General features: G+C 42.7%; 7 protein-coding genes across 12 annotated transcripts in view; 4 read left to right on the top strand and 3 right to left on the bottom strand.

Annotated features, from left to right (window-relative positions):
• The first annotated feature begins 12,710 nt into the window (after positions 1 to 12,710).
• nasp (nuclear autoantigenic sperm protein (histone-binding)) lies at positions 12,711 to 19,335 on the top strand. 2 transcript variants are annotated; one of them, XM_089008077.1, is made up of 12 exons: positions 12,711 to 13,019; positions 13,581 to 13,661; positions 13,748 to 13,851; positions 14,218 to 14,754; positions 14,820 to 14,887; positions 14,945 to 15,027; positions 15,309 to 15,382; positions 15,468 to 15,656; positions 17,660 to 17,823; positions 17,993 to 18,055; positions 18,196 to 18,291; positions 18,771 to 19,335. In XM_089008077.1, the coding sequence occupies exons 1-12, from the start codon at positions 12,727 to 12,729 to the stop codon at positions 18,882 to 18,884; spliced, it is 1,866 nt and encodes a 621-aa protein (XP_088864203.1). In that variant the 5' UTR covers positions 12,711 to 12,726; the 3' UTR covers positions 18,885 to 19,335. The 2 variants fall into 2 exon arrangements, with proteins under 2 accessions (XP_088864203.1, XP_088864202.1); XM_089008076.1 differs by having other exon boundaries at positions 14,817 to 14,887.
• A 790-nt stretch (positions 19,336 to 20,125) lies between these two features.
• scp2a (sterol carrier protein 2a) lies at positions 20,126 to 37,795 on the top strand. The gene is made up of 16 exons (XM_089009153.1): positions 20,126 to 20,261; positions 23,049 to 23,106; positions 23,197 to 23,268; positions 27,409 to 27,540; positions 28,285 to 28,349; positions 28,698 to 28,824; positions 28,906 to 28,969; positions 29,050 to 29,136; positions 29,221 to 29,371; positions 30,726 to 30,873; positions 31,026 to 31,133; positions 31,370 to 31,523; positions 31,915 to 32,011; positions 32,334 to 32,463; positions 33,230 to 33,309; positions 33,941 to 37,795. The coding sequence occupies exons 1-16, from the start codon at positions 20,172 to 20,174 to the stop codon at positions 34,034 to 34,036; spliced, it is 1,659 nt and encodes a 552-aa protein (XP_088865279.1). The 5' UTR covers positions 20,126 to 20,171; the 3' UTR covers positions 34,037 to 37,795.
• Positions 37,796 to 37,930: 135 nt separating this feature from the next.
• On the bottom strand, positions 37,931 to 70,308 carry LOC148891751 (excitatory amino acid transporter 5-like). Its single transcript, XM_089009152.1, has 11 exons — positions 70,141 to 70,308; positions 65,260 to 65,339; positions 61,465 to 61,680; positions 59,327 to 59,369; positions 58,346 to 58,577; positions 58,118 to 58,217; positions 54,387 to 54,620; positions 52,866 to 53,060; positions 51,110 to 51,244; positions 43,957 to 44,056; positions 37,931 to 43,882 (listed from the first exon to the last, which is right to left on the bottom strand). Exons 1-11 carry the CDS (start codon positions 70,279 to 70,281, stop codon positions 43,616 to 43,618), a joined length of 1,743 nt encoding a protein of 580 aa, XP_088865278.1. The 5' UTR covers positions 70,282 to 70,308; the 3' UTR covers positions 37,931 to 43,615.
• Positions 70,309 to 82,408: 12,100 nt separating this feature from the next.
• On the top strand, positions 82,409 to 83,950 carry shisal2a (shisa like 2A). 2 transcript variants are annotated; one of them, XM_089009115.1, is made up of 3 exons: positions 82,409 to 82,612; positions 83,094 to 83,230; positions 83,313 to 83,950. In XM_089009115.1, exons 1-3 carry the CDS (start codon positions 82,434 to 82,436, stop codon positions 83,492 to 83,494), a joined length of 498 nt encoding a protein of 165 aa, XP_088865241.1. In that variant the 5' UTR covers positions 82,409 to 82,433; the 3' UTR covers positions 83,495 to 83,950. The 2 variants fall into 2 exon arrangements, with proteins under 2 accessions (XP_088865241.1, XP_088865240.1); XM_089009114.1 differs by having other exon boundaries at positions 83,310 to 83,950.
• Positions 83,951 to 86,371: 2,421 nt separating this feature from the next.
• Positions 86,372 to 90,696, bottom strand: LOC148891749 (leucine-rich repeat-containing protein 19-like). 2 transcript variants are annotated; one of them, XM_089008290.1, is made up of 3 exons: positions 90,563 to 90,696; positions 87,130 to 87,313; positions 86,372 to 86,975 (listed from the first exon to the last, which is right to left on the bottom strand). In XM_089008290.1, the coding sequence occupies exons 2-3, from the start codon at positions 87,290 to 87,292 to the stop codon at positions 86,581 to 86,583; spliced, it is 558 nt and encodes a 185-aa protein (XP_088864416.1). In that variant the 5' UTR covers positions 87,293 to 87,313; positions 90,563 to 90,696; the 3' UTR covers positions 86,372 to 86,580. The 2 variants fall into 2 exon arrangements, with proteins under 2 accessions (XP_088864416.1, XP_088864417.1); XM_089008291.1 differs by having other exon boundaries at positions 87,130 to 87,301; positions 90,563 to 90,680.
• A 356-nt stretch (positions 90,697 to 91,052) lies between these two features.
• tmem125b (transmembrane protein 125b) lies at positions 91,053 to 93,157 on the bottom strand. Its single transcript, XM_089008562.1, has one exon. It carries the CDS (start codon positions 92,471 to 92,473, stop codon positions 91,790 to 91,792), a length of 684 nt encoding a protein of 227 aa, XP_088864688.1. The 5' UTR covers positions 92,474 to 93,157; the 3' UTR covers positions 91,053 to 91,789.
• Positions 93,158 to 108,537: 15,380 nt separating this feature from the next.
• Positions 108,538 to 116,614, top strand: part of LOC148891747 (low-density lipoprotein receptor-related protein 8-like) — a 75,093-nt gene continuing 67,016 nt past the window's right edge. For all 3 annotated transcript variants that reach the window (XM_089007641.1, XM_089007640.1, XM_089007639.1), the window contains exons 1-2: positions 108,538 to 108,737; positions 109,040 to 109,159. In XM_089007641.1, the coding sequence (XP_088863767.1) occupies positions 108,671 to 108,737; positions 109,040 to 109,159 (187 nt within the window). In that variant the 5' untranslated portion in view covers positions 108,538 to 108,670. The remainder of the gene's footprint in view (positions 108,738 to 109,039; positions 109,160 to 116,614) is intronic.

Here is a 116,614-nt window from a genome sequence, read left to right as displayed (position 1 = left end):
CATGCAATCTGCCTAAATAGATCCATTTATCATATTATATGTAACAGAATGGTAAGTATAGTTTTTCTTCATTCGAATGCTGCTGTGCCGATGAGCATTTTGAGTTTGGGAGCTTTTTACTGAGCATCTTCATCTTTGAGTTCATAGAGTGGCTTGTTCTTTAGCCACACAGGGACACAAGCCAGTGTCTTATTGTGCCGGTCCCAAGCCCGGATAAGTACAGAGGGTTGTGTCAGGAAGGGCATCCGACGTAAAAGCTTGGCCAAAACAAACCTCGAAAGTGTCAGTCACGTTTTGCGAGGTGGTGATGGCAGGTGCGGATCCCAAAAAGCAGGCAGGAGGGAGCAGGAGGTTGTTTGACAAATTGTATTAAATTAAAGGTCAGCAGGAACAAAATGTAAAACATCAAAATCAACTGAACAGAAAAAAATACAAAGTATCAAAAGAAGACCAAAAGTAAAAGTCCACCGAGGTTAAACAAACACATGCACCGCATACACAATGCATGCAACAAACATGCAGCAAACAATGAACCGACACCGGATGGTCGTGCCGGGTGTCCTTTTAAGTGTCAGTAATTAAAACGACCAGCACCTGCGAGGCTGCAGGCAGGGCCGACGTCGCTACCCGTTGGTCACCAACCAGATCATGACAGTACCCCTCCTTCAAGGGGCTGCTTCCAGAAGTCCCAACAGTCTCCCAAAAGGTCCACTCGCCAGGGAACAATGGTGGAGACGGCAACCGCTGCCTCTTTAGCATACGACGGGCGGCGGCCTGATGGGAACGGGACTCAGCCTGGGGTGGACGAAGACGCGGCACGCATCGTCGTGGGCGTGAGTGCGATCCCTCTCGCACGTTCACGCGACGGCGCATGGCTCAACGTGGACGTCGAACTGCCAGGCGCAGAATGGCACCCCGTACGGCCGTATGGGACCAGGTGTCGGCTGGACGCCGACGTGGGCGTGAACTGCCCAGCACCGGGGAAACGACACCAGTCCTGAGCCGCTCCGGGATCCAGCGGTGAGTGGGGTCTCAGACTGACGTTGACGCGGACGTTGCACGGCTTGTCGTGGATGAGACTCAATTCGTCATGCACGACGACAGCGTGGCTGGACGTGGGCGTGCACTGCCAGACACCCAGTGTCACCCTGGACAGCCACCTGGAAGGAGGTCTCGGTCAGACGTTTACGTGGACGTTACGGCTCGTCGAGTGACGCAATTCAAACTTGACGAGACTTGGGCTAACGTGGACGTAGCATTGCCAGGCACAGGGTGGAAATGAGACGGGTCTGATGTACCTGCGGGATCCGATGGTTGGTCGGTTTGTTCTGTCACGGTTTGCGAGGTGGTGATGGCGGGTGCGGATCTCAAAAAGCAGGCAGGAGGGAGCAGGAGGTTGTTTGACAAATTGTATTAAAATAAAGGTCAGCAGGAACAAAATGTAAAACGTCAAAATCAACTGAACAGAAAAAATACAAAGTATCAAAAGAAGACCAAAAGTAAAAGTCCGCCAAGGTTAAACAAACACATGCACCACATACACAATGCATGCAACAAACAATGAACCGACACCGGATGGTCGTGCCGGGTGTCCTTTTAAGTTCAGTGATTAAAACGACCAGCACCTGCGAGGCTGCAGGCAGGGCTGACGTCGCTACCCGTTGGTCGCCAATCTGATCGGGACGACCAGCACCTGTGCAGGTGCAGGCGGGGCCGACAGCGCCCCCCGTTGGTCGCCAACCAGATCATAAGAGAAAGATGGGGGACACTGATTCGCTGTGGCGACCCCTGAAGGGAAAAGTCAAAGAAAAGAAGAAGAGTACATTCAAAAATGTGAAGAGTGCAACACTGACATTCTGGTCATGAATACATTGGTAGGCCATATTCAGAATATTGGCATGAGAGCAAAAAAATATCGCTCAATAAGGATGTTATAACAATTTTCCTGGCATATTTCCATCCTGTTTCGCAGCATGCCCTATTATATTTCCAGTTACTTGACGGTGTGTGCTTTCTTGCACGACTCAGTACTTAACCGGCACTGAACATTCAGCAATTTTAAAACTCGTCTCAAAACTCACTTGGACGTATTGCTATTCAACTCAGCATGATTTCGACTTGATTTAGGTTTTACTCCTTGGTGCTTTCTACTATCTTTGTCACTGCTTTATTTCCTGTGTATGATAGCTGTCCATGTTAAGCACTTTGTTACAGCTTCAGCTGTTGTTAAAGTGCTATATAAATCAATATGTATTGTATTGTATTGTATTGTATTGTATTGTATTGTATTGTATTGTATTGTATTGTATTAACCCGTTCTGCATTTCTTCATTTATTCCTTGTAACATTTTTTCTAAAGAAAGAAATGTATTAGCTGATTTATATTAATCTTTAAAAAGTCCCACCGGCTATTTATCCATTTTCAATGCCTTACCCTCAAACTGTATTGTCGTAATTATTGTGTGATTTTTGCCAACAGCATCAGCTAAGCTTATACAGCTTCATGTTTTAGTTGTGAATTAACTTGCTACATTTAAAATTCCAAATCATTTACAAAATATTGACATTTTAGCAAAATTTCAAATTAAATATATAGCATATACCAAATGAAATGATTGACCAAATGAATGCCTGTCTCCACCGCCTTCTCATTTTCCTGCTGTCGTGAGTGATGTCCTCGAATGCTGTTTCCATGGGCACCGCATCAGGTGCTAGATAAGAGGGCACACATACAATAATAACCTCTTGTTCAGGTGCCCGTCGCATTGATCAAACGCTGTTGTCATCTGCTAGATCACAAAATGTGTATAATTGCTGCTTGCGGATATTTGAAGGCCATTCACAGCACATATTTTGATCCTGATGCATGCTAAAAATACATTAACATTTTAGTTGTTAGTGTTGTGCTAAAGACAGTTGATTAATCTCTAAAAATGCAGGTATCATTGAAATACTAAAAATATCCTCCAGAATTTTTGAGCAAATGGGCTTGTTTTTTCTAATGATGATACTAGTGCAGCGTGTTCTACCAGAGACAAATTCCTTGTGTGTTCTACATACTTGGCAATAAAGCTGATTCTGATTCTGACTGTTTTCTGGTTCAAAACACCTCTGCCAACACAGGCTTCGTGTGTGTGTGTGTGTGTGTGTGTGTGTGTGTGTGTGTGTGTGTGTGTGTGTGTGTGTGTGTGTGTGTGTGTGTGTGTGTGTGTGTGCGTGTGCGTGTGCGTGTGTGCGTGTGTGTGTGCGTGTGTGTGTGTGTGTGTGTGTGTGTGTGTGTGTGTGTGTGTGTGTGTGTGTGTGTGTGTGTGTGTGTGTGTGTGCGTGTGTGTGCGTGTGTGCGCATGTGCGCGCGTGTGTGTGTGTGGACAATGATGATGAACGGAGGGTTTTAGAGACGTTTGTGTGTTGGGTGAATTTGTGTAAGCGGTGACAACGCAAATTGAGTACGTTTCTCTCAATGATGAAACCATGGAAACGGTGGGACCATAAAATCATGCTCTTCATCACAGCAGGATGTGACAGAAGCAAGTGCTCCACACAGGCAGACACACATTCCTGTTTCAATATTTTGTGAGGTCTCGATAACTCCAGATAAGGAGTGAGGACCAACATTGCTGCTAAGTTTATAGATGAACTAGTGTTACATTTGAACACCAAATGTCACCCCATTTCCCACTTCAACTTCTTTAAAAACAAAGAACTGAAAATTGGACTTGAAACTGAAATAATAGCGGTAGTGAGGACTCTGAATGGGTACATTCAAAGTCACCACCCCTGTAGTCAATTTGGTTAAAATATCATTTTACTTTTTGTGGTATTAAGTTTTTCCTCATATTAACCACGCACACACACACATAAACACACACAGTGAGTAAAAACTGTGTGTATCCAAGCGAAATGAAAGTACACACACACAAAAAAATCATTTTGGGTGAATTTGTGAGGACCTCTCTGAAACTTTAAGATATGCATATAGAGACCCTCTAGAAGCCTTTAGAATGAAAAACTTGTGAGGACCGGCCAAAAGGTTGTCACTTGTCAAAAATGTCCTCACTAGGTATGGTATAAAATGTTAGTGATCCTCACAAGACTAGTCATACAAACACACACACACACACACACACACACACACACACACACACACACGCGCACGCACGCACGCACACACACACACACACACACACACACACACACACACACACACACACACACACACACACACACACACACACACACACACACACACACACACACACACAGCTGTCAATCCGAATGTGACAATATTGTACAAGTAGGATGTGTATTTGCCGGAGCAGCCTTGCACAAAATGACGATACAAAATAACTGTTTCATAACAAACGCGTACGACAATTTTTTCCAGCCTGACAGCATCTCACTCGCACAGCAATCGGAAGGGGGGGGGTTTACCGAGGCGTCGGTTGGGTGGGATCGCCGCAACGCGAACGCCGCGTCGGGCTCACGGTCAGCGCCGCTGCCTCTTTGAGACAGTTCGTTCTACTGCGCGGCGAGATGGCGAATTGGGCGACTCGGCATTGCAGACGGCCCTGGGTCGGGCCGCTCTTGGGTGATTTATCTGTTAGCAGGGAGAGCAATTTTTGGACAGCTCGCATGTGTGGGAAGCAGTGCGTATTTGGGTCAGCAGAAAGCATGTGCGTCGACACAGTAATAAAGATTGATAATACGAAATATAAAATGATTAAAATGACACTAAAAGTTATTACATTTATAAATGAATTGTCAACATTTTGGTGTATAATAATATTCAATGGAAAATGTTGCTTAAAAACAAGAGATTGACATCATATACTATCATGTCGTATAAGCCTTGCGTCAGCCATTTTGAATGCATTTCGATTTACGACCGTTTGCCTTGTCGGAACGGAACCCGGTCGTAAGTCGGATGTTACCTGTATTTGCAAACACACGCACATAAAATGAAAAGTGGGTTTAAAGAGTTTGATGTTTCTCTCTCATCATAAGTAGGTTCTCCCAGGCAAGTGACACACAGATGCATCCCAGAGCTTGATCGTGGTGTGGAGTCAAGCAAGTCGTGCTGTGAAACTCCGGCCGACGCTGCTGTGCGGGTCTCTCTCTGTCCTGCACTACTTATTGGCCTGCGTGGGAATGAGTCAGGCTGACTGAAAGACATCAAAGACATCAAAGGGTACAAAGGTGCACTTCAAAGTCGTACACACGTCAGCGCCGCGGTGCGCACGTGTGACGCCACCAGTTCATGTGTGACGGGTGTCACAACAGTGACTGTCTTCATCTCCACGATGCTGCCGTATTAATGAAGACGAGACGCGTGGATGTGTCTTTTTATTTCTTTTATTTCTGCAACACTGCAACACAGTATGGCAGAAGGGATGGGTGAAGTCGCATGGGTTTCGTCTTGTGATTAACCTGAATCTCCTCGAGATTGTTCTGGAAACTATGGGCGGGACATAGTGCCACACTGTGCGCCGTTGCGTCACTTCCTTCATAATTTAATAACCTAAGTGTACAACTCCGTTACATACACCCCCCTTAAATTATGCAGAAGTGAGGCAACATACACACGGAAGACAACAGAAAGACCAACAGGCAAAATAGACAAGGTTATCGGGCAAGGATGTACAAGGAAGTCAATCATAGGAATTCTTCTTTCAGAAGTGTGAAGGAATAGGGTGGTTCAAAACCCATCCTATCACAGACTAGTAGAAATGCCATTTACATTTCACAAAACAGCACATAACTACACCCGTTACTGAGAAGCCATAAAGATAATGGCGACAATTGGCACACAGCACAAGCCCAAAAAAAAAATAATCAAATGGTCATATTAAACCCACATTAATGTTGGCATCCCGACTCTCTGATAGGACATTTCACATATCAGCCTGTCAGGGGGTTTAACTGTCCTACCACATCTCGTGAAATTGATGGGGCCCTGTGTGTCTTGTGGTTGTGTGCAAATTACCGCCTCAAGTTCAGTCTCATCTGGGGGTGAGTCAGGGGTCGAGCGTGCTATGTCAAACACCGGGTCTGTGGAAAGTTCAGTCTGTGTGTGGATATCATGGCCTGCTGACAGACTTCTCTCACTGACATCCCCTCGACATGCATCGGCGGAATCATGCTCTGAAGAGAAGTGCTCATGTTCCTCTGTCTGAGCTGGAGACTGCATGACCCAGTTCTCAGTGCGCAGCTGAGTGTCCTCCTGATCATCAGGGACTGAGCTTTTGTCACTCCCACAATGTGCGTCCATCTCTGACCCCTCTGAACACGAACCAGGCTCCACCTGCCCCGAGAATGTCAAGAAGTCAACCGGGAGCAGTAAGTTCCTGTGTACGACCTTCTCTCTGCCTGTGGCATCATCTCGGATCCTGTACACATTGATCAACGGCTTCACAGACGCCACGTCATAAGGGGTTGACTCCCAACGATCCGCAACCTTCCGCTTGCCCTTCTCGCCTCGATTGGCTAGTAGCACCTTGTCACCAACAGCCAATGGCGACCCCTTGACTTTGCGGTTGTAGATCTGGGCGTGGCGGGTCTGTTCCTTGGCTGCATGCTGTTGAGCAATTTGCACGGCTTCAGAAAGGTCTCTCTTCAAGGTGCTCACAAACTCATTGTGACTGACAACATTGGCGTTCTCCAAGACATGATGGAACATGATGTCAATGGGCAAGCGAGGGACACGTCCAAACATCAAATAGAATGGCGCAAAGCCCGTCGTCTCATGTACTGTGCAGTTGTAGCAGAAAGTCAACATATTCAACATTTGTGGCCATTTGGACCTAGACTTTGGGGGAAGTGTTCTGATCATCCCTCCAAGGGTCCGGTTGAATCTTTCTGCGATGCCATTACCCATGGGATGATACGGTGTTGTGTGGGACTTATGCACCCCTGCCATCTCAAGAAGATCCTTGATGAGTCTACTCTCAAAGTTGGCTCCCTGATCCGAATGGATCCTTTTGGGGAACCCATAAATGCAGAAGAACTTGTCCCACAGGCAGCGGGCAACTTGCTTTGCTGATTGGTTCCTGCAGGGGAAGGCGAGAGCCAACTTTGAGAAGTGGTCGGTGACGACGAGGACATCGGTGGTTTTCTTGTCGCCGGACTCTGCTGTCCAAAAATCAATGCATACCAGTTCCATTGGAGCCGAAGTGCGGATGTTCTCCAGGGGTGCCCGGGCGTCTGGCTCGGGGGTCTTACCCAAGATGCACCTCTGGCACTGCCTTACATGTTTTGTAATGTCTTTCTCCATCCCTGTCCAAAAGAACCGTTCACTAGCCAAGGAGAGTGTCCGAGAACAGCCCTGATGACCAGCCGCGTCATGCACACCATGTAGGACTTGGTGTTTCAGAGACCCAGGTATGACGAACTGAAAGACTCTTCTGTTCATGTGGCGATCTTTCCTTACTCTGTAAAGAGTCCCGTCACGAACTTTCAGCTTCTTCCAGTGCCTCAGCAACAAAAGAACACAGCTCGTCTCAGCTGCTCTTTCATGTTTGGTAGGTCTCATATGTCGCTGCACATAGAACATGACTCGGCTGACTGTTGAATCTTGGTGCTGCAGGTCACGTAACTGACTATGGGGAATGACAATGGAAGGGTCTTCTTCAGGTAGCTGTAGTGACAATGGGGTTGCTCCAGGGAGTCGAGAGGTCCCGCCAGTCTGATGGACGTCTAAAACTGCAGACACCTCCTGCGCATCAATTGCACTTCCAGAAGACTGATCAGGAGCTTCTCCCTGGGAAACTTCTCCATCATGATCACCAGCCATGTGGACAGCCTGACAGTTGGTGGTGAAACGGAAAGCATCCTGTACAGTCTCATTCACGACCCCTTGGACTCCATTGAGTAGGTATTGGTAGGGTTCTTTCACCAGGCGATGGCTCACGCAAGACTGAACGAAGGGTTCTCGACTCAGTGCATCAGCCACTATGTTCTTGGGCCCTGGGACGTACTTCAAGTCAAAGTCATATGCTGCCAGCTTCGACACCCACCTCAGCTCGCAGGCATCTAGTTTGGGCTTCGTCAGGATATATGTCAAGGGGTTGTTGTCAGACCATGCAGTAAAATGTCTGCCTTTTAGCCAGTGGGAAAACTTGTCACATACGGCCCACTTTAAAGCAAGAAATTCGAGCCGATGTGCAGGGTAGTTCAATTGGGCTCGTGACAGCGTTTTACTCGCAAATGCCACTGGTCTCGCAACCTTGTCATCAGGCTGAAGCTGGGAGAGGACAGCTCCAATGCCGTCAAACGATGCATCGACTGCAAGGATGAAAGGTTTCTCAAAGTCAGGGTGGGCCAGCGTTACACTGTTTGACAGATCGTGCTTCAGAGTCTCGAAGGCAGTTTGACATTCAGTGGTCCAGTCCGCCGGTGTCAACTTCACATGACTTGATGCATCCGATGTGGGTTTCGACCTGCGTCTGGCCTTACCACTGGTTTTCTGGCCTGAAAGGAGCTTGAAAAGGGGCTTGGCCTTGATGGAGCAGTCCTCAATGAAGTGCTGATAATACAACACCATTCCCAAGAAAGATCTAATTTTCTTCTGCGAGGGAGTGAGGCCATCACTGTCCATTAGGTCTGGTACCTGTACACTGTTTATCGCTTCCACCTTTTCAGGGTCTGTCCGTACCCCTGACTCTGAGACAACATGGCCAAGGAACTTCACAGATCTCCGAAGAAAGTGACACTTCTTCGGAGCAAGCCTCAGATTATGGTTCTTCAAGCGGGAGAAAACCATCTCCAATCGCTCAAGCGCAATCTCTTCTGTCGGACCAAAGACCATGAGATCGTCAAGATAGCACAGGAGGCTGGTGAAGTTCTTGTCCCCGAAAATGGAAAGCATCATCCGCATGAATGTAGCCGGGCTGTTCGAAAGGCCTTGTGGCATCCGGTTATATTCATGTAGGCCAAATGGGGACGAGAAGGCGGTGTACTTCTTATGGTCCTCAAACAGGGGCACATTATAAAATCCCGAGGTGAGGTCCATGGTGGAGAAGAAGACATTTCCTCCAAGTGCGGCAAGAGCGTCAGCCTGATGGGGCAATGGGTGAGCATCGCGCTGTGTCCTCGCATTTAGCCATCTGAAATCCGTGCAGATGCGCAACTCCCCATTCTTCTTCCACACTAAGACCAATGGAGATGCATATTCACTCGTGGATTTCCGAATAATGCCTTTTTCTTCCATCTCATTGAGAGTCATTCTCAGCTTTTCATATTGACTTGGTGGCACTCTTCGATAAGGCAGGCGGAATGGTCTCTCATCCACGAGGTGTATCTTGTGCACAAATTCAGAGGCCTCTCCACAGTCCATCCTGTTCCGTGAAAATACTGCTTCATATCTCTCAATGAGTTGGAAAAGTCTGTCCCTCCACGTATCGGAGACAGCACATGCATCCAAGTCCAGATCATGTAGTCCAAGCTTGTCCAGTGCTATTTTGATGTCTTCTTTGGACCTTGGCCTTGCGGTGGCATTCTGAACAGATTGGGACATAATTTGGATCTTGTCAGGTTCAGACAAGTCTTCTGTCGCAATGCAGGGAAATACATCTGCCAGCTTTGTGTTTCTTCTCAACACCACTTTTTCAGTCGAGGGGTTGATGACCCTCACTGGGAGCCATCCATCGCCCCACATCGGTGTGATAATCCGGCCAACCAGAATCTTCCTGGATCTGCACCTTGCTTGAGTTGGTTCAACTATGACCGTGCTGCCAACTGACATTGGTGCGCAGGCGGGAAGCTTAGCCCAAACAAGATGTTCACTCTCTGGTTGCAACATCACACATTGCTGCAACTTCAGCGTGCCAACTTTGTCAGGAATCGTTCCACCCCTCCATTTCTCTGTGTTGGAAAGCAGTGAGAAAAAGTGGTGGGAGTCATCATCAATCGAACTACCGGGCTCTGACATGAGCCGCCAATAGTCTTTAGTCTTCCGCATCAGGTGAAGGATTTTCTTAATGGCATTGCTGCCAAGAATTATGTCGTCGGTTTGTCCAGGCACCACAAACATGGGCACAGCTAGCTTGCAATTGTACACGACTATTTCCAAATCACATATGGCCGAAGGCGTCACCTGATGACCACCACATCCTACAATGACAACGTCATCTGCAGAGTAACGTTTGATGTTAGGGTTGCACACTAACAATCGTGCCATAGCCGACTCACTCAATGTGCAACCAGTAGAGCCGCTGTCAATCATTGCGGTCAGGGAAATGCCTGCGACAGTGGCAGTGGTGTAGAACAAGCTATCTGACTTCAGGACCTTGTGTGTGCCTTGGAAGACAACAGTCTTCTCCGTGGGGACACTGGAAGTGAGGGACTCTAATATCGAATCAAGATCATCTGTCGAACTGTTGGGAGGGTCATGAACTTCATCCGCATCATACTCCCTTGGATGCGGAGACATTAGTTTCCCGACAGTAGAGATCTTGTGGGCTGCACTTGTGTGGGGCAGTTGCGTCTGGAGTGATCAGGTGAAAAGCATAGAAAACAAAGTCTTTTTTCGCGGCAGTGAATAAGCGCAGAATGGTCAGCGCTAGCACAGACAGCACATGGTAGCTTATTCAAACCGTCCACCATTGGAAGCCTTGACTTGCGTCTACCAGAGGCAGAGGGATTGTTAGCTCCTTGCAGCAAAACTCTTTCCAGCATGGAAATGACACGCTCAAGATTTGCGGAGTCGGGTGGCCTGACTGAGTGGGATATTTTATCGTTGTCCTGACATGCTGTATTCTGAAGCATTTCACTTTTATTTACATGAATGAGTTGACTGTTCGCCGCAGCTGGAGTGGCAGTCCTGGGACTCATTTCTGTCTGGTACTCATCCAGGATGGCTTGGACCTCAACTGCCGACCATTTATCCACTGTTTTTGACCTAAATGTCATGGAAAGATCTTTGGATGGACAATTTTTAATAAACATCCGTGTTACGTCGAGGGAAGAACAGTCGAAATCTCTGCCCTGTTCTTTGAGACGATTGGTGGCAACTTCAGCTGCGTTGTTAAGCCTCAACCAGTAGTCATATGGGGCCTCCTTATCCCTGGGCAGCGTGGTGTAAAAGTCTGCTAGAGGGAGAGGTGAACAAGGGGCAGTAGAAAAATGCTTGCGAAGAAGGCTATAGATGGCATTTGGGTTCTGGGTTACATCAACTCCACTGTTTCTTGTGCTAACCTTGACAACATCTTTAGCTCTACCGCTGATGTTCATGAGGATTTCCTCTGCCTGATGCTCAGGAGCTACTTTTGCTCTCCTTATGTAGTTCCTCATTAGGTCTTCCCACTCATCTACATTCATTTGATCAGTGTGGTCACCCTTGAAAGTCGGGGGTTCGCGAACTTTCCTGTGCGGTAGTATCAGAACTTGTGATGAGTCAAGACTTTGTGTTGTTGTGTCAATGGGCGTGTCATGTGGGAATGAGGTGTTATGCATGGGGACGTTATGTGTTGGGGTGAGATGTGCAACAATGCTGTCTGCCAGCTGCTGGCCAATGTGTCTAATTATGTCACTCATCTGACCAACTACGTCAGGTGACTGGGGTAAGGGATCTGTCACTGGTGTGTCAGGAGTCTGTGCGCTCGTCTGAGATGTACTACACTGGGTCTGGGAAGGAACTCTGTCCCCACTAACATAAGTGGCCTCAGCTAGAACCTGCCCATTCCCCTCTACTACATCACTCTGGATGGGACTCCACACCTGTAACATGGTCGGGATGCCTCTACCTCTACCAATACACTTATTAAAAGGTGTGCTAAATGTCCCTTGGAAGGAGCTCATTCTCAAACTTCACAAAAAAAAAAACTTACAGGAAAAAAAAAGAAGCACAACAATTGCAAAACAGCAGCTCAGACAATCAACACACAATTTAAAGAACGGGGTCGACACACCGTCCACCGAGTGATGGGATGAAGACACTGTGCAGCATCGCGGTCCCGGTCCGAAGTGGAGAGTCACTTGTGATCCGGGTCACGGCACCAATGTGACGGGTGTCACAACAGTGACTGTCTTCATCTCCACGATGCTGCCGTATTAATGAAGACGAGACGCGTGGATGTGTCTTTTTATTTCTTTTATTTCTGCAACACTGCAACACAGTATGGCAGAAGGGATGGGTGAAGTCGCATGGGTTTCGTCTTGTGATTAACCTGAATCTCCTCGAGATTGTTCTGGAAACTATGGGCGGGACATAGTGCCACACTGTGCGCCGTTGCGTCACTTCCTTCATAATTTAATAACCTAAGTGTACAACTCCGTTACACATGCAGTTATCTGAGGATGTTGATGTGGGGAAAAGAAATCTTAACACTTCACAAGATAATCATTCAGGAGTCAGGACAGTCTTATGCAATAATTGGGCCTTTGCTATTTTTAAAGAGCAGCTTTATACTGTAATTTCAATGTTACTTTGTCAAATTATGCTCAGTGTTTCTTAATTTACATTTTAGGGCACATAGACCCCTGCTAAGTTTACATTTATGTGATACAAAAAATATAAAACTATTTAAGATTGAAAATAATTTAAAGGAACACATTTTTCAAAGGGGGTCTCGTGTTTCTGATACTAAGTAGGCCAACAGAAAACCCCACGGCGGATTGAACAATTCACCACTGATGTCATAATGTAACGTCAAAAAAAGGAGTTGAGCTGTGCCTTTAAGAATTCTTCCGCGCCGAATCCGGAAGTGGGCTGCAAAGAATAACTGGCGCTAAATGCGAACACAGGAACAAGGCCGCGCTAAAATACGTGGTCACGCAAGCCAGCGTCATCCTGCAGCTTTTAAAGCGCGTGTCCTCAAAGTCTCCGTTCGGTCGCGCGCTCGCAGCAGTTGCCCATCACCTCCTAATTTTGTTCTTCGTCACCATATTGTTTTTGCTTGGTTTTGTCCGTGCGTTTCAGACAACATGGAAGAGGCCAACAAGCTAATCGGTGCGGGTAAGAGACATCTTGTGATGGGCAAAGTGGTGGAGGCGGTGAACACGCTCCAAGAGGCCTGCGGACTATTGTGAGTTTCGTGGACGAGGGGTGTTTATTAATGTTCTTATTTCTGAAGTTTGCCTAAACTGATAACTGCATAAAAACTCACCCAAAGTTTAGCCACATAGTCATTAAAGTTTAGTGGTGTTGAGTTTCTGCACGACATTTCTGGATGAACCGAAAATACATCGTAGCATAGAAAAGTGAACTCTGCTTGACTTCGGAACCTTCGAATGCACGTCCAACGATTGAATGTTAGTACTTTTTGCACAACCCGGCGTTTATTTACAACGCATGGCAGAACTACATGCCTGGACACGTTTAACAGTTGTATCAATGCAAGTCAAGTGTCCAGTGTGTTGCTGATAGTAATTCGAATAGCTACAACACGACTGAGTTATTTAATTTTCTTATTTTAATTCCTATTTGCTTCCTATAAATAACTACGGTCGGTTAACCAAAACCTCAACGACTACAATTCCAGACCATCTTTCCAAAAGTAACTAGGTTAGGCTGCAGCTTTGTGACCATATTGAGAGCAAGTGCAATAAGAAATGGATGACTTGACAATGAGGTGTTTTGCTTTCAGAGCCAAAGCATATGGAGACACTGCAGATGAGTGTGCAGAGGCATTCTTTTGGTATGGCAAAGCACTCTTGGATTTGGCAAGGTATGAACTCTAATCTTTTAGGCTTTTGAGTTTCATATTGAACTATTTAAACAAAGGAAAAGCTGAATGTCACTGTTGTGTTGCAGGATGGAGAACTCAGTCCTTGGTAATGCTTTGGAAGGAGTCCCAGAAGGGGACGAAGATGCAAAACCCCAAGAATCTAATGTGGAGGGCACAGAAAATGATGATGGTATCTAAATATTTTCAAAAGTCAAATGCAGTACAGAACTCACAAAAATTCAGGGGGATTTTTATTTTGGGGTGAGGATCTGTGGAGAGACCCAAAATGGCACCCCCCCCCCCCCCCCCCCAAAAAAAAAAAAAAAAAAAAAAAAAAAAACACAAAAAAACAAAACACCCACTCGAACATTTACAGGTCAACTTAAATTTTGGTCACTTATCATTTTGCTCCATACAAAGCATACAAATCACAAATAATTTGACATTTTCATTGAACAGTTTGTGGAAGGTCAAAATAAGTTCACCAGTAATCACTAGTCTGTTTTAGGTTGATTCTGAAAATATTCTTTAACTTTTTCTCTTCTTGTCATAACAGAAAAAGACAGAGATGAGTTGAGGTTTCTAGTTTATGACGCAATGGCGGAGAAACCCAAAGATGAAAAGAAGAATGCAGAAGGGGACAAAAATAGTGACCTAAACACAGTCAAGATGGAGGAAAGTGACACAGACAAAACTGAGCTAAAAGACACCGCAGAGAAGATGGAAGAACTGGGAGATAAGGAAAGGGCAACTGCAGCTAACAGGAATGAAGAAAAACCTGCAGACAAAATGGAGGACAGTGAAGTGCAAGAACCAGCATCACCCAAAATAGAAGAACAGGAAACTGGTAAGAAAGAAGAAGATGACAAAGTTGGTAAAATGGAAGATGGGAAAACCGACAAGGATCAGGATTTGAATGCCAAAAAGGTAGATGAACTGTCGGAGAAAACTGAAGACCGTGCAAAAGACACATCGGACAAAATGGAAGCCAGTGAAGGGGACAAAATGGCTGACAAAAACATGGACGAACCAGTTGAGAAGATGGAAGAACCAGCCGCGACAGAGGAAGAAGAGCCGGCAAAAAAAGCTGACGGTGAGTTTCTCCCCTGGACTGGTCACAATTCTTTAGAAATATTTAAATCTAGTTGTTTTCAGAAGGAGACGAAGATGATGATGATGATGATGATGATGAAGAAGAAGACAAAAATGATGACGCTGGTGAAAAGGTATTACAACAAAAACTGCAAAACCGAGCAAGTAATCACAACATGAATATTTTGTAGGAAAGTGAAGAGGAGGAAGAGGAGGTGGGAAACCTTCAGTTGGCTTGGGAGATGTTGGAGGTAGCCAAGGTCATCTATAAGAGGTCAGTGCAGAACAGGGTGATCATGATTTGGATTTCAGTTGCTTCATTCCATAAATAGGCTAAAATTTCAAATATACAGTGTAGAAAATACACAGCTTATGTTTCAGTCGGTAGTTTGGATCATAACATGTCAGAAAATAGACAATTAAAAAATAATTTGAACAATGATAGATGATCCCTCAGCAATGGAAAAAGTAATCAGTAAAATTGATTATCAATGAATCATTGCCCGTCTTGTAACCTTGCGCGTCTCCATGGTCTTTTTTTTGTCTTGAACATAGAAAAGAGTCCAAGGAGGACCAGCTCATGGCAGCTCAGGCCCATTTAAAGCTGGGTGAAGTTTCTGTTGAGTCTGGTAGGTTCAGGATGCTGACGTGCCACCTTATAGATGCCGTGAAGCTTCCCAAGAAATGAACGCTCGCTCCCCCACCGCCCTGCAGGTAACTATACCCAGGCCTTGGAGGACTTCCAGGAGTGTCTTTCCCTGCAGTTGAAACACTTGGACGCCGACAGTCGACTCCTTGCCGAGACACATTACCAACTAGGTCTGAGCTTCAGCTTGAACCAGCAATACAAAGACGCCATTGACCAGCTCAACCGTTCTGTTTCTGTCATCAAAACCAGGCTGGGTAAGAGCGAAAGTTGTCTAAAAATGACATTACAGTCTCTCAGATAACCAATCCAGGGATCCCAGACGTCCGCTATTTCGCGGAATTCTGCAATTTTTTTTCCACCAAAGTGATATTTTCTATTTTTATATAAAAGTTCCTTTATTTCCGTATACTGCCGCTAAAACATTTGTTTTGCAGTGTGATAGGATGATCAGAATGCATAGTGCTTGAGTCTGCATGCTCTCGTGTGTTTTGGTCGATGTCGGTTGCTTCCATTGACAATCGGGATCGCTTGGGAGTAAAATACCATGAGACTGTGCACGAGAAAACAAAAATGGCAGCTCCCTTATCGCGCTTTTCGAAGTAAACTTTCACTAAACATAATCACATTCTTATTACTTATATGTTTAATGTGTTAATGGTGGAGACAGTGTAGGTTAGATATATATTGATTTTGTTTTGATGTGAAGCTTACGTACACGTGTGCTCTCCCGAGCGAGCAATCACACGGAACACGACTTTTCACATTGTGAAGATGTTGTGGAAGAGAGAGATCCTATACAAGAGTGATAGTGGAACTGTGACATCTCTGGATGGAGGGATAAAGAATTCGTGTAATTGGGCATGGTTAGAAAAGCAAGTCGACGGATGTCCGCTTTCAGATTTTATATTCTAACAAAGAAATTCGGGGAAAGCCCTTTGCGACGGAAAAGTAATCAACTATGGTGGCAAAAGTTGGCTGTCACTCAAACAGCATTGTGAGGGAAGTAAACATGCAGAGAAAAAAAAGATTGAGGAAGCAGAATTACAAACTACCTGGTGAGTCATTCGAATTCATAAATTAATGAAATTATGATAGGGCATGTTTATTCCTATTGACCTGCAGTATACCATGATTTTAATTAGGATTTCTAATACTAAACTAACTTAAATAAGACTTGATGGGGGATGACCAAAGTTGGTGAAAAACCTCTATAAACGTAGTAAATGATATTTCTATTCCCGCTCGCTCCCTCAGATCCTCTTCCTCCCTCCATCTCTGTATGCATACACCCCTGGGCCCCCCCCCCCCCCCTGTCTCCGCACGATGGGGGACAGAGCCTTCAGCTGCTCTGCCCCCTACCTTTGAAACTCACTTCCAACATTCGTAACATCGATTCTCTTCCCACCACAGGACATGATTGTATTTTATTTATTATAGTATCTATGCTTGTCTGTCACTATAAAGTGTTCTTGAGAACTTTGAAAGGCGCTTAAAATGAAATGTATAATTATGTAGCAGATATTTAATGTGCAATCTTGCATTCATAAATTTACGGCCCCCTTGACTCCCGGCTGATCTTTTTCATTTTCCTCTGTTTTAATTTCCCTTGGCTGGGATCCCTGCCAATCATGGCTCACCTGTTTTCTGAGTATGGTCATGTGACATTAGCAAGCTCATTTTTATTCCACAAACACAATATTCATAAGAATACTGAGTTTAAACTGGAGGCACATGGATCCTATTTATTAAGAAAAGTTTGGTCCACCACATCATTTTATTCCGCCTGCGAAAGCAAATCAAGCGTGTCAAGTGCTGTGATGCTTGCCAAAATCCCAACCAAAATTTCAAATTGTCCCAAGTAAACCACAATAACAGTCCTTATTCTTGACTTCAGATTTGGAAACCAATTATTCATTCATTTGTTTAGCGTATTATGCGCGGGAGATGGAACATTGTAATGGTTTCCCCTAATTCATAACGGCCCTCGAGAGGAAACCGTAACTACAACGTTGCCCGCGGCAAAAAAATAGTTTGACGACCTCGCCTTCGTTGGACCTTTGAGTTTCAAAGTCGAGTAACGTTAACATATAAAGGTTACCAGTGTATTTTCGGTTCATCCTGAAATTATACCTTTTGGCTGAGCAGCCCAAATCTTTCTTCTGTTCCTTCAATGAACCTTGTTCCGTTTTATGGTCTTTTGAGATCGATAAAGTCCCCTTGTTTCTGATTGCACAATAACGCCACATTGTTTTGACAGAAACCCTGACACAACTGATCGCAAAAGCTCCTGGCCCTAACGCACTTTCTGAGGAGAAGCAGGAGATGGAGGAGCTGAAGGGCCTGCTGCCAGAGATCCAAGAGAAGGTGGAGGATGCCACCGATCTCCTCAAAACTCAAAACAAAAACACAGATGCCATCCTGGTAGGTCACTTTTTGAAATGTGGCCCATTAAAAATTTGACAAGTAAGTTTGACTTGCAAACTTACTTGTTGTAAATATAACTTTTTGCTGCTGTGAAATGCAAATTTCTCTACTGTGAGACTAAAAGGCTAATCTAATCGAATCTAAATTAATTTAATGTGCCCTTCAGGATGGCGCCTCCACTTCATCTGCACCCTCTCGGTCTGCTACACAGAGTGGTGACACTTCACCTGTGAGTCGCCAGCAATCATTGTTGGTTTATTCATGAACAATTTTCTCCTGGCTGATTGTGAAATATATCCCCCAGTGGTTCATACATGCTTGTGCGTAAAATCAAACACGTGCTGATGTTGTTTCTCTTCCCTGACTCAGACAAGCGACTTAACGTCAACCACCCCATTCATTTCTGCCATTGGGGCCACTGCCAGCGCTCCAGCCTCTGATATCAGCCACTTGGTCAGAAAGAAGGTGGGACGATGACAGAGTCCGAACCGGGCGGCACTTGTACGCCACGCTGTTGTCTAACTTCGACATGTGTGTGTGTGTGTGTGTGTGTGTGTGTGTGTGTGTGTGTGTGTGTGTGTGTGTGTGTGTGTGTGTGTGTGTGTGTGTGTGTGTGTGTGTGTGTGTGTGTGTGTGTGTGTGTGTGTGTGTGTGTGTGTGTGTGTGTGTGTGTGTGTGTGTGTGTGTGTGTGTGTGTGTGTGTGTGTGTGTGTGTGTGTGTGTGTGTGTGTGTGTGTGTGTGTGTGTGTGTGTGTGTGTGTGTGTGTGTGTGTGTGTGTGTGTGTGTGTGTGTGTGTGTGTGTGTGTGTGTGTGTGTGTGTGTGTGTGTGTGTGTGTGTGTGTGTGTGTGTGTGTGTGTGTGTGTGTGTGTGTGTGTGTGTGTGTGTGTGCGTGTGTGCGTGTGCGTGTGCGCGTGTGCGCGTGCGCGTGTGCGCGCGTTTCAGCGGAAGCCAGAGGAGAGTCCTGTGAAAGAAGGTGTCGTCAAGAAGGCCAAGCAGGATGCTCAGGAGATTTGTGCTGTGCAAAAAGCCAATGGTGACACTAATGGAGCCCGCTAACTGCATTGGAAGTTTAGCGGGGAGGGATGCTTTTCATTCCATTTGAAGTCATTTATTGCTTCCTTGGCTATAAACCTTTTTTTTCGACTGTTGCAGTGTGAAAGAGACCTCTTTGTTCTCTCTTTACCTCAGCAAGAACGCAGCATTATGGCCAAGCTCCTGTACATTTGTTTGCATCTATTCGTACTTGTTCTGCTTTTGTACAGTTGAAGTAAAGGTTTTGTACATCTTTGAAGTTGCGTGGTGAAACAATGCCAACATTGGCAGGTCTCTTAACATGGCTGGATTTGGTGTCTTAACATTTTGTGCCTATTTGGCAAGCAAATGTGGTTCCTTAAAAATATCCAATCAGAAATGTTGGCATTGTTCCCCCCTGCTTTGTACACTGCCTTGTTGTGAGATTTTAATTTTCTTGTTTTGCCTAATAAAATGATTAAAAACAAAAATGAAAACAGGATTTCCTTTGTCCTTGCCGTTTATCCCCCATTAAGTTTGGAAGGGCTTGAATTGAACGGGCACCTTTTCGTAGATGACTTTGGGATGAAGTGGGGTACTGTACAGGTACAGGCTGCCCTCGTTGCCTGCCGATCATAGTTCACATCCAATGGAAAAGTCATCGTGAATGTTTTTCGTGGAATGTGTGATAGTGAGCTCCAGGACTCCCCGAAGCTTTCCAGGCCATCGGTTTGACTTACGCCGAGGCTAGAAATGTCGTTCAATTCCATACATACCATGACATAGGAAGAGGGTTTCTTGGGCAAAATTTTACTGTAGATAAGACTCATAAACATGAAATTGACATGAAATGAGTGGAGGAAAATGAACTCAAACAAGAGGCAGAAGGAGTAAAGGAGGGTTGCAGGATTGCACATGACTCTGGAACTTCCTTTAAAAAATGCTGTAAAATAAAATTTAGATTATATGCAGACACTGGACGCTATAAGGTGACAAATCCACTTAAAATTAAAAATAGTAACTTAATAACTTAATATAAAGTACAGTATTCAAGCATTTACCAAAGCCGAGCTTCACTTTTGGTGCTCTGGAGGGTACTCTCTCTTTGTATCATTTACAGAAACTTGACTGATTTCATCTTCAATTTGTAGTTGATGTATGCACACATTTGTTCTTCCACACTATTCCCTACACACACACATTCATCTCAAAACTGCCGATATAATTTTTTTTTCGATCGGAGCGATTGCAAAATTGACATTTGACGCTTGTTTACGGAGTAGACGATCTTTCCCCACGAGCGATTAAAACCGGAAGTGCTTCGACTTTTTTATGCACTACAGATATTCACACAACAAACATCGAACCATGGCTCCTCGAAGTAGAAATCGTGTGTTTGTCATCGGCGTCGGCATGACGAAGGTAAATTAGACTCATTATTTTTTATGAAAATGCTAGCGACTGCGTAACATGATTGTCGTATCGGTTTTGAAGAAGTTGGAAGTCGAGATGGGTCTTCTCCAACCATCAAAATAACATTTACATTTGCAAAATGTTTTTGATAAATGAGTCCGAAAGAATATATATTTTTGTTATTAATTCGTTGGACTTTGGCAAGTGTAGAATTCGACTACGTGTTGCTACTTGTTAGTTACACAACGTGTTCATCGCTCTCAGTGCATAGTTCATGACCAAGGCAAAATGGGTATTAAGGGTCCTTTGAACTCTACCTTTGCCCCACCCCCCCGAGACAAACAGCAAGCTCCCGTCGTTACATTTTAACACTTTGTGTTCCGAACATTTCTATTTTTAGTGTCGTTTAACTTTTCTGTCGTAAAAGATTATCTGGTGACATGTGGGCTTCTGGAATGATTGCATAAATGTATATTTATCAGGGAGCTCAAGACCCATGTTCAGGATTTTGATGCAGATGCGATTCACCTGTGGTTGAATTCTGTGTAATAGAATGGGGAAAATCACCCTTTTTTATCCCGTTTACCTGTAGTCATTGTAACATTCAAGTATTATAACAAGAAAAACATTATTTGTCCTACAATGGAGAAATTCCCAAATTACAGCAGTGATATTGTGAAGGGGTGAAGTAGAAGAACACGTCTTTTGTCTTTTAAGTTTAAAGTTGTTTTATATGTTTTTGTAATGTGCTTTGTTATTACCAGTATGTTGTTTTATTCTTTGCGTTGTTACCTGTGTCTTTATAAATGCGTTTATGTCTTGTGCTTTTGCTTGTATGAGGCACATTGGAATTATTGTTTATTACGGGGTTTTGCAATCTCGATTGAGTCAAGCCGTGTATTAGAGAACAACAAAAATTATACAACATTAAATAAATGTATCACAAAGGTGATTCCTGCACAGCTATGTAACTTCAACCTGCGAGTTCAATTATTTTGCACGTCACTCTCTGTAACTGACATAGATCGTTGAACAGGAATCTATTATTTCTAGTACAGTCAAACCTCGGTTTTCGAACGTCTCGGTTCTCATCCCATTCGGTTTTCAACCAAAAATGTCATATTTTTTTATGCCCCGGTATACAACTGAAATTTGGTTCTCAACCAAACTCAGTGCATCTGAATGTATCACTCGACTACCTTGTGCTTCCTTATACACCACTTCCTTATATGTCACGTCTTCCTCATAATAATAATAATAATACATTTCATTTCTAAGCGCCTTTCAAAACTCTCAAGGACACTTTACAGTCACAGGATCAGTTTCATTGTCTCATTGTGACCAACGCATTAATATTGTTGTTGTTTTATTTTTGCGAAAATGCTGACATATTTGGTTAAGATCTCCTGAATAGTATGATTTTAAAGCAAGCAGAGGATGGTTTGAAAAGTTAGTGTGCCCTGTGTTTGCCCAAAGACAGCTGGGATAGGTGCCAACACGCCCCGTGGCAGAAAGCTAGAGAGATTTTTATGTACAGATGTTTAATGTTGATGTTAAAAATTGGTGAAAATAAAAGTTTGTTTGTATAGAATTTTACACATGACCTGCTCAATTATTAAGTTTTTATCCAGTTTATGCGATGAAATGGTTAAAAAGTTGTTTTCTAGACTTTGAACGGATTAAGATTTTTTACATTGATTTTAATGGAAAGTGCTGTTTCGGTTTTTGAACAAATCGGTTTTCGAACAGGTTTCTGAAACTGATTATGGTCGAAAACCGAGGTATAACTGTATATGAATGCTTTTTGGACCAATTAGGTAAAGTTTGATTGTGTTTTGTTCCATATCAGAACAAAGATGGGAATATTTAGATCTGGTCACTTACTGTGAAATTTAAAGGAAAACCGACATCCTTTTGTTGTTTTCTAACTGACATCAGAAAAACGCATCTAAAATACCCAAAACACGCAATATGATATTTTTAGTCAAATGCAAAACACCAATAAAAATGACTTAAAGTGTCCAACAACTACTTCAAATTAAACCCGGAAGTGGCCAGTTTCAGAAGGTCCCGCCCCCTTGTTCGTGGTGTAACGCCGAGACAATGGCTTCAGATTCGGAAAAGATGCTTTATTGTTACTCATCCAGTTATGAATATGATTCAAATACTTCTGAAGAGGAAAGCATACATGTTTGCAATCGATTAAATAATTTATTCCGGTCATTTTGATGCATCTGGAGAGAAATGTAGTGGCAAATTCTTTAGTACTCATAGTACCCAAAAAAGGCAGATGGCGACAAAGCTCCGTGGAAATTGTCTCCTGGGATGTTTTGTAAGCGAACATCAAATACACTGTAGAAGTGTGCGCAACACACAACGATTCACCATCGCATTATTTATGTTTACCTTCTAATTTCGCCATCAACACGGATCAACACGAAGTTTTCAGACCGAACAAAGTACCGCAAAGTGCATTGAGGTGATGCAAGGTATGTCCTTTCTCGGTTAGGGGCGTTCCTTCAGTGACGTAGGGTGAGGACTCGTCACCAACTCAAAAACCAGACTTCCGGAATATTCAGTGCGAGTCTTAAAACGTAAAATACAGCTATATGCGGTGGAATCTTTGTAAAATACGCCCAGTAGAAGTGATTTGAAGCGATTTTACAAATTATGGACACAACTTGTCCGGAGACGTCGGTTGTCCTTTAATTCTATGTGATTATAATGATTTCATCCTTGAACATGCTCTCATTTAGTCAAACACGTTTGTCTTTTTCATCCGTGTTTTTGTTACAGTTTGACAAGCCTGGAGCCCGAGGCGACTATGACTACCCTGACATGGTCAAGGAAGCGGGTGCTTATTTGAAACAAATTTGGACATTGCTCAGTCATAGATTACGCAAGAATACACTTTGATGTGTTCGATTATTTTCATCTTTTGCAGGTGAAAAGGCTCTGTCAGATGCAGGAATACCATACTCTGCAATTGAACAAGCCTGTGTGGGATATGTCTACGGTAACATTTTCCTTCAAAGTTCAAATGTTGAAGGATTTCATCATTATTTTTGTATCTAAACATCCATCCTTCCATCCATTTTCCATCCCGCTTATTCCTCATTAGGGTCGCGGGGTGTGCTGGAGCCGTCCCAGCCGTCTTCGGGCACTAGGCAGGGGACACCCTGAATTGGTTGCCAGCCAATCGCATGGCACACAGAGACAAACAACAGTCACTCTCACACTCACAATTTGGAGTGTTCAATTAGCCTGCCATGCAGGTTTTTGGAATGTAGGAAGGAACCGGAGGACCCGGAGAAAACCCACGTGGGCCCGGGGAGAATATTCAAACTCCACCCAGGGAGGCCGGCCCGAGTCTTGAACTCACGACCACTGCACTATAAAGCCGGCGTGCTAACCACTCGACTACCGCTTATATACACATATAATGTAAAAAAGTTCAATATTACAATATATTGCAGTACTTCCATTACTTGATAATATTGACAAAATAAACATTTGTAACTTTTTTGAGAACTGTAATTTATCTAATATTTTAAGTTTTTTTTAAGTTGATTTGATATATATCTATGGTAAAATTTTCCTTCAAAGTTCAAATGTTGAAGGCTTTCATCATTATTTTTATATCTAAACATCCATCCTTGGATCCATTTTCTGTCCCACTTATTCCTTGTCACGTACGAACGAGGTGTGGCAACAGATCTCGTCGGACAAAAAGCAGAGCTGGATCCAAAATACTCAATGGAGGAATAGGTTCAAAAGAGGCTTTACTGAGACAGGCAGGGAACACACATAAAGTGACAAAACGGAAAAGCGAGGGAACGACTGCAGAGTGGGACCAACCTGGGTACCGTGAGGCGACAAGGGCGTGGAATGAGGAAATACACCAGCCAATATCCAATCAGGATGTGACAGTGCCCTCCCCCCCAACGGACGCTCCTGTAGTCCAGCCACCAGAACCGCTGGGCTATAAAGTGGATCGTCCTCTTGACTCCAGGATGACAGGCGAGGCGTGTCCCCAGTGCAGCACCTCAGCGCGCAGTGCGGGGGGGACGAATAGGCGATCCACCGGGCAACCCTTGGGAACCGGGTTACCACCTTGGGCCTCCTGAACCTTCTCCTCCACCTCCCACCTAAGGGCGCCCAGGATGTGTTGCGCCGGCAGGATGTTGGTGATGACCTCCTCCTTCCTGCCGGCTCGTGAATGCGTGACAGGGCGTCCGGTTTGGTGTTCTGCGATCCTGGGCACTAGGTGAGGGTGAAATTGAAGCGGGTCAGGAACAGTGCCCACCGGGCCTGGCGCGAATTCAGTCTCTTGGCGGACCGAATGGCCGCCAGGATCTTGTGGTCGGTGAGCACTGTGAAGGGATGTTGAGCCCCTTAAAGCCAGTGTCTCCACTCCTGCATAGCCAGGATGACCGCCAGCAGTTCCCGGTTTCCCACGTCGTAGTTGGCTTCCGCAGGGCTGAGACGGCAGGAGAAGAAGGCGCACGAGTGGAGCTTCTGGTCAACCGGAGAGCGCTGGGATAATACTGTCCCCACTCCGGACTCCAATGCGTCCACCTCTACCGCGAACGCGTGGTCCGGGTGGCGTAATACAGGGGGGTTAGTGAAGGCGCGTCGGAGGCGCCCCCTCAGCGTCGGTGCTAAAGGGAACCTTAGTGGAAGTGAGACTGGTTAGGGGAAGTGCCTTCTGACTATAATCACGGATCAAAGTCAAAGTCAGCTCTATTGTCAAACATGCTAATATGCATGACACACACACATATATATATATATATATATATGACTGATATACAGCACAAATGAAATTAATGTCCTCTCGGACCCAGCGTGCAAGACATGCAAGGCACTTATAACGTGGCTAAAAGATATACAATTGACAACAGACACTACTTGTAATTTCTGTATGTAAAGTGAGGTAGTGTCGTCTGGGAAGTGAGGCAGTGACGTATGTAAAGTGAGGAAGTGACGTACATAAAGTGACGTAATGTAGTATTGCAAAAACAAACAACAAGAAAGGGTTGGAGTGAGGTCTTGCAGAAAAAATATGAGAAAGAACAAAAAAATAGAGTTCAGGATGATCGTACAGCATGTAGCGTGTACTCAGAGTTCGGTGAGTGTGGAAGTGGGAAGGGGCAGGCTGGGCAGGGCTGGGAGGGAGTTGAGTCTCCGGACTGCCTGGTGGCAGAAACTGTCCTTGAGCCTGCTGGTCTTGGCTCGGAGACTCCGCAGTCTCCTACCCGATGGCAGCAGGCTGAAGAGGCTGTGGGAGGGGTGTGTGGGATCGCCAGCGATCCTGATGGCTCTGCGGGTGAGGCGGGTGTTGTAGATGTCCTGAAGGGGGGGGGGAGACACCGATGATCTTCTCAGCTGTCCTCACGATGCGCTGCAGAGTCTTACGGCAGGACACAGTGCAGGCGCCGTACCACACGGTGATACAGCAGGTCAGGATGCTCTCGATGGTACCGCGGTAGAAGGAGGTCGTGATGGGGGTCGGGGCTCCAACTCTTTTAAGCTTGCGGAGGAAGTACATGCGCTGCTGGGATCTCTTGGCGATTGATGCTGTGTTGTGGCTCCAGGACAGGTCTTCGGATATGTGCACTCCCAGGAACTTGGTGCTGCTCACTCTCTCCACTGCAGCACCGTCGATGGTTAGTGGAGCATGCTGGGGACGCACTCTCCTGAAGTCCACAACAATCTCCTTCGTCTTCTCCACATTCAGACGGAGATTGTTGTCCTTGCACCACGTGGCCAGGTGGCTGACCTCGTCCCTGTAGGCTGTCTCCTCGTCGTTGTTGATGAGGCCCACCACAGTCATGTCATCCGCAAACTTTATTAAGAGGTTGGAGCTGGGTGATGATGGTGAGCAGTCGTGCGTGAGCAGAGTGAAGAGGAGGGGGCTCAGCACACACCCCTGGGCGGCCCCTGTGTTCAGCGTGATGGTGCTGGAAGTGTTGTCGCCAACTCTGATGAAGCGTCCTGTAGAAATTGACACACCCCAAAAATTGCTGGAGTTGTTTGCGCGTCTTGGGGGTTGGCCATTCTACCACCGCGCCCGGGCTCACCTCCGTAACATGTTGGGTGTGGTAGGGGAAGCCCGCGACTGCTTACTGAGGTCGCGGGGGGCCCCGTCAAAGTCGCGGCGCGTGTCTCAACCTCTTCAAGGCGTTGAACCAGCATGGACATCGTACTGCGGAGCTTCGCGATCTCTTGTTCCAGCTGGTTCAAGCTGCCTGTTTGATGAAACAATGCGGACATGAACTTGTCTCCATCGGCGGGATTCATGGTGGCCGGTGTATTCTGTCACGTCCGAACATGTGGCAACAGATCTCGTCGGACAAAAAGGAGAGCTGGATCCAAAATACTCGATGGAGACAGGAATAGGTTCAAAAGAGGCTTTACTGAGACACACAGGGAACACACAAAGTGACAAAACGGAAAAGCGAGGCAACGACTGCAGAGTGGGACCAACCTGCGTACTGTGAGGTGACAAGGGCGTGGAATGAGGAAATACACCGGCGAATACCAAGCCTAACCGGGTGGCTTTTATAGCCAGGAGGCAAAATCAGTGGATTGGAATCAGGTGCGAGAGCCCGGAGGAGCAGGGAGGGGAGGGGCGCGCACTGGACGCCAATCAGGATGTGACATTCCTCATTAGGGTCATGGGATGCTGGAGCCGATCACAGCCATCTTCGGGCACTAAGTGGGGGACACCCTGAATTGTTTGCCAGCCAATCACAAGGCACACAAAGACAAACGACCATCCACGCTCACACTCACGCCAGGGACAATTTAGAGTGCGCAATCAGTTCAGGAAAGAACATGCCAACTCCACACAGGGTGGCCGGAGCGGGATTCAAACTCACGACCTCTGCACTGTGAAGTCTACGTGACTACCAGGCCACCCTATTGTCACAGTTTTAAAATTTAAATAGTAAATATTGTATCATATTACAAGATCTTGGCTATTTTTATTCTAAATATCTAATTTAAACTACTGTATATACATACTATACAATGTTACATGTTAACACACTACTAGCTTTTTACATAATCACCAATCACATAACATACAGCTCAAATGCTGTTTAGGTTGTATGAATCATTTTAGTCTGATGCTGCTTTCCTCCCTTCTCAGGGGACTCCACATGTGGGCAGAGGGCCATTTACCACAGCCTAGGCTTGACCGGCATCCCCATCATTAACGTCAATAATAATTGCTCCACTGGCTCCACTGCCCTATTCATAGCACGGCAGCTGATTCAAGGAGGTGAGTTTACCTGGATCATATTTTTCTAATGCCTTTCTTGCTGGTGTCATCTGCCTTGGAGGACCTCACAAGTGGATTGGCAGAAGAAACTGCAATGTGATATAATGTAAAATTTTTCACAGAAAGAAATGGAAAATTCTCTCATTGTTTGCCCGTTTACCACATTATAAGTACATCTGATTATAATATTGCTTACTTTGCTGTTTGGGTTTTTGGGAACCAACATTTTATTTTGGTGAAGTGACTTGAAAAGAAGCTCAAATTCACTTTCAGCTGGTCCAAATACTGAAATGAGCACACTCAAAAGTGACTAAAATTCATGCCAAAGTCATCACAGAAACAAACTGGCTATGTAGGTAGTACCAGTAACTTGGCCACGCCCCTTGACGGAAAACACTTGATAAAACTACCAATTTTTCCCCTTTACACTTGTGGTATGTATGTATGTATGTATGTATGTATGTATGTATGTGTATGTGTATGTGTATGTGTATGTGTATGTGTGTGTGCGTGTGCGTGTGTTTGTACGAAAGTGTTAGATTTTTAAGTTAAAGGCATGTAACAAAGTGGGACGTTTTTTTGGGGGAGGGCTGTCTGTGGCGGATTTATGGAATTTAAATATCTTTCAATGCAGAATATTTAATGGAAATATTGTATACGTAAAAGCTCGGTCAATTCAGAGATGGGCAAGACATATCTCAATTTAAAATGTAAAAAAAGTAAGTTAATCACCAAATTTTTCAGGTCTTTCCGACTGTGTGCTTGCACTTGGATTTGAGAAGATGGAGAGGGGCTCTTTGTCCTCTAAGGTAAAAAAAAGTTTGTTATTTTTATGCAATTTCAGGTTCATAGTGAATGCGTTTTTAACCATGTTGATCTGCTAACTGGGTCAATCCCAAAAGTGAAAGAGTGCTCTTGTGGTCCAAGATACTCCCTTTGATTTTCATTACGAAAAACAAATTAGAAACATGCAGTTTCCAATACAGAAGAGAACACCTTTTCAGTAAATGCAATGTTGCCAGCGCTAGTCAAAACAGAGCATTATTTGTTTTTTTATCTGTTGTATAGAATCTCATTACATTGTGCAAATGTATTAAAAGTTGTGACATGTGGGCATTTTAAAGGTTTGAAACATCTTAAAGATGTTTTTCTTGTAGTTCCTGGACAGGACCAATCCCATGGACAAGCACATGGACGTGATGATTAACCGTTACGGCATGGTGGCCGCTCCCGCAGCTGCGCAGATGTTTGGGAACGCCGGCAGGGAGCACATGGAAAAATATGGTATGCCTGTGACTTTTATGCAAGAACTGCATGAAAAAAAGTGGTACTTGATCGTGTGGGTCTAAGCGTTGTCATTTGCAGGCACAAAACCTGAGCATTTTGCCAAAATTGCCTGGAAAAACCACAAACATTCCACCAACAACCCGTGAGTTCAAATAATACACGATGCATTTAATCGTCCTATTTTGGTTCAGTACTAAGCTAAAAATGTTCATTTATTTGAAGTTATTCTCAGTTCCAAGATGAGTACACGTTGGAGCAGGTAATGAATTCGAGGAAGGTGTTTGAGTTTTTGACTCTGCTGCAGTGCTGGTAAGAAACCCCCATTTGTTCATTACACATTTCAAGAAGGCATAAATAAAACAAAAATAATAGCGTATGTTATCCTCTCATTAGCCCCACATCAGATGGTGCTGGTGCTGTCATTTTGGCAAGTGAGGACTTTATTAGACGGCACGGTCTGGAGAAGCAAGCGGTGGAGATTCTGGCCCAAGAGATGGTGACTGACCTTACAACTACATTTGATGAAAACAGCTGCATTAAAATGGTGAGGAACGACCATTGTCTGCAGTTGAGTTGTCCCCGCGAGGATCATTTTTGTTTGAAGCACCGACCCCAAATTAGATTTTCAAATCTTAATTCATTGACTGCTAGACATGTGCAAAAATGTGTCCACGCCAGTGCCAGGGTTCTTCTCATTGTCACTTGAATTCCAGGACCCCCAGAATATTGAGTTTTAGGATTACATAAACATTCAACTACAGATTGGTTTGTTTATATAGCGCTTTAACAACAGCTGAAGCTGGAAGAAAGCGCTAATATGGAAAAAGGGAAATGCTGCCCCTTGTGGAAAAGACAGAACATTTCCAGAGCGCTCTGCCAGTGCTTTATCGGCATCCAAGCATGAAAATAACAAAACCCAAACAAACTCGGGAATGGCGCTCAACGTCATATTTTCAATTACCGAATAAATTCGTGAAAGGCAGTGAATGAGTTAATCTGTTTTATTGTCCACACACATCGTGTAGTATTTTGGTCAAAATCATTGCATTCCAATTTTGTGCTGACTATGAAAAAGCCTACATGATCAAAAAGATGAAGTATAACTACATGCAGATGAATAGAACACAATCAAACAGTCACTTGCCAGGAGCCTTTTCTGCTGCAGTATGTTAATTCAACCAGTAGATGAAGGTGTTGCTTTGCACACTCCACTGCTTTTGGTGAGGGATGACGTCGTCACTTTGTCGTGCATTTTCAACAAGGTCTGAACGTCTATAACTGAAAGCGTTCCAAGTGAAAAACTATTATAAACGGGCTGGAGAACAAACTCTTTTTTTATAATCTATTTTTTCTCATGATTTAGATGAGGCTCCAATATGCCTTTATCGATCTTACAACCCGATTGAAACTGGACTGGCGCAGAGTAGCAGGAAATATTTCAAATTATGATCAGCTCTTTCCATCAATGCGCATTTTTTGAATAGGACCTTTTCTTTCAAAAAGTATGCCCCCTCCAAAAAAAAGGTGGAAAAATAGGCTGAGAACACAATGTGTTAGTTCGCATTACAGTATTCTCAAAATTAAATCAATGCATTGATGTAATGCTTCAAACTTATTGTTTTCCAAAGAGCTTGCGAGGCACTTTTTTCCACAAAATTCTTGGCTTAGCTTATGAGCAAAGTTGCAGTTATATGGTAGATAAATAACAATCTATGATTTTTTTTAGGTAAACAAAGTAACTTGTAAAAAATGACATTTGCACATTTGCACATTTGCAATCATTTTGGTCAGTCACATTCAATGCAATACAATACAATATGTATTGATTTATATAGCGCTTTAAAAACGGCTTATCTTCAATATATTTGCTGTGAACACACTCCTTCCCATTCCCATAGGTGGGTTACGACATGTCTCGACTGGCGGCCAAAAGGTGTTTTGAAGCATCCGGTCTGCAACCTGCTGATGTTGACGTCGTGGAGTTGCACGACTGCTTCTCTGCCAACGAGCTGATCACCTACGAGGCACTGGGACTCTGCCCTGAAGGTACTCTTCAAACTGGTGAAAATATCAAGCGAACTGAATTAAAGCTCCTTTTCTGTGAATACGGAGTGCCTTGAATGAAAACAAACCTAAGCTCCTGTTCACAGATGGCCAACCCGTAAATTGATTGGCGGGCTTTTCTCTCATCACAACAGGTAAAGGAGCAGAGCTGATTGACAGAGGGGATAACACGTATGGCGGCAAGTATGTGATCAACCCCAGTGGCGGTCTCATCTCCAAAGGACATCCTTTGGGAGCTACGGGTACATACTTTGTAGTTTAACCACAAAGATACAGTCGTCTGAGGATTTTTTTTCCTCGTGCATCAAAGCTCGCATCATTCATGGACACGCAGTCAGCTGCTAGATAAGCTACCCAACTAATCAGCAGCGGTGATCTCAACCTAAGTCTCAACGCTGATTGAAAACACCCTTATTTTTTTTCCTTGCACCCTTTAACAACGGATGTGCACTCAACCGTTTCCCATCTTTTGACTCAGGCCTGGCCCAGTGTGCTGAGCTCTGCTGGCAGCTCAGAGGTCAAGCTGACAGGAGGCAAGTCCCTGGGGCTAAAGTAGCCCTGCAACACAACATTGGATTAGGAGGAGCAGTGGTTGTCACGCTTTACAGAATGGGATTCCCGCACGAGCGCAGGTACTCTGTGTTTTCTTACTATTCTTGTACAATCTCTATCTCAGTGGTTCTTAACCTGTGGGGAATTCCCCATAGGCCCCACTCTATCTATCTATCTATCTATCTATCTATCTATCTATCTATCTATCTATCTATCTATCTATCTATCTATCTATCTATCTATCTGTCTGTCTGTCTGTCTGTCTGTCTGTCTGTCTGTCTGTCTGTCTGTCTGTCTGTCTGTCTGTCTGTCTGTCTGTCTGTCTGTCCTCTCTATAGCTCCCCCTCTCTCACTACCCCCTGCCCCCTTCTCTACACCCTCCCATCCTCTCAATCTCTATACAATAAAAGGAAATATTTGTCGCTTTTTTTGTGCAGCACGTGTCTATTTCTGTTTTTTTTGCCTCCATAGTTTCCACGTCAGGGCAGTAGCCACAAGTGCAGGCAACAGCTTGGAGGGCTTTAAATCATATGCTGTCTTCAAGGAGATTGAAAAACATCTGCAAGAGGTTTGGAGGGGGGCGAACTGTGATTTGATCAGTCTATCAAAAGATTTAGTTTTGGCAACCATGCCTGTGAATCTTTGTCAATTGACAGGGTTAAAAAAATATACTTGCCATGTCTGAGAAGATGACAGCTTGTACTTATTGTGCATTATTGAGTGTATCTTGTGGCTTTTAAATTTTTGTATGTGTACTTGAAACATTTAGGCATGAAGGGAATCCCGAAATTCTATGTTCTAGCACCCTTGGGAGAAAAGGAGGGTGTAGGATATAGCTAATCTCTGCATACCACATTTAGGTGCTCAAAGGCTTTTTTGTCCTCTTGCAGGAAGGAGCAAAGCTTGTCAAGAAAGTTGGTGGGGTCTTTGCTTTCAAGGTGAAAGACGGACCTGAAGGGAATGAGGCGACCTGGTTTGTGGATGTGAAAAATGGCAATGGCTGTGTCACCAATGAATCGGGTATTTCGCTGCAATTTCAAAACATTGATGAACGTTATGTTCTTTCCCCTGAAGGTTGCAAAACAAATTGATCTTTTAATTTGATCCTTCCTTATTAGCTCACGAAAAGAATCTTGACATCCATAGTCACTGCACCAGCCCACACTGCAGAAAAGAGTGTTGTTGCCAAAGCTCCAAATGAAAGAACTTCCTTCAGTGATATTCATAACCCATAGAAAGTTTGGAGAGTAAGATCCTCAAAGTGTTTTGACGGTGGAAAGCCAAACAGTGACAATGTGGATCCTCAAAGGAGACACATGGTTAAATATCATCAGTAGAGATATTTTCAATTGACATAGGTTCAATAAAAAAAAAATAGCTGAAAAAAACAGCGTACAGCCTGCCTTGTCCCAACTGATTTGCATAATAATGTAGAACTATAATATTTATTTTTTTGGTATAAGAAAAAAATAAGGAAGGCAAAAAAATGTTGGCCACTGTAGCAACTGCTGTCTCCCAAAAGGTTAAATGAATAGTTCTCCTAAAATTAATTCTGTTTTAAATGTGACAAATGACCGCCCCCCCCCCCCCCCCAAAAAAAAAAAAAAAAAAAAAAAAATCAGAAAGTGTATGAACTCGTTAGAAACACAAAGCGAAGACTGCCTCATAATGTTGAAAGAAAACATTGTGCAGATTAGATACTTGGCGCAGGTGAGACTTTTGAATCAGAATACAATTCAAATGTCGTGTACTGAGTCATTCGAACTCTAACCGATGTTGCTTTCAGGTACCAAGGTTGATTGCACCTTGACCATGAGCGATCAAGATCTTTTGGATCTGATGACAGGAAAACTAAACGCTCAAACGGTGTGTGCCAAAATACTCATCCCGTTCTCTGTTCCACGGCTATGAATGACATGATTTGTTTTTTTTTTGTTTTTTTTGATACAAGACCTTTACTAAGTTTTTGTCATACATTAATCTTACTGATCAGTCCTCCAAAGCAACAACAACCAGTTTCTTTTTCACATATTGTTTAGTAAGTACAACTGTGTACAAGTCCAATTATTTTTTTGATGAGAAAACATATTTTCAAGTCTTATCTTGCTTTTTATCCATCCCTCCAACCCTCATCCTTCTTTTTGAAGTATTGAGTAAATAACAGAAAGGGACAACATGTCCACAAATGGCTAACTGAACACAAAGCTCGGCTCTTAAAATGTCCAACATCCTTCAAAAATCGAACCATACAACTCTCCTGGGTTCCAATGCCCCACCGCAGATTGTCTGACCTTATTGTTTGATCTGCGCTGCATGTCATGCATATTATCATATTTGACAATAAAGATGACTTTGACTTTTTGACTTTGTCAAGCCACTGATTGACATGTCTCGCATTGTATTCTATTCAACTGTACTGTATTCCAAACTGACATATCCCTGGGGTCATTGGGATGACGAACTCGGCCCGCCTCATTGTATCTCTTTTCTCCTCCAGGCATTTTTCAAGGGCAAGCTGAAAATTGCCGGCAATATGGGCATGGCCATGAAGCTGCAGAACCTTCAGGTGGCACCAGCAAAGGCCAAGCTGTGATTTCCGTGATGCCAATGAAGCTTTCGCGTGGTCTTTAAATCCTTTCTGACACACATCGGTGCCGATCACCTCAAATATTCCTGATTCTGCCTGCCTCACCTGAATATGCTTCTCTGCCTAAAAACATTAATGTGAACTTTTTAAGAGTTCGATAGACATAGATACATTAGGGATGTGTGTCAAACTGTGTATTAATGAATATAAACACACAGAGTTTTTATGCTAAACCAATTCAGAATTTATTACTGGTAATACAATTTATTAATGGTTTACTAAATAACCTATTAGAGGAAGAATGAACGAACTGGAGATGCTGTCAGACAGTGCAGCACATAAAGCACTGTATTTTTTTCTGAAAAAAAAAAACAAAAAACTAGTGAGATGTGGATGGTATTGCGGGTGACCTTGACATGCACACAAAACTGCGAGACGTCTTGACTACTTATTTTGCACAGGAGAAATAGAGCAACTTAAAGGACAACCGACGACTCAGGACAAGTTATGTCCATTGATAGTTAGTCTACATGGATTTATGAAGCTTATTAGTTGAATAGTTGCGAAAGCAGAATGTAACAAGTATCAACTTACAGTCTAATGTCCTCCCAAATACTTGTCTGTGGCTGATTGGACAACAGATCGCTGCTGTGTGACTTCCAATACTTGTCAGTAGCTGATTGGACGACAGATCGCTGCTGTGTACTTTTAAAACTAGGTTGAGCGGGCGGGCTTTGTGTTCTTGGCTCCCCGCTTCAGATGAGAGATGTTCTCTTTTTGTTTCACGAGAATAAAGTAGTTTTCTTTTCACCATCTATCGTCCCCGCTGGTATTTCATCACAAAACTTCGTTGAACTCCGAACCAGAGGAATTAGAACGCAACATCCATAATTTGTAAAATGGCTTCAAATGACTTAAACTGAGCGTATTTTACAAAGATTCCACTGCATATAGCTATATTTTACATTTTAAGACTCTCGCTGAATATTCCGGAAGTCTTGTACGGACTCGTCACCAACTCAAAAACGTTACGTCAGTGAAGGAACGCCCCTGACCGAAAAAAGGACACATTGTAGCAGTCCTTCCGTCACGTCAATGCATTTTGCTCTACTTTGGTCTGAAAACGTCGTGTAGGGCCACAAAGAGGCAGAAGAGGGCGACAAAGCTCCATATAAGGAATTCATCAGCCTGTGGAAACAAGATCGCGCCAGAATTGAACTCTGGGCCACCAGCTCCCAGCTACGCAGGCCAAGGAGGAATTTCTATGGATGATTCTTCCTCGATCGAAGTGATCGAGGAAAAAGGGGACCTTCGGGCCGGAGAGATTGACGAACTGAGGGCGGCTGCTCGCTCTTCTACAGAGGAGATCGAACTGCCGGTAGCGGGGCTGGTCGGGAGGATGGGGCGGTTCCCCCCCACCTCCCAGATTTCCAGAATGCGGAGGAGAACCAACCGGAGTTTTGGGGACCTACCCGAACCAAAGAGGAAGAGGATCGACGGTACCACCAGTCCCTATACATCAAGGACCTACGCCGCCTCACCACCACCATCTTAGACGGACGAAGTTGCTCCAGATGCCCCATCCCGATGAGGGAAATAGAAGACCACTTCCGGTAGCGGTGGAGGGACCTCCGCAAGTTCAGGAAACTCGGCCGATTCCGAGCCGACACGATCACCGACAACGGGGTCCTATACAAGCCCATCCGCCCTCCTGAGGTACTAAGGAACCTCAAGGAGATGACACGAAACTCGGCCCCGGGGCCGGATGGCATCACGGTAGGGAAGCTCCTGAGCCATGACAAAGGGGGAATGGCGACAGCCGCGTTGATTAACGCATGGCTGGTTCGAGGGACCATCCCGGCATCTGTCAAAGAATGCTGCACCACACTGCTACATAAGTCCTCGGACCCCGCAGAAAGGAACAAAGCGACCAACTGGAGGTCCATCACCATCGGCTCTGTCCTCATGAAGCTCTTCATGAGGATAGTGGCGATGAGGCTGGGCCAGGCTTGCCCCGTCCATCCCCGGCAGAAGGGCTTCCTGAGGAGCGCCGACGGATGCGGGGAGTATCTCACGACATTGGATTACATCATAAACCGGACTGTCCGGAGGAAAGCGGACTGAGGGGTCGTCTTCGTGGATTTTGCCAGGACATTCGATTCTGTCAGCCACCGCCACATCCTGAAGGCGCTCAGCCGCATAGGGCTCAACAAACACGTCTGGACCCTGGCTAAGGACGCATACAGGGACTGCACCACGCGGATCATTACTAGGAGCACTGAGTGGAGTCCGATTGAGATGGAGAGTGGCGTCAAACAGGGGGACCCCATGTCGCCACTGCTGTTCAACCTGGCCTTGGACACACTCATAGCTTCCCTCGAGCGGGGGGGTTCGGCCTAGACTGGGATGGCCACAAGCTGGCCGCCTTGGCATTCGCTGACGACCTAGTGGTGGTCAGCGGAACGTACGAAGGCATGGGGGCCCAGTTGGCGTTGCTAGACAAGTCCTGCAACTACACTGGGCTCGCGGTCCAGCCGAAGAAATGCTGTGGATTCTGGTGAGCGGACGGGAGGGTCTCCAGCGCCCCCCCTGGTCGATGGCTGAGGCCCCAATCCCAATGGTGGACGCCGACGCACCGATCCCGTATCTTGGAGTGCGTATAGGCCCGACAAAGGGGATCATATACCAGGATATGCTCGGCCAGACCCAGGCATGGCTGAAGGCGGTGGGCGACGCTCCCTTGCAACCTGCCCAGAAATTAACCATACTGAACAGATTCCTGGTGGCGAGGCTGGTGTACGCCACCACCATGGGTCAGGCCCCCATCACTAGATTGGGGCATATAGATAGAAAGGTCAGAAGAGCGGTGAAGGAATGACTCCACCTTAAAAGGAGTACGTGCAATGGGGTCCTATACTCGAGGACCAAGGACGGTGGACTGGGCGTTGTGAGACTCGAGCGACAGGTTCCCGGGAGTCTAGTAAAGAGGATATGGAGGATGTGCTCGAGTGAGGACCACTGGACCAGGACGGCAGCTCAGGCCATCACCAAGGAATCTGCATGGGCGGTGTGGTGGGGCTGATGAATTCCTTACACGGCTTTGTCGCCATGTTCTGCCTTTTTTGGGTGCGACATTTCCCACCCCTGATGCCCCAAAATGACACGGAATAAATTCTTTAATCGATTGCAAACATGTATGCTTTCTTCTTCAGAACTATTTGTAGCATATTCATAACTGGATGAGCAACAAGAAAGCATATTCTCCGAATCTGAAGCCATTGTTTTGATTCTCGAGCAAGGCAAGACCTCTTGCCATGACACAACGAACATGGGGACGGGACCTTCTGAAACTGGCCACTTCCGGTTTCAAATTGAAGTACTTTTTAGACACTTTAAGTCATTTTTATTGGTGTTTTGCATTTGACGAAAAATATCACACTGCGTGTTTTGTGTATTTTAGATGCTATAAAACGTTTTTCTGATGTCAGTTAGGAAACAAAAAAGTGACGTTGGTTGTCCTTTAATGAAAAAAAAAATATTTTTAACCATCGGAAAATGTAACTGCTCATGAGCCCTAGCATTCCTAAAGGAATTAACCAATTCATTTTAACAAATGCGACGACACACAATTAATTACCTTCTGTAATTTCTCTTTTGTCCTGAAATGTAAAAGAAACATGATCATTCTAAGAACAGTTGCTGTCAATCTTTCCTATAGCACAACATTCAGCTGCACAGTACGTTTATTAAATGGGAGAAAGTTTACCATGTGTGGAGTTTTTTTGAGGGGGAAGGTGGATTGGAGATTTTTGAAAATTATTTGGGATGATAACAAATTTGGCCAAACACATTAACATGTAATGTAATTTGAACTAAAATGGAAAAGCTAACATGGATTCTTTCAAAAAATGGTTTTAATTAAAAAGAAGCCCATTTGTGTTAAGAAATACAATTGTGATTGAAAAAAAACAACAGACCCATTTGTGTTTAACTCATTCACTGCCATTCACAACTTTATTCAGCTATCTATTAGCTATCTAGCCAGCTTTCTATTAGCTATCTAGCTAGATTTCTAGTTGTATTAAGTTCGTCCTGTCTACTTGATATCTAATTTAAAACAGATTCTTATTTTACCGACAGTGTAAGTCTACACTGTCTGTAAAATAAGAATCTGTTTTAAATTAGCTAGCTTTCTGTCCATTTGAGTGAGTTACTTCCGGGTTAAGTGAATGCTGGCGCGCGTGGCTGCTGCTGCTCACCCACAGAAAAAAACTTATCCTGTGACTGTAAAGTGATCTTGATAGTTTTGAAAGGCGCTTTGAAATAAAATGTATTATTCGGGAATTGAAAATATGACGTAGAGCGCTATTACCGAATTTGTTCGGGTTTTGTTTTTTCATGCATGGGTGCCAATAAAGCGCTGGCAATGGCCTCTTGCAATGTTTTTTTCTTTTCCATAAGGGGAAGCATTTTCCTTTTTTCCATGTTAGCCCTTTGATCCAGCTCTAGCTGTTGTTAAAGCGCTATCTTAAACAATGTGTGTTTATTGCATTGTATTTTGGACAGCCACCCTCATTTGAAGGACCCATATAAGACCCATACAATTTAGGAATGAACTCTTCTTTTCTGAAAAAAAAATGCAGTGTAAGGTTTCTTACACTGCATTGAATGTTTATGTGGTCCTAAAAGTCAATTCAAGTGACAATGACAAAAACCCTGGCACTGGAGTGAACACATTTTTGCACATGTATGGCAGTGAATAAGTTAAGTGACATACAAAGAAAAAAAATATTGAAAAAAATAATACTCAAAGTCAAAAAGATTGTCTTGGTCAAAATAAAAAAAAAGATTTAAACACCAAAATTCAACAAATACCTTTAAAAGACAACCGACACACCTTTAAAGGACAACCGACACTTTCCTAACTAACATCAGAAAAACCAACCCAAAACACGCAGGCTGATATTTTAGTCAAGTGCAAAACACCAATAAAAATGACATAGTGTCCCAAAACTGCTTCAAAATGACCTCGGAAATGGCGGGTTTCAGAAGGTCCCGCCCCCTTGTTTGTGACGCCACGCCAGGATACGCCAGACACAAAACAATGGCTTCAGAGAAGATGCTTTCTTGTTACTCAGTTTCTTGTTACTCCAGTTATGAATATGATTCAAATAGTTCTGCAGAGGAAAGCATAAATGTTTGCAATCGATTAAAGAAGTCCTTCCGTATCAATTCGAACTGTCTGGACTCCAATGTAGCTCCCAGAACATACACAAGATGGCGTACAAGCTCCGTTGGAAATGGGCTGATTTCTCTGCTGATTTCTCTGCTGAGAATTTGTGTCCGCAATTGGTAGTGTTGGTGCGACACACAACAATTCATCAACTTTTCATCAATGGACCACTCCTGTACGACTGAGAGCTTACACAGACGTATCCAAGAGGCTTCGTCAGCGAACTGAATTGGTTGCCAGCCAATCGCAGGGCACACAAAGACATACAACAGTCACTCTCACACTCACACCTAGGGACAATTTGGAGTGGTCAATCTGCCTGCCATGCATGTTTTTGGAGTGTGGGAGGAAACCGGAGGACCCGGAGAACACCCACGCGGGTCCGGGGAGAACATCCAAGCTCCACACAGGGAGGCCGGACCGGGACGCGAACCGGCGACCTCTGCACTGTGAAGCCGGTGTGCTAACCACTCGACTACCGGGCCACCGTGGAGTTCATGTTTGTAAATCTGACTGTGATGACGTCAGTGCCTCACCAGCCATGAACCTCACCGCACGTCACTGCTTCACCTCTTACTGATATTAAAGTCAGTCACTTTGAGAAGACCGATATTCCCTGAATGTTTATGGTGAGCCCGTGAGTCTTGCTGCTGGATCCAGATTCTCCAAGGCTGTTTCCACGGCAATGAGATGTTTTGTGCCAGGAGCTGGGATGAGCGCGGCCACTTACTAGAACATATGAACCCCGGATGAATGCAACCCGTAACACAATCAGCGCCTTGCGCGGTGCTACCATTTACCCACCGTTGTAATGCGGGCATGCTGTGGTATACAGACGCTCCCTGACTTACGAGCAATATGAACAACGGTATATATGAGCATTTTTGTGGGTATGTCGAAAATGTTCGGACAGAGATGCTGTAAATTAGATTTGGAATTGCGTGCCTTTTTCCGGGGGTCTCCACTGCTTCACGCACACACACGCGAATAGACACATTGGAGGTTTAAAGGGCTGTATGTTTACAAGGCGGACCAATCAGCCCAAGTGATGCTAACGAGTTCAGGTCCATCCGCTGAGCTTGCTTGTATTTGGCTGTGTAGAGTATGTGGCGGGGAGGAAATCCCGCTTCCCAGTTGAGTCTCCGAGAAGACGATGCATAACAAAAAGTAATGGCACGTAATTCAATAATTACGTGCCAGCAGCTTCAGTAATGGCTTACTGAAGACCCAAGGATATATGTCGTCGTACTACAGTATGTGTGAATTTATTTTAGGAGCGTCTGTGTTATATAGCTCCCCGTTCAGTGTTTGACGTAAAGGACAACCGACACCATTTTTTGTTTGTTTCCTAACTGTCATCAGAAAAATGCTTTATAGCATCTAAAATACCCAAAACACACAGGCTGATATTTTTAGTCAAATGCAAAACACCAAGAAAAATGACTTAAAGGACAACCGACGCCTATGGACAAGTTGTGTCCATAATTTGTAAAATCACTTCAAAATGACTTCTACTGAGCGTATTTTACAAAGATTCCACCACACATAGCTATATTTTACCTTTTAAAACTTGCGCTGAATATTCAGGAAGTCTTGTTTTTGAGTTGGTGACAATGCCCTAAGTGACGTCACGGAGGGAACGCCCGTGACCGAGAAAGCGTCAGACAATGCATTTTGGGTACTTTGTTTGGTCTGAAAACTTCGTGTTGACGGAGAAATTAGAAGGAAAACACATAAATAATGGGATGGTGAATCGTTGTGTATTGCACCAAGACTACTTTGATACGAGCTGACACAAATTCCCCGCAGACAAATCAGCCCATTTCCAACGGAGCTTGGGCGCCATCTTGTGCATTTTCTGGGACGCTACATTCAGTCCAGATGCCTCAAAATGACACGGAATTAATCAATTGCAAACATTTATGCTTTCCTCTTCAGAACTTCAATATTTGAATCATATTCATAACTGGATGAGTAACAAGAAAGCAGCTTCTCTGAATCTGAAGCCATTGTTTTGATTCTCGAGCAAGGCAAGACGTCTTGGCGTGACGTCATGAACTGGGGCGGGACCTTCTGAAACTGGACATTTCCAGTTTCATTTTGAAGTAGTTTTTGGACACTTCAGTCATTTTTATTGGTGTTTTGCATTTGACTAAAAATAACAGCATGCATGTTTTGGGTAGTTTAGATGCTATAAACCGTTTTTCTGATGTCAGTTAGGAAACAAAAAAAATGTGTCGGTTGTCCTTTAACGTGTGCTAAACTGCAACAAATTGAGCTGCGAATTAGGGATTTTCAGAAAGTCTCGCCCCCGGGTCGTGATGTCACGCCAAGACGTCTTGCCTTGCTCGAGAATCAAAACCATGGCTTCAGATTTGGAGAAGATGCTTTCTTGTTACTCTTCCAGTTATGAATATGATTCAAATAGTTCTGAAGAGGAAAGCATAAATGTGTGCAATCGATTAAAGGAGTCCTCTCATATCAATTCGAGCCGTCAATGACAGCAATGTAGCACTGAGAAAATGCACAAGATGGCGCCCAAGCTCCGTTGGAAATGGGCTGATTTGTCTGCTGGGAATTTGTGTCAGCGAATATCAAATAGTTGTCTTGGTGCAACACACAACGATTCACCATCGCGTTATTTATGTGTTTTCCTTCTAATTTCGCCATCAACACGGATCAACACGAAGTTTTCAGACTAAACAAAGCACCGCAAAATAAATTGTGTGTCGCTTTCTCGGTCAGGGGCGTTCCAAACGTGACGTCACGTAGGGATCGTTATCAACTCGAAAACAAGACTTCCTGAATATTCAGCGCGAGTCTTAAAATGTAAAATATAGCTATATGCGTTGAAATCTTTGTACAATACGCTCAGTCGAATTCATTTGAAGTGATTTTACAAATTATGGACACAACTTGTCCGGAGGCGTCGGTTGTCCTTTAAACATACATTCCATACAAAATATAGCACTGAAGTAACAAACGAATTCACCTCACAAACGACTGCTCGGAACATATCTCGTTCATAAGGTGGGGAGTGTCTGTATACTTTTTTCTGTAGACCCATCAGGAATCCCATTCTTTTCCCCGTCTCTTTTAAAAACATTTGTCGGAACTGTAAAGTGAATTTCTCTGTAGTTGTGCCACGTGCAACGATAATACATTTGATTTTATTCCATTCCACAATAAAAGTCTCATTTCACTATTAACCGACACCAATTTTGAATCTGCAGTGCGAAAGTTCGTCGAATAAATGATGTGACATTCAGGAATCAACACAGATGCTCGCATTTGCCAGTCCACACATACACCAAGCCTTGGTTCTGAACCCTTCTTTGAAAGTCAGCTTTAACACTTTGATTATAAAATGTATGTAACCACACATGGCATATTTTAGTTTAAATTCTCTGAAGTAAAACAGATTTTGGAAATAGATCTTACATTGGATTGGTCGATTAGTATCATGGCATTTGTGTACTTTACATGAAATGTTGGGTTTCTTGATGCCCAGAATTGATGCAAGAGCAAATGCCGAACCGTGAGGTTAATATTAGGCCAAGTCACTGCTTATTCCGCTCAAGTACGAAAGCGTCTTTGATGACAGGAGGAAAAAAATTTCAAACACAGTACAGTCACAACTTGAGTCTTTCCGTTTCGAACCACCTCATGGGGGACAAACATGGTGGAAAAACTCTCTCTAGTGGTCTATAGAGTTGATTATGGAGTAATTTCGAATATAATCATTGTCTTTGCAGTGCTGCTAAAGTACCACATTTTATGGTGGCTGAAGATGATTGCACGGTATTATTCTATTGTATGTATTTTTTTTGTACTGTCGCATGTTTGCATCGTTGTTGCAACAATGCATGAAATCCTTGTGCATGATCAGCATTGAGAAAAACTCCCTTTCAAAATAGACTACTGTAATTTCATATCAAGACAGCAAAATACAACAAATAACTGATGTGCTTTTGAAGCACATATCTCAAATCAAGCTTTTGTGTATTTTCTTCCTTCTCCTTTTGGGCTGACTCACCGTTAAAAAAAAAAGCAAATTCTAAATGGAATAGCTCAAAACCAGCATCACAACTGGTACAGAATGATTCATGTTAGATGAGTACACTAACAAATACGCAGGTTATTCTTAAAATACAGTTAAAAAAAACAAAACAACAATAACACTCAAAAAGTTTTTGTGTTCTATTTCATCTCCATTCGTTCACCTTCCCCCATCTCTGGTTTTCCACAGCAGGGAGGTGTGTGACTTGGGTCATGTCATATTAGGAACATCCTGGTTCTTCTCTCCCGCCGCCGGTTCAGCAGCTGAGTGCTCAGAGCCACTCGGACGGCTTCTACACGTTCGTCTCCAGACCGTTCATATCGATGGAACAGTGGTCTTTGTCTCTGTGGCCTCTCTTGTGGTGTGAAGAGTGAGCGTGTTTCTTCTTCTCGATTGGTCGAATGCCCTCCTCCAGTTGGATCAAGCGAGCCACATCCGGGGAAAGGTGGTCGTGCTTGCTGCCCGGTGGCGGCGGTTGGTAGCAACCGTTCTTCTGGTTCTGGTAGTTCATCATCTGCTGGATGCTAATCATTGGCTTTGTCTCACAGATCAGAGGTACCTAATCAGAGGACGCAGTGAATTAGAACGAATCGATATTTTTTCCTTCACTTTTCAACTTTCATGGTCTCTCACCTGTTCGCCTTCTTTGATAAAGTCTTTCCTGCAGATATGAGCCATGATACCCGTAGCTAGGGCATCGCCCATCACATTGACCATGGTCCGAAAGCGATCCCTGCGTGAAAAAAAAATCATACAGAAATTCCTCAAGGAGCTGTTTGTAGAGCTTTTAGGCATGAGTTCAAATAGACCTTATCCATCCATTCAGTCAGTGTGACGCCCGAATGTGAATAATTTTTGTCCATGAATACTTAGTAAATAATTCCAAATTGCCTTTCAGCTTCCTTTCTGCTGCTGTGCTGCTTCCAGATCTGCGTTTTCGTATTTAAGCATTTAACCAATCACATTTCAGCCAGAATTTGTTACCAGGGTCAGAAATCTACCCGGATGCCTTCACAATTTATTCTGCAGGCTCTGGAGCAGGCCCGGCCAACCCGCGGCTCCCGAGCCGCATGCGGCTCTTTGGCTGATTTCTTGCTGCTCTTAAGGGGCCGACTCATAAGGGGCGTGCACATGACAAGCGTAAAAAAAAGTTTGGCGCTGGCGCTGCCATTCATCCTCTATGTACCGTAATTTCGTGACCATAGCGCGCGCTGCACATTTTGGAGAAAATGTAAGACTTTTAAGGGCACCTGAAAATCGTGAAGACTTTTAAATGCACCTGATAGTCGTGAAATTACGGTATCAAGCTGACCATGTGACGTTAACACGCATGTGCGTGTGATGAAAATCAATCATTTATGTCGTAAACCACGGGTGGCCAACCAATCAGAGACTCGACACAAATTGTTTACGACGTAAACAATTAATTTGCGTCAAGTTCGCTCTCAAAATGGCAGGGAAAAAAATGCGGGGCAAAACGAAAATATGAAGACGAACACAGGACGTTTTAACAGAGTGGGAGAGTTTATATTTTTTTGTTGAGCGTAAGGGCAAGCCATTCTGCCTTGTATGTCAGGCGTCATTGGCGCATTTCAAAGCCTCAAATCTTCAGCGCCACTTCAGCTCACTCCACGCGAACATCGACCAAGAATGCGTTTGTCATCAAACTGAAGCTGTTCAGGGCGCATATTCAAAAGGGAGATTTAACACATTTTTCCACTCTGCTAAAAGCAAGTCACCACCGATACCCTGGATAAGAAAAGAGCCAGATATGCAACACTGGTTGAAAACTTGCACGAAAACTTTGTAACCCGATTCTGTGATCTACAACTGAAAAGGCCGCAGATTACGTTCCTTGTCGACCCGTTTAAAGCGGAGACGGACTGTTTGAAAGCCCCGCTGTCACAGATGAAGTTGCGGCTGAGTTAGAGATGATCGATCTTTGTGAGGAAGATCAATTGAAACCTGCTTTAAGGGAAGGGACCATTGAGTTCTGGAAACGCGTGCCAATGGAAATATACCCTAATGTCAAACCGGCTGCGCTTAAAATACTGTCAATGTTTGGGTCAACATACATCTGCGAGTCTGTGTTTTCTACCCTGAGCATCGATCGGTTCTGACTGACACTCATGTCAAAGAATTGCTTCGAGTGTGTGAAAAGACAGTGTTCTTTGTTGCCTGTGGTTTTAGTACTCTCGGAGTCAACTTTCCAATATATTTGCGGATTTTGTATTTAAACGGTGATACTTATAATAAATCTGTCTGAGCAGATGTGTGTGAGGGATGGGGCGATGGAGTGTTCATGTGTGCCCATGTTTATCAAAGTCAGCGTTATTGTCGAATATGCTCATATGCATGGCATATAGCACAGATGAAATTACTGTGCAATCGGACCCAGCGTGCAAGGCACTTATAATGACTTTAACAAACATAATAAACACAAAAACGCCAATTTGACGGGAGAGAGAGGGGAGCCGCTGCGTGTTCACGCACCACCATCTTGATGTGCCTCTTTGCAGTAACATAGTAAAAAATGACGATGAAGCTGTAGCTTGAACCAATCAGAGTTCGACTTGGAGACCCAAGGCCTGCTTGAAGGTGCTGGAAAGGTCAGTTTTCGCAAACTATGATTGGCTAGACCAGGGGTCGGGAACCCGCGGCTCCGGAGCCGCATGTGGCTCTTTCACCCCCCTGCTGCGGCTCCCTGCGGCTTTAGAAAATAAATGAGTATTTAATTTAATGTGTATTATTTTAGTTCGTTCGTTTGTAAAATGTAATTCTAAATTTGAAGATTATGGTGATTATAAATAATACAAAATAACACATTCAATTTTTTTGTCGCTCATAATATACGTCACAACCATCGACAGTGGACGTGTATCCGGTCACAACCGCCAAATTGCGCACAATTTCCTGAATTTTTCGACCCCCAGGTAGGCCAACTATGGATAAATCTAAGAAAAGAAAAGTGTCTGAAGAAAACAGAACGTTTAATGATACGTGGGCAGATTCGTTCGCCTTCACTGCTGACGAGACAGGTTTACCGGTATGCTTACCGTATTTTCACGACCATAAGGCGCATATAAACGTCTCAGATTTTTATCAAAATGTGCGGTGCGCCCTGTAGTGCGGACGTGTTAGAGGCCACCATGAGGAGGACGTGTAGAGAAAACGAGGGGGGGTGTGCGGACGTGGTTTGTGTATGAACGAACAGGTATGTGCTTTATGTAGAACAATCCTGAAAATGGCAAAGAGACATGGTTATGAAGCAGTGACGTGCGGTGAGGTTCATGTCTGGTGAGGCACTGACGTCATCACAGTCAGATTTACAAACATGAACTCTACAGAGTAGCTTATTCACCATTTGATTGGCAACAGTTAACGTGTTTTGTTTAAAATGTCATGTCAGCATTCTTTATATAAACTTTAGCATAGAAAAAAGAATAAAAAAAAACGTGATTATCGTATTACCTTTACTTATAAATGAAGTCCATGTGGCGCTCCTTCTGAAGAAAGGCATCAATAACTGAAAGTTATTGATGCAACAGTTTTAAAAGTCTCTCTATTTCTTTCAATTTAGATATGTAATCCTCCATTCTAAAAATAAGGCCAAGCAACACGAACAAATGACTGGATGGTTGCACTTGCTAACTGTTTACTGTAGCTTGCTCTCACTAATTCTATTATTCTGCAGCCAAGGAGGCGCAAGAAAAATCTGTAATCACCAGTGCCTCCTGTCATGAGGCAGGAGAACTGTGTGCCTCACCAATGCACACAGTTTTGATTAAAAAATACAAAATAAGCACTGTAATACAGTGGTTACAATGTAAAGTGACTCTACATTATATACACCAGCTAATATATTAAAAGTTTTTGAACACTTTAATAGCGATATGCAGATGTACAGCAATGCGGTCTCACTGCAGAGCAAGCCAGCACAGTTAGCATAGTGATTGCGCAATCCATGGTGAGGCTCAGCCGGCTGGTGCCTCCCCACTCGTCTCAGTATTTGAACGGTAAATGTAAAAATTCAGCGATTTTGAAAAAAAAAATCAACAACGGTGAAGTTAAATGGAAAAGAACTTTAAAGTAGAAATCACTAAAAAATATAACTGTTTAATGTATTTTTTTCATTTGATATTTCCATGATGACCGGTGAGGCCGTGCCTCACCTGCCTCCCCTGACTGCACGTCACTGTTATGAAGCTCAGTTTATTTAAACTGAAGGCTATCAACTACGCCGAGGAACATGGGAATGGAGCCGCCGTGACATAATACGCGGACATAAGGCAAGGTGGCCGGAGTTGGAGGAAAGCTTCAAGCAATCGATCGGCGAGCTAAGAGCGAGCGGAAGGGGCGTTTCGACTGTCACCGTCCCGCTCAGAGCAGTAACGCTAGCGGAGGAAATGAAAAACATGAACTTGAACATTTCCAAGGAGGTCCGTCTTGGTGCTGGCGTTTTATGAAACTGCGATTTTTCCATGCGGACCGGGACTACTGTAGCGACGGCCGGCGAATTATTCTGAAAAGCTGGCGAAAAGGCTGCCATGCTAACGGAGAGAAACTCCCGGCGATTGTGATTTTTATAAAAGAAAGACTTTGCCTAAAGAGACATTTCCAGCAGGCGTCATTCTTAAGGCAAACAAAAAGGGCTGGATGTTACGCCACAGTTTGCCAATGGATTATGGATGCTTGGGCTAACGTGTCTGCTAGCACGGTGGTTTGAGCTTTCGGAAAAGTCGGTACCGGTAATGTGCTCCTTTTACCATGCCGACGCATATTGAGTGACGATTACAAAATATTATTCCTTTGTAATTAATTAATAAATAAAGCACTACCAAACTCAGTTTTGCTCCCGATCTGTTTTTTAAATACGCATACTTGTATGCCTGTGTGTTGTTGTGAGGCGGACGTACGTATAGCAGTAGAGGATATGTACCGGTATATAAAACTTGTGTCCTTTCATCCGGTGCGCCCAATGTGTGGGTTAAATACAGAAATGGCACACATAAATGAGACTGCGCCTTTTCACACGATGCGCACTTTGGTCGTGAAAATACGGTAATATGTAATGAGAAGTTAGCAAACAACAAAAAGTCAAATGTCGCAAGACATTTCCAGAACAAACACACAGCTTTTGCTCAAAAATATCCGGATGGAGATGAGAGAAAAACAGCTGTTTCGGAACTGATGCGGAAGGCTGATCAGAGCAGAAATCATTTTATGAAGTGGATGATCATACAGCCCTGATGTGCAGAGGCTGTGCGCTGAGGTGCAGGAGCAGAAATCACATTAACCAGGTAATAAATATTGTATTTGCCATTTTGCAAATATTCTTTTTTATCAAATAGACATTGAGTATAATATTTGAAAGTAATCTTCAACCCTACGTCTTTTTTTCCGAGTTTAAAATGTTTTTGTTGCGTGCAGAAATGTAATTTCGCTTCTCTGTAACAGTTCATTGATTCATAAATGCAACACACTATAGTTTGTTTATGCATATATAAAGGTAAAAAACGATGATGAAAAGATGCAGTGTTGTCTTCATTTTAAATGTCAAAAGGATTTTGTGGCTCCCAGTGTTTTCTTTTCTGTGGGAAATGGGTCCAAATGGCTCTTTGAGTCGTAAAGGTTGCCGACCCCCGGGCGAGACACATGAATGGCTAGTCACTCGCCAATTGCAGTATGACTCGCCGCTCGTGAAGAGCATACTGGCCAGAGCTAGAACACTGTATCTGTAGCGAGTTGCATAAGTAAATGCTTTTGTGTTGATTTAATAGCCATTTTGTCTACCCACAATGGCTAAAGGAGGAGTAGAAATGGATTTGCTTGCATATATTCTGTTAAAGCCATTTTGAAGACAGACTTTTCAAGAATAGATGGACATCATTAAGGTTGGACAGCTCCGAAGCTAGCAAAAATAGCAAGTAATATTGCAATTTTATGAGGTCATCATGAATCCACACATTCATAGTAAAAATTTGTACAGTTTAATGACAGTATTACTTAAGTTTCTTTAAGTCACAAGTGATTTCTGTCCCAATGGCACCCTCTAGTGGATATGTAGTAAATCAAACCACATTGGCAGCTAATTGATTCAGACGTAGCACGACTGCAATGCATGTTGTTTAGAATGTGGGAGGGATCCAGTGCAGGCGGAGAAAACCCGTGTGGGCACGGGGACTGTGACACCGTTTTACTATCCACTTGAACGCTCTTACTTGTTTACAAATAATTACTTGGAGTGGCTGCAAAGCCATTAAAAACGTCCTTTTTGAGTCCAGTGTGAGTAAAGCAAAATGCAAAGAAAGTGTGTCAAAAATTTACTCATTCAATGTTATTCCCGAATTTATTTGGGAATGGAAAAGCAAGACGTGGAGCGCCATTACTGAATTTATTTATTTATTTATTTATTTATTCTGGCTGGTGGGGGAGGGTGCTGATAAAGTGCGAGTCGGACCTCTGGCAATGTTTTTATCTTCCACGAGGGGGCATCATTTGCCTTTTGTACAGCCGTCCCCATTTCAAGCTCTGATAACTCCAGACAGAACTTCGGAATAGGCTCTTTTTTTCTGATGAAAGAAGAGAGTCAAGGGTTTCTAATGCTGCACTGAATGTTTATGTTGTCCTAAAACGCAATATTCTGTCGGTCCTGTAATTTGAGTGAAAATGTAAAAAAACCCTGGCACTGGAGTGGACAAATTTTTGCACATCATCTGTCAGTGAATGAGCTCACCACACCCCCTGATGATGCAATCGTGATCTTCATGTGGGCACTAAGATGTCATCAGTGACCCACTTTTCTTTAACATGTGACTTTATTTACAGCCAATGGTTTATAAGGACATATTTTACGGTCTGGACTTTGACTGAACCGTTGAAGACGCCTCGATTAACATTTAATCTTTTTTCGTCTTTCTCCTGTTGCCGTGCTGAAAGAAAAAATGGTTTTTGCTCACATTTGACGCATTGATTTTGGGAGACACGGTTGTTCTTGTTTTCTATGTCTGGTAATTGTCATGCCACCACATTCCCAAATTGTTTTGGTAGTGTAACATAACGTTTGGGTTTAGTTTTAGTTGTAACTTTGCAGAAGTCCAACTTCATGCAGATGAATTGTATCCCGTGGTGGCAATTGGCATTTTTTTCTTCACAGTCTTATTATATACCAGGACACATTTGCCCTACTATTCTCAATCTTTTAGCAGAAATTAGAACTTAGGGTCCATGGGCAGCAGTCCCTCAAAATTCTCCGATCGTCCACACACCAACACCAAATTGATACATTTGGAGTAGGAATTACAGTATGTGAGTGCCGTGATGGTTTGAGGCTGCTCTTTTGACGGAAATGCAGTTTTCTCTTTGGAACCACTTGTCAGGTATTAGTGTGTTCTGCAGATGCAACTCCATTTAAGTAATGCCATGCATCTATGGGTAAGTTTCGTTAGTTCCTGCTATTTTCTTACCCCCATTTTTTGAGCAATGATTGCAATCTCGTTTCGTGCATGAGCTGTGAGATCCATTTTGTCAATGAAAATGAATGAAAGCAACACGTGAGTCACATTGAAATGATTCATTTTGCGTCACAGTTGCATTGCCTAGTACGATTCAGTATGAAATGACAATTGAAAGAAGGTGTGCTTTCCATTTGACCTGATTGCTGCAGCCTTAATTGAAATGTATCACGTTGCTTCAAGAAGAAAAACTCAAAAATTGTTTAACATAAAAAACAAACAAACGCAGAGCTTACTTTTTCCAATTCTCCTGAGCTACATTGTGTACTTACAAAGCCCAGTCAACAGCAATAATGAGACTGATGTCATCTGTGGGCAGACCCACAGAGGTCAGCACGATCACCATGGTAACCAGTCCAGCTTGTGGGATCCCAGCTGCACCAATACTGGCTGCTGTGGCTGTAATGCTTGAAAAAAAGTTTGTTTTTTTAACATTGTTATAATATATATATATATATATATATATATATATATATATATATATATATATATATATATATATATATATATATATATATATATATATATATATATATACACACACATACAGACAGACAGACAGATAGATAGATAGATAGATAGATATAATAATAATACATTTTTTATTTCAAGCGCCTTTCAAAACACCCAAGGACACTTCACAATAAAAACAATAGATAGATAGATAGATAGATAGATAGATAGATAGATAGATAGATAGATAGATAGATAGATAGATAGATAGATAGATAGATAGATTGCGAGTGTGTGTGTGTCGGTGTGTGTGTGCGTGTGTGTGTGTGTAAATGTTGTAGGCTGCCTCTAAGGGAATGGTTGGCAGTTCCATGTTGCGCAAAAGGACAGTTGTGTATGAAGACAAATTATAATAATTCTGGCGTGACACGAGAGATGAGTCATACAGGTCATATGGGTTTTACTCCCAAGGGATTACGATGGGATGGGCACAGCCTGAAGCTACGGGGAGAAGAGAGCCTAATGTTATTACATGAGGACACGCCATTAAATCAGAGCGATATTATTTAACCCAGCCCCCCGGCCCACCCAGTCCGTGTGGACTTGTTTACCTGTTGCAAAGGTACAGAGCAACAGTGTGCTAGGAGACAAAGGTGCCGTTGTACTTATTGTGTTAACCTTCTATGCCGCTGTTGCTTGCAGACTCATTTGGCAGGAATCAGATCAGACTAAGAAGCTCACATGATGCATAATCTGTGGACATTTACACACAGTACATGTGTACCTAGTAAATCCTATCAAATTTTTAATCATTTAGAAAACTCCATATGTGATGTGATTAAAATCAGACGCAGCGTCGGGAAACATCACAAGTACAAGCACTCATTTGCTCAATGAGTAAAGGAGGAAAAGGAAGCATTTCATCTGGTTTTCCAATTAAGAGCCCTTTTGAGTTTGGGCAAATTCAAAGTTGTCCAAGAAAGTATCATGGGCACACATGATCAGCTGTGTCACATTTGTACAGTAGAATTATTCTTTTTTTTTTTACATCTTTTTTGTGGTTTGTCCTGTTTGTTCTCTTTTTTGGGGGGGATATTGGAGAAGCTATTTATTTACTAGCCTCTGCGCCCGCAATGCTTTTATCATGGCCATTCATGAATTCTCACTATTTGCAGGCTTGTTCAGTCTCTATCCCCCATGAATCGCATTCTAATCTGACTATTTATATGCAACCATAATGCTGAATTCAGCTTGGCAATCAAAAATATGTCCTCTCCCTGAATGTCAAATATTTTTGAACTCCACCATTTCATTAAGCCGAGGAGGGAGGAGTTAATTTTACTTGCCCTGTTACATTTTTGAAGGGTGGTACACTCATAGTTGTATCAATTTATTCAATTCAGTCAATGAAGTCATCACAAGATGCGCTGGAAACCTCCAATCAAATATTTTCGCTTCAAAGAAACATTTTAAAACAACTTTTTTTCTTCATGTTATTTTTATCCTTGTGCTTGTTTGAGGCAAATTACAATCACACCAAATGAAACCTCAACTTTTCCATAATCTTTTACTTACCTAATGGTGATGATTTGTCCAAAGTCGAGTTCATAGTTATTCACTTGAGCTATAAAAATGGCCGCCACAGCCTCGTAGAGGGCAGTCCCGTCCATGTTGATGGTGGCCCCCACAGGCAGCACAAAGCGGATGATGCGTCTGTCAATGTGGTTGTTTTCTAGGAGGCACTTGAAGGTGATAGGCAGAGTGGCAGAGCTGGAGGGGGAGGGCAGAACTTATAAATGCCATACATATAAGTAAATTTTCAATAGGTGTGAATGTAAGTGTCCCCTGTTTATCTAAACTTGTCTACGAAATACCAACTTGCAGTCTAACCCGCCTCCATGCAGGCATGCCACATGCTGCACTGGATTTATGCCACTTAAAGGACAACCGACGTCTCCGGACAAGTTGTGTCCATAATTTGTAAAATGGCTTCAAATGACTTCCACCGCATATAGCTATATTTTACATTTTAAGACTCGTGCTGAATATTCCGGAAGTCTTGTTTTTGAGTTGGTGACGAGTCCGTACGTGACGTCACTGAAGGAACGCCCCTGACCGAAAAAAAAAAGGACACATTGTAGCAGTCCTTCCATCACGTCAATGCATTTTGCTGTGCTTGTTTGTTCTGAAAACGTCATGTTGCACCAAAAAGAGCCAGAAGAGGGCGACCAAGCTCTATATAAGGAATTTATCAGCCTGTGGAAACGGGCTGATTAATTCCTCACAGGGAGCTTGGTCACCATTTCCTGCCTCTTTTCTGGGACGCTACATTGCAGTCCAGATGCCTCAAAATGACACGGAAGGACTTCTTTAATCAATTGCAAACATGTATGCTTTCCTCTTCAGAACTATTTGAATCATATTCATAACTGGATGTGTAACAAGAAAGCATATTCTCCGAATCTGAAGCCATTGTTTTGATTCTCCAGCAATGCAAGACGTCTTGGTATGACATCACGAACTGGGGGTGGGACTTTCTGAAAATGCCCAATTCGCAGCTCAATTTTTTGCAGATTTTGGACACTTTAAGTCATTTTATTGGAGTTTTGCATTTGAATAAAAATATCATACTGCGTGTTTTGGGTATTTTAGATGCTATAAAACGTTTTTCCGATGTCAGTTAAGAAACCAAAAAAGTGACGTCGGTTGTCATTTAAGAGCACTGTGTACTGCAAGTGTTATGCGTTCTTTGATTTTGTTTTTCTATAGAAAAGAAGACCCAATTTCAAGTGTTACAAATATCCTTTTATGTCTAGTTAATGATTTATGATCAATAGCGTAGCTGCTATTGATCTTATCATTGGATCTATACTTGGATCGATTGTGTTCTACTATATCTACTGTACTGTGATCAGATGCTTAATAGTTCCTATCGGGGAACAAAACTCTTTGCCCAACAATGTGTCATTTGTTTTATGCTTGAACTTTACTTATTGAATCTGTAAAGACATATATTGTACATACACACAGTCAATCGAATATAAGTTTCAGAAATGTGTCCAGAAGAGCCTTGTAGTAAAAAAAAAAAAAAAATACCTGGATGAAGTGGCCAAGGAAATAAGTAGGGCCTGCAGAATTCCTCGTATGTAAACAATGGGGCTCTTCTTGGTGATGAAGAAATACATGGCAGGCAGGATGAAAAGACCATGCAGCACCAAGCCCATTACAACTGTAATGGCATAAAATCCCAGTTTCTTTCCCATGGCTGACGGATCGTCCATCTCCAGGATTTTCCCGGCAACCAGGAAAACTATGCCGAAGGGGAAATACCTTAAAAACAAAATGACCCAAAAAATGTTTCTGGGTATATGAGGTTTCGGGATGTTAAGAGAAAAAAAACATGCATGCACAAATTGGACATCGTCATATTAGGCAGGGATGGTGAACCAGCGGCTTCGCCGTTATTATTATTATTATTATTATTATTATTATTATTATTATTATTATTATTATTAAGAAGTTGTCGGCCCGCATGGCTGAGATGTTTGGAAAGTTGTATGGACGTAAAAGTTGTACGCCACTGGGCCGACGCTATTTCAAACACTGGCATTACATACGGGGAAACCGATGGAACGGAGTTGTGCACTAAAATGATTAAATTATGACGGAAGTGACACAACGGCGCACAGTGTGGCACCAAGTCCCGCCCATAGTTTTCAGAACTACTTGGACGAGACTCATGGTGAGTCGCATTTCTCTGATGGTCTGTATTAACTCACATTTTCATGACAATATCTTATTTTGTTTCCCCTTTTGTACTGTCTAGTGTTATCTAATTAGTTCCCTGATTCCTTTTGAGTCCAGATTACTTTTTGTGTCATTACTTAATTCAAGTTTTGTCAAGTGGAACTTTGAAGCAGCTGTGCTTCATAGTGCTTTTCTGTTGCACAGTTAATCACAAGACGAAACCCATGCGACTTCACCCATCCCTTCTGCCATACTGTGTTGCAGGTAATAGTTGTTTCATTTGGTTTTTATTGTATAGTATTTAGTTTCTTGTGTCGTGTTACATTTGGCCGTGAGTGTTCGTGGTGGGTCGAACTGTGCCGCCATTATCCAGCAGACCGCGTGTTCGCGCTGACTGTCTCGAATGTGATGCGTTCAGGGACATCATGTAAATAACATCGAACTTGTGTTGTATTCTCTTTTTCTGTAAATAACCACGATACGATCACACCTTGTTCATTCTGTTTTGTTATCTACAATGTTTTGCATATAACTACTTGGACGAGTCTTATGTTAATCACAAGACGAAACCCATGCGACTTCACCCATCCCTTCTGCTGTGTTGCAGTAAGCAATAAAAGAAATAAAAAGACACATCCACGCGTCCGGTATTATTAAGATGGCACCAACATGGAGCTCAAGACAGTCACTGTTGTGTCACACAGAGAATGAAATCCATGTGGAAAAAATCCAATATGAAAAAATATTATATATTTTTTTATATATATATATATAAATCAGCGTGTATTGCCTGCCAGCATTTAGAAGTCGATAGCTTCGACTTGTAATAGCACCATCGTCATTAGATGCAATTAGATGGCAGATGTCTTAGCTCCGCCTACTTAAGATTTTACACAACATAAGTTCACTTTCCAAAACTGTGGATTTGGAATGATATTCAGGAAAAACATTGCACTTCAATAAGATGAAAACCTGAAAGGACAACCAACGTCTCCGGACAAGTTGTGTCCATAATTTGTAAAATCGCTGTAAATGACTTCTACTGAGCGTAGTTTACAAAGATTCATATAGCTATATTTTACGCTTTAAGACTTGCGATGAATATTCCGGAAGTCTTGTTTTTGAGTTGGTGACGAGTCTTCACCCTACGTCACTGAAGGAACGCTCCTCACCGAGAAAGGGCATACCTTGCATCACCTCAATGCATTTTGCAGTACTTTGTTCGGTCTAAAAACTTCGTGTTGATGGCGAAATTAGAAGGAAAACATATAAATAACGCGATGGTGAATCGTTGTGTGTTGCGCCAAGACTTCTACAGTGTATTTGATGTTCGCTTACAAAATGTCCCAGGAGACAGTTTACACGGAGCTTTGTCGCCCTCTTCTACCTTTTTTTGGGTACTGTGAGTACTAAAGAGTTTGTCAGTACATTTCTCTCCAGATGCATCACAATGACCGGAATAAATTCTTTAATCGATTGCAAACATGTATGCTTTCCTCTTCAGAACTATTTAAATCATATTCATAACTGGATGAGTACCAAGAAACCATCTTTTCCGAATCTGAAGCCATTGTTTTGATTCTACAGCAAGACATGACGTCTTGGAGTGACACCACAAACAAGGGGGCGGGACCTTCTGCAACTGGCCACTTCCGGGTGCAATTTGAAGTACTTTTTAGACACTTTAAGTCATTTTTATTGGTGTTTTGCACAGACAGCGCAATACAAGATTTGTTCATGAGAAGGAATGCCACATGCCCCTCATTAAAGCGATAAGCAATATGCAGAGTTATATTTTACATTTTGCCTGTAATATTATATTTTTTTATGTTTGTGGACTTGGTTGAACTGAGAGTTTGTGTGTGTGAGACAGTTGAGTTGCCTGCTGTAAGGTATACAACTACAAGCAAATGGAGAGCAGGTTAAAATTGCTCGAATTAATTTGTTTGCATTATGAAAAGCACTTATCAAGATTGTGTTTGTTAAAACACCAATTAATTTTATTTGGATGTGTTCTCAAAATATCAATCTGGCACAATTTGACAATCACCAGCAAATTAGCTTGTGTTCACTTATGGAACTATAATGGATGAATTTAAAATGTGCTATATTATACCAAAATGGTCACAAAAGTCTGCTGAAAATGTTTTCAAATGTATTTATTGAGCTGTATTGTTTTGGCCCTCTTTGAAGGACAACCGACACCATTTTTTTGTTTACTAAATGACATCAGAAAAACGTTTTATAGCATCTAAAATACCCAAAACATGCAGGCTCCGAAAACTACTTCAAAATGATCTGAGAAAGTTTGAGTTTCAGAAGGTTCAGAAAGTTTGTGATGTCACGCGAAGATGTCTTCCCTTGCTCGAGAATCAAAACAATGGCTTCAGATTCGGAGAAGATGCTTTCTTGTTAATCATCCAGTTATGAATATGAATCAAATAGTTCTGAAGAGGAAAGCATAAATGTTTACAATCGATTAAAGAAGTAATGCTGTGTCATTTTGAGGCATTTGGATGAAATGTAGCATCCCAGAAAATGCACAAGATGGCGCCAAAGCTCCGTTGGAAATGGGCTGATTTGTCTGCTGGGAATTTGTGTCAACTAGAATCAAATCGTAGTCTTGTTGCAACACACAACATTTCACCATCGCGTTATTGATGTGTTTTCCGTCTAATTTCGCCGTCAACACGAAGTTTTCAGACCAAACAAAGTACCCAAATTGCATTGTGTGTCGCTTTCTCGGTCAGGGGCGTTCCAAACGTGACGTGACGTCACGAATCGTCACTAACTCAAAAACAAGACTTCCTGAATATTCAGCGCAAGTCTTAAAATGTAAAATATAGCTATATGCGGTGGGATCTTTGTAAAATACGCTCAGTAGAAGTCATTTGAAGTAATTTTACAAATTATGGACACAACTTGACTGGGGCGTCGGTTGTCCTTTAAATATCAAGTCAAATTTGACCTGCTTTTGAGCACATTTTAACCCTCTCAGCTGGTTACAACAGCTCATCGTGTTATGAGGTTACAGGGTGCATGAAAGGGTGAAGGTAAACAAACCAGAAGCTTGTTCTTACCAAATGACAATGGCAACAATCTTGAGAACTGCTTCATTCAAACTTTGACAAAAGTTGACCAAAGCACTTCCATTGGGCCCCATTCTCCCCAACATGATCCCTGGAACGAGTCACATCGAGTTCAGCTCATGAGTGAGTCATAACTTGTACATCGTACAAGCGCATTATATCAAAAAAATGTCAAATAATATATATATATATATATATATATAATGTCAAAAAGCTTACCCATTGTGGCGGAGAAAATGACAATACCCAGCACGTTCATGCCCTCGCTTGTACCCGCCGACGTCTTCATGATGACGTCCGGCGGCGGTGTGAGATCCAGCGAAAAGTTCTGGACATCTGTTCCGTTGTCATCTTGGATGCCGTAGATGTAGACCCGCCGAGTGGTGGTCTCATCCAGGAGCTGAGCTACTGTTGGTTTGGGGATATATTCCGGGTCTCGCTGGGTTCGGTACTTGTAAAGCAAAAGGCAAAAGACGCTATCTGAGCTGAACTCTTTCAGGGACGGTGGTTACGACAGTGGAGGATTTATCATAATATCAGGTGACAGGGTGCATGAAAGGGTAACGTTAGAGGAGTCTGTTGTCTGCCCCAAAATTTTGGGGGATAATATTTGGCCAATTGCCCTCATCGTTGCATGCTACTGGTCAGCAACAGTGTTTTTTCAACACTGGTTTAATATTGATGTCAAGGGAGATATCCGTACAGAGGAGTTGTCATGCTTATGTAATAATTTCACACAAAAAAAAAAAAATCGCCAAGTTCATTTTGTCACCCTCTCAGGGACGACGGTTCCTGCAGTTCATCATATTATCACGTTTTAGGGTGCATTGAAAGGGTTAAAGACAAACTACAAATAAAAGCAACAGAAAACTGATTTTTAAGCAGATTCCTTACTTACAGACAGTGTATTGTCGGTGTTCAAATACCTGACATGTTTCGGCGACTACTTCCGCCTTCGTCAGAGACACTCTGACGAAGGCGGAAGTAGTCGCCGAAACATGTCAGGTATTTGAACACCGACAATACACTGTCTGTAAGTAAGGAATCTGCTTAACATTAGTTATCAAGTAGACAGGATGAATTTAGTACAAAGAAAACTGATTTGACAACAAAATGGATTGTCATTCTTTCCAAACACTTCATGCTCTTCAGCATTCACACAATAAAACACAGTTGTAGGAAACCGAACACTCGTATTACCTGTTGAAATGTCGCTTGAACCAAGTTCGCTGGAAACATGTTGCTGCAAAGAAGAGGTTCAAAGGTTTTTTAAAAGCCCCCAAAAAACTGAGACGCGGCTAAAACCTCACAGTCCAATTTAATGTCAATTTACAACTTGTAGCAGCCATAATGTCATGAACATTTTCTTGAAGGAACTTATATCTGCATATGGAAATAATTATCAGCATATGTTGCATTTTCGTTTTTTGTTTTCTTCCGCTACAACACAACAAAACCACTCAAGTTCTTTTAGTTGAAGTGGATGTGTTCCCTTCCACCGAAGGCTACTGCATCACTCAGAGTGGTGGCAAGTGTCCTTACATTCAAGACGTCAGTGAGGAGAACTTAGAATCCATAGAACTCGGATGTATCACAGCGGAGTTTAAAACATGGCAGCATTAATGACCAAACATGTCTGCGCTACGTGCTCTTTGCGTGGGGGCATTCATTCAAAAGTCTATTTTGTGCCCAAGATGAAGCAAATGGAGCTAATGCGCTCTGTTCATCCCCCATGCGCTCAAGTGTCTCCGTATTTACGAACGCGATGCTCATTACGTGTACTTATCACACACGCCGACATGCGCTACTAGTGGGTCCGACACACTGCGCCATTTGAGAACGGACCAATATAGCACGGCTGCATGATAGATGAAGGCTTTAAAGAAGCTTTGCCAGATAAATCCAAAGCCCAGCTGTGCTCTTTTACAACACACACACACACACACAGATCCTGCAACCGTCATCACCGTCCGTCATAATCAGGACCAAGTTGAATTACATGGACTTTCTTCGCTCATTCATTCAAAGGCAATTTATTCCCGCTGTAATTTCATTCAAGGCGATGAAAATAGACCAACATATTTCAAGGGTTTTCTTCCGAGATGATGAGAAGACTTGGTAGCCTCTTCTTGACGTACTTTTGTTTTTAACCACGACTATAAATATGATTTGAGAACAACAAACGTTAGGTGGCGGAGGCGGCGGTGGTGGCGTAGTTGTGCCCGTTGACCTAGTGTCACACTGACACAGTAACTCTCAGGGGCCGTAACAAAGCTGACCTCAAACACACCCTGCTGGCTTTGAGCAGCTCAAATTAGTTCAACACGACAGGCCGCTGGCACACATTAGTCAAGGATATCCCTCCTTGCTCAAGCACTTCACTCCTCATAAGACTGCATGCAATTGATCACAAAATAATTTCAAGAGTGAAGTAAAGCGACTGCAAACCAACGAAAGGATTCAGTTTAAAAAAATTCCACCGCTTTACAAATTATTCTGATGGATTACATCTGTCATTTCAAGGGGATATGGAAACGGCCAACAATATTTTATCTGCTGACCAAACACGATTATAAGCAATGACCCACTTTTACAACTTCAATGTATGTAGTTGTTTACTTATTTGTTTTTTAAGATGACATTGAATCAGTTTATTCCCAGTCATCTATTCTCCTCGTTTCATAGCGTTGATTTTATCAATCATCCTTCCAATGCAGGTTGGGGATGTTGAATTTATTTAGTAATTTTTTTTAATCCAATCAGATTTTAATCTACACGGGTTGCTGTACCAGTCGAATCTGCTCAGTAAACAAGATGGCCCATGATGATGTCAACAATTTCTTTGTTTATGATTGGTTGCTCCAACCAAGCAAATTTCAACCGGGAAAACATATCTTGCATATTTATTTCTGCTGCCTGTTGAGTATGGTATGTTTTATTTACATTTAAAAACGATTGATGATTTATTGTTATTTATCCTGAACTGCTGTAAATGATTTGATTACATTAGGTTTTATTCGTCTTACACTGGAGAAATTTCACAGCAGCAAAAGTGATGAAAGGTCAAAGGAAGGAAAAGAAGAAGTTGAAAAACAAAATATAGGAACTGCTGTAACGGTAGCTACTCTCGCGCAGCCATCTTGAAGTCAAAAGAATAAAAAGAAAAGGAAAAAAAACCTCTTATCTGATACAAATAAGGGTTAAACAGTTGTTGATGTGGAGGCATTTACAGTTTGGCACCGTTTGTTTGCAAATAAAACAATTCATTCCGACCATAATTCTGACTAAGCTAATTTATCGGACGGTGAACACGGAACGACTTTGTGGCTCGCCCTCACCGAATGAGATCCAGCAGCGCGTCGGCCGAGCTGGTCATGGGCTTTTTGCTCTCCTCGGAATCCTCCTTCTGAGCCGCTCCTCCGGGGTGAATGATGTACACCATGATAATTCCCACCACCACAGCAACAAAGGTGGTCCAGAGGTAGTAGGAAATAGTCATGATCCCCAGGCGGCTCGAGCATTTGGCATCTAGCGCAGCCAGACCTGACATCAAACTAAGTCAAATTTTCCAAAGCGAAAGGATGGAAAAAGAAGAAAAGGGAGAGAAAAAACAATTTAGGAAAACAATTTGTCCCTCTGTAATTGTGTGTGATGAATCTACTGTATATGCGCACGCACATCAATGTAAATTGACAAGCTCGATTGCTGTGCTCTGTGAAGAAGTTGATTGCTGCGTGGAATTCATTGCCAGTTGGGATCACACGACAGGACACTGGATTTGGACCTTGCTAAGGTGGCTAGGCTACATGAGGAGGACGTCAAACGGGGTGAGGCCTAGAGACTCTTGGAGAAGAACTCCGTCTTCAGTTTTACCTCAGAAGAGACTTTATTTAGATTTAAGTATTGGAAGAGACACTATTCAAGCCTTTGTTGCTTGTGAATCCCCCCTGAAACCTTTGTTTGTATCCAAACCTGTCTTCCATTGCACTTCTTGTCCTGTCCCGCTGAGAGCCAGCCTCTCATGATATCACAATATATATATATATATATATATATATATATATATATATATATATATATATATATATATATATATATATATATATATATATATATCAACAAATGAAGTAAACAATCTCCTGCTACAATTTTATACGTTTCAGTACCGCCAAACAACTGACAGACCTCAAACACTACAACTTCAATTGAAAAAAAATAAAATAGAGGACTATGCTTTTGAAATAATGAGGGGTCGGGGAACTGAAACCACATTTTTCATGTTAGCAAACAAATATCACTACAGCAAAAATGGCTTCGTTTTAATCTTTCATCTTTTTATGATCATAAATGAACTTTTGAGGTTAATTTGAACTGTGATGTATTTATTTATTTTCTACTGCTTTACATGCGCACTCAAGAAGGCATGTTAAACAGTCCTTTGAGGTAGTTTGCTTTTGTTTCATATTACACATTACATACTTTATTTTTTTTAATTACCCTTTACTTGATTTTTTTTTCTTCATTGCAATGATTTGGTGTTGTGGGCCATTCCTGTCAATCATCGACTGCCATATGAGTCTGACTGGCGACCTTGAAGCAACAAATGACTCATCATCATGTTAGCCTGTGATGGGATGCATACACAAAAATTGCCACAAATCTTCAAGCTATTTGGAACGACGGATTGACAGTCATGAATGGGTTGCAACGCTTTTATGTCGTGACGCCAACGCAACTAGTGGCAGTGGAGAGCCCATTGATTCTGTATGACACGGCCGTGGGATAATCTGGTTTCCTCTTTGGCTGGAGCGCAGATGGTTGGGAGGAGGGAGAGGAAACAAAATGGGGACAGACAGGCAATAGGGCCGGGGCAGATATTTCACCCCGAGTTAAGCCATGGCGACCATCTGATCTGTGCATCACACAAGCACATACCTTCTGCGGTATTCAGAGAGACGGAAGAACATGCGTTCAGTATGCTAAGAATAAGAAATTGTTGAAATGCTTCCATTTTATTTTGTCAAGTGGTTGCACGACATAAAATATCTATCTATATCTATCTTCCTCCTTGACAGACTTTCCTCCATCCATCCATCCATCCATCCATCCATCCATCCATCCATCCATCCATCCATGCTACGCTGGTTCCACTCTTATCTCTCTGGCCGCTCTCAGTTCATCCAAATTAACTCCTTCCCTTCACAGTCCTCTCCTGTATCTTCTGGTGTGCCCCAAGGCTCTGTCCTGGGACCGCTCCTCTTTATCACCTACCTTCTTCCCCTTGGCAATATTCGCCGCAAATTTGGGATACAAATTCATTGCTTTGCGGATGACACCCAGCTCTATCTCTCCAGAAAAACCGACGCCTCTTCCACCTTCTTCCCTTTCACTCTGCCGCTCTGAAATTAAATCCTGGTTTACCCATGACTTCCTCAAACCTAACAGCTAAAAAACTGGAATTCTCCTCGTTGGTACCAAATCCACCTTGAGAAAAAGTAACTTCTCCACAAACTTCAACTCGTCCAGAATTCTTCAGCCCGGATCATCACCAGAACCTCATCCTTTCACCACATCACCCCCGTCCTCCAAGAGCTCCACTGGCTCCCGGTCAAGTATAGAATCAACTCAAAGTATTCTTTATACATTTAAAGCTATCCATAACCTTGCCCCACCCTACCTATCTGACCTTCTTCAAATTTCTATTCCCTCTCGTTCCCTCAGATCCTCTTCCTCCCTCCACCTCTGTGTGCCGCCCCCCCTGCCCGTCTCAGCATGAAGGGTGACAGAGCCTTCAGCTGCTCTGCCCCCAAACTTTGGAACTCACTTCCTCCCAACATTCGTAACATCGATTCTCTTTCCACCTTCAAGTCCCATCTCAAAACCCACCTATTTAAAATTGCATTTTCTGTGTAGCTCTCTCTCCTGTTTCTATTTGTAATTGTATTTTATGTATTGCATTCTATTTGTGATTGTATTTGATTTATTATAGTACCTATGCTTGTCTGTGACTGTAAAGTGTCCTTGAGAGCTTTGAAAGGCGCTTAAAATGTAATGTATTATTATTATATCCATCCATCAATTTTTAAAATTCATATATAGTTTCCTAAAATGTGGATATCGATGATTTGAGTCCTTTCAAGCCACTCAACGAACTTAAAATGGAGAACCCCCCCCCCCCCACCGCGACCCTCTGTTGTGTAGAAAAGACACTGAGACATGCCAATGGGAGCACGTAAATGCAGTTAGCTGTGAGATTGCGTGTGTGCTCACGTTGCCTCCCCTGGCCGCTTGACTATTATTTCAGAGTAGTTCTTGACATTAAGCATGCGTTCAGTAATTTCCTTCTCTGTACAAACAAAAAGGATAATAATAAACACATGCCATCCCTCCTCCGTTAATAAAAGGGGTGGGGGGAGAGACAGCGAGCGAGAGAAAGAGAGACAGGCCATGAAAGGGAGATTAACTTCTCATCCAGACTCTGCTGGTGCACATAATGTAAGTAGCTTATTGCACAAAGCACCCTGCGTGGTACCGGTGTGTTTGCCTGATTTGTTTGGGGGACTTTTCTTGTGGTCACTTCATGCGGTCAGTTAAGCGTGGGCCTAACATAGTATTTTGAGATTCTGTACGGTGTGTACATTACATGGCATCCAAAGTGCTTCCTTGACAAAAGTGACTTCACTCTGGTTTTTTTCTTATAGAATGGAAAATTAAATTCCAATTCAAGTGAATACAGGAATAATGCAAAAGTGCCATGTGACTTTTGTATTATCTTTTCCTTTCAACTTAAGGTCACAATATAATTGTGTTGCGTGAGGTCAGGGTCATCAAAGACATGTAGAAAATGGAGTCCTTCCAAGAAACGTGCTTTGAGATTTGTTTGTCACAGTGCTGGAAAGGGGGTCGAGGGGTGTTGTAATTGCAGTTTAACAACATCCTGAGAAAAATAAGCACACAATGGAGTGCGCACAAAGTTTGCGTAACAAAGTTGTGTTTCCAGTGTTTGTGAAAATTGTATGAGGAGAATAAAATATGCAACAATTCACCCACTGAAAAGCAAAATGATCATTATCCCAAGATGGCACACCAGGAAACTGGTGTTGAGTATTTGTGCGATATGATGTTGCTCTCACCTGGAAACGACAAGTGGCAAAATGAGCATTTTCAACATCCGCATTAGAAGTTCTCCAGGAAACTGAAAGTACTTGACTTCCTGCAAGAGAAACAGACAATATCTTCAAGGTACTGTAGTTGAACATCGCTCTTAAGCTGCCGAATGCGGCTGCCGCTGCTCACCCGCATAAAAGACGATCCTGCGACTGTATAGTTACCTTTAAAGGCGTTTATAAATGAAATGTATCATCATCATCGACCTCCCAGCCTTTTCCTGTCCATTTCCCTTTTAAAGTCCTCTCTGCGTGACTGCTTTGATTTAATGAATACACTCTTAAATCTTCTTCTTTTCCTTTGGGCTTTTTTTCCCTTCAAGGGGTCGCCACAGCGAATCAGTGTCCTCCATCTTCAGAGGTTTGATCGCATGTTTGATTTGGCCAAGCTTTTATGTCGGATGCCCTTCCTGACACAACCCTCTATATTTATCCGACTTGGGACCGGTACAATACGACACTGGCTTGTGTCCCTTTGTGGCTACAGAACATTGGCTGGGTTAAATGAAACCTAACTTGGGTGAAATAGCCAACCCAGCGTTGGGTCCAAAACTTACTGAGCCAATTCGGGGTAAATTATACCTCAGTTTAGGATTTGAAGCAACATGTTGGGTGATGAATTTGATCCAATAAGTGGTAAACGCAACCCATCATTTTGGGTTGAAGCTGTATTTGGTTGTCAGGTTATTAGTATATTTTTACATGTATACGTAGTATAGAATCATAATTTTAAAACCGGGATAAGAAGAAACAACTTTTTTTACTGCAGCAAGTCATTGTCACAATATATGTTTGGGGCAATTTTTACACCAAATGCCCTTCCGAAAACAACCCACCCAATTTTTTTTGGGAGGGCGGGGGGAACCAGAGACCCAATACGATACTACCGTTCACCCGATCCACAGAATTTGTACCTCAATCACCGTGCTCAAGATCGCCCAATGACTATCCGACTGCCACCAGTATTTTCAAAGAAGCGTACTTCTTTTCCTTTCGGCTTTTCCCTCCATGGGTCGCCACAGCGATTTCAATGAAGCATACATTGAATTGAATTGACTTTGACACAAAACGCAAGAGCAACTCAGCTTTATCTGCCTGGCAAATTAATTAACTCAGACTTTGGGAAAAATAACCCAATCCGCTCAAAATCTGCGGCAATGCAGCGAGGGGATGAGTAAAAAAAAAAAAAAACACCCCTGTGTCAAGTGTAAATGCTTTTCAAACCAGGTATAAAACTATGCCCGCCCCCATACATATGAAAGACCTTGACAGCATTTTACCAATCAAATTTTCCAAAAGTTTAGTAGTTTTATGCAAATCTAAACATTTTATTTCTTTACACTGCTTTTTAATTATTAATTCATATTGGATTGGATTTGGATTGGATTTGCCTTTATTAGTCTCACACACATATTGTGTCATCCTTTCCTTTAAATATTTTGTGAGCCCCACTGAGTTACCTTGTTCAGTATTTAAAATCTATCACCTAAAATAAATAAAAGCAGCCTAGCCTTGCTTTTATTTTAAAAGGCACAAATCTGGCAACAAAATGTGTCAGCGGGTGGACACAAAGCCCAAGCCTTTGATGTTTCATTGTCAATCAATCATTGATTAATTACTATCCTGATTCATAAGGGAGCCGTTTGTTGGAAAACAAGGAAAAAGATTAATACAGTTAGAAGAAATTATTAGGGAAGAAGAAATGGAGTGATTGGTGAGCTGTGCTGCAGTAAAAGCTTTTGCGTTGAGGCAGCTTTCAGGGACAAGCGCTGCTTGTGTACCTGCGTGTGTGTGTGCGTGTACCTGCGTGTGTGTGTGTGTGTGTGTGTGTGTGTGTGCGTGTGCATGTGTGCGCGTGCGTGTGTGTGTGTACGTGTGGTTGTGTGTATGTGTGTGTTTTCAATGTTTCCAAGAATATTTTTTGTACTTTTGTCCTTCGCTGTGATGCAAACAGCGGAGAGTGAATTCGCCGGGGTGCAGCCTGAGCGTTTTCTTGCCATGACTCTTCATCTAGTAACAGATTATTTGGTTCCGGGTTGGTCAGAAAAAAGCGAGGAGGTTATCATATATGAGAACTGGAGGAGCAACCAGGCTTTCAATCTGAAATTAAAATTGTTACTCTCTGAAAGATGTTGAAATTTTTAATGTGGCCTGGTCGCTGAAGCGTCATGAGTTAGCGTTCCAAGTTAGCAATGCGAGTTAGCATCGCAAAGAGCTGGTGAAATATCCTGACGTCTTGTGATTTGTCGTGTGGTTGATTCTTTGCCTCTAAATTGTGTCTACATTCGAATTTGTTGTATTAGATGAAGTCGGTTGTACCAAATACAGTACAGGTACAGTTGCTTTTCATGCGAATAAGGTGATGAGTGTAAAGCTCATATTGCACTGCCCAATCCTTAGTCGTTTATTTGCTTCAGTCCGCTGAAGAGTATAGTGGCTTATTAGGTTCAAGGCACATTGATGACTATAAATGAGATTTCATCAAGGAAATCTTTAGGAGTCCCATTTCGCACATTGTTTCTTACAGTGACAAAACAACCCATTATACGCCACAGCGACAGTACAGCACAGAAAAAAGGAACACAGTTGGGTTTCACATGAAGTATCATTGAGTTATTATTATTGTTGCATAACACCAACAAACTAATCTGTTGTACATTAATTGAAAGTAATGATAAAACATTAGCATGTAAGCAATGTAAATATATTGTTTGTAGTCAGCGACGCGAATGGTGGGAGCACATGAAAGTGAACTCTTGAGATACAATACGAGAACCAGTAGCAGACCGCCAAGGCCTGCAAAGCCTTCTTTATATTTAATATTATTATTATTATATTATTATTATATTTAATAATATTTTGTCCATGAATTCTTATTAAATAATTCCAAATTGTCTTTCAGCTTCCTTTCATTACTTTTCCCCTGTTGCACTACCTCCAGATGGGTGTTTTCATATTTAAGCATATAACCAGTCACATTTCAGCCATCATTTGTTACCAAAGTCAGAAATCTACCTGGACGCCTTCACAATTAGTCCTGCGGGCTCTGTCACATCAAATGTGTCAATCAAACTGTTACTCTAACCAATCACATTTCGAGTTGGCAACCCAAAAAGGGTACCAACGCCTTCTTGAAGGCACTGGTCAACGTCAGAGCTTTCGCAAAGTATGATGCGAAAACAACTGCTATGATCGCAAGCCGCTAGTGACAAGAGCATACTGGCCAGAGCTAGCACACTGTATCAGTAGCGTGCTGCATAAGCGAATATATTGTGTTGATTGAATAGCAGTGTTGTGAACCCACAATGGCCGAAGTAGAAGAACAAATGGATTTGGTTGGATATTTACTTCTTCTTTTCCTTTCGGCTTTTGCCCTCAGGGGTCGCCACAGCGAATCAATGTCCTCCATCTATCCCAGTTTTGTGCATCCTCTTCCCTCACACCAGCTACCTTCATGTCCTCTTTGACCACATCCATATACTTCCTCTTCGGTCTTCCTCTCGGTCTCCTGCCTGGCAGTTCAAGATTCAGCATCTTTCTCCCGATATAGTCACTCTCTCTCCTCTGGACATGTCCAAACCATCTCAGTCTGGCCTCTCTGACTTTCTCTCCAAAGTCTCTAATATGAGCTGTCCCTCTAATGTACTCATTCCTGATCCTATCCATCCTGGTCGCTCCCAAAGAAAACCTCAACATCTTCAGCTCTGCTACCTCCAGCTCTGCTTCCTGTCTTTTCTTCAGTGGCACTGTCTCCAGTCCAAACATCATGCCTGGTCTCACCACTGTTTATCACTTTTCCTTTCATTCTAGCTGAAACCCTTCTATCACACATCACACCTGACATTTTTCTCAAACTGCTCCAGCCTGCCTGGACACGCTTCTTCACCTCTTTTCCACACTCTCCATTGCTCTGGACAGTTGACCTCAAGTACTTAATCATAGGTTTGATTCGCATACAGTAAAGTCTCGTTATATATATCCGAAAAAATATCGATATAACCGGGACTATCGATATAACCGGGACTATCGATATATCCGACCCTGTTTGCATGTAATTTTCTCCGTGCGTGCATAGAAATAGTATCGATAGAACCGGGACTATCGATATATCCGATATCGATATAACGAGACTTTACTGTATTTGTTTTGGCAAAAACGTTTACGTCGGATGCCCTTCCTGACACAACCCTCTGTATTTATCCGGCACAATAAGACACTGGCTTGTGCCCCCTTGTGGCTACATTTTGGTTGGATATTTACTGTTAAAGCCATTTTCAAGACGGACTATTCAAGGAAATATGGACATCGTTTAGAAAAGTCGGTCAATTATTTCCTGGCCGGTTCCATATAAATTCACCCTTGCGGAAGTGCAACTTTGACTGGTGCTTCAATCCAGGCGGACATTCTGACTTATGAGAATTATATAAGTCAACATGACGTTCTGTTGTTGACCTGATGTCACTGTGAGTGATTGACTACTAATCTCTCCACCGGGAATCCTGATCCATAGATGCGTCCAGCAGCAGCTTCAGGCAATCTGAGAGGCCATCAATTTGGCTGCAAATCCAAAGAAGAAAGAATCTGGAGGAATCAAACCCGCTCAAAAGATGTAAACCCAATTCTGTATTCTATATGTTTTTGTCGCCTCAAAATACTAAGTCCTTCACAAATAGCATCAGGGCGCATTTGGGCTCCAGGGGACATTTACTTGAGTGGGAGCCAACAAGGGTTCATCGGTTGCAAAGGCAATGGTGTTTAAAATTGGCTGATGTCCAGAGGATACGTGAGAAGCGGTGGCACGGGTTTGTTAGGGGTCACAATAAACAGGGGTTAATGCATCCAACTGACCTGTTCGGAGAGCTGCTTGCCTCTCAGGAAGAAGCCAAGCAGGCAGCCAATTACCACGGCCAGCACAGACAGGATGAGGAGACCGTTCTGCTTGCAGACGTTCTTGACCCTCCCCCACACTTCCTCCAGGGCCACCGCCATCCTCACCCCTTCCTCCTAAGGAGCTCGATCCTGACTGCAACTATATCGAGCCCCCCCACCCCTCCCTCTATCCACCAGAAAGACCCCCCTCAAGCGTTGCTTATTCATCCATGTGGATCCCTCAACCTACCACTGACAGCCACCTGTGAAATGTGCCTACCGACATGCACCACACTTCGTCGAGGCAGATCAGGAACAGACCTCTGAAGAAGGTAGTGGGATAAAGCACAAGTGGGAAAGGAAAAAATGACAACGGTTTGGGTTAATTGAGGATGGGTCAGCCAAGAAAAAGAAACACTCCACAAAAGAAGCGACAATTCCACCGTGCCGAAACCGAGCTGCGTCCCGGGATGTTCAACATGAGACTGACTGACAGTGTCACACAGACAAGCTCTGGATGACTCTGTCAATCACCTCTCTCTTGCCGTCTCACGGCCTCAAACCCCCCCCCCGCCCTTACACTCTTCCTGCTGGCCGACAGAGGGCCCTGCAACAGCTGGCGGTATTGTTAATACTACGATCCTATTAGGTTGTGCTGCACGACTCCCAACTAAGGCCGGATTACAGGGCTCTCTGAACAATTGGACAGCGGATTGATGAAGTCCACAAAAAATAAACTGCATAACAAATTTTGTGTCACATCAATAGTTCACTGACCTTATAATAACAAAAACCATAAGATCATATCATAATAACCAAAGAAATTGTCTAGTGGCTCGGTGTTCCAGCGGTGAGTGCGTTGACCCCACAAAACAGAGGTTGTGTGTTCTATCCTGGTTCCGGCCTCTCTGTGTGGAGTTTGCATGTTCTCCCCGTTTCCTCCCACATTCCAAAAAACATCCACGGCAGGCTGGTTGAACACTCCAAACTGTCCAGAGGTGTTAGTCTACGCATGGTTGGTTGTATCTGTGTGCCCTGCAATTGACTGGCAACCAATTCAGAGCCTCCCCCGCCTAGTGCCCAGATAGGCTCCAGCACGCCCCACAACCCTTGTGAGGATAAAGCGGATCAGAAAATGGATGCATGGACGGACGGATGGATGAATGACTTAAGTCTCCAACTGGACTTCTTCTTTTCCTTTCGGCTTTTCCCTTCAAGGGGTCGCCACAGCGAATCAGTAACCTCCATCTTCAGAGGTATCATATGCATGTTTGTTTTGGCCCAGCTTTTACGTCAGATGCCCTGCCTGACACAACCCTCTGTATTTATCCGGGCTTGGGACCGGCACAAGCAACAAGCAACTCGCTCAGTAAAAGGCTCCTAAACACAAAATGGTCATCAGCACAGCAACAATCAAAAAAGCAAAACTGGACAGTGCTTTAAAAACGGGCCAGCAAATTGGCGCAGTTGTGAAATGCAGCTTCTTTCATCTGGGGCAGCTGACTAAATTAGAACCTCTCCTTTCTCAGCAGCATTTCCTACCAGTAATTCATGCCTTTGTCACATTTCGGCAGGATTCCTGACATACACTTTACTTTGGAGTCAGACATTTCTCCAGTAAGCATCTCCAGTTGCTTCAATGGACTGGACAACCAACACGGATGCCCTAATCAAAAAGGGACAGAGTCGCCTCTTCCTCCTCAGGAAACTGAGGTCTTTTGGAGTTCAGGGGTCACTCCTAAAGACTTTCTATGACTCTGTGGTGGCATCAGCCATCCACCATGGCATTGTCTGCTGGTCAGGCAGCATCACCACCCGGGACAGAAAAAGACTGGAGCGCTTTGTCAAGCGGGCCAGTTCTGTCGTGGGCTGCTCGCTGGACTCTCTAGAGGAGGTGGGCAACAGACGGACGCTAGCTAAACTAAAAGCTATGACGGACAGCCCCTCCCACCCCCTCCTGCCCATCCTGACAGCTCTGGGTAGCTCCTTTAGCCAGAGACTATTACACCCGCGCTGCAAGAAGGAGAGGTACCGCCGCTCGTTCCTACCGACTGCTGTCAGGCTTCACAATTCCCAATGATCACATGTGAAAAAAAAAAAAAAAAAACTGGACACTTGTAAATATGGGTTGTTGCAATATATCTAAATGCATTTCTTGATTCTGCACTATGTACAGTCTTGTTTATAGAACGGTTTTTGCACATCTACATTTGCACAGTACACAGTTGACATTTTTATTTTGTTATGCTTAGAATATCTTGTTTTCTATCCTTTCACTCCCACCCCAACCCCATCCCTCTTCAATTGCTGCTGTGGACTGCAAATTTCCCCATTGCGGGACGAATAAAGGTATTCTGGTTCTGATTCAAAATGCTGCTGCTCGCCTCTTTATATGGATGAGTGGCAAGGGAGCACATAACCTGCTTTGCTTTTTTTTACAGTTCTTTTTAAGATTCTATTAACTGTATTCAAATCTTCAAATGGCATCGCCCTACCTTACCTGAGCCCCTCTGCATGGACAGCACATGACTTCTTCTGCAGGGGGAAATGGAGTCGATGGCTACTGATATTAATTTCGAGCCGTTGTGGCTCAATATTACTTCACATATAAAATGCACCGGCGTATAAGACGCTGGGTCATCTTTTCAAGAACATCAAGGGTTTTGGGTGCGCCTCATACACCGGAAAATATGGTACTCATTACATCTTTGTGTGTCTAATTACACCACTGATGATCAACTTTTTGCCCAAGTTGTTTTTTGTGTTTTGCTGGATGACCAAGAGGAAGAAAAAACGTTAAATATGTTATTTTCCGATTATGTGAGTATTAAGGTTGTGGTGGTTTGAGTGACGCACTCGATTATTGCAGAGCATACTGAAATGAAAAATAGAAGAGAAAACTACCGAATGGTCAGAGAAATTGGTTTGATAATATCACTCCTACTGGGTCATGTCATTCACATTCTTTTTTTTACTTTTCCCAGAAGCCTAAAATGTTTTAGTAAAAGGACTGCGTGGATGTTGAGGGCCGCAACATCATGGTAAAATTACTACCATTAAAAATGTCTGCCATCATTAAAGAAAAAAAATCTGAAAAAAACATGAACCCACTTTTCCCCAAAAATGAGTTTTCATCCTGTCATTTATGATGCAATATTTGACATATCAATCGATCATAACAATTATGTTATTACACAAGTTACATTGCACACAGTTTTCGATCGAGTCTTGACAAACACTCGCTTCTGATATATTTGGGTGAACTTTAAAATGGACCGGGAAAGTGTGAGGACAAAATAATGGCATCGCTGCGGGATGAAGGAGATCCACTGAAAGACAATTTGTAAGGAACGAATTAGATGGAAGGACAGCTTTGTGTTCTTGGCATGCACTATTGATGACCAATTTAGGAAATGGGTTGAGTTTGTGAAAACAAAAATAAGTAGAAATTGAAATGATGATACCTTACCCTTCAAAAGTGGTGAGACCAATTTATTGTTGTGTGAAGATATGTGGGTTTACCCAACTGATTACGGTGCATCAGACCCGTTGTGTGTATAAAGCAGCCATTGAACCTTGCTAACAATTAGTCCAAAAACACCATAGACGGTTTTATGAAACGTTTCAGTTATTACAGTCAGACAGTCCCTTTTAGCAATGGGTATTTGAACCAGAACGGTGCATCAACGCAGGCAGAGAGACGACATCACAATGCGCACATGCATTCGTTATCATCAATGATACATGAGAGAAGTAAAATAGAAGCAAAAAAACAAACAGAAACCAAGAAAGCAACATTTCAGCGATGACAACACGTGCACAAAACAGACATTGCATTTAATTTTCATCCATAATAGTGCAACAGGCTTTCCCATGACGGATGATATTACTCTCATTGTAATCCCAGATATCACACCCGCATGTGCTGCTGGGTAATCTCTGACTGGGGTCTCAAATAAATGAGGCCACAATGCATGCACGACAAACTCAACTCTGTGAAGGCACTCATATATATATATATATATATATATCTCATCTCTCATCTCATTTTCCGTACCGCTTATTCCTCATTAGGGTCGCGGGGGTTTCTGGAGCCTATCTCAGCCGTCTTCGGGCACGAGGCGGGAGACACCCTGAATTGGTTGCCAGCCAATCGCAGGGCACACAAAGACATACAACAGTCACTCTCACACTCACACCTAGGGACAATTTGGAGTGGTCAATCTGCCTGCCATGCATGTTTTTGGAGTGTGGGAGGAAACCGGAGGACCCGGAGAAAACCCACGCGGGTCCGGGGAGAACATGCAAACTCCACACAGGGCGGCCGGGCCGGGACGCGAACCGGCGACCTCTGCACTGTGAAGCCGGTGTGCTAACCACTTGACTACCAGGCCGCCCATATATATATATATATATATATATATATATATATATATATATATATATATATATATATATATATATATATGTGTGTGTGTGTGTGTGTGTGTCTTGACTTGCATCTGAGGCAAACTTGTGTGATCATGTGTGATCTATGAACAAGCAGTCATAGCCCCCAACCATGATCAAATAATCCCCTTTCTTCTGCCAATTTCGCCCCCTGTTTCTGGATTGGACTCCGAGATAATCTGGGATTAGACTGAGTTGTCCGGCCTGGTGTTCTCCTCATTCATTTTCCATGCCAGACATGTTCAACAACCAAAGTTCATTCACTTTGAACAAACAAGATATTCAGATGTATGTGAGACCTTGTTTTGTGCCATTCTGACTGCAACCGTTTAAAACCTGGATTTAAATATTGTCAGTGATCGAGGCAGGTATGGAAGATAACAATACCAGCAATGGCAAAACATTGTTGGAGTTGTAAATACGAATTCAGATGCACTACAGCAGTTGTCCTCTCTTTTCATCCGTCAACCGAGTTTTAATGAGACACATGCATGAGATGGCATTCAGCTGTTGTGATTTTGGAGTGGTTGTGGAGGTGTTGCGCTCTCCACTATGGTAAGGGATACGGTGTTGTGGGATCCAGAAAAAAAAACACAAGACAAGCGGTGGGATACGTCTTGACTCAACAGTAGTTTACTTCGAATGCCCAGATGCAATGCAAACATATGCGCACAACAACTTCCTGTCCAACCATGTAAATCGGTCCGACACGAAACACTGACCGAAGCAGGCGTTCCTTGTTTAAATAAACATTTTAGATATACAGTGAGACCTCAGTTTACGAACACCTTATTTTACGAACTTTTCATCTTACGAATGTCAATTTTATGAAAATTAAACCTTGAAATACGCACTATTTTCATGATACAGACCAACCACGGCTGGTGAAGTAATCTTCGGCGGAAGAACACCAAAGCACACGACCTTCGGATCTGGCGGAGTGATCTTTGACGGAAGCACACGACCGAACAGCGCTCCAGCCGGCGCTACTTTCCACAACCCCCTCATTGAATACACACGTCGATCGCCTTCTTGGAGCTAAGTCAACCATTGCAGAAACTTGTCTGTGATTGCCCGAGTGTAAATTATAATTCTTCTCAGCTGTCGTTAAAGTCCGAGAGCCATAGGCTATCACGTGAAGTTTGCCATTTTGTCTTTGGTACAACACAGCACCTAAACCCCTGTTGGAGACATCTGTATGCAAAATGAAAGGCTGCGCAAAGTCAGGAAAACCTAAAACTGGTGGTCGAACTAAACAGTCTATTAGCTGCTCTAACGCTGACTGATGCTCATCACTCCACTCAATACGTGTGCTGGAAGGCACATTGTTATGACTCACTTTCCATTTTTTCCTTTGGTGCTGCTGAGTCTCAACATTCAGAAGGGCTTTAAGCAAATCATACAAGGGACTAGCAATACAAGAGAAATATTTGATGTATTTCCTGTAATAGTTCAATAGTCCCAAAATGGCTCGAAGCTCACCGGCAGTACCTGGATGCCTGTTTTTCAGGGCACACACTGCTGCTGTATCTGCCGGGTCATCCTGCTCCGCTCAGCAGAGACAATCCTGCCGAGGTTTCGGTTTGAAGAGGTCACACTTTCGGGATTTGAGTTTTATTCAGTTTTCTCTGAGACGTCGCAACACTCGCCTGACGTCCTCAATGTGGTTGTCAAATGTCCCGCTGAAAACAAGAATGTCCTCAAGATAGGCTACACATATTTCGTCCCGTAACCCCTCCAGACATTGTTCCATACACCGCTGGAACGCTGCTGGAGCTTTCATGAGTCCAAAAAGGATTTGAATCCATTCATAAAGGCCCCGGGGGTCACGAAGGCGGTCACGTGTCGACTCCCTTTGGACTTGAACCCCTGGTGGTATGCTTTGCCTTGGTCTGAGAGCGAGAGGATGGTGTTACCCCCAAGGCTGTCCACCACGTCCTGTACCCGTGGGATGGGGTGCCGTTCAGGGTGTGTTTTCCGATTCAGCTCTCTGTAGTCAATACATAAGCACAGTGTATCATCTTTTTTCCTGATACAGACGACAGGGGATGAGTAGGAGGAAGTGGACTTTTCCACCCACCCCTGCGCTATTAAGTCCTGTAAATAGTCTTTCACCTCTCTGTACAGTGGCTTTGGTACAGACATATATATCTTTGAAACGGGCTCTGTGTCTTTTAACAAAATGTCCATTTGTAGGTTTTCCACACACCCTATGTCGTCATCCGATTTTGAAAATGATGCCGATTCCTCTCTCAACATCTGCTGAACGGTCTTTATTTTATCTTTGTCCAGATGTGAAAGGTCAATTGGGGGGTCCCACTGCTCACTGATAGGGATGGTGGTATCCTGGACATGGACCTCATTGACAACCGCTGAAGGAAGGTCTCTTTCAAATATTTTAGCTGGGTAGACAGACCCTACTGACTGCACTGTACCAATAACAGTCTTTACTGGCAACCTAATGTCATGGTTAGTAGGGTTCTGGACACTAACAACTATCTTAGGGATATAACCTGCCTTTACTGAGACCAACGAGTCACAAAACTCGAGGCCATCTGGCCACTTTGGGTTTTCACTTGGCTCAAAAACCAATGTAACATCTTACTTAAAGAGCTTAGCCTGTACTTTGCATGGAATAAAAAGTGAGCTATGCCTAGCTATAGTGAATCTCTCATTTGTTGTTTTTACACGGTACTCATGCGCTTGTCCCACACTAACTGCCTTTATGAAAGTGGCTGCTTTATTGCGATTCAGGTGTGGAAAAGCTAGTCTAACCTATTTCAAGAGCTTTTCTGTATCCCCTTTGTGTGTCTCATCAGAGAGGCTATCTAACACAAGACGCTCAATGACATTAAACCCTATGATAGGACACTGTTTCTGGTTACCTTTTAGTACTAAAACTGGTACAAGTAGCCCTGGGTTAAGTCGCAACAAGTTTAAATGGTATCTGAAGCCATCCTACATAAGGCATATCTGTTCCATTAGCTGCCACAATATTGAGAGTATTATCAGGGTCAATAAGCTCATTCACATTTTTCAATGACACGTCAGGTAAGTTCGTTTGTTTCCATAACTCAACTACAGCACACACCTGTGACCCCGAGTTCCAGAGTACTTCAACCCTTTTGTAACTGCAGGTGATGCATTTGTTTATGACTGCTGTCCCGTAGTTGACCGATGGCTGTGCTTTATTTTCTTAATATTGTGTTGGGCTGTTCTGACTTCCGGTATGGATTTACTTCCTGCTCTTTGTTATTTAAGTTTCATTTTACTAAGAAGACGGCGAGGATCGACAAGCTTTATCGCTGTGCTGTTTAGCAAGGAAAAGACAAAAGAACAAAGACAACTCTTTTCATACATTCTGTTTACATTATAAAAATCAACAGTTCACAGACTGGAACTCTTTTCATACATTCCGTTTGAATTATACTCATCAGGGGTCTTCTTGTGTCCATCTCACTGTGCTATCAAACAGAAGTGTCGATTAAACAACTCTGTAGTACTCCGTGACATAATAGGGGTGTGCACCATGCATCCAAGGCATTGTCTGTTCACCATAACATGGTACTGTCCCTACATTGTAACAAGATGGCGAACCAAGGCTATCATACGTGAATACCTTGGGTCTCCTGTGTTCTCGTCGTGGCCGTTGATTTTCCCCAATATCAGAATTACTGGGGGGTGGCTGGGGAAAAGGGTGACACACCGTCACAGGTGGATCATTTTCCGGACCAATGTTGCCCTCCTGAGGTTGGTCAACTTCCGCAGCTCTCGGCTCTGTCCCCGGCAGTTCAATCCCCAGTTGATTGTCATCATAGTGGGTTGTCTCCACGAAGCTCACGTCCCGCAGTTCTGGCGAGTCTGGTCGGGCGCTCTGGCGATGCAACACTGGATAATACTCATCCTCCTCATCATCCTCTTCTGAATCCATCTCTGGCATCTTGTTCGGTCGACTTTTCCTTTGACTGTGGCTGTAGTGAAGTCTCTAATGGCAAATGATCACATGGCAGCAAGAGATTGCGGTGGAGTATCCTAGATCTGCCCTTCCCCCTCTCAGGTTTCAGCTCATAAACTGGAATGTCTTTGCTGACTTGACACACGAGCTTCTACCCACTGCGAGTAGACAACACTCGAACGGAAATATCCCAGCGGTGCCTCCAAAATGTTGCGCTCTCCACTATGGTAAGGGAGATACAGTGTTGTGGGATGCAGAAAAAAAAACACAAGACAAGCGGTGGGATACGTCTTGACTCAACAGTGGTTTACTTCGAATGCCCAGATGTAATGCAAACGTATGCACACAACAACTTCCTGTCCAACCATGTAAACACTAACTGACACGAAACACTAACTGAAGCAGGCGTTCCTTGTTTAAATAAACATTTTCGCTATATATCATTTGTAAACCAATGTAACTATGCGAATGTAACCAAAATACTAAACACAGTAAAGTCTCGTTATATCGATATCGTTTATATTGATAATACTGCTTATTACGACACTATTTTCATTTCCCGTGCACATTTCTAGTCTTTTTAAGTATAATTAGTTCAGTTTAGTACGATTCGTGGTTTTTACGATAATCTGGTTACTACGGTGCTCTTTTTCATCTCCCGCCGGCCATTTTGCTATGTTTATATCGATACACGCCATCGGTCGCGCCATTGGTCGACCTGGTCACGTGACTTGGTCACCTGAGTTTGTTACGTGACCAGCTCCCGTGTAGCAGAGCCATTTTCATTTTCAGACGCTAGCTCGTGTGTAGCAGACGAGATTGAAGTGTTTGTGTTAAAAGGTAAAAATGAGAAGCAGAAGATTGATGACTTTTTAAAATTGCATACATAATACAGTAAGATGTAAGCGTTGCAGTTTCCCTGTTGTGTTATGTACATGCCCACTGTACTGTATATGAATTCAATCGTTTTTTGCAACAATGTTTCTTGTTTTGTCTGCTGAAGCGTGATGATTTTGAAAATTACTGTACATTCCATACTGTGTATTAAAGAACAACTGATGTCACTTTTTATTCAAATGCAAAACACCAATAAAAATGACTTCACGCCAAGACGTCTGGCATTGCTTGTGAATCCAAACAATGGCTTCAGATTCGGATAATATGCTTTCTTGTTACACATCCAGTTATGAAGATGATTCAAATACATTGTAGCTCTGAAGAGGAAAGCATACATGTTTGCAATCGATTCAAGAATTATATGCCATTTTGAGGCAACATTGGGGGAACATCTCTCACCCCAAAAAAAGAGGCACAAAATGGCGAGCTCATGGCCAGCTCCGTTTCTTATATGGCGCTTGGATGCCCTCTTTTGGCGGCTTTTGTTAATGCAGTTCGGCGCAGGACGGATATATCGACAGTACGGTTATATCGACATTTTTTCTAACTCCCGAGAATATCGATATAACGAGACTTTACTGTAACATACATTTCGACCTGTCACATAAAATACAGTGATCCCTTTGCGGTTCTCTTATCACGGTTTCAGGGAAAAAATGTTTACAAAAATGCCAAATGACTCAATGTCCGTGTCAAAACCATGTACAAATGGTTTTGTACATGGCTGTTGCTTGATTGATTCCCAGTGCTGAAATCACCCAATGAGAGCACAATATCCTATGATTTACAGCCACATGGATTGGCTGTGCATCTTCTCAGCCCTGCCCAGCTCCCCACTTCCGTTTTGTCATATGGGTTAATATCATATAACTATACGGACTTTCGTCTAACGCTGGTAGTCCTTGTCGACGTTTATCGCGAAAAACGAGAGATTACTTAATTCCCATATTACCCCGTGCAATGTGCTCACCAGTGGCGGTCCGTGCATTTCACACCTAGGCCTTCAGTGAAGTCCTGCTTCGTCCGACTTGAACAAATATCCCTCGTAATACCATAATTTATGACACAACGACTGGAGATATCATTTACAAAAGCACATGCACGCAGTACTGGGCGTGGCATCACCTTAATCGTCTACAACACAGGCTATTTTCCGGAGCAATTACACATCAATAAATCTGCATCACCAATTAGAACTTGTCACTATACGTGATACTGCAAACATTTAAAAATAAAAGGAAATTTAAAATCATTTGTCCATAAAGTTTTATGAAGTGCACCAAGAATATGCAATCTTTAACAAGATTTTACGCTAAATTACAAAATGTAAGTTTAATATAAGAAAAACAACAAGACGTTCACAAAACGAACTATTTGTTGAAAATAAAAATAAACAAATCTTTTTCATTTGTTCTTGAGAATAGGCTTATTGGATTAAAAACTTTGACCTAAAACTACAACACTGAAAGGAGCATAACCAAATGGATATAACATCAAGAAAACAGTATGTAGAATAATTTTAATGAAATTGACTTTTATTATAATTATGATAATGATGTCTGATTATATTAGGCCAGCAGAGAAGGCCTTGCTGGCCCTGACGGCCCACCACTGGTGCTCATGTGACGGGTGTCACAACAGTGACTGTCTTCATCTCCACGATGCTGCCGTATTAACGAAGACGAGACGCGTGGATGTGTCTTTTTATTTCTTTTATTTCTGCAACACAGTATGGCAGAAGGGATGGGTGAAGTCGCATGGGTTTCGTCTTGTGATTAACCTGAATCTCCTCGAGATTGTTCTCAAATGCAAAACATTGTAGATAACAAAACAGAATTAACAACGTGTGATCGTATAGTGGTTATTTACAGAAAAAGAGAATACAACACAAGTTCACTGTTATTTACAAGATGTCCCTGGACGCATCATGGGCGGAGACTCGGCAGAACACACGGTGCGCTTGTAATGGCTGGCGCACAGTTCAACCCGCCACGGACACTCACGGGCAAATGAAACACGACACAAGAAACTAAATATTCTTCAATAAAAACGAAATGAAACAATTATTACCTGCAACACAGTATGGCAGAAGGGATGGGTGAAGTCGCATGGGTTTCGTCTTGTGATTAACTGCGCAATAGAAAAGCACATGTGCTCCAAAGTTCTACTCGACAAAACGTGAAGTAAATAATGACACAAAAAGTAATCTGGACTCGAAATGAATAAGGGAACTAATTAGATAACACTAGACAGTACAAAAGGGGAAACAAAATAAGATATTGTCATGAAAATGCGCGTTAATCAAGACCAACAGAAAATTGCGACTCACCCTGAATCTCCTCGAGATTGTTCTGGAAACTATGGGCGGGACATAGTGCCACACTGTGCGCCGTTGCGTCACTTCCTTCATAATTTAATAATCTAAGCGCACAACTCCGTTACACTCACATACCCCAGGATGGGAGTTGATTCCCCAGAACGTGACAAAGCAAGTCAGGAAACATTAAAATGCTCGTCTTCTTCCTCCGATGCAGTCGGGCTGAGATGTGCAACAAGCAGTCTATCCATCGATTTTCTAATTAGTTTATCTTCACAGGGGTAGCGGGCGTACTGGAATAAAAACCTGGAGCTTGGCATCTGCGAGCCGGACGTCGTAACCAATCTTAAAAAACGAAATGACGACTGATTATTTCAAAAGAGGGAATTTTATTGCTAACATTTTAACTGCCATTATTTTAGGAAATCGACGGTCCCTTTCAGCGTCAAAACCACTCCGTCGTAGACCAACGACCACCCTTGTACGTATCGGATGAGGGAGTCAGAGTAAGGGAGCGAGCGAAAGAGAGGGAGCACGAGATCCCCCCGCCCCCATGCCATTGGTCTCGAAAAGTGAACATTTCATCTTGTATCCCCCCCAGAAAGTCCACCTGTGGAACGCGCAAGTGGAGCTCGTTTGCTCCCGCGTCTCATTATGAGCGCCGAGTGCAGCGGCTACCTCAGTTCGGACGACGTCCTTGTTGCCGCTTTCTCCTGCCCCAAAGCGGTTAACGTCGCCGCCCGTTTCTGTTGTGGATTTAATGACTTGAAGTACTGTTGTGACGACGCTAACAGCTTTTACCCACACGACTATGCTTACATGTGGTGGCTGAGGTAAGTCTTGGAAAGTTGTATTCTGTTTTTATCCGCAATGCAAGTTTTTAGACTGACGTCTGAATTCGTCGTTTTTTATGCCATTAAATTTATGATACAGACAACGAATCATTCTCGGTGTTACTCTCTTTAAAAGTCGTGTAATATAAGTAAAAAGTGACATTATTAAATGACAAATTAATTGTTAAAACATGATTCAAATTTGTCATGCCCCTCACCCCGGCCCACGCCCACGCTAGCTGTTGTATTAGCTGGCATATTTCAAGTACCGAATTTTCCGGTTCACAAGGCGCACCCAAAAGCCTTAATTTTCTTGAAAAGATGACCCTGCGCCTTATACTGGATATGGAAAAGGTTTGAAAATACACCATTCATTGGGGGTGCACCTTATACACTGGAAAATACGGTAATTGTATTGTCGCACTGTGGACCAATGTACTGTGTTTTCCTTGCTATCACACATCCTTTCCTCTCCTCTCAGTATTTGGGCTCTTGTTGGCCTGTCTTTTGCAGCGGTGGTCCTTCTCGCCTTCCTCATTACAGTATGTGTGCTTTGTTACCTCTTTATCACCACCAAACCAAGCCGGCGTGACAATAACATTCCTTTAAGAGCACGAGGTCAGTTCGTGTCCAGCATCCTCATTCATGTTTAAAGAAACATGTTTTTTTCCTCTCCTTAAGCCTTTGTGGTTTACAGCAGGTGATCCCCAGGAGGGATCCAGCCTCACCGGAGTGGTGTGCGCCTCCGGTCCGCAAGGATTCCGAAAGCACTTCATGAGCAGGAAGTTGCACGCTGATAACCAGCCCCAAGATCCCGAGCGTTTGTTCCAGAGGTGTTTCCCAGCGACTGCGACGGGCGTAAGAGTGGAGAGTCCCTCATAATGCAAGTTTTGTAGAATGGTCTGACACAAGGACGAAAGGAACAATAAGGAGGACTTTATTCAGTTGTTAGTTTTGCAGACAGCTCAAGAGGTACAGTCTTGTGGGAGCCATGTCAAGGGCTGCCAGACCAGTGATGCTCAACCGGTTTGGATTTATAAATTTTATCTGGACCTTTCTCCAGTTGCGCAAGCAACTCCCGAGTCTGTTATTCTTAGCCAAGTCAAGGCATCTCAAGTCAAACAAGTCAAAGAAAATTAAAGTTGACGCAATATCAAGTCTTTACAAATAAAGAAGACCAAAAAGGTGACACATTTTTGCATTAAAAAAATCACTCATGCAAGTTAGCTTTCCCAGAGTATTTTTTTGCACTGATTCGAAATGTGCCAAATTTTGTAGATCACAACAGGTTTTAATAATAATAATAATAATAATAATAATAATAATAATAATAATAATAATAATAATAGTTATTATTATTACTATTAATAATAACAACATTTATTGTTATTAATTATATCATTATTATTGTTATTCTTACTCTTTTCTTTTTCTTATTCTTTTTCTTCATCCTTATCATCACCATTATTATTATTATTATTATTATTATTATTATTATTATTATTATTATTATTATTATTATTATTATTATTATTATTATTATTATTCTAACAACATGCTGCAGTCTAGCCAAATGAGACATAAAGCCAACTCTGATTAGAATTAGACTTACTATACTGTATTATGTACTATAGTATTAGCCAATTCATGTAACCCACAGGTATGAAGGCCCGAAATGTCAGAGAGTAAATCAAGTATGTCAACTTCTCCATGATGCTCGCTAAAGTCTGAACCAAAATTTTAATTTGTCACACGTAATCCGTCATTAGATAGAGATATTGCAAGCACGTTCTCATTACGCACTTTTGACAATTACGTGAACAATGGCTGAACTCACCATGATTCTTGACTTCTTATTTTCCTTTCGGCTTTTCCCTTCAGGGGTTGCCACAGCAAATCAATGTCCTCCATCTATCCCGGTTTTGCGCATCCTCTTCTCTCACACCAGCTACATTCATGTCCTCTTTGACCACATCCATAAACCTCTTCGGTCTTCCTCTCGGTCTCCTGCCTGGCAGTTCAAGGCTCAGCATCCGTCTCCCGATATAGTCACTCTATCTCCTCTGGACATGTCCAAACCATCTCAGTCTGGCCTCTCCGACTTTCTCTCCAAAGCCTCTAATATGAGTTGTCCCTCTAATGTACTCATTCTTGATCCTATCCAACCTGGTCACTCCCAAAGAAAACCTCAACATCTTCAGCTCTGCTACCTCCAGCTCTGCTTCCTGTCTTTTCTTCAGTGGCACTGTCACCATGATTCTTGATTTAGGATTTCAAAACTAGTTATCCATTAATTTGTTGTGCACTGAATAAATAATATGTGGCGGTGATCTCAAAGTTGTACTATTTTACAAAATTTGTGGTCATATTGGCCCACTCAGGGAAACTAACTACAATGTGTCCCTCTACAAAGATGAGTTTGAGACAACTGAATTGAAACCTGTATGTTAGTTAGCATAAAATCTTGTTTCCTGAGATTTTTTTGTGTCAATTCACAAGGCATCAAATCAGTGACTTGCAACAACTCAAGGCTCTCCTATTTTTCAGCATTTCTTTACTTTCCTGAAATGATTAGCTCACTGTGACACTCAAGGTTATTGTAATTAATTAGTGGAAACCCTGTCCTTATTTCTCTTTTCACCAATATGGCCCCATCTTGGACTCACGGGAAGTAACCGTGCCAGTATGTTTCTTATGCCCAGTTTACGCCGTGATTGTGTTTTGGTTGTAGCCATCCGTGTTTCCATGGGAAATGCACAAATGACTTTCCTGGCGCATGTGTTGTACATGCTGTGCCTGCATCATGGGCAATTTACAGATGTCCGGGACAATCAAATGTGATCGTTTCCTGTTACCTTTGTAAAGGCTTTCTTTTTTATTCAATGCCGTTTGTGTATTGGATTCTATTAGATTGCCGTGGGGATATTAAAAGACAGCAATGTTGATGGCAAACAGATGAATAGACAGACAAGGACACGCATGCACCCCCCCCCCCATCTTATATATTTGCTCATCGAGCATCATTCTGAATGGATTCTGGATTGAATTTCTCCAAACCAAAGACACTTTGCTACCTTCATTCGCTGATTCATGTGCATTCCACAAGGATTTTATGATTGATTGTGATATTTGCATTTGTACAGCGGGGGTAATGTATTTGAAATAAACCAATTAAGATGTCAACACCAATGGGAAATTTTAAACCGAAAGTGACACACCGTCATGCCATCAAACATAGTTTGACACATGATGTGGACATTCCTTGAATTGCACCTCGTTAAAAAAATATGAATTCCATGTCGTACGTGCATTCTGTCCACTTTTAAATTATCCTGCGGGCCTGATCAAACCTCCTTGCGGGCTGACTCCGGCCCGCCGGCTGTATATTTGACACCTATTCTTTGGATCATGCCCAGTCCTCCCATCACTCTGCATCGGTTCATTAGATGCAGAACCGTTTTGCACCTTTATATTTACATTCACAAAGCTGTTGCGTGTTCACAGCTTTTTTCCCCGTATTCATTCACATTTCCCAAATATTCCATTTCACCATTTTGAAGATCCCCCAACAAAAACAAGATTTGTCAACAGTCAAGCTGTTGCCAGTACAAAAACAAATAAAATGTTACCTGGAAGCTTCTCTATTATGTGGTGGCATTTCTATGGGTAATTTGTAATATGCTCTCTGTCGAAGAAAATGGAATCATGGATTTTTACAATTCCGCAAGTTCTTTCTTGGTGCATCAACCACTCCATAACCAAACTGGGACAAATTTTTATTGCCTTTTGAACAACAGTGCATATTAGATTTTCCCCTCACTTTTTTGAGTGACATATATTTTAAAAAACAGTACATAGATACAGACACACAATCATATTTATCGAAAGGGTGTTGGGTGCTTATGAGACTGTCAAGTGATTTTTTTAAAAAAAGGGCATTAAAGCAGCCACTGTACTCATCTACAGTCTCACCCTATTGTGAACTGTAGATCATCATCACTGTCCTCGATTGCATACTCCTCCCCGTCCTCTTCTCCTTCTCTCTCAGCCCGTTCTTTCTCTCCGGTTTGAATGTAGTTATCTTCAATGAAGCCATCGTCATCATCCTCCAATGTGCCCAGGGTCCCCCTCACCGCTCCTACTCGACCCGACACACAGTTTGGGAATGACACCTCTTCTTGGCCGTATTGGCTGACGCCATCAGCTTCCTGGAGCAAAGAGTGCCTATAGCTGGCTAGGAAACGATGAAAGAACCGCAATTTCACTGCCATGACGATGACAAGCGAGGTACCAATGGCCGTGCCCAGTCCAGCGGCCAGATACCAATGCGTCAAATTTGGTGTGTTGTCTTCATTGGTGAGACCTGAGAAGTTAATGGGAGAGAAAGAAAGCGCATCAGGTAAAACAATAAACGTGTGGAGAACTGCATGACTGTTGTAAACAGGATTCATGTAAATGTGCTGCTGGAGCTCAAAGTTCTGGAACATGTCTCGTAAAAATCTTGTAAAAACACTCACCTCGAGTGTCAGAGGCATTACTGTTGGCGGGATGAGCGTCCTCCATCAGAAGGTGTCTTTGAGAGAGACCCTCAGCTTTGTATACGGTCCCGCAATGTGCTATTCTGATCAGTGTTTCAAAAAAGGAGAGGACCGCAATGATGTTACAAAGCCACTGGAACATTTCTCCAGCCTGCGAAGAAACCTAATCAGACCAAAAAATAGATTTTTTTTAAATTTTATTTTGACAGGATAATAAACGTGCCTTTCCTCTTTCATAATTGCTCTCACATCTTTCATGAAATGTTGTACAGCAAGGATGTCAAACTATTTTTTTGCCACGAGCCACATTGTATAGTTACGGTTTCCTCCCGGAGGCATTATGAATTTGAGGATGCCATTACAATGTTTCATCTCCTCCACATATTGCACACAGAGAGCACAACAAATGAATGAATAACTAGTTTTCAAACTTAAACTAAAAAATAATGACTGTTATTGTGGTTTACATGGGACAATTTGAAATTTGGATTCAGACTTTAGCAAGCATCATGGTATTTCAGAACTTTGATTTGATTTCGCGGGCCGAATAAAATGATGTGGTGGGCCAGATTTGGCCCCTGGGCCTTGATTTTGATACCTGTGCTGTAGAGTGAGAAACTCTGACAGCCAAGAATAAGAAATTGATTTATCACGACCGATGGCTTTATACCGGCTCAAATGGGGGACGTAACCTCAACAGAAATCTTTTCATCCTCAGTTCAACCCCTCCAGAATTTTATTTACTAATCTAAAATGTATTTAGAAACAATATCTATGCATCGGTGGAATTCCCCTTTCGTCCCATGAGAGAGAAAAAATGCTGGTACTGTGTCTGATTTTAGATTGTTTTTAATAGAAGGACATTGCTTCATTGTCAAGTCCAATGTCAATATCACATAATAACTTTTTAACTCATTACGTCTGTGTAAGCTCTCAGTCGTACAGGAGTGGTCCATCGATGAGAAGGTTTCTTCAGCCGTCATCTGTACAAAAGTGAAGGTTTCGGACGTTTCGCCTCCTATCCAAGAGGCTTCGTCAGCGAACTAAAGTCTGACTGGTCGTATCGGCCCCATTTATATATCCCTAATGTCCAGACCTGGTGGCGCCGGACACAGCTATGATAGGTCCCTACTCTCAGGTTGGGGGGGGGGGGGCGGGACCCCCCCCTGTGGCCCCACTGATTGTTCCTACATTCCTGACTAACGATTGGCCTATTACACCCACTCCCCCCGGTATCACCTCATCAGCATTTTTAACTCATTCACTGCCATTCCTGAATTTATTCGGCAATTGAAAATAGGATGTAGAGCGCCATTCCCAAATTTGTCTGGACGCCCACCCTCATTTCAAGCCCATATGACTCCAGACCCATATAATTTAGAAAGTAACTCTTTTTTTCTGATGAAAGAATTGGGTCTAAGGTTTCTTACACCGCATTGGATGTTTATGTAGTCCTAAAACTCAATATTCTGTGGGTCCTGCAATTTGAGTGACAAAAACCCTGCTACTGGAGTGAAGACATTTTTGCACATCTGGCAGTGAATGAGTTAATAGGATAAGTTGTCATGTGATTATGATCTACAGCAGGGGTCTCAAACTCAATTGACCCGAGTCTGGGTGATGCTGGGCCGCATCAGGATTTCCACAAAAAAAAATCACAGATAAAATATTCCAATGTTCTCAAAATCTTTATTTTTAACACACAAAAAAACGAATTAAATGAATAAATGGAAAAAATGAATACAAATAAATTAACCAGTTATAAATAAATAAAATAATTATAATGATCAGAAGGCAGATACAGACGACTGAAAAAAACCCACAGGAAAACTAATTATTTTAATAAAGTTTCACATGTCTGTATTCACAGTTCTTTAACCTTTAACTTGCTTCACATAAAGAAAATATTAAACATGAACTGTCCTAAACATGGCTTTTCTTGCCTACTTGTTCAGCGCCACACACAAGTTTCATTCATATCAATCATGCGGGCCACACTAACATTAATCTTTCATATCAAGGCGGGCCACAAAATATTCTTCCGGGGCCGCGAGTTTGAGACCTCTGATCTACAGGATGGATTCGTCTACTTGAATGATGAAACGATGAACCTTTCTGCCCACCCATCTGAGATGTTTACCACCCCTATTTGAAGGGATCTCATTATACTACCTTAAAGGACAACTTTTTTGTTTTTTAACTGACACCAGAAAAACGTTTAATAGCATCTAAAATACCCAAAACATGCAGTATGATATTTTTAGTCAAATGCAAAACACCAATAAAAATGACTTAAAGTGTCCGAAATCTGCAAAAAAATTGAGCTGCAAATTGGGCATTGTCAGAACGTACCGCCCCCAGTTCGTGACGTCACGCCAAGACGTCTTGCATTGCTAGTGAATCAAAACAATGGCTTCAGATTCGGATAATATGCTTTCTTGTTACACATCCAGTTATGAATATGATTCAAATAGTTCTGAAGAGGAAAGCATACATGTTTGCAATCGATTAAAGAATTTATTTGTGCCATTTTGAGGCAACATTGGGGAAAATCCCTCACCCAAAAAAAGAGGTACAAAATGGCGACCTCGTGTGGCCACCTCCGTTTCCACAGGCTGATAAATTCCGTATATGGCGCTTGGACGCCCTCTTCTGGCCTTCTGGCAACAAGACTTCCTGAATATTCAGCGTGATTCTTAAAACGTGAAATATAGCTATATGCGTTGGAATATTTGTAAAATAAGCTCAGTAGAAGTCATTTGAAGACATTTTACACATTATGGACACAACTTGTCCGGAGACGTCGGTTGTCCTTTAACCCTACACTCAAATATGCCCTTCACGGTTTTGCCTTTTCGAGTCACTGCCAGCAGAACCTTATGAGCAGCTTTTTACACCTTATGTCTTTTCATCACTTGGCTTTTTTTTCTCTTCTTTTTGAGGAGTATCATACTTAATTGTAACTTGGATTTATACGCCACAAAAAGAACTCAGCCAGTGACTTAAATGGGATAATTTCTTTAAACCCTTTCCTGCATCAAAAATAATAACCTGTAACCTGGAAACATGATTGGCTGTCCACTGCAGCAACAGCTGTCCCTGAAAGTTTTAAATATAAACGTTTTCGTAAACAGCAACACACAGGAATTGTGGAGAAAGAGGCTGGTGCTTATTTCCTTGGAGGTTCCTCTTAATGTGAAAAACCACGTCTTCATGACATTTGTTTTAAACTGTGAAACTTCAACACACTAAAACCAAGAACTTAGCTTGTGAAAATTAGATTGGTAAAACGTGAAATATAACAAAGATAAAAGGGACCTGCAGGTAAATTTTAGACATCTGGCTGACCCAAATCAACCGCAAACACACACATAAAATGACATTCAAATAGAACCAAATAACGGTGACTTACCAAGTGGAGATATAGTTTTTTTGCGTGTGTATATTGAAAGTTCCTTGTTTTAGTTTTTAAGAGTCTTGTTTTTCTTCTTCCCCCGTTTCGCCTTCTGGAAGAACAACTCTTAGAACAACTCTTAGTGGGCAAAGGTTGCAGGACATGCCATAATGTCAACCATTCTAAGCCGTGCCCATAAAGCAGAAGTGTTAATGAATAACATTTATTTTTATTTTATTTTTTGAGGGGGAGGGGGGAGGGCTTTTGCTATTTGTTAACATGTCGTTGCTTTTTCACAGTTTTAAACTGAACTAGAATCAATCGGATCTGTTTTCGTAGATGGGCGCATGTGCGCTGAGCTTAAAAATAAACACTTGTTCATTTTAATGCCAAGGCTGGTCGAGGTTTAGGAATTTGGCATGTTGATGAGCATTTTGAGTTTTCAATGACACATCTCTGGCCATCTTGACCATTTGGTGACAGAAAATTGGTCTAAGTTGTGGTGCAGGGAGTGTTACCCGATTTTGGCAAAAAAAATTCTGCACTCATGTGGAGTATGTAAAAACGTTCATACAGTTTGCCACAACCGTAATTCCCCGTTTTTTTGTGATTCATGGGGATCAGTAACCTCCGCGAAAAGTGATCGATGTACAGACATCCCTCCTACTTCGTGGTTCACTTATCACGGTTTCAGTGTAACGTAGATTTTTTTTCAGGGGAAAAAAACATTCAGATAAAAAAAATACTGAAAGACTCAGAGGTTTTGTACATGGCTGTAAATTGATTGTTTCCCAGTGCTGACGTTCCCCAATGACAGCACGTGGCTCATGGTTTACAACCATGTGGATTGGCTGTCCAGTTTCTCAGCCCCACCCAGGACCCCCTTCTGTTTTATCACATGGGTTTTTATTATATAACTTTCCTTCGTGGATTTTCATCTATTGCGGGTGGTCCTGATCCCCATTAAACGTGAAAAACGAGGGATGGCAGTAGTTTGAAAAGGTGTAAATTCAAATTGAATACCAAAACAGGAAGTACTTTCAGCTTAGTTTTAAATCAAGATATTAAAATGTCAGTAGTCTCCAATCCTTTATGCCGACAAAAAGCAATGGATGTTTCTTAATTTGAGAACATGTGTCTTTTAGCGTGGAAAATTATTTCAAAGTGAGAACAAGCTGAAGGAAAAAAAAAAACAGTGTTTCCATAGCAAGGTCCACTCGACACTACATAGTTGCCATGACAATCTCAGATCAGGCTCGTCTCCCTCCCGTCCTGGTTGATCTGTCCTCCTGAGACACGAAAGACACGAGCAGACTCACTTCCTAGCCTCCTTGCGCCAAGAGCTCTTCTGGTATGCTCCATTCTTCTATTCAGGTGAACCAGCACACCATATCCCACCACAGCCAGAGTCACGCCAAGTCCGACAGCCATCAGCAACAAACCGGACACCAACATGTCGCCGCTGTCATCATCCCCGCTGCTGACTTTGTCCAAACACAGTAAAACTGTCCCACACAGCATCACTGCCAGACCCACAACGAGGATGAGCGCCGGGTCAGCCCGTCCGCCGCTCTTCAGCTGGTCGATTTGTCGCCGACTGTGCACGCAGTTCATGTCCTGGATAGCAGAGCTGAGAAGCTGCTTGAGGAGAACTGCGAGCGAGATGAGGCACAACGTGGTTCCCACCACGAGACGCCACACGCTGGACTCGCCATTGCTGATGGTCGACAGGAACCCGACGCCGCCCAGGCCCAAACCTATAATGAGCGCAACCGAAGCACAGTAGCAGACGAGGGACTGACGCGGCTCTTGGAACCACCACAGCTCAATCTGGTCTTCCAGGGATCGCCGTTGGAGTAGGTCCAAGTAGCGACTTGGAGGCTGATGAAAAGTGTGACGAGGCCCGTAGAAGACTTGCATTTCAGGCATCGTGCCTTTGCCTGGCACACGTCCAGGGCTCGGAGTTCAGTTCGTGGAAGAAATCCAAAGCAGTTGAACATTTCCGCATCCCATCCTGTGAGTGTCCAGAAGCTCGTTTGGTCATGCGATCGTAAGCCTCAATCAACACCAAGGAATCATTGGGCTTTGATTTGGTTGGCAGATAAAACTCCAAATAGGTGTTTGATGAATTTTCAGTTCTTGCGGCAATGCAACCAAAGCAAGTCAAGAAACGGCTTGACCAACCCGAATAGATTGCAATATTGCACAAATGTTGCTGAAGGAATCAAAAGTAGAACAACAAATTTGATCCTGAACATCAACATCTGCCAGGAAGAATTATTTACCTCCATTTAGTGAGTCACGTTTCAAGATGAGGCTCACGTGTCACTGTCCGTCCATCTGCGTTCCATTCTACGCTATTTGGTCAGAGTCTTGATTGGAAATGATCCCCGAGACGAACCATTTCAGCTGCTGTCTGTCACAACATCTCCAGTAAATTCTTCCCGATTGGCCAGCAGGTGAAACTCAAAACAGCTGCTCGGTGAATTTTTAGTTCTTTCAGCAGTGAACACAAAACAATGAGAGAAACGGTTACAATGACTCTGTGGCAAGAGCCTCCGTCATCACCGAGACCGTCCTGCTCTTGGCGGGTGACCAACGCCCTGACCTCCAAGTCATGTTCTTTCTCCCAGTGCCTGGCAAACAATGTCCGGGTAAAAAGACAGGTCACAAATAAGGGCTTAGATCATAGTTTTGAAGATTTGATGCACAATGAGCCCACACAAGAGCAGGCTGATGAGCACACTGATTGTGTTGCCCAAGGTGGCTTGCGGTGTGTGTGTGTGTGTGTGTGTGTGTGTGTGTGTGTGTGTGTGCGTGTGTGTGTGTGTGTGTGTGTGTGTGTGTGTGTGTGTGCGCGCGTGTGTGTGTGTGTGTGTGTGTGTGTGTGTGTGTGTGTGTGTGTGTGTGTGTGTGTGCGTGTGTGTGTGTGTGTGTGTGTGTGTGCGTGCGTGTGTGTGTACTGGATGATGTCAGCAGGGCACAATAATGCCATTTTGTGATCTGTGAAGAATGGCATCACACTCACACAGCGGGACTGCGCGGTTGGGATCGAGTGAATGCCACTTGTCATCAGGACGGTGCTCACGTCAAAGTAACCATATTCATGGTAGGAAAACTTGAAGACAAATAATGGAAAATGCTTCTCATTTTCCACTACTTGTCTTCTGGTGTCTTCCTTTCATGCATATCAGATTCTATATTTCTGGCTAGACTCAGGAGTGTGTTTGTGTTTGTTATCGTGGGTGTTGTTGTTGCGCCGTGTGTTGTGTGTTTGTTGCATCTTCAGCTGTTGTTAAAGCGCTATATAAATCAATATGTATTGTATTGTATTGTATTGTATTGTATTGTATTGTATTGTATCGTATCGTCTCGTATTGTATTGTATTTACTTTATATTTCAGAGCGCCGATGCGTATGTGGAAATGTCCCAGCTTGGAATTGAAGCGGATTTACGTGGGACTGGAGATTTGAGACAATCTCTTTTCATCAATGGATGCTTTAGCTTTGTGTTTGCTTTCAACAACGTGCACATTACACCATGATGTCTCTGAGCCACTGGTGAAAAGGACAATTTGATCCTGTCCTCTTTCATATAGAACTGCTTCATACAACAAAGAGGGTGCAAAAAGTGCTTAAGATTGGATTGGATTGGATATGCCTTTATTAGTCTCACAGTGGAGAAATTTACATTTCACAGTGAAGATTGAATGACTATCTCTATCTTTTGTGTTGACACATTATTATTATTATTATTATTATTATGATTATTATTATTATTATTATTATTATTATTATTATTATTATTATTATTATTATTATTATTATTATTATTATTATTATTATTATCAAGATGGCGCAGCAAGAGTGGCAGCTCCTGTATTTGTTTTTCTATTTCTTCATATCCTTTCCTCTTACTTTCATTACTTTGCTGCTGTGAAAGGTAATTTCTCCACTGCAAGACAAATAAAGGCTAATCCATACAAATGTTTAATTAAAGAGGTTTTGAGTCTTTCCCTATTCATTTCAATTGAAAAATCCTATGATAGGACCCAGGTGTCAAAGTCAAGGCCAAGTGGTCATATCTGGTCATCATTATATCCGCAAAGCAAATCATGTATGTCAAGTTCCATGATCCTTGCTAAAATTCGAACCAAAATTTCTAATGTAAACCACAATAACAGTCATTATTCTTGATTTCAGATTTGAAAACTAGTTGTTCATCAATTTGTTGTGCAGTCTGTATTGTATATGAGGATTCTAATGGCGCAAATTCATAACGGCCCTCGAGACAAAATCATAACTACAATGTGGTCTGCAGGTAAAACAAATGAGTTTAACACCTTTGCTGTAAGACATGGGCGACAAAGTCTATTTTGTCATGGGCCAGATTTACTTTGTTTCCTTCACTCAGCTGTTATGACTGAAATAATATAAAATCAAAAGTAACAGTTGATTCACCTCTCGTTTAAGTTACTGTAAATAGGGGGTTAAAAAAATCTTACAGTGTGACTCTTATTTACTACCCGACATTTTTGGTTTGCTTTTGCGGGCCACATAAAATGATACCACGGGCCAGATCTGGCCCCGGGCCTTGAGTTTGACACCTTTGCTGTATGATTTCACTGTCACTATCCCCCATGGTCAAATGTGTCCATGTACATTTATGCACATTTCTATAACCTTCACACGCATTTCACGGCCTCCAAAGGACAGAATAACGACTATGAAGCCTTCAACTAAAAATGGAATTGACACTCTCGACCATGAGGGGTGAATCACAGACAGGCAACTGCTCTTAGGTGACAGATCCTGCCTCGTCACATCCATCTTGTTCCATCCTAAATGAGTCGGATGAGGTTGAAGTCATCGGATCTCAAGTTCCGTCATCTCACACTCATCCAAGAAACTCAATTATGTTGGAAATGAAAGGGTGCTTTCCCTCCGGACAGTTTCCACCAAGTCATAAGGGAAATAGGATGCATTTTTTTACCCATTTTGATATTTACACTAATAATGTTCATTCTCTCCCTGGGATGACACTGTATTGAGATGTACAAAATAAGTGACTGAGCGAACAATATTTCGTTTTGGAGATCCAGTAGCTCAATTTTAAATGCATAATTACACAATGTAGCAAAACGAAACAATCAAATCAGCGTTCTGCTACGTGGATGGAGTGGCAAGTCGCAGTTACGGATACGATGGCCATAACTGAACATAACATGTCGGTTCACAGTCAGACAGCAACCGCTGAAGGTAAATATCCTGGTGATTCTAGAGTTGAAAGCAGCAAGGCTACGCGGCTGGGCGTTGACAATGTTCTGAAGCTTCAGCTGTTGTTAAAGCACTATATAAATCAATATGTATTGTATTGTATTCTGCCTTGCACAGAATCCTCTGAACTTAGCGTGCGTAAAACAACAATAACCATTTGTGCATGATCAACATTCAATAGAAGAACAGTGAACCGTAAGAATTTCTGTTACATAATAACATAATAATACATACAGTGACTGTCCAATATAATTCCACAATTTGGATTGGATTGGATTCGCCTTTATTAGTCTCGCAGTGGAGTAATTTACATTTCACAGGAGAAAAGTCTAGATTCTAGAACTAGAAGGAAGAGGAAACGAAAGGGAGAAGTAGAAAAACAAACTACAGGAGCTGCTGGAAAGGTAGCCACTCTTGCGGCGCCATCTTGAAGTCAAAAGAACAAAAATAAAAGACCAAAATAATATGACAACACAAAGACACAGTCATTCAATCTTAAGCACTTTCTGCGCACTTTGTTGTATGAAGCAGGTCTAGAGGAAAGAGAAGAGGATCAAAGTGTCTTTTTCATCAGTGGATCCGAGACTTTTTCTTTTCCTTTCGGCTTTTCCCCTCAGGGGTCGCCACAGCGAATCAATGTCCTCCATCTATCCCAGTTTAGTGCATCCTCTTCTCTCACACCAGCTACCTTCATGTCCTCTTTGACCACATCCATAAACCTCCTCTTCGGTCTTCCTCTCGGTCTCCTGCCTGGCAGTTCAAGGCTTAGCATCCTTCTCCCGATATAGTCACTCTCTCTCCTCTGGACACGTCCAAACCATCTCAGTCTGGCCTCTCTGACTTTCTCTCCAAAGCCTCTAATATGAGTTGTCCCTCTAATGTACTAATTCCTGATCCTATCCAACCTGGTCACTCCCAAAGAAAACCTCAACATCTTCAGCTGTGCTACCTCCAGCTCTGCTTCCTGTCTTTTCTTCAGTGGCACTGTCTCCAGTCCAAACATCATGGCTGGTTTCACCACGGTTTGAAACACTTTTCCTTGCATCGTAGCTGAAACCCTTCTATCGCACATCACACCTGACATTTTTCTCCAGCCGTTCCAGCCTGCCTGGACATGCTTCTTCACCTCTTTTCCACACTCTCCATTGCTCTGGACAGTTGACCCCAAGTACTTAAAATCCTCCACCTTCTTTATCTCTTCTCCCTGTAGCATCACTCTTGCACTTGGATCCCTCTCATTCACACACATATATTCCTTCTTGCTTGACTGATCTTCATTCCTCTCCTTTCCAGGGCATATCTCCACATCTCTAGTTTCTCCGCCACCTGTTCCCCGTTCTCGCTACAGATCACAATGTCATCTGCAAACATCATGGTCCAAGGAGATTCTTGTCTCACATTGTCTGTCAACCTTTCCATCACCATAGCAAACAAGAAGGGGTTCAGAGCTGACCCCTGGTGGATTCCCACCTCCACCTTGAAATCCTCAGTCACACCGACAGCACATCTCACAACTGTCTCACAGTCATGATACATGTCTTGCACCACTCTGACATGCTTTTCCGTCACTCCAGACTTCCTCATGCAATGCCACAGCTCTTCTCTGGGCACCCTGTCATACGCTTTCTCCAGATCTACAAAGACACAATGCAATTCCTTCTGACCTTCTCTGTACTTCTCTATCAGCATTCTTAAAGCAAACACTGCATCTGTCGTACTCTTTTTAAGCATGAAGCCATACTGCTGCTCACAAATGTTCACTTCTGCTCTTAGTCTCGCTTCAACTACTCTTTCCCAGAGTTTCATTGTATGGCTCATCAACTTTATTCCTCTGTAGTTAGTACAACTCTGCACATCTCCTTTGTTCTTAAAAATGGGCACGAGTACACTTCGTCTCCATTCTTCAGGCATCTGTTCACCATCTGAGATCTTGTTGAATAACCCAGTCAGGAACACCACGCCACCTCTCCAAGACACTTCCATACCTCGATTAGTAAATCATCAGGCCCGAGTGACTTTCCCCCCCTTCATCCTCTTCAGCGCCCTCCTCACTTCATCCTTGCTAATGTTTGCTACGTCTTGGTCCACAACAGTCACGTCTTCTACTCTTTGTTCCTTCTCATTTTCCTCATTCATCAATTCTTCAAAGTACTCTTTCTATCTTGCCATCACACTACTGGCCCCTGTTAATACATTGCCATCTCCGTCCTTAATCACCCGAACCTGCTGCAGGTCCTTACCATCTTTGTCTCTCTGACTCGCCAGCCTGTAAAGATCAGTCTCACCTTCCTTGCTTTCCAGCCGAGCATACAAGTCATCATATGCCTCTTGTTTGGCCTTTGCCACCTTTACTTTAACCGTGCGCTGCATCTCCTTGTACTGCTGTCTACCCTCGTCCGTCCTCTCAGTGTCCCACTTCTTCTTTGCTAACCTCTTTCTCTGTATACACTCCTGCACCTCCCAATTCCACCACCAAGTGTCCTTATCTACCTTTCTTCCACTCGATACACCGAGTACTATCCGACCTGTGTCTCTGATTATGTTCGCTGTAGTTTGCCAGTCATCTGGAAGGACCTCTTGCCCACCCAGTGCTTGTCTTACCTCCTTTCTAAATGTCATGCAACACTCTTCCTTTTTCAACATCCACCATTTTGTCCTCACTTCAGCCTTTGGGTTTTTGATCTTCCTCACTGCCAGCGTTATCCTACACACCACCAACCTATGCTGTCTGGCTACACTCTCACCAACCACTACTTTGCAGTTACTGATTTCCTTTAGATGGCGTCGTTGACACAAAATGTAGTCTACCTGTGTACTTCTGCCTCCACTCTTGTAGGTCACCCGATATTCCTGTCTCTTCTGAAAGAAAGTATTCACAATAGCCATTTCCATTCTCTTAGCAAAGTCAACCACCATCTGTCCTTCGGCGTTCCTCATCTGCAGTCCAAACCTGCCCATCACCTCCTCATCATCTTTGTTTCCTGCGCCAACATGTCCATTGAAGTCTCCACCAATTACAACCCTCTCACTTCTCGGGATGTTCTGTATGACTTCATCAAAGTCCAACCAAAATGTCTCCTTCTCCGCCAGCTCACATCCTACTTGTGGGGCATACCCACAAACAACATTGAACATCACGCCTTCTATTTCTAGCTTCAGACTCATCATTCTATCTGATACTCTTTTTACTTCTAAGACATTCCTAACAAACTCCTCTTTTAAGATAACTCAACTCATTTCTCTTTCTGTCTTCACCATGATGTTAAACCCTGACCCTAAGCTTCTAGCCTTACTCCCTTTCCACCTGGTCTCCTGGACACACAGTATGTCTACCTTCCTTCTCTGCATCATGTCAACCAGCTCTCTACCTTTACCTGTCATTGTTCCTGCATTCAAAGTTCCTACTCTTAGTTCTATACTCTTGGCGTTCCATTTCTCTCTTTTCCTCCGGGCACACCTCCCTCCTCTTCTTCTTCGACCAACAGTAGTCCATTTTTCACTGGCACCCTGAAGGTCAACAGTACCAATGGTGGCCGTTGTTAAACCGGGCCTCGACCGATCCAGTATGGGATTCAGAGGTTTGATTCGCATAATTGTTTTGGCAAAAAAATTTACGTCGGATGCCCTTCCTGACACAACCCTCTGTATTTATCCGGGCTTGGGACCGGCACAATAAGACACTGGCTTGTGCCCGCTTGTGGCAACATTATCAGTGGATCAGATACGTCATGGTGAAATGTGCACGTCTGCTACAAGCTAAAGGTTGAAAGCAAACCCTATGATCTAGCATCCATTCACAAAAGAGATTGTTTCACATCTCACGTTCCATGTAAATCCGCTTGAATTCCAAGCTGCAACAGTTCCACATACCCATCGGCGCTTTGCGCAGACGCTCCTTTCCTCTTATCGCGGGCTCCTCTAGCCATGCATCCATCCAGCCGCAGACTGTCCAACAGCACTGACCTTTTCGCTAAACAAAGCGGGGCTATGAAAATGCTGCCTATTACGGGCGCAAAAAAGCACAAAAGCCCCAGAGCAGTCTACCGATTACATTGAAATGGCATAGACAGTCCTCCCAAAAAGCACCATTCAAAAACGATGCTGGCACGTTCGTGCTGCCGAAAAGGCGCAACCACTCAACACAGTCTCCTCCTTGATTAATGTTGTGGCCATAAATAAATTCTGAAAAGCAATCCGTATCCGTTCCACACGACGCATGACAACACAAAGTGTCAAAAGAAAACACAAAACACACACACACACACACACACACACACACACACACACACACACACACACACACACACACACACACACACACACACACACACACACACACATATATATATATATATATATATACCATCTTGTCAGTCTGTATCTGGAAGTCCCACAGGATCTTTGCTCGGTCATTCTCTACTATCTTGGGAGGTGTTTCCCATTTTGACCTTGGGGTTTCCAGTCCATACTCCGCACAGATGTTTCGGTAGACTATGCCAGCCACCTGGTTATGGCGCTATGGTTATCTGCATGTACCTCTTGGGTATTGGCCTTTTATTCACACCTCTCTGGGTCTCCGTCAATTGATGTGATGTGTCCGAGCCGCCTTGATCTTAGCCTCCAACCGTCTTTTCCATGGTGGGTAATGGATCTCGTGGATCTCATGATTGCTCTTGTAGCCAAGCATCTCTCGGATCACTGATGCTGAGGCGTATATCAGCTCATTGGTTTCCGTGATAGTTCCATGAGACTTTCAGGTGGTACTTCACATAGCTGTTGTAATCGGTCTCTTAGTTGCCCAGTTTTCATTCTTGCCATGTTCTTATCTCTCAGGTCAGTTGCTGCTTCGCTCAGCATTTCATTCATTGGGGCTGGCTTCCCAATCTCATCATTCATTGGGGCTTGCCTCCCAATCTCTGGTTGAACCTCTTCCTCTGATATGGCAGCCTGGGGCCCTTCACCTCGGAATTTGTATTGTACCTCATCAATCTCAAGTTGTGATAGCAATTGCCGTTTGTGGATATTGGAACACTGAGCTACTAGTTGTTTCGTGGTCAACCGTGACTGTGGGTTTCGAAGTAACCATTCATCCCCCATTCTCCGCATGTAACCCCTCTGACTAGGGTTTCTTGAGTAGTAGCATTCCAACAGAGCCATGTTATCGCATCTCGTCCATCTCCGCTTTGTTCTAGTAGCCCATTTTTCATCAAGGTGCTCTGGTTCCCCAGCACCCGACGCAGACCTTATTTGGCCAGGCGACGTCTGAGCCGGCATGTCATTCCATTTATTGCCTCTCATCATTGTATGAGGTAGGCATTAGCGTGAAGGGTCTTGCCCAAGGACCCACACTGGATGATGTTTTGTGCTCATTTTCTCTGCCCCAAGTGGGATTCGTATGTATATATATATATATATATATATATATATATATATATATTGGCAGTAAAGTCTCGTTATATCGATATTCAAGGGAGTCCGAAAAAATATCGATATAACCGGGACTATCGATATATCCGACCCTGTTTGCATGTAATTTTCTCCGTGCGTGCATACAAATAGTGTCGATATAACCGGGACTATCGATATAACGAGACTTTACTGTATATATATACAGTAAAGTCTCGTTATATCGATATTCAAGGGAGTCCAAAAAATATCGATATAACCGGGACTATCGATATATCCGATCCTGCGCCGAACTGCATTAAACAAAAGCTGCCAAAAGAGGGCAGCCAAGTGCCATATAAGAAACGGAGCTGGCCATTAGCTCCCTTTTTTTTTGGGTGAGAGATGTTCCCCCAATGTTGCCTCAAAATGGCACATATAATTCTTTAATGATTGTAAACATGTATGCTTTAATCTTCAGAACTACAGTGTATTTGAAACATATTCATAACTGGATGTGTAACAAGAAAGCATATTATCCGAATCTGAAGCCATTGTTTGGATTCACAAGCAATGCAAGACGTCTTGGCGTGAAGTCATTTTTATTTGCATTTGAATAAAAAGTGACATCGGCTGTCCTTTAATACACAGTATGGAATGTTAATAATTTTCAAAATCATTGCGCTTTAGCAGACAAAACAAGAAACATTGTTGCAAAAAACGATTGCATTCATATACAGTACAGTGGGCATGTACATAACACAACAGGGAAACTGCAACGCTTACATCTTACTGTATTATGTATACAATTTAAAAACGTCATCAATCTTCTTCGGCTTCCCATTTTTACCTTTTAACACAAACACTTCAATCTCGTCTGCTACACACGAGCTAGCGTCTGAAAATGAAAATGGTTCTGCTACACGGGTGCTGGGCACGTAACCAAGTCACCTGACCAAGTCGACCAATGGCGCGACTGATGGCGTGACACGTAACCAAGACACGTGACCAAGTTGACCAATGGTGCGACCGATGGCGTGTCACGTGACAAAGTCACACGGCCAAGTTGACCAATAGCGCGACCGATGGCGGCTCATGTGACCAAGTCGACCAATGGCGCGACCGATGGCGGCTCACGTAACAAGACACGTGACCAAGTTGACCAATGGCGCGACGTATATATCGATATAAACAACAAAAATGGCCGGTGGGGGATGAAAAGGAGCACCGTAATAACCGGATTATCGTAATAACCGGGTATCGTACTAAACGGTACTAATTATACATAAAAAGACTAGAAATGTGCAAGGGAAATGAAAATAGTATCGTAATAAGCGGTACTATCGATATAACGAGACTTTACTGTATATATATATATATATATATATATATATATATATATATATATATATATATATATATATATATATATATATATATATATATATATATATATATATATATTGGTATATGGGAGACGAGGGTTCGAAAAAAGAATGCCAGCAAAGGATCGAAGCCAGAGGTTGTGTTGTTCTAATTGATTTTTTTCTTGATTAAACACCTTACTACTGGTTAGTGGAAAATTATGTCAAGGATGTGACATTTGCAATGACGTATATTCTCGTAGAGTACGGTGCTGTTCGATACGTTTGCTTTTATACCACCAAACAGAACGTATTCTGTCTGACATACATCCAATATGGATTTGAACAAAAAGACAGACGGGACATAGATTTCGACGCACAGAATAATGTCCAGTTTTTGCTTGAGAGCTCCAACATTAGATTTCAAAATGCAGCAGTGTACCTTTCAATTACAACCTGCAGAGGACAGCAGAGATGCGCGCAGGAAACCCCAACGCAATTCGTCACAGTCCGACTAAAACATGTAACAGGGTCCAACTGGCTGAAAAACACGATGAATGCAAACAAACAAAGCCTTCATTTGATTTCATTCTGTTCAAGAAGCTTTCCGCAAAGTACAAGGTGGAGTTTAATGCCGCAAACTGCGATTCGAAACTTGATACTGGCTCATTTGCATACCGAGGGGTGATTGGAAGTTGACACGACTTGATATACAGTCCTGTATTCAATATTTGAGGGGGCCAGCAAGATGATAAGAGAATCAAAACTGGACCGGAGGAGAGATGCTTGTGAGAATGAAAATATGTGACACAAGTAAAATAAATAAATAATATAATATAATATAATATAATATAATATAATATAATATAATATAATATAATATAATATAATATAATATAATATAATATCCACGCTGTCTGTCCAACATCGGCCTTTATGGCAAAGGGCTCCTTAAGCTTCCAATCACAAGCCTCACCGAAGAGTACAAGTGCGCTAAAGTGAGACTTCAGATGACCCTCACAGACTCCAGAGACCGGAAGATCAGTCAAGCTGCACCCCCCCTATCAACTGGATGGAAATGGATGCCATCCATTGCAGTGCAGCAGGCCACAGCAGCCCTAAGGCACAGTGACATTGTGGGACACGTTCAGCTAGGATGAGGGGGGTTTGGCCTTACCAACAAACCTTCTTGGCGTAAGGCTTCAACATCGGAAAGAAGGAAAATGGTGATGGCAGAGGTGCACCGCCAAGAGGAAGCTGAAAGAACTGCACAGGCTGTCTCTCTTGCCAAGCAGGGACAATGGATGAGGTGGGAAGGCCTGGAGAAGAGAAAGCTCAGCTGGAGAGATCTCTGGGAAATGGAGGCAAGCAACATCAGCTTCATCATTAGAGCTATCAATGATGTGCTCCCATCTCCAAAAAACCTCCACCAATGGTATGGCGAAGATCCAACCTGTGACTTCTGTCCAACTCCAGGAACTCTCAAACACATCCTGACCGGTTGTAAGACCAGCCTCACACAAGGCCGCTACACCTGGAGGCACAACCAGGTCCTGAAGAGTTTGGCAGTTGTCCTTGAGAGCAAGAGGAATACCATCAACTCCTTGCCAATGAGAGCCACCATGTCCAGCACAGCACCATTGATTTTCATCCGAGAGGGACAGAAAAAGCCCAACCATCCTCCTACCAAACCAGAAGTTGGACAGCTATCCAGGGCCCGCGATTGGGAGATGCGGGTTGACGTTGGCCAGCAATTGGTTTTCCCAGCGGAGATTGCAGCCACCACCCTCAGACCAGACTTGGTGCTCTGGTCCCCTTCACTCAAGGATGTCTACATCACAGTCCCGTGGGAAAACTCTTGATTGAAGAGGCCTATGAGCGCAAGAAGCTGCACTACACAGAACTCGCAGTGGATGCGCAACAGCGGGGATGGAAAGCTAAGGTATATCCAATTGAAGTTGGATGCAGAGAGTTTGTGGCTTCCTCCACCATCAGGCTGCTAAAAGACCTGGGTATCCACGGACAGGCTCTGCGGCACACAGTTAGATCAGTCTCTGAAGCCGCAGAAAGAAGCAGCCAGTGGATCTGGATGAAGAGGAAGGACCCTTGTTGGGCTCATAGAACAGCAACCTAAGACACAACACCCCTCACCCCCACCAGCTTCTCAACATCTGATTGGGCATGGGACACAAGCGCGGGCGTGATCAAGCTGTCGCTGGCCACCATCGATGAGGGTGTCTAGTGATTAAAAGGCCGAAACACCCAATGATTATTTGGCACACGACTGACGATGTGTCCCTAATTCACAACCTCCCATCCCTGAGGCACAGCTCCCACACCACTCTCAACGTCAAGGCTAATCTCATGTGAGGACCATCCATTGGCACAAATGGACAGAATAACATCACGTCCAGTGTTTAATGATTCTGAATCTCAGAATTAGAATCAGAATCATCCTTATTGGCCAAGTGTGTAGAACACACAAGGAATTTGTCTCCAGATGAACATGTTGCTCTATATCACAGGTGTCAAAGTCAAGGCCCGTGGGCCAAATCCGGCCCGCCACATCATTTTTTTCGGCCTGCGAAAGCAAATCAAACTTGTTAAATTCCATGATGATTGCTAAAATCTGAGCCACAATAAAAGTCATTATTCTTGACTTCAGATTTGAAAACGAGTTATTCATTAATTTGCTGTGTGCTCTATATGTAATATTTGCAGGGATTTAAACATTCTAATGGGTTCCCCAAATTCATAAAGGCCCTCGAGAGGAAACCATAACTACAATGTGGCCCGCGGCAAAAAATTACTTTGACACCCCTGCTCTATATGATCATAAAAAACATGGCAAATAAGTATGGAAGGTAAGTGGTTCCTCTCAGGAACAACTATGCAAAGTTTAAACCATAGTTCAAGCATAATGTCCTTCCATAAATATAAAAAAGGGCCCATCTTGAAAATAATTACATCAATAAAAAAAGTCCATGAATGAATAGAGCTTGATAGTGAAGCTTTGAATTGGTCATCATCTCTTCCATGATTAATGTGTGTGTGTGTGTGTGTGTGTGTGTGTGTGTGTGTGTGTGTGTGTGTGTGTGTGTGTGTGTGTGTGTGTGTGTGTGTGTGTGTGTGTGCATTTTATTTCCTGAAACCATGACTAGAACAGTCCTCGAAGGGTGCCGTCCATGTTTTCCAAGTCTCCCAATTGCAATGCACCTGATTCAAGGGATGATCTGATCATGAGAATCAGGTGATTCCATTGAGCCTGTTGCCTTGAATCAGGTGCGTTGCAACAGGGAGACTTGGAAAACATGTAGGTTGGCGGTCCCCGAGGACCGGATTTTGACACCCCTGCTGTAGAATGTATGATAATCAATGACTGTTCAGACTTGTCAAAAGTATTAATTTAGATTGCTGGTCTGTTTTTTTCACATTGGATTTGCTTTGTTGTTTTCAGAATAATTAAAACATCAGAATATCAGAATAATAAAACAAAATTGGAGGAAGATTAGTATTTTTACAAAAAGGGTGGCCAGTTAGTGACCACATAACTCTGCCCTTGCCTTTCAACGGAAATCAAGAATCAATTATTGGGACAACTAACTACAGGTGAGGATATACATTTGTTCTAGAATTGCAACATTATGAAGCACAACCTGTCCAAGCAGCTTGAAAGCAATGCTGTCGCGCTTGACTTGTCCATGGCACACCTGCTGAGCTGGCCGAATTCAATTTCAAAGCGCGGCAGAGCATTGTGAGAGGATAAGAGAGGATCAGAAGGTCAAGCAATTTTGTTTCCCTGTGGCTCTTTTGTGCTCTGGTTTTGGAGAATTTATAAAATCACGATGAAAGTTCCTAGAAGACTGCTGGCCAATATGATTTTGAATTGCGGAAGAAAAATAAGAGCAAGAAAAAGGCCTGCTTTGCTTTATCTGATTATTCAGCTCATGACTCCTGTGCGATACCTCACCCTGTTCAACAACTCTTTTATTAATACATACCCTCAGCAATAATGTAATGTTTCTCATTTATATGCAAATTATGTGAAGGTGAAGCACGGGGAATATGGTTTTGAGCAGTACCATGAACTGGAAAAGCACTCTTGTACATCTTCCATGAACAAAAACCGAGGCCAATTCTTGCTCCCTATTTGTACAATTAGGTCATACTTAAAGGACAACCGGCATCACTTTTTTGTTTCCTAACTGACATCAGAAAAACGTTTTATAGCATCTAAAACACCCAAAACACACAGTATGATACTTTTAGTCAAATGCAAAGCACCAATAAAAATGACTTAAAGTGTCCAAAATCTGCAAAAAATTGAGCCGCGAATTGGGCATTTTCAGAAAGTCCCGCCCCCGGTTCGTGACGTCACGCCATGACGTCGTGCATTGCTGGAGAATCAAAACAATGGCTTCAGATTCGGAGAATATGCTTTCTTTTTTCGAACTAGGGGCGGGACTTTCTGAAAATGCCCAATTCGCAGCTCAATTTTTTGGGCCATTTTGGACACTTTAAGTCATTTTTATTGGTGTTTTGCATTTGACTAAAAATATCATACTGCGTGTTTTGGGTATTTTAGATGCTATCAAACGTTTTTCTGATGTCAGTTAAAAAACAAAAAAGTGACGTCGGTTGTCCTTTAAGTTGTGTCATGAATTAAGGTCTAAATTCACTTGTAAAAAAACTGTTAGAAGCTCTTGTTTTCCCATTTCTCCATCCTCTCTCCAATGTATGCATAGTGAAAAAGTTCTTGTTGAATTTACTCAATTTTATTTGGTCCAGTTGTTGCATGAAAACAAAAACATGAAAAAAAACATGAATTTTCAAGTTACTCAACGGAAAAATATTGCTTCTAACAACGAAAAAAAATTCAAGACACACTTCTTCTTTTCTTTTGGGCTTTTCCCTTCAAGGGGTCGCCACAGCGAATCAGCCAAGCTTTTACGTCGCATGCCCTTCCTGACACAACCCTCTGTATTTATCATTTATCACCATTGTGGCTACAGAACAAGCAACTCACTCAGTAAAAGGCTCCCAAACACAAAAAATACACGAATAAATAAATTGATGAGTAAATAAATGAATAAATAAATAAATAAATAAATAAATAAATAAATAAATAAATAACTGTATAAATAAATAACGTATAGTTAAATAAATAAATAAATAAATAAATAGAAAATAAATGAAAATACATACATACCAAAAATATATGAAAATCTATGAAAATAAATAACTACATTGATAGCTAGAAAAATAAATAAAAACAAACAAAGTACATATTAAAATAAAAACAACACACTCCCGGGTATTTTATAGCTCTCCGACTTTCCTGAACGCAACGTACTTGTAGTTGCTTCGCCATTGGCTACTACCGAGCATCATCTCGTCATCCCATTGGCTAAGAGAAGCAATTTACCATATGTGTCTGTGTGTACACTATATAGTTGACGTCTGTGTAATAAGAATATACTATATACTATACTAACTATATACTATATACTATATACTATATGATATTGATATTTGTCCATAGATACTGCGTCCTCATCAAGGCTCAATAGGGCAAAAAAAAAAAAAAAAAAAAAACAACGAGGACACACTTGAAAGTAAAAAGACTATAATTTTTATAATTTTTATTTTTGACGTTATCCAAAGCTCTTATGAATTGCCAATGTTCTCATTGCAACATGTATTTTTTTTACATATTTTGATGCGTTTTTTCTGCTTTAAAAATATTTAGGATTGAATTTTAGGGGCGGGGGTTTGGAACAGATTACGGTGTTTGCACGGAAAACGCGTCACTACTTAAAAAATGATCCGGTGAAGAAATTTCTTCCAGACCAGTTCAATTCTATTCTATTGTACTCTAGTACCCGCCCCTTGTGTGTCGTACCGAGGGCGGCCAATGAGTTTGGAGGTGCTTATGTGAGTGGGCGTCAAGGAGGGGAGGGGTCGGAGTGGATGCTTGGAGGTTGTGATTGTGGTAGCGTGTGGGATCGGAAACATCCTCGCTCCGAGAAGAGCATTTTTTTCTTTTCCTTTACGGGCTTTGTCTGGTGGACGTGAATGAAACGCATCACCTCTTCCGGAAATGTGGATGGACGTGAGGATATTGTTACTTTTTTACATGGCCGTGCCGAGGCTTCTCACATCAGAAGGTCAGTGTGTGTGGCGACATCAAAGGAGATGTGCGTGGATGCTGAATGAACCTGAACACACGGGGGATGCTTAAGCGCGCCGTTTGTCCGCTGGGTATCTTTGTTTTCTAGGCCATTTAAAAAACGAATTGCTAATTTGTTTCGAATTTAGGACGTAATGCTTGCCTCAGCTAATTGACCTTAATGCGGGATGTATTTTAATTAGGCATTCATTTACAAATGACAGTTGGAACAGCAGACGTATTCGGTTTGTTGTCCTGATAACCCCTCCTGTTGTGTGTCAACCCCCCCATCCCCTTCAGTGACGGAGGAGGAGTGCGAAGATGGACAGTTTCAATGTGACAACAAAAGGTGTATACCCACTTTGTGGAGGTGTGACGATGATGACGATTGCTCAGATAACAGTGATGAAGAAAATTGCCGTAAGTAGCCACATCGGACGTGTAGCTGTTTTGTTGAAATGACTATGAAGAAAACATTGCGCAACATCACAACTGGACCCATACTCACCTGTCAGAACATCAAATACAATACAATACAATACAATACAATACAATACAATACAATACAATACAATACATACTGATTCATATAGCACCTAAACAACAGCTCAAGCTGTAACAAAGCGCTTAACATGGACAGCTATTGTATACAGGAAATAAAGCAGTCACAAAGATAGTAGACAGCACCAGGGAGTAGAATTAAGATCAAGTCTGAATCATGCTGAGTCTAATACACGTGCACACAAAACAAGAGCTGCACTAAAAAAGATCTTTCCAGGCAAAGTTCATAATAATAATAATAATAATAATAATAATAATAATAATAATAATAATAATAATAATAATAATAATAATAATACATTTCATTTCTAAGCGCCTTTCAAAACTCATTAGGTAACTTTACAATTACAGGATCAGTTTATCTGTGGGTGAGCAGCGGCAGCCACACGCGCCAGCGTTCACTCAACCTGGAAGTAACTCAAATAGATAGAAAGCTAGCTAACTAGTTAAGAGTTAGCTAATAATCACTCTACCCGGAAGTAACTCAAATAGATAGAAAGCTAGCATGATCACAATTTCATCACAAGCTTCGGGTAAACATGATGTTGGATTTTAATGGTGGCGGAAACAAGATTCACATTGTTTCCTGAAACATTTGAAATTATTCCACAGAAAACATCTCATTATTTGACCCGTGAGTGGGATGTTATAAAAATACACCGACAAAGAAGGGCCGCCATTGTCTCTTGAGTAGAACACTTGACTCCCACGTCATGAGAGCTACATTTTGGATTGTCAACACATGCAATTTGTTAACCCGAGGAGCCAAATAATCACCCTCAAGTGGCGCATTAGTTTACATTAGACACTGTTTGAAGAACATCATTAATTTTCTAATGTCAGTATACAACATCTGGCAGAAAAGTACCAGGGCTGAAATCACAAATAAACTCTAGCGACCTGCAAATTTACAAAAATATTTGACGTGTTTGCTTTCGTTCAGTGTGTGAGAAGACGTGAGAGTTGTGGCATGACAATTTGTGGCTTCTGATTCATGACTCAATATCCTGTGCATCTGATGGTTCCTGGCTGAGAAGAACATTGACATTCTCGAGCAGGTACAGTAGAGGCTCGGGTCACACACTACTTCTTCTACATCAGGGGTCTCAAACTCCGGTCCTCGAGGGCCGGGGTTTGAGACCCCTGTTCTATAGGCTGATATGGAGTCTCTGGTTGTTGACAGTAGTTGCCAGATCTGTTGTGGGTCAATATCACTTCACATAAAAGGCGCACCTGCGTATAAGGTGCAGGGTTATATTTTGGAGCAAATTAAGGCTTTTGGGTGCGCCTTTATACACTGGAAATACGGTGACAATTTTCTTTTGTTAATGCCAGTTCTGGACTCTCCCCAACACACTTTTATATGTCATTGAAAGGTGGGTTTCCCTATTGTAGAGTATAAATGATCACCTTTGATTGAGCTGCAAACATTGTAAAGACACTGACCGAGCATCTTGGATGTGTCATCTAGATGAACAAAAGGGAATTGCGGTTTCCTTTCTGACGCAGAGGCAGCGGCCTATATTTCTGAGGAAGGCGTGAAATGGTGCCAACGCTGAATCCAAGCTGCAAGTTGCATGTTTTCCAATCAGCTCTGTTCTTTTGTGTCTGGGTTAATTATGGCTCAGGAGGAAATCTTGCACCTCCTCACGTGCAAACATGCATGCCAACGATTTCTACCCACTTGTCTGTTTGCCTAGAGCTTTCCAGATCTGCGTTGCCATGTTGGCCAAATGTTTTTCAATGGCATCTTCATCAGAAGAGTTTTATACGCATTGCTTGCTTGCATCGAACGTAGAATGTTAGTTTACATTTGCTGTTGAGGTGGAGCATGACACCCAACACAGAGACGGAGACGGACAGAGCGGCTCCTGTGTTTCCCACTGTGTGCACAAATATAATTTCCAGTCGTTTACTGACTGCATGGGTGGTTTCCTGAGTGGGAAATTCCATATCCTGACAGTTTTTACCGTACGTCATGTGTGACATTTGGCGTGACACTTCAAGCACAGATCCTGCTTTTGTCAAACAGCGACTCAAAAGCACTAAGGTTAAGACTACTTGCTTGAACTCACTTGTAATGCACACCAGGCACAGATTCAGAAATCTGGTTTGATTGAGGTGCAGCATATTTTTTGCAGGTCAAAAGTGTGCGCTGAGGGACTTTGACTTTTAAACGCACAATCAATTTAACGCACAATCAATTTAAAACGTCTGTGTAAGCTCTCAGTCGTACAGGAGTGGTCCATCGATGAGAAGGTTTCTTCAGCCGTCATCTGTACAAATGTGAAGGTTTCGGACGTTTCGCCTCCTATCCAAGAGGCTTCGTCAGCGAACTAAAGTCTGACTGGTCGTATATAAATAGGGCCGATACGACCATCAGACTTTAGTTCGCTGACGAAGCCTCTTGGATAGGAGGCGAAACGTCCGAAACCTTCACATTTGTACAGATGACGGCTGAAGAAACCTTCTCATCAATCAATTTAAAATCATCTTGCCAATGGAGTTACTTTTTTTATTCACATGAGGGTTGCTGAAGAGCCAACATTACCATTACAATGTCCGGATTTATCCACCCCAATGCATTTAAAATAACGACAAGTGACTGAACAGGAATAGCTTTGCTCTTCCCCTTATCCTCTCGGTATGCATCAAGTGCATGTTGCCCCACTAAAGCACCCCCCACCTTAGCTCCATTCATCGCCCCATGCCCCCAAACTGCTCACTGCGATTCCCCACTGACCTTCCAGTTATACAACCGTTAGCACACTCCCACTTGTGCATGTACACCAGTCCGGACTGGTGCTTAGAACAACACGAATAGTGAAACAATGGACGTCAGTGACTGCCAAATGACGCTCAAGATTACAAGGTGCAATCCACATAATCTCCCAATGAATATTTGTTAGTACAATTTGCGCAGGATTAGACATTAAAGCTGAGCCATCTTTTGATTTGTGTGTCGTCGATGGTACACGTCGGCGTCAAATAGAAATGTATTTATTTATTTACATGGAGCTGTAGTTTCATTCTGGCCTCGATTCTAGAAGCATTGCGCTTGGGTGCCTCTTTTGGCACATCTGCTCTGCACTTTTCCTCTCATCCTTAGATGTGATAATGATCTGCATCATTGGCCGTCATGAATTTAACATCGGCAACTTGCAGGGGCGGCAAAGTCAGAGCTAATCTGCCGTCACTTTTTTCCCCCTTTGGCGTTGAGGGTCATTAGGGCCAAAGCTATGTTTGAAACTGGCATCTTTCCTTCTCCTAACTGTTTTTGTGTACATTCCAATGTTTCTGTCCGTACGACGGCATTTGAAACGTTTGCCTCTGTATTAACTCATTCACTGCCATTCACAGATTTATTCGGGAATTAAAAATATGACGTTGAGCACCATTCCCAAATTTGTTCGGGTTTTGGTTTTTCTTGCTGGGGTGCCGATAAAGCGCGGGCTAGACTTCTGGCAATGTTTTTTACCTTCCACAACGGGGCAGTATTTTCATTTTCTCCATGTGAGCGCATTGTTCCAGCTTCAACTGTTTAGGCGCTATATGAACCAATATGTATGCATTGCATTGTATTTTGGACAGCCACCCTCATTTCAAGCTCATATAACTCCAGACCCATATAATTTAGGAATTTACTCTTTTTTAATGATGAAAGAAGAGAGTCGAAAGTTTCTTACGCTGCATTGAATCTTTATGTAGTCCTAAAAAAAGTCAATATTCTATGGGTCCTGGAATTTGAGTGACAATGACAAAAACGCTGGCACTGGAGTGGACACCTTTTTTGCACGTTTGGCCGTGAATGAGTTAAGGAGTTCTGCTTTTAATTCTCTGTTATAGCATCTCCACATGGAGTTTATGTGTTCTTGCCTCTGCTTGCATTTCTCCATTGATCTATGCATAGCTGGTTGTTTATGTGACGTTGTAATAGTTATGAAATCTGTACTTGGTTTTTATTTCATATTGCGTTTGTCTTTCTTTATTTGTATTATTTTTATTATTATTAGAAATGATTTCTCGTTTTTGTCTTTTGAAAGTGTTTTTTGAAATTATTTGAATTAGGTGCTATTGGCGATTGATTTTATTTATTTATTTGTTTATTTATGCCTTTTGTGCACGAGAGTAAAGAAAAAATTGTGCTAAGTACTGTAAAAACAACAGAAGCATATATTTTTTGTAGCATTTCATTTTAATAATAATAATAATAATAATAATAATAATAATAATAATACATTTCATTTATAAGTGCCTTTCAAAACTCTCAATGACACTTTACACTGCAGTAATATCCTGTGACTTTAATGTTTACAGTCACAGGATATTTTTTCTGCGGGTGAGCAGCGTCAGCCACACGCGCCAACGTTCACTCAACCCGGAAGTAACATAAAGTAAAAAAACTAAATAACAAATAATATGACAACACAAAGACAGAGAGTCATTCATTCTTCAGCATTTTCCGTACCCTCTTTGTGACATGAAGCAGTTCTAGATGAAAGAGGAGAGGATCAAAGTGTTGTCTCACATCTCCTTTCCCATGTAAATCCGCTTCAATTCCAAACCACGACAGTTCCACATATGCATCGGCGCTCTGCGCTGACGCTCATTTCTTCTTATCGGGGGCTCCTCAAGCCATGCATCCATCCAGCTACAGACTGACCAACAGCACCAATCTTTCTGCTGAACAAAGCGGGGCTGGAGCATGCTGCCCATTACAGGCGCAAAAAAGCACAATGGCCCCTTTGGTGTCCAGCGATGGCAGTCGAATGGCACCCACATTCCTCCCATTCAAAAACAATACTGGCATATTCATGCTGCCGAAAAGGCGCAACCGCTCAGCACAGTCTCCTCCTTGATGAATGTTGTGGCCATAAATGCTGAAAAGCAATCCGTATCCGTTCCACACGACGCATGAGAACACAAAGTGACAAAAGAAAACACAAAAACAAGACAAAAATCAACCCAAGCACTTTGCACTATATTATAGTTATTGGCTTATTTCTAATTTCTTATGATTTCATTTTAATTGTCATTATTACTTTGCAACAACACAAATTCAGTTGCTTTAATTTTCAAGTCATTCATGAGATTTTTTTCCGTTAATTTTTTGGGGGGTTGTTTTGTTTTATTTTTCCACATTTTCCAACACATTTTTACCTGAAAGCTTGACTACAAAATCTCTTTATCCCCCAAATATGCACATACAAAATCAAATGAGCACACTGCAGATTTTTGTCCGAATTGAAATTTGATTAAAATAAGTGTTAAATGTACCTTTACTTATCGAATGCTAAAACAAACAGACAAGCGAACAATACACCGGGGAGTTGTCACCAAATTTTCATGTTCACAAGAACCTGTGGCTTATCTGAGCTCGGCTGGCCGGGTGCGACTTGTGCTCCGTGCAGCTAAACACTGACATCCTTCGAGGGATGCTGTGGCTCACGTCATGAACGTTTCCTGGCATTTGCCACGTGACTCCATTTCCTCCGACGTCCAACAAGTTGACCACTGTGTTTGTTTTACTTGGTGAGCCCCGTGAGCCCTCTGCGCCGGGTGGGATGAAGGAGGAGGCTCTTCATGCAGCATGCCCAAAGTGATCATTAGGAAGTCTGCAATGCCAATGGAGCTGTTAACCGAGATTAGTGCATGACGTTTGATCAAGGATGGTGAGAGGGGGGGCAGGGGAGAGAAAGAGAGAGGGGTAGAGAGGGAGAGAGAAAGAGAGATGCGTAGAGAAGGAAAGAGAGGGAGAGAGAGGTAAAGAGAGGGAGGGAGAGAGGGAGGGGGAGAGAGGGAAAGAGAGAGGGAAAGAAAGAGAGTGAGAGAAACAGAGAGAGAGAGACAGAGAGAGAGAGAAAGAAACGAGAGGGAAGCACACAGAAAGAGAGAGAGAGAAAGAGAAACAGAGAGAAACAGAGAGAGAGAAAGACTGAGAAAGAGAGACAGAGATACAAAGAGAGAGACAGAGAGAAAGACAGAGAGAGAGTGAGAGAGAGAAAGAGAGACAGAGAGAGAGATAGAGACAGAGAGAGAGACAGAGAGAGAGACAGAGAGAGAGGGAGAGAGACACAGACAGAGAGAGACAAAGAAAAAGAGAGAGTGAGAGAAACAGAGAAACACACAGACAGATAGAGAGAAACGTAGAGAGACAGAGAGAGACACACACAGAGGCACAGAGAGAGAGGGAGAGAGAGAGTGAGAGAGAAAGAAAGAGACAGACACACCGAGAGCGAGAGAGAAAGAGAGAGAGAGAGTGAGAGAGAGAGAGAGACAGATATATTTCTAAGCGTTTAATCCCGGCTCCGGCCTCCCTGTGTGGGGGTTGCATGTTGTTGCATGTGAGGATAAAGCGGTTCGAAAAAGCGTTTTGTTACAGCTTCAGCTGTTGTTAAAGCGCTATATGAATCAATATATGTATTGTATTGTATTGTATTGTATTGTATTGTATTGTACTGTACTGTATTGTATTGTGTTGTATTGTATTGTATTGTATTGTACTGTATTGTACTGTATTGTATTGTATTGTATTGTATTGCATTGCATTGCATTGCATTGTATTGTATTGTATTGTATTGTATTTACAGTAAAGTCTCGTTATATCGATACGCAAGGGAATCCGAAAAAATATCGATATAACCGGGACTATCGATATATCCGATCCTGTGGGGGGCGGGGGGGGGGGGGGTGCGTAAATGCGGCATCTTTGTTATGGCATGTAATTTCATCATTGGGTTCATGGATTGCGTATCTAACATGTTTTTTGTACAGTAGTGAAGTGAAAAATAAAGTTGTGCATAAAATAAAAACGTCTTTACACTTTTTAATGACTATTTCCTTTCAAAAATGCAACCAACCAATGCTAAATCGTAAAGTTCTATTCACACGAAGCCACGAACGCCAGCATGTACAATCATATGAAAAACAGTGATTGTTGCAAACAATAAAGATATCTGGATGCAACACAATTAAATACTGTACATGGATGAAAAACCAAAACTGCAACGTTTACATAACTTACGTGACGTTCGAGAGTGGCTGAATAGAATGCCGGCGCGCAGCTGTGACGTTACAACAGCTTTTTGACTGACTCAAGAAACACAAAAAGTGATGTTGGTTGCCCTTTAATGCACAGTATGGAATGTACAGTCATTTTCAAAATCATGACGCTTCAGCAGACAAAACAACAAACATTGTTGCAAAAAACGCTTGCATTCATGTAACAGTACATGTACATAACACTGCAATTAGTATGTATGTAAGCTATTTAAAAAAGTCATCAATCTTCTTCTGCTTCCCATTTTTATATTT

This window comes from Hippocampus bargibanti, linkage group LG11 (assembly GCF_051943395.1).
Source record: "Hippocampus bargibanti isolate YZ-2025 linkage group LG11, ASM5194339v1, whole genome shotgun sequence".
Taxonomy (NCBI): domain Eukaryota; kingdom Metazoa; phylum Chordata; class Actinopteri; order Syngnathiformes; family Syngnathidae; genus Hippocampus; species Hippocampus bargibanti.
Note: the sequence above shows the minus strand (reverse complement) of the source record. Positions and strands in the feature narration are given on the sequence as shown.

What these genes read in the sequence shown, in the direction of transcription:
- LOC148891751 (XM_089009152.1), bottom strand. Translation starts at nt 70,281, where the DNA reads ATGGCGGTGGCCCTGGAGGAAGTGTGGGGGAGGGTCAAGAACGTCTGC. An exon ending in TTGCCACTTGTCGTTTCCAG is followed by an intron (nt 61,681 to 65,259) that starts GTGAGAGCAACA and finishes AATTTGACTTAG; the next exon opens with TTTGATGTCAGGTCTGGCTG. An exon ending in TCCTTGGCCACTTCATCCAG is followed by an intron (nt 53,061 to 54,386) that starts GTATTTTTTTTT and finishes CTCCCCCTCCAG; the next exon opens with CTCTGCCACTCTGCCTATCA.
- shisal2a (XM_089009114.1), top strand. Translation starts at nt 82,434, where the DNA reads ATGAGCGCCGAGTGCAGCGGCTACCTCAGTTCGGACGACGTCCTTGTT. An exon ending in GCTTACATGTGGTGGCTGAG is followed by an intron (nt 82,613 to 83,093) that starts GTAAGTCTTGGA and finishes CTCTCCTCTCAG; the next exon opens with TATTTGGGCTCTTGTTGGCC. An exon ending in CATTCCTTTAAGAGCACGAG is followed by an intron (nt 83,231 to 83,309) that starts GTCAGTTCGTGT and finishes TGTGGTTTACAG; the next exon opens with CAGGTGATCCCCAGGAGGGA.
- tmem125b (XM_089008562.1), bottom strand. Translation starts at nt 92,473, where the DNA reads ATGCCTGAAATGCAAGTCTTCTACGGGCCTCGTCACACTTTTCATCAG.
- LOC148891749 (XM_089008290.1), bottom strand. Translation starts at nt 87,292, where the DNA reads ATGTTCCAGTGGCTTTGTAACATCATTGCGGTCCTCTCCTTTTTTGAA. An exon ending in TAATGCCTCTGACACTCGAG is followed by an intron (nt 86,976 to 87,129) that starts GTGAGTGTTTTT and finishes TTAACTTCTCAG; the next exon opens with GTCTCACCAATGAAGACAAC.
- nasp (XM_089008076.1), top strand. Translation starts at nt 12,727, where the DNA reads ATGCGAACACAGGAACAAGGCCGCGCTAAAATACGTGGTCACGCAAGC. An exon ending in GCACTCTTGGATTTGGCAAG is followed by an intron (nt 13,662 to 13,747) that starts GTATGAACTCTA and finishes GTTGTGTTGCAG; the next exon opens with GATGGAGAACTCAGTCCTTG. An exon ending in GCCGGCAAAAAAAGCTGACG is followed by an intron (nt 14,755 to 14,816) that starts GTGAGTTTCTCC and finishes AGTTGTTTTCAG; the next exon opens with AAGGAGACGAAGATGATGAT.
- scp2a (XM_089009153.1), top strand. Translation starts at nt 20,172, where the DNA reads ATGCACTACAGATATTCACACAACAAACATCGAACCATGGCTCCTCGA. An exon ending in ACGGCAGCTGATTCAAGGAG is followed by an intron (nt 27,541 to 28,284) that starts GTGAGTTTACCT and finishes CAAATTTTTCAG; the next exon opens with GTCTTTCCGACTGTGTGCTT. An exon ending in GAAAACTAAACGCTCAAACG is followed by an intron (nt 33,310 to 33,940) that starts GTGTGTGCCAAA and finishes TTTCTCCTCCAG; the next exon opens with GCATTTTTCAAGGGCAAGCT.